At 35.5% G+C, this 144,179-nt stretch overlaps 1 long non-coding RNA gene and 1 pseudogene across 2 annotated transcripts; one reads left to right on the forward strand and one right to left on the reverse strand.

Moving 5' to 3' along the window:
* Positions 1–32,853: 32,853 nt before the first annotated feature.
* On the forward strand, positions 32,854–33,741 carry LOC124246196 (cytosolic 5'-nucleotidase 3A-like; annotated as a pseudogene).
* Positions 33,742–45,671: 11,930 nt separating this feature from the next.
* LOC124245771 (uncharacterized) lies at positions 45,672–94,799 on the reverse strand. 2 transcript variants are annotated; one of them, XR_006890323.1, is made up of 4 exons: positions 94,706–94,799; positions 91,916–92,006; positions 49,076–49,233; positions 45,672–47,130 (listed from the first exon to the last, which is right to left on the reverse strand). It is a non-coding gene; the product is annotated as an uncharacterized LOC124245771 (long non-coding RNA). The 2 variants fall into 2 exon arrangements; XR_006890322.1 differs by lacking the exon at positions 91,916–92,006 and having other exon boundaries at positions 45,674–47,130.
* Between the last annotated feature and the right edge of the window lie 49,380 nt (positions 94,800–144,179).

Here is a 144,179-nt window from a genome sequence, read left to right on the forward strand (position 1 = left end):
AATTTTATATCTTTTACTTGCCTTGTTTTACTAGGGTTTCTAGTATAAGATTGAATTGGAGTGGAAGGAGCAAATATCCTTGTTTTGTTCCTGATGTTAGAGAAAAAAGATTGTTTTACACTCATGTACGATGGTAGTTGTAGGTCTTCTGTAGATGCTTTCTATCACATTAATTAAGTTACTTTTTTTTAGTTTGTTGAAGTTTTTTTGATCATGAATGGATATTAAATATTGTAAAATACTTTTTCTGCAATTAAATTAGCAAGTATTCTTTTCCTGTCACATTATTAACATGATGGATTTCTTTTTTTGTGTGTGTGAGGATGATTGGCCTTGAGCTAACATCTGTGCCAATCTTCCTCTATTTCATGTGGGATGCGGCCACAGCATGGCTTGACAAGTGATGCTAGGTCTGCATCCAGGATCTGAACCTGTGAATCCCGGGCCACAAAAACAGAGTGTGCAAACTCAACCACTTCAACACAGGGCCAGCCCTAGCATGATGGATTTCATTAATTGATTTTCAAATATTGAACTAGGTTTGAACACATCGGTTTGATGTATAGTTCTTTTTACATATTGCTCGATTTAAATTGCCAATTTTTTTTTTGAAGAAGAAGATTAGCCCTGAGCTAACATCCACAGTTAATTCTCCTCTTTGTACTGAAGAAGATTGGCCCTAAGCTAACATCTGTGCCCATCTTCCTCTATTTATATGTGGCACACCTGCCACACCATGGCTCCATAAGCAGTGCATAGGTCCAGGCCTGGGATCCAAACTGGCAAACCCTGGGCTGCTGAAGCGGAGCGCATGAATTTAACTGCTACGCCACTGGCTGGCTCCATCAAATTGCCAAGATTTTTTTTGAGGATATTTTTGTCTATGTTCATGGTGGATTTTAGTCTACAGTTTTCCTTATTTGTACTTTATTTTCCTGATTTTGGTTTAAAGTCAATGTTGGCTTCATAAAATGAGTTAAGAAGGGTCCACTCTTCTATTTCTCTGAAATAGATTGTATAGATTTAATATTTCTTCATTAAACATTTGGAATAATTTGTTAGTCAAATCATCAGAGGTTAGATATTTATTTTTGGAATAATTTTATTGTGAATTTAATTTTCTTAATAATTTTAGGACTATTCAGGTTTTCTATTTCATCTTGAGTGAGGTGTGGTAGTCTGAGGGTTTTTTTTTTTTCAGAAGTGGAACACTTCATATATGCTATCAAATTTATGTGCTTAGAGTTTTTCATAATATTCCATTATCCTTTTAATGTCTACGGGGACTGTAGTATTATACTCTCTTTCATTACTGATATTGATAATTTGTGTCATCTCTCTCTTTTCATAGTTAGGCTAACTAGAAATTTATCAGTTTTATTAATCTTTTTAAAAATCTAGCTTTATTTTCAGTGATTTTCTCTATCACTTTTGTTTTTGTTTTCTTTTTTTTTTAAAGATTGGCTCCTGAGCTAACATCTGTTGCCAATCTTTTTATTCCTTTTCTTTGTCTTCTGCTCAAAGACCCCAGTACATAGTTGTATATTCTAGTTGTAGGTCCTTCTGGTTGTGCTATAAGGGATGCAGTCTTAGCATGGCCTGATGAGCAGTGCCATGTCTGTGCCCAGGATCCAAACTGGTGAAACCCTGGGGCACTGAAGCAGAGTGCATGAACTTAACCACTCAACCACAGGGCTGGTCCCCTCATTTTCATTTATTTATTCTCCTAATTGTATTATTTTCTTCCCTCAGCTCGCTTTCTTTGTATTATACTCTTCTTCTTCTTGTTTGTTAAGGAGGAAAATTAAATTATTAATTTGAGAACTTCATTTTTGTTTCATATAAATTTTCCCCTAAACATTACTTTAGCTGCATACCACAATCATTGATGTTGTAATTTCATTTTCATTCAACTAAAAATATTTCATAAATTACCTTCTTCTTTGATCCATGGCTAATTTATAAATGGGTCGTTTCACTTAATTTCCAAGTATTTTGAAATAGTCTTGTTATCCTTCTGTTATTGATTTCTAGTTTAATTCCATTATCACCAGAGGACAAACTGTGTATGATTTCAGTTCTCTTGAATTTTTGGGGGTTTATTTTATGACCAAGGATATCTTGGTCTATTTACGTGAATGTTCCATGTGGTCTTGAAAAGAACATATAATTGATGTAGTAAGATGTAATGGTCTATAAATGTCAATTTGTCTAGTAGTTTAACTATATTGTTCAGATTGTCTATATATGAATAAGGAGATTTTTCTCCAATATTCATCATGAGAACCTGGTAGCACTCCTGGAGGTAAAACTAACAAAAGTATCAGGGCCTTTCAGTGACTTGGTCACCCTAGAGTTTCTGGCTCTCAGACTTGTCCACACTAAGCTTTCAACAAGTCATCAATTACAGTTCAAGTTTTCCTACCCTGGTACTGCTTGCCATGGAGGAGTCTTCTCATGGGTTTGTGATCCAGTAAGTGTGATTCTCTGTATCTACCTGCCAGTGTCTCCAATTTTGAGGTCATCAGTTCATCTTGTGACCTCATTTCTCTAATGGATTTAAGAAGAGTTGTGATTTTTCAGTTTATTCAGCTGTTTACTTGCTAGGATGGAGTTGTGACTTCTAAGCTCCTTATATGCCAAACCAGAATCTGAAAGTTGTGTCATATTTTTTAAGTAGAAGATTTTCTACAAAGCGCAGATTGTTTAGCCATGAGAGGGTGATCAAATGAGTATATAGGAGGAAGGAATTTAGAATGCCTTGAGATGGGAATGTTGTAGCATAGAATTTTTAAAATTAAAGGAGAATCAATAGCTATTTGAAATTTAAGACATCAATGTATTAAAACAAGTCATGTTGAACTAAAAAGCTGATCTGTCAATTCAAATTTCAAAATATTTGTCATTTGTTTAAGACTAAGATTTAACATATTGTGTTTGCAGGATTTTTGTTCATTTTTTTTCAGCAAATGTGTTAATTTGGGAGAAAATAAATGAAAGTAAATATGTATTTGATTTACTACACTGATTTGAATTAAAAAATCTTTTTACTTCTATCTAAGCCTTGTTTAAAAAATGGTATAGTTCTATAAGAAAGTTATATTTGGCCTAAAATGAAAACAAAAGCTAAAATCATAGCAACTAGATATAAGATTAACAAACTAAAACTTTAACCAACTAGTATGTAGAGGCAGATCCTATTTTATAGAATAATTTTAAGTCAACTACCATACTATTCCAATTAGATAGAAAATTATGTTTCGCTTGTAATAAAATTATCCTTTATTTTAAATCCTTCAACAAAAATACCACAATCTTACTTCTCTTTCTACAGCTAGATCTAGAGGATATGTGGCAAGATTTGGACCTCAAAGATTCAAATTATTATTCTTTTGATGCAAATCAATATAAAATGTTTCCCCAATGGGGAGAGTTAGCTATCCAAAGAAACATTTACATCCCTATATTCAACTCTGAATTATTTAGCCTTTAGATATAACCTATGAATATGAATTAAAACATATACTTTGTTTGAATATATTTTGCAATATTTATAATTAATCTTTTAATTCTTTGACTTGAAAAGAAAAAATCTGAGATATACATTTGTGTTCATATGAATGTGAAGAAATTACCTTCATATGTTCATACACCATATGAAAGTTACTTTTGTTGTATGAATATTAGGAGTAAATCTTATTTCTTTCTATCAATTTTCATGTAGTATTTTATCACTTCCTTCGAATTATTTCCAGAGTTTTACTTTTCTCATGAATGTAAAGCAGCAACATCCACTTTGCCTTTTTATTTGGTTAGGTGAGTACTTTGAGAGGGGTTTTTTTCCCAACTGCACAGACTTGTAGCTACTGATGACCTTGATGCTAGCTTGTAGCACTGTTCTACCCCTTTCTCTTAGCTTCAGACCAATAAATGCTGATGTAACTAATTCTGGCTGAGTTTGAGGCACATCCCTCTGTGAAACATCAACAATACTTGGAAGAAAGAAAGGAAGAGAGGAAGAGAGAAAGAGAGAGAGAGAGAGAAAGAAAGAAAGGGAGGAAGAAAGAAAGAAGGAAAGAGAAAGAAAGGAAGAAAGAAAGAGGAAATATTTTCTAGATTTTATTAATGTAGTTTTATGAAGTAAATTTAACGCTTTCTCCTCATTCCTATGTAACTAAAAACTGGCTGTATACCTACCTTATGTCAGTAGGGGAAATTTTGTAAGTTATCTTGCCTTCTTTGTGATCCAAGAATTTTGTCCAAAGCAAACCTTAAGTTCTTTCTTGCATTAGTGAAGAATCCAATGTATAAAGTTTAAAAATTATTCCTAATTTAAAACTCTTTGAAAAAGTTTGAAACTTCACAAATTAAACCTAGTAAATGTGAAAGTAGTTTAGTAAATTTGAGCACATTGAAACAAATGAAAGTAGCCCTTCGGAGCAGCTATGAAAATGCATGTCTCAGATCGTCTACTGTGAGGAACATAAATTACTAACAGTGTAGTTGCTTTGTTATAAATCCACAACCAAACTTGAGAAAAAGGCCATACTTGATGGGATTTTTCTGGTGGGTGACTTTTGCTGGAGGACTTCCCGTGGACCTGTATGAAACTCTTCTTAGAAGTGCACTATAGTCTAAGAATCTTCCTACTTAATCTTCCTTCCTTTCCTCTCTACAGGAGTAAGACCCGCACAGTGGCCTGACAGCTCTCCCAACTTTCTTAGGCACTCTCCCCATTTTCCCTCATGAATGTTTTCCCCAATGAATCATTTCCACATATAATTTCATTTTGGCAATTCCATTTTGGTATCTGTTGACTGAAGGACGTGAACTAACGTATGCTTTTTTTATTCAATTCCTTCCATTCTAGTTTTCTTTCTCTTGATGTTAAAAATCACATTGTCCAAGAAATCATAATTCAGAACTACAATCAATGTACAACTAGGAATTCACATTTAGTCTTATTAGGAAAGTTGTTGTGAATTGAGTCTTGCTAGATTTTTGAGGGGAGAAAAAGAATTTCATTGATATTTTCTTTGCATTCTGGTTAATCCTTTTAAGGACTTTAGTTCTTAGATGCTATACCTCCTTATGTGAGTGTGTGTCATCAGCTAGGCAAACATTGTACATCTTAATGACAGAGCTATTTTTGTCAGTTGGGCTTGTGCAGCCGTCTGACGTTGAGGAGAAGAGACCAAGAGAGGAAAATCTGGTTTCCCGTGATTTTTGGTGGCAGTTGCATTGCATTAGTTAGCTTACTGGTCAGCTTAACTACCTAGGATTCCGGAAGAGAAAATATTTCCTTTTTTTAATTTTGATACATTTATATATTATAATATGATTGCTGTTGTATTTATCACATTATGTAAATACAGTACAATATTGTTTTCTGTATTTATTATACTGTGCACTAGATCATCCTGGCTTACTTACTACTCATTGCAAGTTTGTACCCTTAAACAACACCAATTTTATCTCCCATCCCCTTGTAAATACCATTTTACTCTCTATTTTAAGGACTTTGACTTTTTTAGATTCCACATAGAAGTGATGTCTTGCAGTACTTGTCTTTGCCTTATCTTACTTAGCATAATGTTCTGAAGGTCCATCCATGGTGTCACAAGTGGCAAGTTATCTTCCTTTCTCATGCTTGAATAATGCTACATTGTGTACATATACCATATCTTTTTTATCCATTCATCCACTGATAGGCATTTATGTTGTTTCCATACTTGGCTATTGTTAATGATGCTGCAATAAAAATTGGAGTGCTTGTATCTCTTTGAGTATTGCTTTCATTTCCTTTGGGTATATAACCAGTAAGTAGAATTGCTGGATCATATGGTAGATCTCTTTTTAATCTTATGAGGAGACTCTATATTGTTTTTCATAATGGTTGCCTCAATGTACATTCCCACCAACAGTGTATAAGGGTTCCCTTTTCACCACATCCTTGGCAGCACTTGTTTTCTTTTGTCTTCTTGATGATAGTGATTCTAATGGGTGGGAGGTGATATCACACTGTGGTTTGATTTGCATTTCCCTGACACTTAATGATTTTGAGCATCTTTTCAGGTGTCTGTTGCCCATGTTAATGTCCTCTTTGGAAAAATATCTACTTAGTTCTTCTGCCCATTTTATGTATGAATTGTTTATATATTTTGAATATTAACCTTTAATATATGGATAGCAAAATTTTTTTACTTATTCTGTAGGTTGTCTTTTCATTTGGTTAACTGCTAATTTCGCTGTGAAGATGCTTTTGAGTTCAGTGTAGTCTCATTTGTTGACTTTTGCTTTTGTTGTTTATGTTATTGGCAACCTCTCCAAAACATCACTGCCAAGACAATATCAAGGAGCGTCTTTCCTACATTTTCTTCTAAGAATTTATGATATCAGGTCTTATGTTTAAGTCTTTAATCCATTTTGAGTTAATTTTTGTGAATGATGAGAGGGAGGGGTCCAATTTCATTGCTCTGCATATGTTTCTCCAGTTTTCCCTGCACTATTTGTTGACAAGACTATCCTTTCCCCCACTGAGTGTTCTTGACCTCCTTGTTGAATATTAGCTGACTGTATATGCCAGGATTTAATTCTGAACTCTCCATTCTGTTCCATTGGTCTATGTGTCTATTTTTGTTCCAGTACCATACTGTTTTTATTATTATGACTTTGTAGTATCTTTTGAAATCAGAAAGTGTGATACCTCCAACTTTGTCCTTTTTCGATTGCTTTGATTATTCCAAGTCTTTTGTAGTTCCACACAAATTTTAGGACTGTTTGTCCTATTTCTGTGAAGAATGCCTTTCGTATTTTGATGGGAAATACATTGAATCTGTAGGCAGCTTTGAGTAGAATGGATATTTTAACAATATTAATTCTTCCAATCTATGAACACAGGATGTCGTTCCATTTGTTTCTGTCTTCTTCAACTTCTTTCAGCAGAGTCTTGTAGTTTTGATTGTACAGTTCTTTCACTTCCTTTTTAAACTTTATTCCTAATTATTTTACTGTTTTTTTGATGCTATTGTGAATGGGATAATTTTCTTGATTTCTTTTTCAGATGTTTCATCATTCACATAAAGGAATGCAACTGATTTCTCTATGTAGGTTTTTTATCCTGTAACTTTACTGAAATTGTTGATTAGTTTCAACAGTTTTTTAGTTGATTCTTTGCGTTTTTCTACATATAAAATTGTGTCATCAGCAAATAGTGACAGTTTTGCTTCTTCCTTTCTGATTTGGATGCTTTTTATTTTCATGTCCTGTCTAATTGCTCTAGCTGGGACTTCCAGTACTATATTCAACAGGTGTGGTGAGAGTGGGCATCCTTGTCTTATTCCTGATTTTGTAGGAAAAGTTTTCCATTTTTATCCGTTGAGTACAATGTCACCTATGAGTTTGCCATATATCACCTTTATTGTGTCAAGGTATAGTCCTTCTATAGCCAGGCTTTAAGGGTTTTTGTCATGAAAAATGTATTTTGTCAAATGCTTTTTCTGCATCTATTGAGATGATTGTGTTATTTTTATCTTTCATTTTATTAATGTGATGTATTACATTTATTGATTTGTGTATGTTGAGCTATCCTTGCATTCCAGGGCTAAATCCCACTTGCTCATGGTGTATAATCTTTTTAATGTGTTCTTGAATTTGGTTTGCTAATATTTTTTGAGAATTTTTGCATCTATATTCACCAAGGATATTGGTCTATAGCTTTCCTGTGGTATTCTTATCTGGTTTTGGTGTCAAGGTAACGCTAACCTTATAGAATGAGTTTGGAAGTACTCCCTCCTCCTCAATATTTTGGGAGAGTTTGAGGAGGGTTGATGTTACTTCTTTAAATGTTTGGTAGAATTCACCAGTGAAGCTGTCTAGTCCTGGGATTTTCTCTGTTGGGAGGTTTTTCATTCCTTATTCAATCTCTTTACTTGTTATTGATCTGTTCAGATTTTCTATTTATACCTAGTTTAGTCTTGGTAGGTTGTGTGTTTCTAGAAATGTGTCCATTTCTTGTAGGTTATGTAATTTGTTGGCATATGATTTTTCATAGTGGTCTCTTATGATCCTATGTGTTTTCATGGTATCAGTTGTAATGTCTCTTCTGTTTCTAATTTTATTAATTTGAGTCTTCTGTCTTTTTTCTTATTTAGTCTAGCTAAAGGTATATCAATTTTGCTTATCTTTTCAGAGAACAAGATTTTAGCTTTGCTGATCCTTTCTATTGATTTTCTGGTTTCTATTTCATTTATTTTTGTGCTTATCTCTATTAATTTTCTTCCCTCTCCTAACTTTGGGCTTAAATTGTTTTTCTATTTTTAGTTCCTTGAGGTGTAAGCTTAGGTTGTTTATTTGAAAGTTTTCTAAATTCTTAATATATATGTTTATTGCCATTAACTTTTCTTTCAAAACTGCCTTTTCTGCATTCCAGAAGATTTATGTGTTGTTTCCATTTTAATTTATTTCAAGATAACTTTTTATTTCACTTTTGCTTTCTTCTTTGAACCATTGTTTGCTTAGGAGTATGCTATTTAGTTTCCATATTTGTATATCTTCTCAGTTTCCTCTTGTTGTTGATTTCTACTTCCATATAACTGTGGTCAGAATAGATACTATTTCAGTCTTCTTAAATTTGCTAATATTTGTTTTGTGTTCCATCATGTGATGTATTCTGGAGAATGATTTTTGTGCACTTTAGAAGAATGTGTATTCTACTGCTGTTGGATGGAATGTTCTGTATATATCTGTGAAGTCCACTTATTCTAAGCTATGTTTCAATTCCAATATTTGTTTGTTGATTTTTGTCTAGACAATCTATCTCTTGCTGATAGTGGAGCATTGAAGTCCCCTATTATTATAGAATTGTTGTCTATTTCTCCCTTAAGATCTGTTAGTATTTGCTTAACATAGTTAAGTGCTTGAGTGTTGGGTGCATATATATTTACTATTGTTATACCTTCTTGATGTATTGACTGACACCTTTATTATTATTTAATGACCTTCTTTATCTCTTATTAAGAATTTTGGCTTGAAGTCTATTTTGTCTGATATAAATATGGATACGCCTGTTTTCTTTTGGTTTCTACTTGCTTGGATTATCAACTTCCATCCCTTCAATTTGAGCCTATGTATTTAGAGCTGGAATAAGTATCTTGTAGGCAGCATATAGTTGGGTCTTCTTTTTTTATCCATCCAGCCACTCTGTGCCTTTTTATTGGTGAGTTCAATCCATTTATACTTAGGGTGATTGTTGATATGTACGGACTTACTAATGCCATTTTATCTTTTGCCTTCTGGTTATTTTGTACCTCCATTGTTTATTTTTTTTTTCTGTTTCTTTCTACCTTTGTAAGTTGGTGGTTTTCCCTAGTGATTTGCTCAGTCTCCCCTTTTTCCATGTTTTGTGTCTTTGCTCTAGATTTTTGTTTTGTGGTTACCATATGGTTTGGATAAATCATTTCATGGATAAAATAGTCCTTTTTCTACTGATATCAACTTATCTTCATTCACCTATGCAGCTTTCATTGTTTTATTCCTTTCCTTTTGTATTTTTGATGTCACAAATTATCTCCTTTTATGCTGTGAATTTGTTACCAAAATGTAGTATCTCTTTAATGCTGTTTTCCATTAAAATTTATGCTGTAATTGATTTACACCCTATTCCAAGATAGAGTTACATTGTTCTAATTCTGACTGTCTAATTATCACCTTAATCAGAGTTTTGGGTACTTTGGGGTTGTTTTTTATTTCCTTGTTTCAACTTGAAGAGATTCTTTCAACATTTCTTATAAGGAAGATCTAGTGGTGATGAACTCTCTCAGCTTTTCTTTCTCTGGGAAAACCTTTATTTCTCCTTTGTATTTGAAGCATAACTTTACTGGATAGAATATTCTTGGCAGACAGTTTTCATGTTTTAATACTTTGAATATGCCATTTCATTCTCTCCTGGCCTGTAGAGTTTCTGCTGAGAAATATGTTGATAGCCTAATGGGGATCCTTTGCAGGTTGCTTTCTTTTTTCCCCTGATTGCATTTAAAATTCTGTCTTTATCATTGACTTTTGACAGCTTCATTATAATGTTTCTTGGAGAAGGTCTTTTTGCATTGAGATAATGTGTTCTATTAGCTTCATGGATTTGTATATCAAGTTCTTGCCCCAGGTCTGGGAAGTTCTCAGCTATTATTTCTTTAAACTCTGTACCCACTTCTCCCTCTCTTCTCCTTTTGGAATATCCATTTTTCTTATGTTTGCTTTTCTTCACTTTTTAAAAAATCTTAGTTTGCTTTCTACCTTCAGATGAATCATTTCTAAATTCCTATCTTCCTGATCACTTATTCTCTCTGCTATATGATCTGCTCTATTTCTAATGCTTTTAATTCATTCTTCTTCTCATTTATTGAATTTTTCAGCTACATATTTCTGTTTAGTTCTTTTCAAAATTTCAATCTCCTTGGTAAAGTATTCCTTCTGTTCATGAATTTTAGTCCGAAGTTAATTGAATCACCTTTCTAAGTTTTCTTATAGCTTGTTAAATTTCTTCATAACATTTATTTTGAATTCTCTATCTGTTAGATCACAATATTTCATGTCTCAGAGTTCAGTTGCTGGAGAGTTGTCTTTTCTTTGTGAAAACTTATTACCATAATTTTTCATATTTTCTGATTAAATGTGCCTCTGCCACTGCATTTTAAGTAGTGAGCAACTTTCTTATCAAGTAAGGCTTTGTTTACTTTGATTCTCGCAGTTCAACAGGTTGACAATTGGAAGCCTTTCTTTTGTTTTCCAGTAAGTTGCACTACAGCACAAGTTTTTGGTTTCTCTTACTGGAGCTGTCTTGCCACTATATTTGGGAACAGTGTTAACAAAACAAAACAAAAAGAAAAGCTGGTAGAAGGGGTATGTTCTTAGCATTTGTGGCTTTGGGTGTGTTCATAGCCCAGTAGGGGAATCTTTGAATGGGGAGATCCCAGAGGTCCTGGTTGGACTTCTCGCTGAACTCATGGGGCAGACAGCAGGAAATAGGTTCCTTAAGATCTCTTTATCTGCCTTCTTCCTTTTAATTTCCCTCCTCCCAGTCACAGACGTCTTTCCTCAGAAATCTGGGCACCACTGAAAAGCAATGGGATCCTCCAGCTGCAGCCCAAGGCCAAACTCCCACTCAATACTTTCACCCTCTGCCATTTTGCCAAGGGGATGGCCACTGCTGCCCATTCCACTGCTGCCAGTGCCAGTGCTGCTGCCAATGCTGCTGCTGCTGTTGCTGCCAATGCCAGTGCTGCTACCCCCTCACTGCTGCCACTGCAAGTCCCCTGACTCCACAGCCTCCATGAGATCCAATCCACTCACCCTCAGCTGCATAGATGGATGGATCTCTCAGGTGTCCCAATCTGCTGGGCAGTGGAACCTTTGTTTGGTTATGGATGTCCAACTGGTTGTAAATTGAAGAGGCAAAGGGAACAATTCATGGTGTCATGATACTGGATAAAATATTCTTACAGGTTTTAAAAGGAAATCAAATCTTGAAGATACTGTGCAGGGTTTTTACTTTAAAAGGAAATAATGAAAATCAAGTGAGTAAAACCTGTAGCTATTCCAATAACCTTTTTCATTTTTTAAACTTTAAGTCATAGATTGAGTCTCACTCATCTTGAATGCATATTATGACAGAAATCAAAGCAATGGTGGGATATGTTCACAATGTGAAATTTAACCCAGCAGAATTCTGCATTTAATTTTTTATTGAAGAGAGTGTGTGGGCAAATCACGAACTTGATTAGCTGTTTTCTAGGCAGACTCTAGACAATATTCTGAAATCCTGACGATTTCTTCTCCTACCTCCCAGTAGCCCTCTTCTATTCTCTGAAAATATTCCCAGAAGCTAAAAGAATGAGTGTAATGGGAAATCTTAGATACTATGCTGAATTAATGAGGAGGAAACTGAAGAACATGGATATTATTCTTTAGAACACCATTCAAAAATTTGTCTCTTTAACATGAATAATTAGTATAAGTTAGGAAAAAGAATAAATTTGCCAAATTTATTTTCAGAAACCAGCTTACATTCAGCAGTCTCTTTCTCCTTCTTGATGCTCCCTTCTAGTTATCATTTGCCTTCATGATCCCTCATGAACTCTTGCTTTCTCTACCATAGGACCTGCTGAGACATCCTCTCCTAGGAATATCTAATACTCTAGAACTCTCCTTATTCTTGGCCTTTAATATATATATATATATATATTATATCCCATGGTGATGTTAGTTGTAATATAATAAAATGTTTGTATTTGGCCATAGTCCCAGTTTCCTGGCATAGAGCTTCTAAAATCTTTGGAATTTTCTGGGTGGCAAAAGTTTCTTTTGTGATTCATAATAAACCCTTTTCTCTCATATCTGAGTTTATGCTAATGAAATATCTCCTTGATAGGGACTGGTTGTCAGAGAAATAAATCACATGATTTGAGACCTGGAAATTTCAGCCCCACCTCCTAATCTTGGGGAGAGGAGAGGGACTAGAAATTGTGTTCAATCACCAATGGCTAATTATTTATTCAATCATGCCTATGTAATCACATTTTGATAAAATCTCTTCAATAACAAATTTAGTAAGCTTCCAGGTTAGTGGAGAGGACCTGAAAACTGTGTGCCCACTCTCATACCTTGCTGTATACATCTCTTCCATTTGGTTGTTCCTGATCGTATTCTTTATAATAAAACTATAATCACTAAGTACAGAACTTTCTTCAGTTCTGTGAGTCATTATAAGGAATTAGAAAATCTAATGAGGAGTCACGGGAGCACTCAAATTTATAGCTGGTAGGTCAGAAGTACAGGCAGCCCCTGCAACTTGTGACTAGTGTCTGAAGTGTGATCAGTCTTGTGATGCTGAGTCCTTAAACCTGTAGAGTTTGATGCTTACTCCAGTTAGTTATTGTCAGATGTAATTGAATTGTTGTATATCCAGTTGGTGTCAAAGAACTGGAGACTTGATTGTTTAGAAAACCAAACACTAGCTAATATGAAACAAATACTCTAGTTAACTAATTAACTAATGTAATGGTTTTTAATTTTCAGATTACAAATTCAAGTATATAAAACATCTGATAGCAGACATTTATTTTTAGTCAATTCAGAGTAAATTCAGACAATTCAGACTTTTTTGAAGTCGATTTAACATCTTCCTCCCAGAGTTGCATCTGTCATATATCAGATTAAAAACACCAACAATTGCAAGATGCACCATTATTTTATGTATCTCTAGGGGAAAAATGCTGAAAATTAAACACAATGCTATTCTATCACTTATGACTTTTTTACACTTATTTTAAAACGTTTTTAGACCTAATTTTTATCATATATCACTCTTACGGATACATTAACAAGGAAAATACAAGCAAAATAAGTTAGTTATGGTAATTCAAAACCTACTTTCTATTTTACAGTCCCAATCTTCTTGTTTACATTTTACCTCAGAATTATCAAAATTTATTTTTTTCATGTGATATTTTCCTTGCCATCAAGAGCTTTGTTGATGCAGAATTTCACAGAAGAATCCATAAAAAAGCTATAAGCATCAGTTTGGGGCTCTTATGCCAGCTTTAAAATTACATAGAGCTGGATCACTTTGATTTCCACTTTAGGAATGTTGCTGGATAATTTGGTATAACACGTCTCTCATTCCCTCCCCACCAATATTCGGTTTCTAAAGGTTAAAACACTTCACTATGAGGTAAAAACACTTCAGTATGGTCGCAAGCCTTTGACATCCATTCCACATGTGTTGGTGATGCTGATGCTTTTGATATAAGCACAGTTCAGGCAATGACTACTGTGTTATGATTGCCACCTGGACAACACCGATTGTAATATGCCTTGGATTACAAGCTACATCTTAATTTTTGATATGTAAAAATGTGAGAAAATTGCATCTTAGAATCTACAAAAATTGTAAGAGGTCTAATACAATATCAAGATCCATGGTGGTGGTGACTAGATTTGACGGAATAATTATATAGTCAACTATTTTTCATGGCAAAGCTGCCTGGAACCCCGTAGTTTCCTCATGTCTCTAATAAAACACTTTAAAGTATCTGCAACTATGTTCTCTTTCTTTCTCCTCTTTGAAGTAACTTTAATATCGCTCTTGGAGGAAACACAAAATGTTTGGATATTCATCCTGTAGATTCTGGGGAAATTCTATATTTTTTCTCAAGTCATTTTATCTTAAACAAGCCAAAAATTATATTTCTTCTCTATTTCTTGTCCTACTTTGCATCAGGGGATGCCACAAGACTTGGAACCTCTTGCAGGCTTTACTCAAAAATTAGACACAGATATCCTTTACTCTAGAATCCCACAGACAGAGTGGTAGTTTCTTTTCTTTTCTTTTTTTTTTTTTGGTGGGGTAGATAGGCCCTGAGCTAACATCTGTCACTTATCTTTTTTCTTTTCCTTCTTCTTCTTCTCCCCAGAGCCCCTCAGTTCATAGTTGTATATCCTAGTTGTAGGTTCTTCTAGTTCTTTTATGTGGGACACCACTTCAGCATGGCTTGATGAGTGGTACTAGGTCCACACCCAAGATCCGAACCAGTGAACCCCAGGCCGCCAGAGCAGAGCATGTGAACTTAACCACTCAACCAGTTGTGGTTTCTAATGCTCCTTTACCAAGTCTTCATCTGGAGAGTGGGAGAGCATAGTATCTTCTAGCAAGGACACATACTAACAACCTTCTACTCTTCTTATTTCCCTTATCCAGAGAAATTTCATCTCTTCTGAAGCAATAAAACTAACTTATATGATAATGATTTCTTCAAAATCTATTGTTCAAGCCAAAATTTTATACGCAGTCCTCCAGAGCCTTGGTTTTTGATACTCAAAATCACAGACTTTGATATTTTGAAGTATGTTTTTCAGAAACTATTATTCATGTCCCAAATCTTATTTATTTCTCTTTGCAGTCCTAATGTAAAAACATACATTAATATAGGTGACAATTGGTTACCTGTGCTATTACCCAAATAACATTATCCAGAAACAAGGAATATCTTTATCGTGTGTAAGAATATTATCCTACCCTATTAATTTTGTCTAGTATTAATTTGAACCATGTGAAGTGGCTGTATTTGTAGGCCAAAAATGGCAAAACCAAGCAATTTCATAAGATTTAGCTTAATATTGTAACTTAACTATTAGTACCACAGTTAAGAAAATGACTCTATTTTTAACATGGCTCTCCTGGAAAGCTTACCTTGTTATATTGGTAATGGAAATTTAAGACCAAGAATAAGGATTGGAGAGGTCTTCTTGAGTGTAATCAGGGATTTGTAGTATCCCTCAAACTCCAATATGTGGATGTGGATTGCCTACACTGTCTTTTTTCATCTTCCCTATGTCTATTCGTGCTTATAGATAAAAAAGTCTATGTATCATTCCTGAAATCTATGTTTCAGTTGGAACTGGCCCCCACATCTGCTTCAAACAGAACACTACTTTTTAAAATCTGTTATACATTAAATTTTCAAGTAAGCTTTATTTTGAATAAATTTCCACTTCTAATATTTTTTTAAAGGAAAAGAAACTTGTACGAGAAAAGAACATATATAGACTCTTTGGTCATATAAGTCCAGAGTGAGTAGGTAACTTGCCTGAAGGAAGAAAGTCATTCACTTAATCAGATGGAAAATGGGGACTTATAATCAGTTCTCTTTATTCTTATTTAACAGCTTATTCCAATATCCAAGAATAAGAATACTTCCTTGACTGATAGGAGGATTATTGGCAACTGGGGAGATGGAAAATATATAGGAAAAAAAATGACTTAAATATAGTGTGGATCCTGCCTGAAATTCATTGGCTAATTTAAGTTCTACCACTTGTGACATTTCCAAGAACCCCAGTGCACAGTGACTTTGTGACTCAGCTATTACAGATATAGTGCTATGCAACAAGCTACTCCCAAACTCAGTGGCTTGCCAAAATAAATGTTTATTCTCATAATCATAGGTCTGTTGTTTGTCTGATATAGGACGGGCTCAGCTGGGTAGCTATTCTTCAGACTAGACAGCACTGTTTCAGGTTGTGGTACTGGATTCAGGTTGTGGAGTGAACTCAGTTTTGGGTTTGGAATCAGGTTGTAGACTGAATTCAGATCTGCTTGATATGTCTCTTAGCTTCCTTGGGCCAGCAACTACCACGGACATGTTCTTGTCATGGTGAAAGGAAAGAAGGCAAGAAGTCAAGCCAAACTGTATAAGCATATTTAAGGATTTTGCTCATATCTCATATGCTAACAGCTCATTAGCCAATACAAATCCCTTGGCTAAGCCCAATATCAATGTGCTGGGGAAGTATTCTCCAACCCCAGTGAGAGAGCAAAGTTACATGTCACATTGTACAATTATATAATCCCATTACAGAGAAATAAAAGCTTGGAATCAGTAATCCACTTTACCACAGATCTTTTTCTTTTCTAAAGATCCTATAATCTTTATTTGTTTTAGTTCTATGATGCCTAACGTTCTCACTTATCTTTTAAAAAATAATAACAGACATTCAAGGTAATACCTCAGCAAATGTGTGGCAGAAATGAGAATAAACTAAAATCTCTGGTTCCAAAGTTGATTATCATAACTACTATGACATAGTGTCACTTTTGTCAGTAAATCATAAACTCATTGAAAGTTTTAACTTCTTTAATAACTAGCATAATATCTTACAGAAAGAATTAACATGACCAATGTTTGTTGGTAGCTTTAAATTCTGTTTGAACCACTGAAAGCAACTAGATACCGGAATACAGGCTCTGTATATTGGTCAGCATCCAATTAGCAGACACATACTATATTGATTCCTTTAAGAGAGAATATAATATAAAGAAATCCTAGCAGGTATTAAACAGTAAAGGTAAAAGAAGGCTCTGAGGTGTCATAAAGATAGCAACTGCAGGGAGTAGCTACCATCCCCACAGCTCAGGAAACAGAAATGAAGTGTTTGAAATGATGAAAACCTAGAAACTTGGAGGAGTGTCCCCGTGAAGCTGGGGTTAGACTGTGGAGGATGGGTTGATACTTAGCTGGTGCTGGTACCTCTGAAAGAGTGGAATAAGCCTGGTTACAGAAATGTGAAAACAGCAACTTGGAGCCAATTTGATGTTACTACAATCAACGCCACTGCCAGGGCGGAAAACATTGCTGTGGTATTTGGAAACAAAACAAGTGTTACTCTTCTTCCTTCTGCAGCTCTTCAGAATCTCTCTCTCTCTGTCTCTCTCTTTGTCTCTCTCCCTCTCTCTCACTCCTTATTAGCAGTGAATATAAAGGAACACGCTGGCAATGAAGCAATGGATTTGCAGAGTCAGCCACAGCATCAGAACACACAATATAGCTGGGTGGATTTGAAACTGAGAGATGGCATTTTAATAATCTTTCCTTCTGACTCAAAACCACAACATATTTATTTCGATTATAACTTAAAAGTTATCAGACTTTCATTTTTAAGTGTCTACCACAACAAGTAATGGAAATGAAAAGTAATTACTTTGTTTGAAGAAGTGCTAACTCCTGAGATTGAAAGAATAGCTTTTTATTAAAATTAAAGTTTAAAATTTAGTGCAAATTGTTATAGATACTCTTTCATATTTTTTTAAAGTACTATACGCTTTACCACTGCCCTCTGCTGAGGTCATTATCCTGATTCCAAACCCAAACCTGAGTTCATTATCAGAGCACAATAAATATAGGGGATTAGGGCACCCTTGAATTTGGGGTACCATAAATGCTAAAGGCTGCAAGCCTGCACTGTGGTTATGATAAACAGGAACTTATAATAAACAGGAAAATATTTTCTTTCACATGAAGCCTCTGTCTTCTAGTTTTTGGAATGACCTTGGGTAAATCTTTTATGAGGAAATCCTTCTCCGCTCAATTATGATGGCGGTAAAATTATGCTTCTGAATTAAATGAAATGAATGTGTTGCCTTTATTGTAAATAAAACATTTTTTCGTTTTAAAACGACAAGAAAAAATGTGAACCCTTCCTTTTCTCTTGGTGCTAGTCATTGGTATGACAAATAATTCCAAAATGCTGAAGATGGCACAGGTATGTTTTATTACGATTTTAGAGCTATTCTCTGATTATTTATGACTATATTCTAGTAGCCATAAAGCAGATGCTAATTGGTGAATTCAATAAAACATCAACCAAATTCTCTGGAAAAGGCAGTACATAACTAAATTACATTTAACAGCTGTACAATTCAAGAGATTTAGCTATCTAAAACTGTCATATTCCTGTGGAAAAGAAGTAAGACAGAACTGTGGCCATGCCATAATTTCCTGACAGGCTTTAGAGATAATTGAAATAGTCTCTTCTGTCATTTTATAAAAGATGTTTGACTCTTCAAGTAAGTTCAGAATTCAAATGGTATTTGGAAGGTTTTTAAGGGATGAGTAAAATGTCATACCTGTGTGCTCTGTGTGTGTACCCCTTTTTTACTCTAAAGACAGCGAATATAGTTTCCTGGAAGAAAAAAAGATAATAAAAATAACTGAAAGTAAGTTGGTAAGATTTTGTGAAAACAACTCTTCTGAGAAGTGTAAATGAAAATAACTTTTATGCCCTGAAGGCTAAAATGTCATATAGAACCAATCGTACTGAAGAATCTAAAGAATTAATTCAGGCTGAGTCAGGTTCCCTGTTAGGACACACTGTCCTTACCCAGATAAGTCATTTATTGTCAGTGATTCAAATGGTGGTCCCTAATTAAGCTTACTCATATTTCCACCAATCTTTTATAATTTTATCAAAGCTAGTCACAAAAACTACCCGTAGTAATTCTGACACATACATTCAGATTATTATGAATTGACTAAATAGAAAATAAGCATTACTATATTAAGATTCATCTGATGTTTTATATATACCACATATTTCTTCTTTAATAATTGGCCGACTGCTGTCTCTTTCAAAGTCTCTCTGAATTATTCCACTTATTCTTCACTCCTTTGACGTGATGACTAAACCTTTCCTAATCTGGAGGTTGAGTTCATGGTTATTATATTAAACACAAACTTTTGACTAGTTATATTGTCTTTGCAGTGCTTCTCAAAATTTAATGTACACACAAATCACTTGGAAATCTTGATAAATTACAGAACCTGATTCAGGAGTTTGAGATAAAACTTGAGTTTTTTTTGTTTTTAACAAGCTTCCGTGTACTGTTAATGTTGCTGGCTGGAGAACCACACTTTGGGTAGCAAAGTATTTGAGAACTGATTCCAGACTCTTTTTCTTTTTTAATGTCTTTCTGGGGATAACATACATGAATTCCTAAAATTTACTCTCGTGCATGCATGTACTCAGTCTCTACACACAAAATTGTGGTAGTTAAATTGTATTTTATTCTTGTGCAATCAAATCTTATCCAGACCTCATTAACCTATATATACAGATAAGGGCCACAGTAAAATTAAGAAGCCAAATGTCACTGGCTTTTGATCCTACCTATTCACACAGTATAGTATTAACCTATGAATTGTCCCACAAATACTTCTGGAGTGTACAAAATTGTCTAATATGAATACAAGAAACTCTATTTCTACAGTGTATTGATTCTGTTCAATTCTTTGATGAACATCTATCTGTTGGCCATCATTATCTCTTGCTGCCCTAAAGCAATGGAGTCTTCAAGATGAAAAACCCACAGTGTCCCATGTTGCACTAAGGAACAGTGCCTCTGTTCCTCTTTTTTGCATGCAAAGTATCAGAGTGACACCATCGTATTTCTGCTTGTATCCCAGTATTTTCATAGAACTTTTAGTGTTAGATGACTATCAGTTTAGGCTTAGAGTATTCTTATACTCTAGAGAATTTGTACCTAAGTCTAACAGGGACTTAGGCTGAGAAATTAAGTCAAGTGGTAAATAATATGAGATATTCATAATGTCCCCCTAATAATGATAATAAAAGCTCGTTATTTGATCAGGATAGTCACACATAGTTGTTCTTCCATAAAATATATATATATCCTAGGATAACCCTTAACACCTCTACTCAAATGGACTTCTATTCACCATTTTGCTAACAGTTCCCCAGACAAACTCACACAACATTAAGTCTCAGGCCATGAATAATCTGGCATCGCAAGTTGAAATTAAAATTACTACCACCTGTTCTTTAGATACCAATTTACTACCTCCAAAATAATGGACATAGTGATGCCTCCTTCAAAACATCTCTGATGAACTTATCCTTAACATTTTCTTTATTCCTTCAGCATGCTAACTGATTCGTTATCTTAATATCACTTTCATGATAATTAATTAATTTTCAAATATGGGTCATTTCCCTTTGTTTGCCTTCTTTAAAATAGTGGGTAGCACTCATAACTATCATTATTATGTGTGCTTTATTTCTTTACTGAGATATAATTGACATATAGAATTGTGTAAGTTTAAAGTGTTGATTTGATACATTTATATACTGCAATATGATTATCATCATAGCATTAGCTCACACATCTATCATATCACATAGTTATCATTTCTTTTTTGTTGTCAGAACAATTAAGATCTAGTCTCTTGGTAACTTTAAAGATTATAATACAGTATTGTTAGTTATAATCACTATGTTTTGCATTAGGTCTCCAGGACTTCTTTATCCACCAGTTGCAAGCTTGTCCACTTAAACAGCATCTCCCCAATTCCAGCAATGCACAGACCCTAGTAACCACCATTCTACTCTCTGTTTTTATGGATTTGGATTTTTTTATATTCCCCATATAAGTAATATACAGTACCTGTCTTTTTCTGTCTGACTCTTCTAACTTAGCATAATGTCCTTGAGGTCCATCCATGTTCTTGCAAATGGCAAGATGTCTTTCCTTCTCATGGCTAAATATTATTCCATTGAGTATATATATATATACTTTATTCATCTTCTTTATTCATTCATCTCTTGATGAATACTTTGGTTGTTTCCATATCTTGGCTGCTGTGAATAATGCTACAATAAATATGGGAGTGTGGATATCTCTTTGATATTCTATTTCCTTTAGATATATACCAGAAGTGGAAATGTTGGATCATATGATACTTCTACTTTTAATTTTTTTAAGGAATCTCCAGGCTGTTTTCCATAGAGGTTAAACCAATTTGCATTCCATCAACAGTGAAAACGTTTTCCATTTTCTCCACATCCTGACCAATACTTGTCTGTTATCTTCTTGTTAACAGTCATTCTAACAGGTGTGAAGTAAAATTTCATTGTGGTTTGGATTTGCATTTCCTTGATAATTAGTTATGTTGAGCATCTTTTCATATACTGTTGGCCATTTGGATACTTTCTTTGGAAAAAGGCCCATTTTTAAATCAAATTGGTTTTTCTGTATTGAGTTGTATGAGTTCCTTGCATATTTTGGTATTTACTCCTTATGTGATTGGTGGTTTACTAATATTTTTTCCCATTCCATAGGCTGCCTTTTCATTTCTTTGTTGGTTTCCTTTGCTGTGCAGAAGTTTTTTGTTTGATGTAGCCCCACTTACTGATTTTTGCATTGTTGTTTGTGCTTTTGGTGTCATATCTGAAAAAGTCATTGTCAAGAACTATGTTGTGAGACAATAGAAAATATCTAATTCTCTACCCCTGGTTCCTGGCACAGAGCTCCTGACACCCTTGTAATTTCCGACGAAATAAGAGGACTAGGAGGATCTTTTTTTCTAATATTTGTTCTTTGACCCCAGTTCCTGACACAGGGATTCTGAAACCCTTGTAATTTTGTGGGCGATAGCAGCATCTTTTGTTCTAAAGAGGCAACTTTCGGTGGGCTCTTGGATGGCCCTTTGATGGGGACTGGTCACCAGAAAGACCATGCCATGATTATCAGTTGGACTTTCAGCCCCACTCCACCTTCTCCAGAGAGAGGAGAGGGGCCGGAAAAGGAGTTAATGATTGATCACGCCTCCCAGGACCCTCCCAGACCTTGCCCCATGTATCTCTTCTTTTGGCTGTTCATCTGTATCTTTTATCATATCCTTAAATAAACTGGTAAACGTAAAAAGTGTTTCTCCGAGTCCTGTGAGCCATTCTAGCAAATAATCAAACCCAAGGAGGAGGAGGTCATTTATAGCCAAGTTGGACAAAAATTGTGGGTAACTTGGGGACATCCTACTTGTGATTGACATCTGAAGTGGGGGGCAGTCTCATGGGACTGAGTCTACAACCTGTGGGATCTGATGCTGTCTCCAGGTAGACAGTATCAGAGTTGAGTTAAGTTGTAGGATAGCCCCCTGGTGTCACAAAATTGTTTGGCATAGAGAAATAAACCCATACATCTGGTGTCAGAATGGCTGTGAATATGATAGTAGTGTGAAAGTAAAGGAGAAACACAGGAGGCAGATTGAAATGAATTTTTTTAACTCAAATGTCAAGGAAATTTTTCCCTATGTTTCATCCAGGAGTTTGATGGTATTAGGTCTTAAGTTTAAGTATTTAATCCATTTTGAGTTAATTTTTGTGATGAGTTTAAGATAGGAGTCCAGTTTCATTTTTCTGCATGTGGTTATCCAGTTTTCCCCTTATCTTTTGTGGAAGACACTGTCCTTTTCCCATTGAGCATTCTTGGCTTCCTTGTCAAATACTAGTTGACTGTATATGCAGAGGTTTATTTCTGAGCTCTCTATTCTATTTCATTGGTGCATGTGTCTATTTTCCTTCCAGTATCATACTGTTTTAGTTATTGTAGCTTTGTAGTATACATAGTTTGAAATCAGAAAGTGTTATGCCTCCAGCTTTGCTCTTCTTTTACAAGATTGCTTTGGCGATTCAGGGTCTATTTTGCTTCCATAATAATTTTAGGACTGCTTTTCTATTTCCGTAAAAAATGCCACTGGAAAATGATAAGGATTGCAATGAATCTATAGATGGTTTTGGGTAATACGGACATTTTAAAAATATTAATTTTTCTGATCCATGAGCACAAGGATACCTTTCCATTTGCTTACCTTCGATTTCTTTCATCAAAGTCTTGTAGTTTTCATTGTACAGATCTTTCACTTCCTTGATTAAATTCATTTCTAAGTATTTAATTGTTTTTGGTGATATTGTAAATGGGATAGTTTTCCTTATTTCTTTTTCAGATGTTTTGTTGTTAACATATAGAAACACAACTGATATTCTGTATGCTAATTTTATATCCTGCAACTTACTGGATTTATTGATTCAAATCCAGTTTGATTTGATCAAAAACAGTTTTTAGATTGAATCTTCAGGATTTTCTATATATAAGATCATATAATCTGCAAATAATGGAAAATTCACTTCGTCCCTTTTTGTTTGGATGCCTTTTATATCTTTGTTATGCCTAATTGCTCTGACTAGGACTTCCAGTACTATGTTGAATAAGAGTGATGAGAATGGACACAGCTGTTTTCTTACTGATTTTAGAGGAATAACTTAGTTTTTCACCATTGGGTCTCTTAGCTATGGGTTTGTCGTATATGGCCCTTATTAAGTCGAACTATGTTCCTTCTATAAGCAATTTGTTGAGGATTTTTATCATGAAAAGATTTTATATTTTGTCAAATGCTTTTTATGCATCTATTGAGATGATCATGTAATTTTTGTTTCATCTTATTAACGTAGTACATTACATTTATTGATTTGCATATGTTGAACCTTCCTTGCACCCCAGGGATAAATTCCACTTGATCTTGGTGTATAATTCTTTTAATATGTTGTTGAATTTGTTTTGCTAATATTTTGTTTAGAACTTTTGCATTTATATTCACCAGAAATATTGACCTATAATTTTCTTTACTTGTAGTGTCTTTATCTGGCTTTGGTTTTAAGGTAATGCTGGCCTCATAAAATGAGTTTGGAAGTGTTCCCTCATCTTCAATTTTTTGAAAGATTTTGAGAATGATTGGCATTAATTCTTCTTTAAATGTTTGGTAGAATTTACCGGTGAAATCATCTGGTCCTGAGTTTTTCTGTGTTCAGTTTTTTGATTACTTATCCAGTCTTCTTTCTCATTATTGGTCTGTTCAGATTTTCTATTTCTTCCTGAGTGAGTCTTGGTAGGTTGTATTTTTCTCAGTACTTATCCATTTCTTCTAGGTTATCCAATTTGTTGAAATATAATTGTTCACAGTAATCTCTCATGATCCTATGTACTTGAATTGTATCAGTTGTAATGTCTTCTCTTTCATTTTTTGTTTGTGTGATCCTCCTCTCTTTTCTTCTTAGTCTAGGTAAAGGTTTGTTAGTTTTGTTTATCTTTATGAAAAACCATCTCTTAGTTTCGTTGATTTTTTCATTGTTTTTCTGATGTCAATTTCATTTATTTCTGCTCTGTTCTTTGCTGCTTCCTTTGTTCTGCTAGTTTTGGGCTTAGTTTGTTCTTTTTATAGTTCTTTGAGATGTAAAACTCTTTTCTTATTTTCATATTATTGAAAAGAGAATACACACTTGCACACACAGACACAAACAATTCCTATCTGCTGGAAAGTTTTGAAAAATGCTTGCTAATTGAACCGTAGTGAAATGATGTGATATAAATAGATGCTGAAATTTTATTCGGCTATGAATTTTTAATAAAGTTCCAGAAATCCAAAGTCTGATCATAGGCATACATATGGCAAGCTCTGTTATATTATATAAATAATACGGTATTTTGCATTGGCTTAAAGTGGCAGCTGTAACAAAGCTCTGTGCAGGATGCTGATGTTCACTAAATATGAGAAGAGAAACGGTGAGCACTTTGTTCCATAGAAGTTTTTCATCTTTAACACATATAATAGTTCTTCTCTTTGTAGTAATCAACTCAGAGTTGCAAAAGTGTCATTCCATTTAGTGCTTTCTGTGAATAACTTTTCCTTTCCTTACAATACTATATATAAAGGAAATGGAAATAAATTCAGGACATTGATATCTCACTCTCTCTTTCTTATCACCACCTGAAGCCCCCATGCTGTTTATGTTTCTAGACTCATGATTCATCATTCTTTCTTTTGTAAAAATACCCCTACCGTGTGTCAACTGAAAGTGACTGATTTATTTTCTGACTGGAAGAAAGACACATTGTATTTTAATTCAAAATTATGGTGTTATTTGAAATGACAGGTGCAAAAATGGTAGGGGAACGCTTTGTTGCCTGAACGAATGTGAGATGTCATTTTGTGGAACATATTAAATTTTCATTGTGTTTTTTAGAGCGTACTTTTTGTTTATACCATTTAAACTTATATTTCCCTGATGTGAAACTTTAATACGTTATTTCTGATGCTATTAATATGTATAAGAAAGTTTTGAAAATATATATCTTTATATCATGCATTCTCTTCAATTTCAAATTGCACAGGCATATTTCTTAGTATATGATATCAATTTTTATCAATTGGAAATTATTGCAGCATCATAAATATTTAGATAAGGTAGCATTCTACACAGGAACAATATAAAATTAATTATGCTGAGAAAACAGAAAAATATTCTATTTAAATATGAACTTAGGAAATAGTAATTCTTTTCATGTGTTTTTCCATAGAATTTTGTTCTGTTCTTATTTTAGATATTTATAACTCTCTATGAGCTCCTTCATATTTGAAATAAGGAAATGGTAATTTCAGCAGACCTTTGATATTTGTGTCCAATAAGTTTGGAGACTTTTGTGAGTATTCCAGTTCATTAATATTATTGTAGCATAGAATGTAAGACCCGAAACCATGAGAGTTCTAGAAGAAAACATAGGCAGTATGCTCTATGACATTGGTCTGAGCAGCATATTTTCAAGTCCCATGTCTGACTAGGCAAGGGAAACAAAAGAAAAAGTGAACAAATGGGACTACATCAAACTAAAAAGTTTCTGCACAGCAAAGGAAACATCAACAAAATGAAAAGACAACCTAACAACTGGGAGAAGATATTTGCAAACCACATATCAGATAAGGGGTTAATATCCAAAATGTACAAAGAACTCATACAGCTCAACAACAAAAAAACCAACAATCCAATTAGAAAATGGGCAAAAGATCTGAACAGAGATTTCTCCAAAGAAGAAATACAGGTGGCCAACAGGCATATGAAAAGATGCTCAACATCATTAGCTATCAGGGAAATGCAAATCAAAGCTACAATGAGGTATCACCTCACTCCTGTCAGAATGGCTATAATTAACAAGGCAGGAAACAACAAATGTTGGAGAGGGTGTGGAGAGAAGGGAACCCTTGTTCACTGCTGGTGGCAGTGCAAACTGGTGCAGCCACTATGGAAAGCAGTTTGGAGTATCCTCAGAAAATTAAGGATAGATCTACCATATGGTCCAGCTATTCCACTGCTGGGTATTTATCCAAAGAACTTGAAAACACAAAGTCATAAAGATACTTGCACCCCTATGTTCATTGCGGCATTATACACCATAGCCAAAACTTGGAAGCAACCTAGGTGCCCATCAAGGGACGAATGGATAAAGAAGATGTGGTATTTATACATGATGGACTACTACTCAGCCATAAGAAATGACGAAATCCAGCCATTTGTGACAACATGGATGGACCTTGAGGGTATTATGCTGAGTGAAATAAGTCAAAGGGAGAAAGTCAAATACCATATGATCTCACTCATAAGTAGAAGATAAAAATGCCAAAAAAAAAAAAACCCACATAGCATTGGAGATTGGACTGGTGGTTACCGTTGGAGAAGGGGGGAGGGGGGAAGGCAAAAGGGGTGATTAGGGTCACATGTGAGGGGATGCACTATAATTAGTGTTCGGGTGGTGAACATGATGTAATGTATCCAGAATTTGAAATATGATGCACATCTGAAAAAAATAAAAGTTATTAAAAAACAAATATTATTGTAGAATATAAGATCTCCCATAAAATAAAATAATTATTGAAAAGTTTGGACAATACTTGCAGATCATTTTTACTCAGTTCTTCTATTATGAGCAGAACAAACCTGATTATTTCTCCTTGAGCTCTTCACTGTAGACATATTTTCATTCTGTACATAATTTAATTTTAGACATATTCTCTCCATGAATCTTATTTCATGTACAAAAAATGACTGTTTTTACACTGTAATAATTTGTCTGTTTAAATGATAAGTACTAATATTGGGCTTTCATTTCAGTATTTTTCTCCAAGCAACAAAATTTCCAACAGATCCAGAAAGAAAATGTAAATGTCAAGCAAAGTAAAACCAAACATTATTGAAGCGTAGATGCCAAAGCAAGCTTTATGTTCACTCATTAGATAAGATACTCATTTTAATATACTTACTTGATAGCATTTAGAATGAAATTTGTGATTCATAAACATCAAATGTTATATTGCATGACAAGTGCTTAGTATATGAATAAGTGTTAACTAGCCTTGTTGTATAACGTTAAATAGTTTTACTTACTGTTGGACTTATTAGGGGTTTTAATATGGTAAAGAATATCCATAGGAAGAGAAAGGAAGGAAGGAAAGAAGGAAGAAAGGAAAGGAGGAGGGAAGGAAGAAAGAAAGACAAGGAAATAAAGAAAGAAAAAAATTTTGTTGCACACTCCTTAAAAGCTGCCAGAAAAATGTGCACAAAATAATGGCACACCAAGAGTAGCTGGAAAGGTTGAACTGGGATACAGGCTTAGTGTACTCTACATGGAAGTGAATTCAGAGATCTCATGGTTACACTGGTGGCCTGTTACATATGCAGACTCATGTAATATTACATGTTCTGTATTTAAACTAAATTTTATTATTTTTTCTTAATTAAATTATTTTTTCATGAATATTTGTGTTTGTGGCTATGATTTTATGTTGCACACATAATGCAGACATATTTTCTGCTAGCATAAGTGTTCATTTTTTCTTTTGCCATCAGATTTTTAAAATTTGAGACTATTTTTTAGAGCAATTTTAAATTCACAACAAAATTGAGAGAAAGGTACTTAGATTTTCCCTATGCTCCTTGTTCCCACATATGCATAGCCCCTTCCATTAACACCTGTCATCAAAGGGTACGTTTTTTAAACTTGATGAGCCTACATTGAAAGATCATATCATCCAAAGTCTGTAGTTTACCTTAGGGTTCACTCCCGGTGTACATGCTATGGGTTTGGACAAATATATAATGACACGTATTGATCATTATAGTATCATACAGAGTATTCACTGACCTAAAAAATGTCTGTGCTCTGCCTATTCGTCTTTCTCCCTCTTTTCCCCACGACTCCCAGCAGACACTGATCTTTTTACTGTCTCCATAGTTTTGCTTTTCCCAAATGTCATAAAGCTGGAATCACATAGCATGTAGCCTTTTCAAATTGGCTTCTTTCACTCAGTAATATTCATTTAAAGTTCCTCTGTGTCTTTTCATGGCTTGATAGCTCATTTATTTTCAGCATTGAATAATATTCCATCATCTGAATGTACCACTCTTTATTTATCCATTCACTTACTGAAGGACAATTTGGTTGCGTCCATGCTTTGGCAATTATGAATAAAGTTTCTATAAACATTGTGTGCAGAATTTTGTGTGAACATATTTTCAATTCTGTTGGGTAAATATCAAAGAGTGTGATTGCTAGGTCTTGAGGTAAGAGTATGTTTGGCTTTGTAAGAAAGTATTAAACTCATCCAATATGACTGGATCATTTTCCACTCCCACCAGCAATGAATGAGAGTTCTTCTTGTTCCACATTCTCACCAGGATTTGGTGTTGCCAAATTTGGTGTTTTGTGTTTTGACTATTCTAATAGACATAGGGTGGTATCTCATTGTTTTAATTTGAATTTCCCTGATGTTGATGTGGTGCATCTCTCCATATGCTTATTTGACACATTTATATTTTCTTTGGTGAGTTGTCTTCTAAGGTATATGACCTATTTTTTACATCGAGTTATTTGTTTTCTTCATGTTGAGTTTTAAGCGTTCCTTGTATGTTTTTACTAACAGTTCATGATTAGATGTGTCTTTTGCAGAGATTTTCTCCTAGTGTGTGGCTCGTCTTCTCAGTATTTTCACATTTTCTTTCACAAAGCAGACATTTTTAATGAAGTCCAGCTTATCAGTTATTTTTTCATGCATTGTGCCTTTGATGTTTTGTCTAAAAATTTACCACCATACCCAAGGTCATCTAGGTTTTCTCTTATGTTCTATGCTAAGAGTTTTAAATTTTGCACTTTACATCCAGGAGTGTGATACATTTTAAGTCAATTGTTGTAAAAAGTATAAAGTCTGTCTGGATTCATTTTTTTTGCATGTGAATGTCCAGTTGTTCCATCACCATTTTGTTGAAAAGACTATCTCTGCTCCACTGTATTGCCTTTGCTCTTTTGTCAAAGATCAGTTGACTATATTTATTTGGGTCTACTTCTGGGCTCTCTATTCTGTTTCATTGATCTATTTGTCTTTTCTTTCACCAATAGCACACTGTCTTGATGACTGTAGCTTTATAGTGAGTCTCAAAGTCAGGTTGTGTCAGTCATCCAATGTTGTTCTTCGCCTTCAATATTTTCTTGGCTATTCTGGGTCTTTTGCTTCTCCCTATAAAGACTAGAATCAATTTGGCTATAAGCATAAAATAATTTTCTGGGATTTTGATTGGAATTGCATTGATTATATAGATCAAGTTGAGAAGAACTGACATCTTGAGAAAATTGAGTTTTCCCGTCCATGAACATAGAATATCTCTTCATTTACTTAGTTCTTATTTGATTTCTCTCATCAGAGATTGTTAGTTTTCCTTATATAGATTTTGTTCATATTTTGCTAGATTTATACTTAAGTATTTCATTTTTTTGGGTGCTAATGTAAATAGCACTGTGCTTTTTATTTTAAATTCCACTTATTTATTGCTGATATACAGGAAAGCGATTGGCTTTTATATATTAACATTTTATCCTGCAACCTTGCTTTAATAGCTTCTTGGTTCTGAGAGGGTTTTTTTCCCTTGATTCTTTCATATTTTGTACATTGACAATCATGTCATATGCAAAAAAAGACAGTTTTATGTCTTCGTTCCAAATCTATATATCCTTTCTTTGCCTTATTACATTATCAGGGACATCCAGCAAGATGTTGTAAAGTAGTAGTAAGAGGGCACATCCTTTTTTTGTACCTGATCTTAGTGGCAATGCTTAGAGTTTCTTATCAGTAAGTATAATGTTTGCTGTAGGTTTTTTGTAGATAGTCTTTATCAAGTTTAGAAATTTTCCCTCTAACCCTAGTTTATTGAGAATTTTTATCATGAATGGATCTTGGAATAAGAGTTCTTTTGAAAAATGTTTTATTTCCTATGGTGCAATTTAATATATCAATTATTTCATGGCATTCTGGAAAGACCACCATGACATCCAGATTCTGTGATACCTGAACCAGTTGGAGAAACTATTTCTCAGGACATGAAGGGCTATGGAAAGGATTTAAGTAGGAGAATGACATGAACGTATTTTCACTTTTGAAAGATTTTTCTGGATCCACCTTGGGAAAAAAATTGGAGTGGAGGGCAATTAATGCAATTTGCATTTGGGAGTCATCACACTGTTGCAGCAGTTCAAGCAAGAAATGATAGTGTGAGTGACATGGGAGTAGAACAGCACAGAGGGAATAGAGTCCATGTTAAAAAAGGTTACCCAGTAGGAGCTTTGTGTGCCTTGCTAAGGACGCTGAATTGCAATCCATAGAGAATAAAGAGTCTTTGAAGCTGTGTTTCTTAATTGGTAGTACCTTATTCAGCTGCATCAGAGTCACCTGTAGTGCTTCTTACGAACGTAAAATCCTAGATCCCCTCTCATAACTGCTGAATCAGAATCTCTGTATGACAGAAGAAATATGGGTTTGTAACAAACTTTCCATGTGGTTCTGAGGCACATCAAACCCTGAGAACCATTGTATGAATAGTTACTGAGCAGTGGCATGACACAGTGTAATCCGTTTACACAGATCACTTGAGTCATCATATAAAGAACTGATTGAATGAGGGCAAGACTAAAGACAGGAAGATTAGTTAGAAGGCTACTGAAATAGTCTTAGACTGATTTTATACATTGGGCAAGAGCCAAAACTCAAGAGAGGGCTGGACTTACAGTCCACATCATGACATACTAGTTGTCCTTATAGCCTGATTTGGACATGCAAATTTAGACAAGTGATATAATTTTCTATTTCCTCAACTAATTATTGTTTTTTAAAATTAGTCCTCAGTGGTCTTCTCAGAGTCACAGAGTTAATATAAAATGCTTAATCATGTAAAGTACATTTAACACCTACATATCTAGGACACTGCACTAGGATTGTGAGAGGTAAAAAGAAATATAAGGTATGACTTCTGTTCTCAAGGAACTTACTAACTGAGGAGACTATATATATATATATATTTCCTTTTTTTGCCTTGTTGTATTAGCAAGGACATCCAGTAAGATGTTGAAAAGTAGTAAGAGGATATGTCCTTTCCTTGTGCCTGATCTTAGTGGAGATGTTTTGAGTTTCTTATCATTAAGTATAATGTTTGCTGTAGGTTTTTGGTACATAGTCTACAGACAGTATAATATATATATATATATATATATATATGCACACACACACATATACATTAAAAGTCAAATAGCAAATACCAAAAATACATCATTAGACAGTATCCAATGTGTGGTATACACAACAAATACTAATGTTCTACTTCTTAACCTGGTAGTGTTTATGCTTGCTTTCTAAATATTGATTTTGCTGTATCCTTTTGTTTTTTAGAACTTGTTTGAATTTTTATATTTCACAAGAAAAGAATGCTAAAAAAGACAATAAGTTCTATGTGTTGAGTGGCATTAATCAACAGCCCACAGACATGACACAGAATCAAAAGACAAAGTTCTTTACACAATCGCTTTGCAGTCCTCCACAGATGAGTCACAAGGACTATGAGAGGGTTAAAATAAGAAGATACAGAGATGAAAAAGAGGGTAATGTCATCTTGGTGAGATACTAGCTTAATCATCACCACCATCAGTCATGGATTGACTAGGATGACGTCTCTGATTCTTGTTGATCTCTCAACACATTGCATTTTTATACTGATTTGTCTTTGTACCCATACATATGTGCACACATACATGCATGCATGCACAAACACACACACGCATACACCTAACCATCTCATTCCAAAACAGGTTTTGTGGGTCAATAAGTTAGGAACGTAACATCAGGATCAAAAGAGAGAATTCAAATATACTATTTCTAAGAGGGTGATATAATTGCTGTGATTAAGCTTTAAAGGTGATATTTTAGCTTCCTGGAAACCATACCAAAAGGAAAAATACTAGCTGGCATGGTTTTGTGTATTTCCTGTGCACAAAGGCCACTAAGTGATTTATTAATCTCACAAATATTAATTGTATGTCTACTGTGTGTCAAGTCTTAGACTAGGTGCTGGAGATCATACAAATACTAGAAGCTCAACAAACTTGAGGTGGGATAAACCCAAAGGGACTCTCACTGAGACACACTATAATCAAACTGTGGAAAGTCAAAGACAAAGAGAGAATCTTCAAAGCAGCAAGAGAAAACTAACATCATGTACAAGGGGTCCTGTGTAAGAATATAAGCAGATTTCTCACCAGAAACCTTGCACACAAGAAGGCACTGTGATGATATATTTAAAGTGTTGAAAGAAAAACCTGTTAAATAAGACTCCTATATCCAGAAAAGTATCCTTCAAAAATGAGGGAGAAATTAAGACATTTCCAGATAAACAAAAGCTGAGGGAAGGGGCAGTCCTGTAGGCTAGTGGTTAAGTTTGGTGCACTCCACTTTGGTGGCCTAGGTTCTGGCACAAATTCAAGGACAAAACTCAGAGTGTCTTAACGAAGGTTGGATAACCAAAAAAATGACTAATCAAGATTCTACTGTACATGTGATATTGATGACAGAATCCCACAAAGTTTAGTTCTCACCAAGAACCCTACAAGACTAGAAGAAAATCTCTGTGGTCTTATCAAAGGAGGAGCTGCCAAATTTCAGATAATAACAGACTTTTATATGATACTATGTAGATTTTCCTTAGGAAAAAGATGCTCAACATGACACAATATCATTGACAACTGTAAGCTGGTTACAAATGAATGTCAAAAAATGTTACTGAAGCTAAATAAAAAAACATTATGCTATTAAAATTAATCTAATTTTAGAAGGGAAGTACCCTTGTATGATAGAAGGGTATACTAAATCACATGATTTTCTTTTTGAAAAGACTTTACCAAAATCTAAGCTTAAAGAAATGACAGCAGAATCTGACATTATGCTCAAAGAAAGATGTGAAATTTTCTTTGATAAGTTCTAAGAAAACAGTATCCCTATATTTATATTTTCAGCTGGTATTGGTGATATGTTATAGATGGTATCCATCAAGGTGGTATTTATCATCCAGATGTCAAAGTAGCATCAACTTCATGGATTTTTATGAAAATGGGATTCTCAAAGGATTTAAAGAACTAATTCATATAATTAACAAAATGATGATGGTGCCATGAAAAAAATAGGATATTTCAATCAAATAAAAGATAATACTAACATAATTCTGCTGGGAGACTCCCAAGGAAACTTAAGATTGGCAGATAGTGTTTCATCTAGACACTCCAGAATAAACACATGCTGAAGTTTGGATATCTAAATGATAGAGTGGATGAGCTTTTAGAAGAGTACATGGATTGTTATGGTTTTAGTAAAACATGAGTCATTGGAGGTAGCCAACTCTATCTTACAGAATAGTATATAAACAAGCATTCTTCAAGAAGACCACTGTCCTGTGGGTCCAATTGATGCAAGAACTGCTCATTTATTTATCTTGCTGAAAGACTCTTATTTACAACATACTCTTGCTCTTTAAGTTTTTCCTTTACATTCTGGAAGTATTTTCAGACATGTTGTATCCATCAAATGCAAGCTCCTTTTTCTCCACCTCTCTCAACACACTTTTTATCATATTTTTAACAGATTAAAAAAAAACTTAAAAGCAAAATTGGAGAAATAATTCCCTACTTTACAAAGTGAATTTTGTAATTTAATGTCATCAAGAAGTTTTTTAGGACTCTTTTTACATTGACAAATTTGTAGAAGTTTAAAAAAGAAGTGTTATGAAGCAGCAAAATAATGTGCATGATTTTAAATATTGTCATTTTTGCAATTTGGATGAATCATGCTGATGGTATCACTATCTCCTGAAATTGTTTGCCTGTTTTGTTTTTGTTTAGGGAAAATCTATATTTACAAGAAGATATTGACACTGGATATTTTAAAAAGTTGTTGGTATTCACCTGTCACAAATCATTACAGAATGTTATATATTGAAGCATTGATAACAGACATGAAAATGAAAAGACTTAAAAAAGAACCAAGAAGATGAAGGCTGGCCCAGTGGTGTAGTGGTTAAGTTCACGTGCTCCACTTTGGTGACCTGGGGTTTGCAGGTTTGGATCCCAGATGCAGATCTGCACATCACTCATCAAGCCATGCTGTGGCAGCATCCTATATATAAAAAGTAGACGAAGACTGGCATAGATGTTAGCTCAGCAACAATCTTATTCAAGCAAAAAGGGGAAGATTGGCAACAGAAGTCAGCTCAGGGCCAATCTTCTTCACTTAAAAAAAAAGTAATACTCAACTAAACTGAAATCTATGAAAGCTAGAAGAATTAAGAAAAAAAAAGATTAGAACAGAGATAAACAAAATAGATAATAGAATAACAGAGAAAATCAACAAAACTAAGACATGGTTATTTGGAAAGATCAAGAAAATTGATAAACCTTTAGCTAGAGTGACTAAGAAACAAAGAGAGAAAAACTCAAATAACAACAACAAGAAAGTAGAAATACAAGATGGAACATTACTACCAATTGTACAGATATAAAATTTTTACAAGAGAGTACTGTGATCAAATGTATGATAAATTTAATAACCTAGATGAAATGGACAACTTCCTAAAAACATATAACCTACCTAGACTTAATCATGAAGAATCAAAAATTGGTACAGAGATATAAAACTTATAAGGAGATTAAAATCAGTAATCAAAAATCTCCCAATAAAGGAAAACCCAGGAAAAGATGACATAACTGGTGAATTCTACCAAACATTTAAAGAAAAATTAACACCACTCTTCCTCAAACTCTTCCAAAAATTTAAGAGAATGGAACACTTCCAAACTTATTCTATGTAGCCAGCATTATCTATATACCAAAGCCAGACAATAATAGTACAAGAAAAGGAAGCTACAGAAAAATATCCCTGATGAGTATTAGTGTAAAAGTCCTCAACAAAATACTAACAAACAGAATTCATCAGCAAATTAAAAGAATTAAAAAGCATGATCAAGTGGAACTAGTTTCTGAATGCTAGGATGGTTCAATATACAGAAATCAATCAATTGTAATACAACTGTAATACATGACATTAGCAGAATAAGGAAAACAAAACGTGTAATCATCCAATAGCTTCAGAAAAAGGATTTGGCAAAATTCAACATGCTTTCATGATGAAAAGCACTTAACAAACTAGGAAACTACATTGACATTAAAAAAGACCATATTAAAAGCCCACAGCTAACATCATAATCAACAGTGAAATACTAAAAGCTTTTCCTCTAAGATCAGAAACAAGCCAAGAATGGCCACTTTCACCATTTCTATTCAACATAGTACCAGAAATCCTAGGCAAAGAAATAAGGCAAGAAAAAGAAATAGAAGTCATCCATATTAAAAAGGAAGAAGCAAAATTGTTTCTGTTCACAGATGATGATCTCATATGTATACCATCCTAGAGATTTCACCAAAATAAAAAAAAAAAAACCTGCCAGAATAAACAAATTCAGCAGAGTTACAGGATACAAAATCAACACGCAAAAACCATTTGCATTACTATACTCCAAAAGTGAACGATCAGAAAAAGGAAATTAAGAAAACAATTAAATTTACAATAAAATGAAAAAGAATAAAATATTTTGGAGACATTTAACCAAGGAGGTGAAAGACTATTGCACTGAAAACTATAAAACTTTGATGGAAGAAATTAAAGAAGACACCAATAAATTGAAAGACATTCTGTGTTCATGGATTGCAAGACTTAATATGATCTGCAGATTCAATGCAATTCCTATCAAAATCCCAACAACATTTCTGCAGAAGTAAAAAAATTCATCCTAAAATTCATATGGAAACTGAAGGGACCATAAATATCCAAAATGATCTTGTAAAAGAAAAACATAGAGATCTCACACTTCCTGGCTTCAAAGCTTACTACAAAGCTACAATAATCAAAGCAGTGTGGTACTGGCATAAAGACAGGCATATAGAACAATGAAATAGAATATAGAGCACAGCAATAAACCCTGTCACTTATGGTATTTTCAACTTAGGTGCCAAGACCATTCAAAGGGGAAATGAGGGTCTTTTCAACAAATGGGAAAACTAAATATCCACATGCAAAAGAATGAAGTTGGACCCTTTCTTATACTACATACAATTGTTAGCTCAAAGTGGATTAAAGACTTATTTAACATGGGATCTAAAACTATGAAACTCGGAAAGAAACATAGGGGAAAAACCTCATGACATTGGGTTAGGCAATGATTTCTTTGATATGACACCAAAAGCACAGGCAACAAAAGGAAAAAAAATAGGTAAATTGAACTATATCAAAATTAAAAAAAACAAAAAAAATTCTGTGCATGAAAGAAAATACTCAACAGAGTGAAAAGGCAATCCATCGAGTGGGAGAAAATTTTTTCAATTCATTTATCGGCTAAGAGAATAAAAATTGGAAACCTTGTGCACTGTTGGTGGGAATGTAAAATGTGCAGCTGCTATGGAAAGCAGTTTGGCAGTTACTCAAAAAAATTAAGAATAGAATTACCATATGATCCAGCAATTTCCTTTCTGGGAATATACCCAAGAGAATTGAAAGCAAGGACTTAGAAATATTTGTACACCCATGTTCATAGCAGCACTATTCATAATGACCAAAAGGCAGAACCAATCCACGTGTCTATTGAGAGATGAACTGATAAACAAAATGTAGTATATACAAACAATGGAAGATTATTCATGCTTGAAAATGAAGAGAATTCTGACTCCTACTACCTACTCCTACTACTTCAACACGGTTGAACTTTGAGAACAGTGTACTAAGTGAAGCAAGCCAGATAAAAGGAGAAATACTGTACGACTTGACTTATTTGAGGTACCTAGTATAGCTGAATGGGAAATTAATGGGTACGGAATTTCAGTTTTCAAAATGAAAAGAGTCTGGAGATGGATAGTGGTGATGATTGCTCATAAATGTGAAGGTACTTCATGCCACTGAACTGTATACTTAAAAACGGTTGACAGTAAAGTTTATGTTTATTTTGTCACAGCTGCAAAAGGGGGAAAAAAGTAAAGATTAAGCAATATTGAAACTAAGTGAATTAAATGTTTAATTCCAAAAGCCAAAAAAAGAACACTTCTGCAAAACCAAGGAAAGTAGAAGGAAACAAATAATATAGATAAAAGGAGAAATTAATAAAAAGAGCTTTAGTCTTTCCACAGAGGTCACTGAGGCTGATTGTCACTGAGTACTCTTGTGTGTACACACATACATAAAAATAAAGTTTTTCTTTTTTCTGCTAATATTATTGTCAGTTAATTCACAGGCCCCCAACCATTTTGGACTTAAGTTGTTAGAGGAAAACTTCTTCTTTCCAACGATTTCATTATCCCATGTTGTTAACATTATAGCATGGTCTCAGCAGGATAATAGGAAATTAGAGCTGTTAAGAAAATATTGCCCCAAATCAGATCTGGAACAGAACATTTTTGTGTGATGTAACTCATAACCTCTCTCACGAAAAAAAAAGTTTCCTAATGAGATGCTTAAGTAATTTATTGGTAGACTGTTGTGCTAGACATAGCTGATACCAGAGAGCTGACTGTTATCACCTCGTCTCAGTTCCGTATTCGGTGACTTTATGTTGGTAGCTTGAAATCAGCCATGGTGGGAGAATTTACATAACCAAAATCAGCAAACTCCACAAACCAGGGCTTCCCAGTAGCCACATCCCTTCTTTTTCAAAGATGGTTGTTAAAATTTACCAGTGTAGCACTGAAACTACATAATATTAAAAATTTCAGATAAGTTAGTTCTCTGTTCACCCGACTAATTGCCATCTTACTCTCCGTGAAAAGTCTAACAGTGTTTTATCAGTTATTTTGTTCTTCCACTCTTTTTTTTCATCAAGGTCTCTAACAAAATAACAATCTTTGCATTGGGCTGGATTTGGCCTCTTCCTTTGCAGCAAGTTTGAAATAAAACCTTAATATGTGCTCATAACTAAATTTCATGACTTAAAAGAAGATTAAAATAAGTAGGCTTGTTTTACATTTTGGGAGAAATAGCCCAGTGATGAGTATTACTTCATACCTGAGAATAGATTGAGGTTATAGAGTAGAGATTATCAGCTCAAGACAGATGTACTCAGCCAAGCACCGAAACTCTGAGAGTCATTGACAGGGAACAAGTAGAATGGCAAGAAAGGAGAGACTGGAGGAGAATCATGAATCTATAATCTGAAAAAGTTTCAAAAATAACTGGGATCCCCAGTAAACGATGGTGGTGGTGACTCATGACATTTCCTTTACATAAAAAAGTGTAATCTTATTCTGTAGTCATGGACTGATATAGGTAGCAAGAGTTAAGATACCTGGATATTTACCTCTTTTGAATTTGGTGCACTCATTGACTTTTTTTAAGTTAGTTTTATACAAATAATTAGGTTTAATTTTCAATTGTTTGATTTTAACTATCTGTTTATAACATTCTCAACTATACACTCAAATACATATGTGGACACATGCACATGTGTGTACACAGGCATACACACAACATTTGTTTGTGTATATAAACAATTTTTATGTGACTATCTCCATGACATCAAAACATTCTGAGGAACTTTTGAGAAATCAAGCTGAACAATGGCAATGCCATTCTGTTACAAAGGGTTGACAGAATTCTAGTACTAGCTTTAGTCAAATTGAATGTATATTTCATTTATTAATTTATACTCCATCTCAAACACAAAACTAAATCTGAGACAAAACTAACAATGGCTGTTTATTCATAAAGTTGTTGCAAGGGAACTTATCTGCCTTTACTTTTATTTAAGCAGAAGTTCAAGGATATTAGAAAGGGGGATACACTTTAAACAATAAAAAGAGAAAATACTGGGATCATCTCTGATTTATAAGCATTCTATTAAGGTGGAAATTTTTTAAGTGGGGAAGACTTTCTCAATGGTCTTCAGATACTTTTGACATTCCTTGATTGGCTGCAAGGGGGAAAGTGAGCAATGTGGGGACATTTCAAAAGAGGATGGATTGTTCAATTTTAGAGGTGTACGTTTTTGTGTGGCCAGCCATTCCCCAGAAAAAGCGGGGGTTGTTGAGGTGCTTTTTTGTCATCTAACTGTTCTCATGGTCTTTATAGGAGGAGGCATGTTTGCCGTGGGGGATTCTTTCCTCGTCTCTCTTCCTGTCTCCTTCCATGTGTACGCATTTATGTAGAAACAAACAAGGCAGCTACTTTTTATGTATATGGAGTTATCATTGACAGATTTATTTTTCCTATTTATGTCGTTTATTTCTCCTTTCACAAGGAATGCTAAACATTCAGGTTTATTTTCTGTGAATCTTTACTATGGCTTTGCCTTCCAGGCAGAGGGAAAAGCACGTGTAAATGTCCTCAAGAGAAAAAAATAGAACAGAATTGACCGTGGGAAGAGTAGACTAAGGAAGGGAAAGGCAATATAAGAAGTAGGTTCCTTAGGCTAGATTATGTAGAGCCCTGTAGATCATGGTAAGAGTTTGTGTTTTCTTCTGAAGATAATATGAACCTTTTGGATAGGTTAGAACAGGAGATTTGTGTTTTCAAATGATTAGCTTTTTTAGAAAATAAATGTAGAGAGGCAAATGTAGAAGTAAGGAGATCCGTGAAACAAACACATATATATATATATATATATATATAAAATGTCATTTATTACATCAGATATAAGATTTATTTAGAATTTAAGAAATATACATAAAATTGAAATAGAAATTTATTTTAAATGATTTTTATTGTGACCTGAAACAGTATTTTCAAAGGACCTACTCAACTATTTCTTTCCTGAGAAGATAAAATTGAAGTTCCTTGACTGAAGAATCAGATATTCCCACTCCATCCATCCTCCCCTAAGAACTCCCCTTACACACACAAACCAACCAGAATCAAAAGTAGGGCTTGTTAAAATGCATATGGCTGGATCCCACACCCAGAATTTCTGAGATCTGGGTTGGAGCTCTATAATCAGCATTTCTGACAAGGTCCCAGATGATGTTGTGGCTACTAAAATTTGAGTTTTAAGCCACATCAGAGAGCATTACCCAACCCTTGGATACATCTGAATGGGAAGTGGCTATATGTTTGTGGTTTGAAAATGTTACCTCCTCTGATTCAATACCACTTGTCCAAGAGTATTACTGCTCCTGCCCTTAAATCATACCACTGAACTAAATTTACACAACTTCCTGACCTAGTAAAGAACAATTTGATCACCTTTTTTTTTTTCTGCTTTATCTCCCCAAACCCCCCCACACATAGTTGTATATCTTAGTTGCAGGTCCTTGTAGTTGTGGCATGCTGGACGCCGCCTCCATGTGGTTTGATGAGCGGTGCCATGTCCGCACCCAGGATCCAAACCCGAGAAACCCTGGACTGTTGCAGCGGAGCGCGGGAACTTAACCACTTGGCCACAGGGCTGGCATCTGATCACCTTTTTTATGTCATGTCTTTCACAGAAAGAAAAATGGGAAATCTCATTTGTAGCTTGTCTTGGGTTTAACTGCTCAACATAAATTGACAACATGTTTGAAACAAACTCATCAAATTTTATGAAGTTCAAGTTTGAAATGAGAATTGTGTTAGTCCTTTTTTCAACAGACCATAAATATTTACAACTCCCCTGTTTTATTATTTACCCAAGTATTTGTTGGTTTACCTTTAGTCACTTTCCTTCTTTCACATATATCCTTTCTTTCTTTTTATTAGTATATGTATATATATAATGTTAGAATATTGGTTTCTCTGCTTTAACAGAGTCCAAATAATATCTTAACCATGTGCTTCTCAAACTTTACCGTGCATCTTAATATGCATATGAGTCACCTGGTGATCTGCAATAAATTGCAGATTTTAATTCAGTAGCTGTGTGAGGAGGCATCAGATTCTATGTTTCTAACTAGCTCTCATGTGATTCCTGTACTGCTACTGGTCCGTGGGCCAACAAGGGTATATATAACCTGGTTTATTTCTTTCTCATGTAAAAATCTAAGCTAGTAGAAGGTTTAGGGGATAGAACAACTCTGTCTCACAATGACGCAGAGATTCAGGTTCAAATGCTCCATCTTTCTCCATGGGATAGCTCTCATCACCAAGGTTGTAACTGACTCATCACTATAAGAGCCAGGAAAATGTGAAAAGTACAATGGAGGAAACACTGCTTCTTTTTTAAAGGATATAACTAAAAACTCCAGTGTAACACTTGAGTTTACATTCCAATGGCCAAAATTTAGTTCTGGACAATCTCTAACTGCAAATCTAGGATATGTAGTCTCTACTTTGGGAAAATTGTGCCCAATTAAAATGTGAGAGATTCTACTACTAAAAATAAGAATGGGAGAACAGATGGTAGACAACATGCCACTGTAAATAAACACATTTTTTTCTCATATGGCTTTCCTTTCTACATGGATTTGCAAAAGTGAATATTTGGGACATTTTTGAAAAGACAAATTTATACTGATAGAGAATACATCAGTGGTTGCCAGGGGCTAGAGGTGGGGGGAGAGTGTTACTACAAATGGGGCGAAACAAGGGAGTTTCTGGGCCAATGGAGATCTTTTGGATCCTAACAGTGGTGATAGTTACGTGAATACAGTAGTCCTCCCTTATCCTGGTTTTGCTTTCCACAGTTTCAGTTCAATCATAGTCTGAAAATATTAAATGGAAAATTACGGAAATAAACAATTCATAAGTTTTAAATTGCATGTCCTTCCTATTAGTGCGTTGAAATCTCACACCATATCACCCTGTCCCGCCTGGGACAGGAATCATCCCTTTGTCCAGGGGATCAGTACTGTATATGCTACCTGCCCATTAGTCACTCAGTAGCCATCCCAGTTATCAGATCAACTGTCACAATGCCACAGTGCTTGTGTTCCAGTAACCCTTATTTTACTTAATAATGGCTGCAAAGCCTAAGAGTAGTGATGCTGTGAATTTCGATATGCCAAAGAGAAGCTGTAAAGTGCTTCCTCTAGGTGAAAATGTGAGAGTTCTCAACTTAGTAAGAAAAAAATAAATCTTATGCTGAGGTTGCTAAGATCTGTGGTAACTTTTATTACAGTATGTTGTTATAATTGTTCTACTTTATTATTGGTTATTGTTGTTAACCTCTTACTATGCCTAATTTATAAATTAAACTTTATCGTATGCACATATGTATAGAAAAAAACACAATATATAGAGAGTTGGGTACTATCCATCATTCAGGCATCCACTGAAGGTCTTGGAATATATCTCTAACAGATAAGAGAGGACTATTGTATATGCATGTGTTAAAATTAATAGGCCTGTACACACAAAAGGTTAAGTTTACTCTTTAAATTTAAAAATTAAAAACTTTAATTGCAAAAAGGTAAAAAAAGTTACTATTTAATTATCCAAAAATATAGTTGAGATTGAGATTCATAATGACTTATTTTGTTTCAGTTGTATTGCTAGGCTCTACATGCATCATCTCTCATAATCCTTCTAACAATCATAATGTAAAAAAAACTGAGGCTTAGAGAACCTAAGTATCTTGCCCAAATCATGCGTCATTAACCTGTTCTTCTCCTTGGTTTCCACAATTTAGTAAATGGCCTCACCATCCATTCAGCCAAACATTTTTGTTCTAGCCAAAAAGTCAGGAGTCATCCTTTATTCTCAAGTCCACCATTCAGTTCATCATTTAGTCTTATCAATTGAGTAAAATAGTGTTAGATAGGGAGAGGCAAGGAAGAGTGAGATAGGCTAAGCAAAGGAGGGAAGAAGTTGTTAGGTAGTTGTGACCAATAAAGAAAGCCATGTAGGAAAAGCATGGGAGATCAGGACTGGGAACGGTGAGGATCTGATAGAAAAATGACTGACAGCAGGGTGGGAGCTGATTGGGGTCAGAATGGGCCTTGGTGAGATCAAGTGTATAAGCATAGAATGTGTATAAAATGTTGAGCTTTTCATGGGACAACAACACTTGGAAGCCTACAGAGTTGTTTCCTTAATGTGTATCATTTCAAAAGGATGCAAAGTTTCCTAATGCCACTATCATCACACCGAATAAAAAAGAAGAAAACAACATCCAAAGTCTTGGCTTTCTGCTCTCCTGTGCTTCCAAGATACTCACAAGTGTTCTCCATTGATAACTGTTCAGCACCATCAACTCTTAACTCTCAAATTCACAAAGCCTTTAGATTTTCTTGTAATCTCTTTTTATATCAGATAAAAGTAGAAGGTGGAGAAAAAATAAGTATTAAAAGTGCTGCACTCTTTACATTGATTTCATGAACCTATTCATTAGTAAGCTTGGATTCTGTTCAGTAGTGTATTGCATGTAGTCAACATTCACTCAACAAATATTTTTGAGTGCCTACTCTATACCTGCCACTGTCATTTTTCTAGGTATTAAAAATGATTTGGATATCATTTTGTGATTGACGAACAGCTATAAAAAACCTAATGAGATCACTGATGGTCTCGAGACAAAAAGTTATAAACAGACTCAGGTTTGTGAAGGGAAAAGGGTTGATATAAGCAAAGCTCTGGAATCCACCCCTTTCCTCCTGCTGATATAGATGTGGAGGCCAGGGGGAGGGAAAGCCTTTCATTTAAAGAAAGGCTAGTAGAAAAGTGCCCAAATGGTCTTTATTAATGAGCTCAAGTACCCAGAAATAAAGGAATACGCAGGAAGTATTTGAAGGGTGAAATGAAGTTCTCCTTCCTAATTGAGAAACTTTTATAGAGCTCTCAAGATGTACCAGCTGCTGCAAAGGACACAAAAATAAACATATCATATTACCTGTCCTCAATAATCTCTCAGGCTAATGGGAGCAGACTCTTACATATATACCATATTCAATCTTCTGGTACAGTAGTTGAAGATAATTAGGAAAGAAGTCTGTGGCTGTCTATTGGGATTTGAGACTGTCAGAATTTTCTAGAAGAACTCCACTCATATTAGAAAGATACTTTGGTTCAGTAAAATCAAATTGTAGAAATTCAGAATTAATTATATCCAAAAAAAGGTACAAGATCCTGGAAAACTATGGTTTAGAGACAAACCCTTAAGTTGTTCTTACTCAACCCCCTAATTAACACAAATATAAAAGTATTATTTTAAAAAGTGCTTAATTCCTAGATATATTGAACAGAGAGGATCTCACTGGAAAGTGAAATCTTTGGGTTTTTATGAATACTGTTCTGCTAAGAGCCCAGTAGGGGCAGATCTGATCTGACCATATGCTCTATTGTCCATTACCTTTGCAGTGGAGGGAGATCAAGGCCCACGTGCTGGGAGGAGCACTAACTCTGTGGCATAACTTGGAGCAAAACCTGATGAAATAATGGCTGTTTAAGTAGCCAGGTGAGTCAACCGACTTAAAGTGCATCTCACAGGTCCAAGTTGGAAATGGTGCCAAACTTCCAAGTACTTGGTGAAACAGGGGAGCTGAGTGCCCCTTATATCTACTCCTAAATAGAGGATTACCAATATTCTGGCCTATCATTTGCCTTATTATAAAGAGATTTATTCAAAAAGACAGAAAAACCTTTTATAATCTCATTATCAAAAGCAGAGTAAAAGTCCATGAAAATTATCCTTTTAAGGAGAAAGAAAACCAAATTCTAGTTTTTGTACCAGCATTCTTTTGATATTAAAGCTCATTTACTTACATTGATTTCAATCTTAGCCAGCTTGACAATGCATAAAATTCTTTTCTAAAGGTTTCTTTTTCATAAACCTTATAGAATTTTATTTTTACATTCAGAATTTGTCCCATGCCTTCTTTTTCTTCCCCTAGTAGTTTAGGATAATTTTAACTTTATTAGCAAAACAAAGAAAATTATTCCTATTTTTTATATCTTCTTTACTAAAGACATACATCTTACTTTCCTTGAATACAAATATGTTTTCCTTACTAATTTTAGTAGCTTTAATCACATATATTAATGAGAACTCTTAACACTTACAACCTTATTTTTTAGAGGAAACTAAGAAGTAAGCAATTATAAACTGTCTTTTACATTAACTTTCTGTGATTTTTATAAATTTCCAAAATTTATATATACTTTTTATATATAAATACTTTCTTATAATTTCTAGAAATATGCTACTTCATAGTACAATCTTTTAATAAAACACAAGACATGATTCCTAATAGACCCAAATATCTTTTAGTTTCTCTATAATAATAAGCCAAAAGTAAATAAAGCTATATTTAATAATTGACATCTAATATTTTATCTTATTTAGAATTGATCTAAATATTCTATAAATGTTTATCATTTAACTTAATTTAACAAAACTCTAAGGTTTCAAGTCATCAAAATGTTTTGAAGTTATTCTTAGTACATATACCATAACATATAATTATTGTTCAAAAGTTCTCCTAAAAAATTTTATCTTACTGACATCTATTTAGTTTACTTCTTTCCAATAATTCGGTTCAAAAACTTCATGAGACATTAGATAAAATCAGCTATCATCCTAACCTATTCTTCTGTTGACAAATTTGTAATAGAGATAACATTAGCTTATTTGACTAGTAAATCCAGACTGCATGTCTGCATTATATCCAGCTGATGACTTTGAGGACATGCCTATTTCAATCAAAACAACAAACTCAAATAAGCTTTTATTTACCAAATATTATTTCATATCATGTTAACCTGAAAGACATTTGGGTTAATTTCTATTACATTTAGAAATATTTTATGTAAGCACTTATTTTAAGCCAATTAGAAAGTGCTCTTAATTTTGCCCATACCATATGGAAGTAGAAAAATATCTCACATTTATAACATACATATGGACACACACACACAGATGTATAGAAAAACACAAACGGAGATCTTTCGAATTTTAGTCATGACAGTCACAAAAGTCCAAAGAATGCTGGATCCAAATTGTTACCTGCTCAGGAGCTTAAAGATATTTTTTCCCATGCCAAAGATTCTTTTCTTTTTGCAGTAAGGATCCTTTTCATAGCTGTTTTTGAAGTAATTTCAGCCAATTTACCGTGTCCTTTACCATGCTTAATTAACATTGCCTGAATGGTGGACTTATATGCTCTCACAATATCAGGCAAGGGAAACATTTCCAAGTGAGACATGATATTTATTCCCACAATATAATTTAAAATACAATCAGTCACAAGAGATGTAATTACTTTGATACAAAACCCATCATTCCCAGCCAGTCCTCTTGGAAGAAGATTAGTGCAAAGACAAAAACAAAACAAAAATCCTGAACAGCTGTTCTTGCCTCCTTCCATCACCACCTCAAAACTTCCTGCTGAGGCATGGTACCTGCAAGGGTCAGGCACCCACAACTGTGACCTGGGATAATCAGGCATCCAAGATTCCTCATCCAGTCTGTCCCTCAAGGACTGGTACTGGTCCTTGGGAGAAGGGCTCCCTTAAGGGTCCTGCAAAACCATTCCTGGGGAGAGCTGGGACTGAGAGTCTCCCTCAGTCCATTCCTGGGAAAAGGCCTCTCCTTTTCCTCAGTCCCGCATGTTCACACATACTTGTTCTGATGATAGACTGAAGGTAGGCTTAATATTGACTCACAGGAGATCCTCCTTGACTTCAGCAGAGTGTTGGAAGACAAAAGTCTAAGTGTGGCCACAAGTGCTGGTTCAGTAAGAGTCAGTGGAGAGAGCCCAGTGGTCAAATGCTGGGCAAGACAGTCCTAGCTTCCCTCCCATTTGCAAGCCTATGACAACATTGGTGAGTTAGCCTCGGATGTGCTGATGCAGCCCATTGTTTCACCTGTTGGGAGCTGAAAGGCAAGAATAAGGAGGAGAGCCAGTTACTATTCCATTCCCTTTGTGGTTGCCAAATTTTGTTATCAAGCCTTAAGGGACCAGTGACCTGCAAGTGGGTCCTTTTTCCCAGAGTTGCTCATGCCAATAAAACAAGACCAGGTTTGGAATAGCAGACCAGAAACTTCCTTCATTGTCGAAGGAATGGAGAAGGGATATCTCATGTTCTAAAACACCTTCTCCCCAAAGAAAGGGAAACGGGGAAATTTTAAAGGGCAAGGGGTCATGGTGTCATCAAGGTTCTGGGAAAGAGGCAGAGATTTCAAGGAACAGGTGGTGCAGGCACAGTCCTCTGAATTCTTTTACACATGGCACCAAATGTGGTTAGCAAGGTATGCAGGGGAGTATATTTTTCTATGGTAATGAAGGAGAGGCAAATTAAGGTCACCTCTAAGTCCCTCTGCACAGATGCTGCCCCTGTGGCTGGGTTATAGCTAGTTTAGAACAGTTTGCAGTTGTGGTTTCTCTGAGCCAGAAGTCTAGCTCAGTTGAAAAACATCTCAAAGGAAGACAGACGTTGGCCAAAGCTAAGTTTTTCTGTTAGGAATACTCGTCGGTGCACCAGAGATGTATATGGGTGACAGTATAGACCCTTCCCGAGGACTCTAGTGGAACTAAACCTTTGACCTACAAAACTTAGAGTCGTGGAGATTAGAAGTACAAATTATACAATTAGGTCACTGGAAGTAATGGTTAGTCGAGTCACTCTTACTTCTATTCCTTTGTTCTCAGATTCCTATGTTCTACCTATTGTGGACAAGTACTACACAGTGGTCATTGCTTCAGTGTGTATTCTCCATCATGGAGGATGGTGCCCCATATTTTAAGGGTATTACTTTTTAATCTCACACTCTAGCTGTGCCTTCTAAAGATCATTCTGTTGTTCTATTAGGCCAGCATTTTCTGAGTGGTGCGATATATGATATGACCAGTGGATCCCATGATTGTGTGCCCTTTACCTCATATCCTTTCCTGAATAGGATCTCTGTTTCACATACAAGGCTATGTGGGATCCCATGCCAGTGGATAAAACTTTCTGTAAGCCCTCAAATAGTGGTGCTGCCTGAGACCCTGTGGGAGTGAAAAACAAACCTACACCTGAAATATGTGCTGATTTCAGTCAAGATTAATTTCAGTTCTTTGTAGAGTTCAATGTAAGAAATTTGCCATAAAGTGGCTGGTTGACAGAGCTGTATGGAAGCTCATCATTAGTCTTTAAGCATACAAGTGGGACTTTTGGCAGTGGCAATAACTAGATCAGTCTTGATAAGCAGTAGTCCATGCTCATGTCTATCCCTCTTTTCTGCCACCATGGCTACTCTGTTCATATGTCCACTGTATTGGCCCTGGAATTGATAATGACAGGGGCTGGCTTATATCAGTTGGCTGAGTCATTCTACCTACTTCGTTGTTTAGTGCCTTTTCCTGTGAGGATGCTCTCTGGCAGATGTTAATGTGTAATACAAAAATCATTATACTTTGTGCCAATTCCCATAGAAACATCCACATACCTCTTTCCTAGAATTCCTTGTTCGTGAACTTCTTCTACTCTCTCCCCTTCAAGGCCATTGAGCAATGGTATACACTCCACAAACTATATATATAGTCATTCTTAACTAGGGACATTTACTCTCCACAAAAGTGGTGTGCTGCCAATTTCTCTTCACCAATGTCTTTCAGGCCTACCCTTGATTGGGGTTGTAGTGCATTGGCAGTTCATTTTCCACTTGTGCCCACAAACTAGGCTGACCCATCTGTGAAGGAAACCTGGTCTTTTCCTCTTTGGTAAGATGGTCATAAAGGAAACTCATACATGATTGTAGACAGAAACTGAAGGAGAGTGACTGGTGCAACAGTGGTGGATGACTATGTTAGTCTGTGCCACCTGCTTTTACAGCTTACTTTTATCTTTATTCTGTTCATGCTGAGTCCTCATGTACCATTTCCATCTTAGGATGGTTTGCTGCCTGGCCTGCCTTATAGGAGTGAGTCTGATGGGACCCAGATCATGACGGGTTTTTCTGGTTGCGAGGTCACTTGATGTTCCAGGGTCAAGGATCCTGTTTGTAAACACAGCACAAAAAGAATTGTTTTTTTTTTATAAATTTTTTTTACATATAATTTTCATACTATAAACTACACACATTGTTAGAATACAGTTTGATGAATTTTGACAAATGCATATACTTATCACCCAAAAAGTCAAATTGTAAACATTTCTAGAACTTTAAAAATCTATTTGTGCGTATTCCCAGTCAATCCCCACCTCCACTTCTATCTAGCTCAGGCAATCACTGATATGCATCCTGCCATTATAGTTTAGATTTGTCTTTTGAGTCTCATATAAATGCCTTTTGGGCTTGGCTTCTTTTGTTCAGCATTACATTCTTTAGGCAAATATATGTTATTGCATATATCAGTAGTTTTTTCTTCTCATTGCTAAGTAATATTTTATTATATGGCTATACCATCTGTGTAGTAAAGAATTAACCTTACCCAAAAAGATATGTGACCTTTGCCCTTAGCTACTGGGAGGTGATCTCTAAATCTGTGGAATGGCATTTCTGATAGAAGCATCTTTGTTTGCTTGAGGGTCACGGCCACTGAAGAGTCTAACAATGTGATTTATGATGGAGGCTTTGGAGCACACAGTATTGATTCTACATCCATAGGGACTGGATAGTAAAGTTCAGCCATCTGGGGAGTATGTTATCTAGCCTCAAAAAAAACTCTGGGCACCAAGTTTCAGGTAAGCTTCTTTAGGTGGAAATACTACACACACATCTTCATACATCAATGCTGGGAGTGTAACGCTGTCCATGATTCCACGGGGAGAGGAGAACAAGAAGCTCTATGTTTAGAACCTTCCTGGACTCTGCTCTATGAACTTACAATCGGTGTCTGGAGAGAGGGTGGATTTGTGTAGACTGTGTTCTCTATAACTTAACACTTGGCTAACTCTTTTACTAGCATTTTTTATCCATTTGTGCGTTGATGAACATTTGAGTTGTTTCTAGTTTAAAGTGATTATGAATGGAGCTACAATGAATCCTATTGTAAAAGATTTGTGTTCACATATATTTCCATTTCTCTGGGGAAAATTCCTAGTAGTTAAATTGTTGGATCATAGTGTAAGCACATGTTTAGCACCAGAAAAAAATATTTTCCAAATTAATTGTAGCATTTTACATTCCCATCAGCAATGAATGATAGTTCCAATTGTACATCCTCACCAACATTTAGTAATATTAGTCTTGTTAAACTGTTTTAATAGGTGTATAGAAATATCCTTTCATCTTTAATTTGTATTTTCCTGATGACTAATGATGTCAATCACCTTTCCATGTCTTTGCTGGCCATTTGTATACCTTTTTATGGAGAAATGTCTGTTCAAATTCTTTGCCCATCATTGAGGTATAATTTATATACAGTAGGAATTAACCATTTTAAATACACAGTTCAATGAGTTTTCCAAATCTGTATAGTTATGTAGCCATGACTCCAATTCGCCCCTCATGCATCTTTGAAATGAATCCATTCCTACTACCCCTGGTGCTAGGTACCTACTGATCTATTTCTGTCATTATGTAGCTTTGCCTTTTGTATGATTTCATATAATGAAAATCATACATAAATGAAATCACACAGATGGAAATTTTTGTGTCTGGCTTCTTTCATTTAGCATGATGTTTTTGAGATTCATTTTTGTTATTGCATGTATCAATAATGCATTCTTAATTTTTATTATGGACTAATACTCAATTGTATGGATGTAACATATTTTTTAAATCCATTCCTCAGTTAATGGAATCACTTAAAAAATATACTTAGTGTATTAGTTTCCTAGGGCTGCCATAAAAAATTACCACAAACTTGGTGGTTTAAATAAACAGAAATTTATTGCCTCACAGTTCTGGAGGCTAGAAGTATGAAATCAAGGTGTCAGCAAAATCAAGGGTTTAGTTGAGCTGAAGAGAACCAAGCTGCTAGATGCTGGCATAGCCAATTAAAACAACAAACCAAAATGAAAATAACAGTCAAGACATTAATCATTTATGTGACAGTACAAGCAAAAGGCTAAACTGGAGAAAACACCAACTCCCTCCATTCCAGTTTTTTCCTATAGAATATTGCCAGTTGAAGATCAGAGGCATTAGCACTGACATAGTGGCTGTCTCACTACTGAGGTGACTTAGAACAAAAGGTTCCTACAGTTTTATGGACCCAAGAGCTAGAGGGAAGGAGAAAAGAATGTGCTAGGAGTGAAAAAGTACCGAGTACAGAATCAGAGTGAAGATACATGTCTTCAAGCTTCTCCTTTCTTCCTTCCAATATGGAAGTCTCTGCAGAGGCACCTGAGGAAGTCCTCAGCTGAGGCCCCAGATAAAGGTGCCTCTGAATGGAGATGCCAAGGCTAGGAATGCAGATATGTGTAAGGGCATAACTGGAGAGAGGGGCCTGAGTCCGTTATTGCATCCCCCTTTAGAGATGGCAATGTATTGACTTTGTGCCAACTCTGGTGTGGGAAGGGTAGCTTCCCCCTATGAGACCTTCCAGTTAAAGCCTTTGTAATTACCTATGGTCAGGCCCTAAAAATCATACATAGGTTTTTAGCCAGGGGCTAGACTCCTCAGGCAGGGCCATGTTCTCTCTGAAGGATATAGGGGAAGATCCTTCCTTGCTTTTCTTAGCTTCTGGTGGTTGCTGGCATTCCTTGGCATGCTTTAGCTTGTAGATACATCACTCCAATCTTTGCCTCTGTAGTCATATTATGTTCTTACTTCTGTGTCCTGTGTCCAAATTTTCCTCTTCTTACAAGGACATCAGACATTGGATTAGAGCCCACTCTAATCTAGCATGGCCTCATCTTAACTTGACTACATATGCAAAGAACTTATTTTTAAATAATGTCACATTCATAGTTTCTAGGTGAACATGAATTTTAGGATGACATTATTCAACCCAGTATGCTTAGTGGCCCCAGTCTGAAATTATTTTTGATTTATCATCTTGGTCTGGGGGCTAAGGACAATTGCAGAGGTTTCCATTTACCTTTTTCCAGTAAAATAATGTTGCAATCACCTCTTATTCATCCCATTGCCCTAGAACAATGAGGTTGGCCATACACTCAACACTGGACGGATGAGATCAACAGCAGTTTGTTAGTCACATACAACTTCTCAACATTGTCTTTGTAGTCCAGAAGTAGTTATAGAAAATATGTAAACAAATGGAAATGGTTATGTTCAAATAAAATTTTATTTACAAAAGCAGACTATGAGACCACGGGCTGAATTTGGCCTATGTGTCCATTTTCTGACCCATGCTATGGAAAACGGTTGCCCCCTGAGCCTATGAAAAGTTCTAGTGTTTCACTTGCAAGCTTATTTCTTTATATTTTTGGTACACAGAGCATAATTCAAGCCCTCCCACAGAATATAGCCAGCCTTGAGTCAACTGTTCCAGTTGAGTTCTCAATCAACAGTCAGCTTTAAGGTAGCACCCATGTGAGCCATCTTGAAGTGAATTCTCTAGTCCCATTCAAGGCACCTCAGCTCACTCCATATCAACAGAGACAAGCCATCCCCTCCAAACTATAGTAAAATATTACATTAATTGGCAACATAAATGATTATGCTGTTTTAAACCAATTTGGAGTGGGTTTTTTGCTCAACAATTGATAACCAGAACTGAAAGTGAAAGTGAGGTTTCACCATAACAAATTGTAAAACATGTGGAATTAGTTTTTTTTGAGACCACATAGTGAGATGGAACAAGACCTTGAGAACACTCTTAGTGAAAGCAGGAAAAGCTTCAAGTTGACTGTTGATGAGAGCTTAAAGAATACAATGAAATTATTATTTGATGCTTGTAAAAAGACAACCCTTATTATTTAGTGGCAGAAATTTTGGCCTTGGTGTTGCTTGTGTTTACATGGAAATCTAAACTATACCTAATGATTTGGTGAGTTGGGCTAAAAAAAAATTCCAGGCTGAATGTGGGAGGGAAGTATTAACTGGTTTCTCTTAGCTGCTTATGATAAATTATGGGTAGAAACAAATAAACTACAAAAAGAACAATTCTGTTTTTAGGTAAAGTTCAGAGAAAATATAAATAAGACATGTTCTAAAATAACCCATTTCTCCCACTAGCAGTGAACAAGGGTTCCCATCTCTCCACATCCTCTTCAACATTTGTTGTTTCCTGTCTTGTTAATTATAGCCATTCTGACGGGAGTGAGGTGATACCTCATTGTAGTTTTGATTTGCATTTGCCTGATAGCTAATGATGTCATTATGGAAAGCAGTATGGAGTATCCTCAGAAAATTAAGAATAGATCTACCATATGATCCAGCTATCCCACTGCTGAGTATTTATCCCAAGAACTTGATAACACAAAGGCATAAAGATACCTGCACTCTTATGTTGATTGCAGCATTATACACAATAACCAAGACTTGGAAGCAACCTGGGTGCCCATCAAGGGATGAATGGATAAAGAAGATGTGGTATTTATAGAAGAGGGACTACTACTCAGACATAAGAAATGACAAAATCTGGCCATTTGTGACAACATGGATGGACCTTGAGGGTATTATGCTGAGTGAAATAAGTCAGAGGGAGAAAGTCAAATACTGTATGATCTCACTCATAAGTAGAAGATAAAAACAACAACAAACAAACACATAACAATGAAGACAGGATTGGTGGTTACCATGGAGGAAGGGGGGAGGGCAAGAGGGGTGATTAGGTTCACATGTGAGGGGATGGACTATAATTAGTTTTGGGTAGTGAACATGATGTAATCTACACAGAATTCGAAATATATTACGATGTACATCCAAAAACTATATAATGTTATAATCCAATGTTACTGCAATTAAAAAAATAAGATTAAATTTGAAAAAATATAATAAAATAAACCATTTCTCAACCCCATTCACTTTAGAAAGCAAAAGAACTCCAAGTAAACAGTGACTTCATGACAAAGATCAAATCTAGAGTGTGACTATCAGATACTTTGTTATGACTGAAAAAGATTTATGGTAGAGATACATCGAATTGAGGGAAAGGGGCAGGTTCTTTGTATCAGTCATTGGAAGCCGACCTCCTCAGGGTAGGTACATAAATTGAAGTGAATCTGCTTTCCGCCACTGAGAGCAACGCCTGTAGTGGAGTTCAGCTATGAGCAACCAGCATACAGTATACCTGGCACAGATTGAGGGTGAGGGTGGTTAAGTGCCTTATTTCTGAATGGGGGATCTGCATGAGACAAAACAGTATCTACAATACTGGGCTGTTAGAACAGGTCAGCAGGACATGATTAGCATAAGTAGGTTCTAAGCCACTCTAGAGAAGCAGTGATAAGGACTGACATGTTCCAGAATACTGGATTTGACACTCCTAAATAAATACAGAAGATAACTGTTACTTCTATCTGAGGGTGGTGTCTTAAAATGGAACTCACCCAGATCAATAGGTAGTTGAGATTTCTGGTTGATTGGTTTATGCCTAACAAGGGGCAGTGCTGTCAATTGAGACAGTGGGCGATAGCAAGTGCTATGTTTCTGAAGCCAGAGGCTTTGGGATCTCCTCAACCTTGGGTTGTAGCAGAGAAATTAACCAGCCAGGGGTGCAAGAAGAAACGTATTTGGAATAATATATTCAGATAATTTAAAATGTTTATACATTTCAGTATTCTGTGTACTGCATCTTGAATTGGTTTCCTTTTTCTGAGTAAAAATAAACATCCTAAAATAACATGTTTGTCTAAGAGAAAAATCTAGGAAACCAACCAAACTTCAGGGAAAGGATCATTATTATTGTTGTTGTTACTATAGCAATTACTATAGGGTACTTTTCTAAATACTATACACACATAAACTTATTTAATTGTGGCAACCAGCCTCTGTAGCAAGTTAGTACTGAAAAGATAGAGTAATCATTATCTTACAGTAGCTCACATAGCCACGTAAAACAGTGTGGACTGAATCATTCTGGATGCTGAAAACTAATATGCCAAAATAAAACAAAGTCATACAGTAATCCTTAACAATTGGAAGAAAAAGATAAAATGCAAAGCATGCTGTGGATTTTATACTCTTGACAGCACTTGTTTTCACAGACAGCAGATAAAGCACTGTGTGAACTCTGGCAAGCATGAAGATGGGCATAAATATGATGAGCAGAAAAAGTATAGATAGATGCAGAGGTTTCTTTAAAATTTATGTGGTTATACCAGAAAAACTTTCTATCTTTCTTTTCTGATCATTCATATATAAAATAATTATAATTGGATATCTAGCATCACAGAACGCCAAGATAGACACTTTTTCCCATTCTCTAGTTCAACTCGTTCCCATTATTCAGGCTTCCTTTGAACTGTCCAAATATTGGAGACTCTTTCAAATGTTTCTATAAATTATATTATAACAGGTTTTTTTTTAGCCTCAAAGAAATTTTCTAACCTAAAAGAAGGATAATGTTGAGAAGCATCACTAAAAATGCTTAACTGCTACAATAGACAGTGAAGAAAATTGGTCAAAACTAATGATTTAGGTAAATCCACAAAAGGAAAAATAAAAGAGAGATTACTTTTAGTCCATCATTGATTCATCTTGCCTTTTTCAATTCAAAATATTTTCGTATATGAATAGAGTGAGTACATATAACAGTAAACACACACATATCACTCTTCTCTAAAAGATTTTTGAAGTATTTGGCAATAATTATATGAGAGAAATGACATGAAAGCTGTAAGTTTTTATGAATCTAATTAGACATATCACAGTATTGAAAAGTGAGATTCACTTGTAAACAGCACTGTAAAATAATGAGTCTACACAAAAATAAATGTATTTTAAAATTGCTTTATATGCATGCCTACATTGTAAACTTACATTTTAATGTTTAGAGTGGAAATCAAAATATATTCTTAATAAATCTAACATAGCACACTAGTTTCCAAGAAGCTAAATGTCAACTAATTTGACATTTGACATTTGAAAAGGTAATTTTGAAATGGAAACAAATGTGAAATCTCAGAAAGCTTGATGAATTATATTCAATACGGGGCTATTGAATGATAAGCTGAGGGCTTGTCAGGAAAGAATCATTTATTTCAAAATCGCATTAGAACTCAAAAACAGATGTTGAAAATAAATATTAGAATGTATTTTAGTTTAGATTAGAAATAAAAGTAACATTCAATATTGAAAAATAATTACCTCTTGTCTACTGTCACAAAATAATATGTCTTTAAGATGAGATTTCCAGAATGCTGGAGTATGGAGCTCTGAAAATTCACTCTTCCATAAAGCAGTGAGAGCACTGGCCAAAATTGTCAAAATCAACTTTTACAGACTCTAGAATTTGCCAAAAGTTGGCAGCAATCTGAGAAGAATTTATTCAAGAAAAATGGCAGAATCTTGTAAAGAACAACAAGCTATGTTGCAATGGAACTTGTCCTACTCTCATGTCCTTTTCCCCAGTTCTACCACAGCCTGGCAAACCAGCAGCCTCGGTACTGCTGTTAAAACAACACACTAGTTGCCAGTGGAGGGGAAAGAATGGGTTTGGAGCTCATCAGAAGGCCCTATCCTCAAAGAATTGTCACTATCTGATCTGTTTGGCAGAACCCTGAAAAAGTCCCATAAACAGAGATCATTGTATTTAACCTAACTCAGAGCTCACTCAGTGGGAAAAGCCTCATCTCCAGGATATTTTTCAGAAAAAACAATTAGTGGCATGTGTTTAACATTTCAGCTGCCTTAGATGGTGATGCAACTTGAAGCAAACAAGAGCCTGGCCAAAAATTAAAAGAAAGATCTGAGGAGTGATATGTATGGGGGACTTTGAAAAGCTCTGACATGTTTGTGGGCAAGCCTGTGCACATGCCCAGTAAAGATCTGAGAAGGCCCTAATCTCTTAATTATATATCACCTTGAGGCTTGGTGCAACCAGAAAGTGAGTGAAAAGGTAGAATTATAAACTACCTGAGCATTGAAGGCATGCCTCAACACATCTACAGAGTCCCCTGGCCAGAGGTGGGAGATACATCAGTCCATGGCACTTTAGCAAATCTCTGCCCAGTCACTAACAGACCACCAAGCTAACTGAACAGAGATTTTAGTGGCCACACATAATAGGGAATATAGACTTTATAGAAACAAGCCAGGTAAGTCACCATACAAACTAACAGGAACAATAAACTCTAGACAGGAGAACCTAATTTCCCAAGTTTCTACATTTTATTAAGTAAAATGCCCCATTTTCAAAAAATATTACAAGAGACACAGGGAAACAGGGAAGTATGGCTCACACATAGGCCAAACAAACAAAAAAGTCAATAGGAACTGTCCTTTAGGAAGTGTTTATATTGGATTTACTAGACAAAGACTTTAAATCTGCTGTTATAAATGTGTTCAAAATACTAAAAAAAACGGCCTAAAGAATTAAAGGAATAAGTATATGAAAAGACTCTCAACACCATTAGTCACTAGGGAAATACAAATCAAACCCACAATGAGATATCAGTTCACAACCAATAGGAAGCCTTTAAAAAGAAGACAGATAGTAAGAAGTATTGGTGAGGATGTGGAGAAATTGGAACCCTCATATATTGCTGGTGGGAATGTAAGACGTTGCAGACACTTTAGAAAACAGTTTGGTGGTTTCTAAAAATGTTAAATCTGGAATTTTCTTATGGCCAAGTAATTCTACTTCTTTTCATGTACTTGTAGGGGAGGAAGAACTATTCTTCTACTCTCTGGGCTCTTCTGGCTAGTGTAAGAATTAAATTGACATGAAACAGAATAAGAGGAGAAAATCAAACAAAGCTCAATAACATGTATACATAGGAGAAACCCAGGAAAACTGAGCAACTCCAAAAATGACTGAAGCCACCACCTTAAATACTATCTTCATCTACAGACAAAGGATCACGTTGGGGATAATGGTTTGGGACTTCAAAGTAGAAGAAAGCAATTTACACAGAGATGGAAAAGCAAATTTTTGGTAAAAAAAAATTTTGCTGGACCATCTGTAGTCAATGTGACCTTAGAGAAAACTTTGATAAGAATGGGCTTAGCAAGGGTCCTCCCAGTCTACCAAACCTAGAGTTGTCTATGGTGATAGCTCCTTCCTCAGACAGGCCTTCTATCTTAAGTTCTTTTAGGCAGTTAGGGGGAAGGTCAAAATTTCTTTCCAAGTATTTTGTTCTTAAAAATAATCATGCCAGAGAGATGCATTTCTAGGTGGCAAATTCTTATCCCTCATGTACTCAAAAGAAATAAAAGCTTGGTCCCCAGAAAAACTTTACATGAATGTTCATAGCAGCATGATTTATTTATTTATTTATTTAGGTGAGGAAGATTGTCTCTGAGCTAACATCTATTGGCAATCTTCCCCCTTTTGCTTGAGGAAGATTGTCCCTGAGCCAACATCTCTGTCAATCTTCCTCTATTTGGTATGTGGGGTGCCACCCAGCATAGCTGGATGAGTGGTGTGTAGGTTCATGCCTGGAATCTGAACCCATGAACCTTGAGCCACCAAAGAGGAGCATGTGAACTACTTAACCACTAGACCGCTGGGCCAGCCCCTAGCAGCACTATTCTTGAGAGAATGGGGAGTGCCTGCTAATGAATATGAGCTTTCTCTTGGGGTGATGAAAATTATGGGGAATTAATGGTTTGCTGCCCAGTTTTGTGAATATATTAAAAACTAAAAGTGACTGGTACACATTAGAAGGGTGAATTTTATAAGTTATATTTCAAAAGAGCTGATAATAATAGTAATATGACGTTTAAGAGTATTTGCAATGCTAACAAATGATGGATTTCTACTTCTGGATCTATTTTACTTGGATCATCTAGGGCCATTTGTATGGCTAAGTGCAAAGGAAATGATAAAGGGAGAAAGAGTTGGTGAAAATAGTCGGTGAGGAAAAAAGCCGAGGGAATGACAACATATATTTTAGCAAATTATTACGGACAAATGTTAAAATTATTTTACATTTTAATGCATGTAAGCCATACAAATATAACGATTTTTTCATAGACATTTGTAAACACAGCACAAGGAATCTTACAATGTCAGGCCTTTAAAATGAAACATATTCATTCAAGTGTTTAACATTTTTCCTGATTTCACAATTTTATTTTCTATGGTAATGGAACAGAATGAAGGGACATATAAAACCTTTTCAGGGACACATTAAAGTCCCCAATGACATTTGTTTATTTCTGAATAATGTTCACACTTGCCTCAACTTTACTGCCACTTCCAACTTGAAGACAACCAATACAGAAAAAAATATTTATGGCAAAAATGTGACATTTCTCTATTGAAGACCTAGTGCTAAGTGCTCTCTATAACTATCTTTCAACATGCTGCATACTTTATGCAATTTATTTGGTTGTTTTAGTTAAAAAACACACGGGAATAATTAAAATGTGCGATCATTGGGAGGATTTAGATAGCATGGTTTGTTTTCCTTTGTTTTCTGTGAGAATTTCTTTTTTTTTTTTTTTTTTTAAATCAAGAGACATTGTGGTGTGGTGAAAAGACCAGCCTTTGGTATCAGACAGTCCTAGGTTCAAATCTTAGCTCTACCACTCCTAAACTATGTCACTTTGGGAAAACTGAGTAATCTTTCTGAGACTTAGTTTTCTCCTCTGTAAAATTTAGAGATTAATACATGATAATAATGCCATAGTAACCAAGATTTATTAAGTATCCACGATGTTCCTAGTTCTGCATTGGATTCTTTACATATATATACAGTTTAACATTCAAAATATTTATCAGAGGATGAGCAAATATTAATCAGGAATGAGGCTGGCTACAGTGTTATATCATGGTCCTGGGGGCTCTCTGCCCTGGCAGACATGACTCCATTTGATGCTTAATTGTGAGGAGGTAGAGGGAAGAGGAAAAGGGTACATTTGTGGAAGGATGAGGGGCCTAAAAGCACGTATTCATCAACCATTAAGTTTTTGTTTGTTTTTTTCTTTTGGTGCAAAGCTATTGAATATTATCCCTGAATGTAATATTTCATTTAATCTTCACAAAAACCATAGAGAGAGGTTCTTATAGGCATTTGATATATAGCAAAACTAAAGTTCAGAGAAATAATTTGTTACACAGCCAATAAAATGTGAAAGCCAGGATTTGAATCTACTTGGGATGTATCAGTCCTTAAATAAACTTTTGGCTTTCAAAATAGTGCAAGTTTGGGGGCCAACCGCATGGCATAGTGGTTAAGTTTGTGCATTCCACTTAGGTGGCCCAGGGTTCGCAGGTTTGGATCCTGGGCACAGACCTAGCACCACTCATCAAGCTACACTGTGGTAACATCCCATATAAAATAGAGGAAGATTGGCACAGATGTTAGCTCAGAGATAATCTTCCTCAAGCAAAAAGAGGAAGATTGGCAACAGATGTGAGCTCAGGGCCAAGCTTCCTCAAAAAAAAAGCAAAACAAAAATAGTTCAATTTTCTGACATTCAACTTACTATTTCAACCACCTCTTTATGATTTTCTAAATATAGCTGCCAAGTGGGGTTTTTGAGGCAATGCATCAAACTGAGTTATGACAGGTTCTGTATCCAAACATTGGATTAGTATCTTGGTTCACTACTATGATCTGTACAATTTTGAAGCAGTTGCTCACCCTTTCTGATCCTCTGTTTTCCCATCAGTAAAATGCAGATAATTAACTTACCTGCCTCATATAATTGTTAGATTTAAATAAAATATATGCAAACCACTTAGCCTAGTGCTTGCCATTTAATTACAGTTCAATAACTGTAAACATTGTTATGCCTCTCTGTACCTGGGATCTTGTCTTTACTGCATAACCAAATAGACCTTTACAAGTTTTTGAAGTTTTGAAGTTTCATTATAATGGTTGACGAGTGAATAGGACCACGTACACTCCATATGACCTAAGCTACTTGATGTCAATTTATTTGTTTATTTAATTTATTTCTGAATTAAAAGATATAATGCAGGGTGTAGTATTTTAGATACTACAACTTGAATAATAAGTGAGTGAAAGAATAATGAAATAATAAGACCCAGTTGTTCAAGGATGCCACTTGCCAGCAGATAGCTTCGACAGCCTGTGTGAGTTTTTGAAAAAACAGAAAATAACATTTAAAAGTTCTGTGAGTAGCTCTCCAGCTTTGTCAAAAATCAAATCAAAACAAATCAGAATAAACAGGAAAATGAACCAGTCACAGGTGCTTAAAAATGATTATCTCCTTTGCTGTGATCATTGTAGCTTACCGTCTGCTTACATTTATTTTAAAAAAAAGAACAAACATTTACTGTTGAACCTAAAATTCAGGAAGTTTAAACGTTATCAAATCAAATGCCAATGTATGTTTGAAAATATATCACTTTTATTTTCTGTCTTCTTATTCATGAATGCTCAGCTTCTGGAGAGAGAATAGTCTAAGGTAGTATGATATGGCTTCTTTAAGAAGAAAACAACAACACAGTCTCTATAGGGGTCTAAGGAAAAAAGTAAAAATTAGAATCTCCTCTGGGTAGAAACTATTTTATATTTATAACAGATGAAGTCTGGTTGTGGGGAGAAAAAACAAACAAATATATATATATATATGTGTGTGTGTATCTATATAAAAAGTTTATCAGTCTTAATACAATGATAATAAGACTATTAAAACCATTGATAATGATTAGTTAATATTCTAAGCATAGTTTATTTTAATGAATCTCTGCTTTTTATTTTTTTTACTTCTGTGATGTCATTGCAATGCTTTCTAAAATTGCCTTTCTGTAGATGGGGAGCCTGATGGTTTCCGCATGTCATTACTCTTGTTCATGTTTTCTAAATTGGAAAAGCGATTTTTAACTTGGATTGCTTAAATTTGTTTTATTTAATTTTCATGGCTTCATTGATGACCTTTGGTCTTATTGTTTTGAAGGTAAAATTAATAATCCTGGTTATTTGTCTTTATTAACATTAACATAGGCTAGCTTTACATGCTATTTTCTAAACTTCAATCTGAATTCTAGGTGCCTCAATGTGTTGGCTCAATCAAAATGACAAAAGAACGTAAAAATATAACTCTGTTTATACTTATAGTGATTAAAAATGAAAGACACATTCTTGTAATTTTTAAACAGGAAAATTCAAACCATACTCTTTAGGAATATACAGATAGGTGATAAAACTATAAAGAAAAGAAAAAAACATCATTCCGAAAATCAAGGTAGTGGTGATGGGAAGTTGGAGTTGTGATTGGTGAGAAGCACAAGGAATGGTTGTGAGGTGCTGACATTATTCAATTTTTTTTTTTTATCTAGATGGTAGCTACATAAGTGCTAATTTTTAAATTAATCATATAACTATATATAAAATTATTTAATAAATAATAAATTAATAAAATTTTCTGTGTGAGCTCTGTTTCATAATTCTTAAGTGAAACAAGATCATATTAACAGTAAATCATCTAAATATTAAGTGCTCCAAATAGTCACTTTAGAAAAGCGCATATGTGATGCAATAATTGTGATATTTTGAAATCAGAAAGTAGCGAGAACAGTCTAATGGAACTCTATATACCCATTACTTAGCTTCAAAAATTTTCAACTCATGACTAGTCTTCCTTCATTTGTAAACTACTCACTTCACTCCTTTCCTTGTTATTTTGAAGCAAGTTCGAAATATTGTAAATATTAAGTATGTAGCTTTAAGAGATTAGGACTCTTTTATATAACATAGTCACAGTATTATTTTTACACCTTAAAAGTAAAATTAACAATTCCTTCATATTATCAAATATACAGTCGGGATAAAATTTCCAATTGCTTCATAAATATCATTTTTTCCTACTAATTATTGATTTGGTTGAATCTGTTTCCAACAAAGTTCCATACATTGCAGTTGGTCAATGTCGTTTAATTCTCTTTTAAAGTTTAGATTTCCCACTTTGCAGTTTATTTATAGAGACTTAGTTATTTGTCCAAAGACACATTTTTAAAAATTAGTTTTATTGAGACATAATTGACATATAAAAGAATTAATGAATTTTAGGTGGATAATTCAAAGAATTTCGACAAATGTGCTGTCATGTAACCAGGGCGATGATCACGACATATGGAATATTTCCACCACTCGCAGAAGCTCCCTTGTTCTCTTTTGTCATCAATCCCCTCCTCCTAATGCTGGCTCTTGGCATCTACTGATGCGCTTCCCATCAGTATAGTTTTGTCCTTTCTAGGATTTCATACAAGTGGAACTTTATAGTATGTTGCCTTTTGTGTCCAGCTTTTTCAACTTAGCAAGGCTTTTGCGATTCATCCACGTTACTGCATGTTTCAGTAGTCATTCTTATTCTTGAGAAGTATTCCACTGTACAGACCTACTAAAAAGGCACATTTTTTAAACGATAAAAGTGAGCTAAGCAAAAATAGTATTTTTTGCCAGTATTTTGTCCTTTTCCATGTTTACAGATTATAGTAACCACTAAGTTAAAGGAAAGAAATGTCACCAGCTATTCATAGAATTATATTGATATTTCTTTCTAGTTTTCAAGAAGACTCTAATTCTTCTCAGTATGGCATTTTAATTACAGCTATAACTAAGGTGCACGGAAGTAATATTTCAAAGACACTCTCAAGCACAATTTTAAGATACTCTTTATGATTGTGGAAATCTGAGAATAAAAGTATTGTAATCAAATGGATAATTCTTCCCAAGCAACAATATTGAAGGAAGTAAATTGTGGAAAGAGATTCACAAACAGCCTGGGTCTGCTCAAAACAGCCTAACTTGCAAACTAGTTATCATTCCATATTGTAAGTATGTGCAAATACAACATTCTGAGCATAAGAAGCTGACTTTTCACTTACTGATGTCCTTTTATGAAATGTAGATTAAAAAATTATGATAGAATGGATTAACATGCCAAAAGCTTCTTGGGATACTAAAGTTTAAAAAAATCCTATACAGAAGATCAAAGATTTATCTTTCAGGTAACTCACATTTAAAATACTGATTCAAATAGAACTTTTGTTCAATATTCACTATAAAATTAAATCATACATTTCTAACAAATATGTTGTATATATATGTTTTATACATAAATAATTTTATGTTCCTCAATATATAACTTTTTTGTGTGCACTATTTCACAAATTAAGATGCCCTATTTCCAGATTATAGTAATGTTCCAAGTTTAAGCTATTTAATGCAGCATTAAAGGAGGAGATAATTATAATGAATCAAATATAATATGAAGACAACTTAACTTCACATAATTCTTAGAGAAATGATTCAATTGGTGACCAAAAGGAGATTAATAAAAAAATAGGAAATAGTTTACTGATTTTCTGTTTTCTTTGTTTAGATTTCTAAACACAAATTTATTTATTTATTTTTCTTATTAATATATCTATATATTTTTTTTTGAGGAAGATCAGCCCTGAGCTAACATCTGCTGCCAATCCTCCTCTTTTTGCTGTGGAAGACTGGCCCTGAGCTAACATTCATGCCCATCTTCCTCTACTTTATATGTGAGACACCTACCACAGCATGGCTTGCCAAGTGGTGCCATGTCTGCACCCAGGATCCGAACCGGCGAACCCCAGGCCCCGAAGCGGAATGTGTGCACTTAACCACTGCGTGACCGGGCTGGTCCCTGAACACAAAATTTATGAACTTAAAAGAAGTGCCCAATTTTTGAAGACAAAAAAAACAGTGATTTAAAAGGAAACACGAGGGAGGATAGGATAAAACCCTAGTGAATGAAGCGGAATATTAAGAATGCTTTCTTACTCTTTCAGGAGCTGGTGTTCAATGTCTTTCATTTCTTGAGGAAAGAAAACAAGAAACAGTCTTTTTTTGGCCCAATACAGATAAAAACAAGTAACACTCCTAATACTTTACTTCTTTGTTTACTTCTCTGGGTGAATATAAGAATAGTTTGGTGAGGAAGGGATATAATAGTGAGAAACTGAAGCTACAGTAGGTTACCTAATTTTATCCTAAGAGGTAGTTTAAAAGACAGATTCAGACTTTTTACTATTGTTATCATTATCCTTCATACTTTTGGTGAGTCAGAAATTTGTGAGCAGCTTAGCTGGTTTGGGGTCTCTTAGGAGGCTGTGGGATGTTGGCTGGAGTTGCAGTCATCTGAAGGCTGCAATGGGGCAAGAGGATCTGTTTCCAAGGGGTTCACCCCCATGACTGGCAAATTGCTGCTAGTTGTTGGCAGGAGGACTTAGTTCTTTTCCATATGGATGGTTTCGATGTCCTCAAAACATGGCGCTGGTTTTTCCCAGAGAAAACAATCCAAGATCTAGTTTTATCCTTTCACATGTAGAAACTGCCAAAAATCTCCACTTAGATTTACAGTTGTGACTACCTAGCAATTAAAATCTATTTTGAATGAAATTTTCTATTTTTCATATTTCCTGAGAGTTTCCATTTTCACCTCTAAATTTGTAGCTAAAATGACAGTCTCCCTTTTTGAAGATTCCCAATGTTTAATGAACACTAAGATTATCATACATTTGATCCTACTTGTAAATTCCTAAGTTACTCATTTAGGTTTCTTTATGTCAATATCCAATAGTGGTGATATTAACATAGTGTGTAGCTGATATTTCCTGATTACAATTTTTGCTTTTGTCCTCTGTTGTCTAGTTTTTCTTCTAAGCTTGTAATTCTTTCAAAGCTATCACTCTCCAAACCCTTAAATACTTTGAGCACGAATGCCTCTTATTTCATAGAGAAAGTATATGTAATAGAAAGTAGTGGAAATTCATTCAAAATATTGGACTTCTACAAATAAAGATGTCTTTATACAAATCCACTTACATTTTCCCATGACATTACAGTAAATTAAATATCCTTCCTCTAGACTAAGGCTAATCTTTTCATTTTTGCAGAATCTGATCTTCTCTCTCATTCTCATGGACCTGACTCCATCAACTACCCATTTTCTCTTTTATATTTTAAATTTCTCTCCCTCCAATAAAGTATTCAGCATCTTATATCTCAAAAAAAAAGCCAAGTAGAAGAAAAATCAAAGGAAAAATAATGTAGTGAATCTGTTGTCTATTCCATTACGTTAGGTATCTTTCCATTTATAGCCAAGTTTGAAGACAAAAATAGTCTACTTTTACAGTCTTTATATCGCTCCCTCTTGTTTTCTATCCAATTTACCACAATCTGTATTCCACATCCATCATTCTAATTAATTATTTCAACCAATATTTACTGAGTGTTTCTATGTGTCAGGGAATGTTCTCCGTACTGGGGATGCATCAGGGGATAAAACAGGCGATGATCCCAACGTTGTAGAGTTTGCACTCCAGTGGGGTTTGGGGTGGGGGAAGACAGACATATAACTATATATAAATAAATAAAAAAATAAGTAAATAAGTAATGTAGCACATTAGAGGGTGGTAAGTATTATGGAAATAAAAGTAGAACAGGAGAAGGGAGTTTGAGAGGCCCAAGACAAGGGGCAGTTTGCAGTATGAAATGGGGTGACCTGGGTGGGCCTCGCTGAGAAGATGAGACTTAAGCAATGACTGAAGATTAGAGAGTGAGGCAGATGGACAACTGCAGAGAAGAACTCTAGGCATAGGGAACAAGTAGAGTATATCTCTAAGGGAAGCATGTGCCTGATATACTAGGAGAACAATGAGGCCATGGTAGTCGGAGCAAAGAGAATGAAGGATGATGAATCTAAAAGAATGTCAGAACGATAATGGGCAACACGATCATTGAGTCTTGCAAGCTTTAATAAAAATTTTATGTTTCGCTCTGAGTAAAATGGAGGGACACTGAAGGGTTTTGAGTAAAAGAGCAACATGATTTGACACGTTTTTTAGAAGGTACCCCGATGGCTCTGTTGAGATTAGTCCTTTTGAAGAAAGGGAAGAAACAGGGAAATCTATTGGGAGACTAGTGCGGTAATCCAGGTAAGAGACGAAGTGGTGATAAATTGTTAGATTGTGGATGTGTTTTAAAAATAGAGTCAGGGGTGCCGGCCTGGTGGCACAGCGGTTAAGTGCACACGTTCCACTTCAGCAGCCCGGGGTTCACCGGTTCAGATCCCGGGTGTGGACATGGCACCTCCTGGCAAGCCACACTGTGCCAGGCATCCCACATATAAAATAGAGGATATGGGCACGGATGTTAGCTTAGGGCCAGTCTTCCTCAGCAAAAAGAGGAAGATTGGCAGCAGATGTTAGCTCAGGGCTAATCTTCCTCCAAACTAAAACAAACAAACAAAAATATTTAAAAAGTAGAGTCAAAAGGATCTTCTGACAAATTGGATGTTGGATCTGAGAGGGAAAAAATGAGTTAAAAATGATTCAAAATTTTTTAGCTTGAGTAAACTTAAGAATGGAATTGACATCAATTGAAATGTAAAAGGCTTCCTGTGGATCAGTTTTTAGGGGAAAATCAGAAATTCAGTTTTAGATATGAGTACGCTGGTCAGAGTTCTCCAGAGAAACAGGACCAGCTGAAAGTTGACCCTTAGAATCTACAATAAAGAGATCACTGGTGATCTTGACTATAGCAGTTTTGGTGGAGTGCTAAAGGCAAATGCCTGATAGGATCAGATTTAAGGCAGAATGGGAAGAGAGGAAAAAAGACTGCAATTGATTTTTCTATTTTGATCAATTTTGCTAGGCAATTTTCTATTTAATCACTATTATTTTTTCTTTTCAAAGAACTGGCTTTTGGTTTTGTTGTCCTTATAATCTGCCATTATCTTCTTCAATTTATTACTTCTTTCTGTCTTCTTCTTTTGGTTCCACTCTATTTTTTTCTAACTCTTTCAATTAAGTGCCTACATTTCCATTAAAAAATAGATATATTTGAAGCAATAAATTTGTCTCTAAGTACCACTTTAGCTACATCCCATAAGTTTGATATATAGCTCTTTCATTGACATCCGTTTCTAAATGCTTTGTAATTTTCTGTGTGATTTCTGATTTAATGCACACTTTACATTTTGGAATGTATTTTTAGTCCTTAATAATATGCACATATGTGTGTGTTTGTGTGCACATGTTGGAACTTTCAAATTTGCATTGTGGTAAGAACATGTAATCTACATTGTATTGAATCTTTCAAATTTGCTCTAATTTTTAAAGGAAACTAGCTGAATATTGATTTCTATTTTGACAATTATCTACCTTCAGAACTGCTAAGATATTTATCCACTGTCATCTGGAACCTATTTTTATTGATTTAAAAGTATGCTGTCAAAAGTCTTGCAGGTAGACTTTTTGTGCAGGGGCTGTGAAAATTTTTTTCTCCTTGTTAAGGTTGCAGTTTCATGATGATATTTCTAGGTGTGGAATTTATTTATTTTTCTTTATTATTTGTATTCTTTTTGCTCCACAGTCTTTAAATTTGAGGATTTATAAAGTTCTTCAATTATAAAATTCTCAACTATTATCTCTTCACCCATTGCTCCTCCAATGTTCCTTCTAATGTCTTTTTTGCAATTTCTACTAGACATATGTTGGAACCTCCCAACTACTCTCTTTGTCAATTGCTCTTAGTTTCATCTTTTTGTGCAACATTCTCGCCAAATCCCTAAAAGATAAATTCTTATTTTCTAATTCTATTCATGACTTTTCAGTCTACAGTCTATTTCTTCTTTTGAGCATATGTATATGTGTGTACATATATACATATATTTTTTAATGGCTTGCTGTTTTAAGATTTTTGATTTTTTAAAGAATAAATTTTAGGTGTGTCCATTTATTTTCATAAAATAATAAAATATTGAGATTGAACAATGTCTTAGACAGCATCTAGGCCAACAACATCATTGTACAGATGAGCTATCAGGGGCAAAATAACATTGTCAAGATTGTAGTATTGGTGGCAGAACTGAGGCCAGAAGATCTAGGGATGTTTTTTTCCTCTCTACTGATTTAGTTCAGAACATTTAACACATATATACAGTAAGACTGAAGCCACAGAAACTAAAACACATACATATGAAAGATCCTTTACACAAAACAAAAAAATCGGTTGCTTGAAGTCTTTGGGATTACAGGCAATTTTTCTGGGAAAAATATCCTTTTAATTCATTATATTATATTTTCCAAAAAACTGTAGAATATATGTTGAAAACTTTAATGTTTTTATCTTACAAACATTGTTTCTTGCTATTTTACTATATATAAAGAGATATATATTTAATATACCTATACATATGATTTCATAAAATGTATTTGAAAGCTCTGTTTTCAATATATTAGAATCTTCCTTTAAAAAAATTATCTTGTCCTTTCAGATTTTAATTATGGCTGCATAACTGCTTAAAAAGAAAGGTATTTACCAAGTCACTATTGACACCTATTTACTGAGTACCTCCTATGTTTTATGTATATTATATATGGTGCTTTAAAAATTCAGAGCTATAAAGAAAATAAGTGACAACTGAAATTAAATAGAATACTCTTCCCTCAAATGTAAAATACAGTAAATAAAAAAGGGCAATTATTTTCTGACTAGTGAGAAATTCTTACATGAAACATACAACATGATAATTAAATTCTCTGTTTTAGTTACACAAGTGTAAGTTTGACACTGATGTTACAAATTCAAGTTAACTACCGTCAAGTTTTATAACATTATTTTTTGTTTCTTCTAAAAAGATTATGATTAAAATCGTGGCGTAGTAAAATTTTATCTTTGAAGACTTTTGTTTTTCCCCATCCAAGCTTAATTTATGTATTTTATTACACACACTTCCTAACAAAATTCAACATTACTTTTCCTAAAATTAAAGACATGCTGGCAGCCAAGCACTATAAAACAAAGCAGAGAACAGAGACAGAGAAGGGTGTGTTTATAAAAGCAAGTTAAATATTTTTAAAAGGATAGAACTATCTTAACTGCATCATTCTAAATAAGCGTAAGTTAGGGCCTGTGAATTTCAATGCTCTTGTCGGTCTTACTGACAACTGAAATTCTAAATATACAGTAACAAAGTGCAAGACCTAATGGAAATATTAGTTACATGGATATTTTAATTACATCTATGTCATAGTCTCATAAGAGTAAGACTGTATAACCTCCATAGATCTCTGGGGAAGCTATGAGAGCAGCTGCAGAAATACTCACCCAGGGAGTAGCCGGTTATCATATGGAACAACACAGACTGGGTACTTTACAAAGGAACTAACAACTGTCTAGCAAACCCCAATCCAAAATTAATCTTGTCAAGCTTGCATACATTTCTTTTTATAAAGCATCAGTTTATAAAGCACTGAGACAATTAATGGAAAGACTGCATTGAGCGTGACTGAAAGAAAAACATGATTTGCCTAACCTAGGCAATTCTTTCTTCTTTTCTCAATAGCAAGGGTTTTAATCTGTAAAATAAATTAATCTTTAAGAGTGACTCATTTAAAAGTCTTTATAGTTAGGGCCTCTCTCTATTCATTAAAGATCCTAGAAATACTGGATTTCATCTCTTATTTATTGTCAATATATAAAAGTTTATAATGCTGTTTTCTTACTTGAAAGGACTTTAATATTAAAACCCATTTATTGGCAAACATCCTTAGAAAATGGTTAATCACTTTCCATTGGAAAATCTTGTCCCTGAGTGATAATTTAAGTCATCTTTCTCTTTGAAATGCTCTACCACGTGTCTGGAGATCCTTGGATTTGATAGGATGAGATTGTCTCTTCGCCACAGTCTACTTTTGTCCCAAGAAGGGTTGTCAGGTTTAGCAAGTGAACCGTAGTCTCAAGCTTCCCCTTTACTGTGATTTATCTGTCTGTTAGTGTTTCCCATATTTGTTTACATAGTGAGAAATTCCTGGCATCTCCACAGGGAGAAGTAACTATATGCAGATGAATCTGGACATTATCCTTCAGTTTAAACTGTCCTCATCCTGATTTATGGAAGATGGATCCATTTTAATTATCTTTGCTATTTAAAATAAAGTTGTATATTCAGAAATCTAAGCAAGAATTTTTGAGATATTATTTCTCCATTCATTATACATTCATTTAATTCATGACCATGACCATCTATATATCCTCCATTAATGTATTTTTTTCTTCTATAAACATTTATCAGCTTGACAGCTTTAACATCTGTGCTTGGTGTCATGACAATTCTAGCAAGATCTTTTCTATGTGCATGAGAGAAAAGAAAATGTTAGTCAAATCATTGAATTTATCTAGAACCAAATGTGCAACAGTTTCCACTAAAATTCATATTTTCTTCATTTTCTATATCCATTGCAAAACTTTTAAGGGTTTCTTGACTGGAGGAACTGGTTTCTGTGTGTTGAGTTCCTTATGTTTTTGTTAATTTTTTTTTTTTTTTTTTAAAGATTTTATTTTTTCCTTTTTCTCCCCAGAGCTCCCCCGGTACATAGTTGTGTATTCTTCGTTGTGGGTTCTTCTAGTTGTGGCATGTGGGACGCTGCCTCAGCGTGGTCTGATGAGCAGTGCCATGTCCGCGCCCAGGATTCGAACTAACGAAACACTGGGCCGTCTGCAGTGGAGCGCGCGAACTTAACCACTCGGCCACGGGGCCAGCCCCCTGTTTTTGTTAATTTTGACACAAATCATAAGGAAAAATCTCATTTGCTGGGAGTACAGAAGTTAAATGATAGCACTTCTTCAAGTGTTTTTCTTCAGTAACTCCTTAGGCTCTCAATTCCAAGCCTGAAAGTCTCCGCTCTCATGGATCAGTTGTAGGATTAAATTAGATAATCCACGTAAATGACAATGCAGTTTGTGGCACAGTGTAATTACTCAAATCTTAGCTCTTAGTAAGATGATGTAAGTGATGACGACAGTAACATAATAATGATGATGATGACAGTGATACCTTCAACTGTATCAATGATAACCAAATTGCTAAAGCTTTCGGTTTCCCAGACATACTCCCAAGTTCTAGCCATGGAACAGAGATGCTCCAAGATGCTTCTTCAGTTGTTTAGCCATTGATAGCATCTCCTGCTCCATCAATACCTTGTCAGCCTGCAGCTGGTTGCTGTGCTGTATCATGTGGTACAGCTGTGCCCTCATGCAGGCCCCAGTGACTCCTCACAACTGAGGCATAACGATTGCCTCCGTTACCTGAATGGTTCTTTTTCATGGCTATCTGTGCTTGTTTTCTATTTGCTTTTTTGGGTCCTGTGAATGTTTGTCAGGATTGTTTGTCTCATGAAATATGCCAAATAAAATCAAATACATTTGAAAACAGAAGTGTCTTTCTGCTTATAAATGTAGTGGGAAAATAGATTGAAAGTTTCATTGATAAATTGCAAGAATTTTGTCATCAGTGAGTTAAGGTAGCAGATTTATTTGATTCAAGATTTCAAAGTGCTAAATATGAATGATAAAATTGCTTCTGTATTTGTTTGTATTTCTCTATAAATAGCACACTGGAGAGTCATTGAAGAAAATGTGCACCATCTGTATGGCATCAGACAGAGGGAAGTTCAATCCTGGCTTTTGTACCTCTTGGGCAAGTGCTTCTTTAAGCCATAGTTGCTCATCTGTAAAATGTAGAGGAAAATATCTACCTCAAGAAGTTATATGAGAGGATTAAAGACAATGCAAAGTATTTTCTATCTTTTTAAATATTATAATTTTTTATTCTCATACTTATTACTTTGAGTGAATCCTAAAGATATTATTTTTAAACTTTCTTGATTTCATTATATTATTGTATTTGTCTGGTGCCACTTCATGTCCCCATAGTATACTTTGTTGTATACCTCTCCTAGTATTAGATTTATTCATGCATTTTAAAATATTGGTGTGAAGGTTCAACTTGGCGAGAGAATTATTTACATGTTTGTTTTGTTTTTTCTTTTTCTCTCTCACTCCACTCACTGTTCTAAGAGTTTTACGATTACATTCACCTGCCCCCAGAGAGGCTAGTCTAGAATTAGATGTGATATTAGTGTCCTGAGGCTCCCGCAGTTCAGTGGTATTAAGGTTTTCATATAACTGGTTGCTGTGTCATTGAGGAACTTGACTCAATCCTGGCCGTGATGATACATCTCTATGTTCCTGCCCTTTAAGCACCTAGTTCCAAATAAATTATAGTCTCAAAGAATTGTCAGTACCCTGTATCTTTCAACCTTAATTCATGAGTTTGGGAGGCTTAACCAGCCATTAGCTTTAGGCATTGAACACAGATCTAGTCTCATGCTTTCTCTGAAACACTTTTTAGTCCTCATTACTCAATAAAAATGTACTCCTTGCCTTCCTTTACTTTCTCCATATGTTAATCACAGAGGGCTTATTACTTCAAGATGCTACACATCACTTTATATTTCTGTTTGGCTTCTGATCCATAAATAAACTTGTCTATTTTATAAGCACTGATATAGCTGTTAAATTTTTTCCTATTAATATTTTATCTAAAAGTGCTCTATTTTTTAGAGCACAGTGGGGCTTAGAATAACTTATAAAGCATCTTAACTAGATTTCCTATTAGGATTTTTTAATCATCTTTATAGTGAGTGTGAATAGGCCATCATTTTTACAATAAAGTCTTTGTTCTCAATGACAAATCCAGGCACTACTTAAGGTACTGACTCTGAGAATCTGACTTCAATTCTTTTCATTGAATTCTGCTCAATAGAAGTATGAACAGCTCATTTTTTTGTTTTATACCTTGTTTTCCCTAGTGGTAATGTCTGCAATTCAAGAATATTTTTTTAAACAAACAGCTTCCCTAATAGATACCATGGACTACAGTTTCTCAGCAGTTAATGTAGAAAATAATTGTAACACCATGAGGATGGAAGTATGTTTTATTCATTTCTGGTTCCCAAGCACTTAGCACTCTTAGCACTGGGCTCAGCAGATAGAAGGATTTAATAAATTACTGTCATTCCAAGCAGGCAATTTCCTTCCAAATCCATTACAGATCACCACTGGGTCCAGTCTAACTGATCCAGAGACAGTGACTTGCACACTTTCTAGCTTAAATTACTAAGATTCTAGCAAGGGAACCAAAGTAGAATTGTTTTCACTGGTCTTATATGAGGAAGTAAAAAGAAGGATAGCAACGTTCCTGATTCTTCCTTCTTTGTATTCCCAACTTCTCGGTCAGGAAGTCACGTACTCAGAATGCCCAAAGAGGCTGCAATAGCACGGAAGTAAGGAGTCAGACTCAGTTTTGGAGGAAATAATTTGGAGTAATGAAGACTATGGAAAACTAGTAGACAGCATACACTAAACCTAAAAAGTATAGTCATTCCTCAGGTCCAGTTGATTGTTGGTAATGAAATAATGCAGGTTCATAGTTTTCAGATATTCTGATTTTTGCCAGATAGTCAAGATTTTTATTTACAATAGACTACTTTTGAAATGTTGGCAGCTAATTTATCTTTAAAATACTAACCAGGCCAATACTGCAGGGGCCGGCCCAGTGGTGCAGTGGTTAAGTTCACATGTTCTGCTTCAGCGGCCCGGGGTTTGCTGGTTCAGATCCCGGGGGCGGACATGGCACCGCTTGGCATGCCATGCTGTGGTAGACAGCCCACATATAAAATAGAGGAAGATGGACTTGGATGTTAGCTCAGGGCCAGTCTTCCTCGGCAAAAAGAGGAGGATTGGCAACAGTTAGCTCAGGGCTAACCTTCCTTAAAAAAAAAAACCTGCATAGGCCAAACAAAATGAACTTGTTGGCAGTTATTTTTATAAAGAAATCTCAACCTTTATTCTTGAAAATACTCTGAAATAGAAAATTAAAATCAAAAGATCACTCCTTGATGATGTTTTAGGTGGAGTTTGTCCTTCATTTTCAAGGTTTAGATGTACTATGAAATAATCTGATAGAACAACATGCAAAACATATTTTTAAATAATGCATCTTTCAGATTAAAAATTAAAGCCTCTTTGTTCTCTTATATTGTATTCAAACTTTACACGTAGCCACCATTAGCCCATCAACAGCTATCTCTAATCATGGGCATGCCACTTATATTTGAAATCTGATTTTCCTCAAAAATGAGAGACTGGTTGAGCTCTCTACTCTATAGTGTTGTTATGGTGAAACAAGAGTAGAAAACTGAAAGTAGTCTTAAAGGATTCATGCTATATAAATGCTGTAGTATATAAGTTGGTGTCAATTTAAAAGATGATTATCCAGGAGCTGGCCCAGTGGCACAGCAGTTAAGTTCACTGGTTTAGATCCCAGGCACGGACCTATGCATCACTTATCAAGCCATGCTGTGGCAGGCGTCCCACACATAAAATAGAGGAAGAAGGGCACGGATGTTAGCTCAGGGCTAATCTTCCTCAAAAACAAAAAAAGATGACTATCGAATTTAAGTTTTATTCCTCCTCTGGGTACATAATAAGATAAATCTGGTTCTACCAATTACTGTGAGATCTAGTGCAAATTATATCAATGACACTGATGCTTTACTTTCCTTAGCTAAAGAAACGGTGCATTATACTAACTGGACAAAGTAATTGTGAACATAGCCAGAATGTGTGGAAAAAAAGAATTTGTAAACCAAAGGACTAATTAAGGAAGTCCAATTGTCCAAACTGATCAGCTCAGTGGAAAGGGTTGTCAGGTATTTGGAGATTTAGATAAAAACTTGGTCTTATTTCAAGGATATGGGTTCTCACCTCTGGTTGAAACATTCCCACTCACTTATGCAAAGACTTTGCTCATGAAGAATTTATTGCAACTAGAGAATATTGGAAAGTCAGCCACCAGTCAACAATAGCCAAGCACAGAATTCAATATGGCAGTGTAGATGAGCACGACCAGGATAAGCAGACATGCACACACTTCAGATAATGCAATCAGCAGACACATATTTTAAAACAACTATACCTACAACGTTTAAAGAGAGAATATTTACAGGGAATAGCAAAGTATTAAGAAATGAAAAAAAATCATACAATAAAAGAAGCAAATGAACTTTTTGAAATTAAAAACAACCTATCAATTTGGCAGCATTGAAGTATTTGACTAGAAATTGAACACAGCAGAAAAAAACTAGTGAACTGAATGGTAGATCTGAAACAATTTTATAGCATGCAGTATGGAAAAAGAAAAAGATAAAAAATACCAAAAAAGGGCACAAACTGTCAGAAACAAAAAAGAATAATGAGGCTGAAGTAATAAATGAAAAGATAATGACTGAGTTTTTTTTCAGTTTTTAGAAATGATGAAGGAAAGAAGCTACATGCTAAAGATGCATAGAGAATACTAAGAATAAAAACAAAAATAAGTCTACACATAGCAAATCTTAGTGAAAATGGAAAAAAAAAAAAACACAAAGGCAAAGAGAAAATCTTAAAGGCAACCAGACAAAAAGGAAAGATTACTTTGAAAATAACAGCCCATACACCAACCAGTTTTTCAGCTGTGTCAATTATTGTCACAAATACCAGTGTATTAAAAGAAAATAAATGACAATCTATCTAAGATTCTAAGTAAATCCAATAAAAATACCCTTCATAATGAACATGAACTAAAGATATTTTCAGACAAATGGAAACTAGGAGAGTTTTCCATTAGCAGAAGGTCAATAAAGAAGTGTTAATGACATATATTAGACAGAAAGAAAATAGTCTCAGATGAAATGATTAAAGGGAAGAAATAAAGAGCAAATAAAGAGGTTGATATGTGGACAAATGTAAATGCATCTTGATTGTATAATTATGTCTATCAGGCTTAAAAGTCAAACAAAAAACATAGCTTAAACCACCAGACTAAAATTTAATTTAGGAAGAGTATAAAGCATTCTAAGGTCTTGCAATATCCAAGAAGATGTAAAAGTACATTTTTATTAACTGTAAAGTTTGATAAGTTAATTATTGTAGTAGGCAGAATAATGGCATCCTTTAAGGGTGTTCATGTCCTAACCCCCAGACCCTGTAAATTTATTATCTTACTTGGTAAAATTCTACAGGCAAGAAACAGGATAAAACTACTCAGCTGCAAACACATCCATGCCACCTTTCATGCAATGGAAAGAGTGACTCTGAGCCCAGAGAGTGGAGCTGTAAACCACAGAGGATTATTCCTAAGTCTTGAAACCTAATGGAGCTTAACAGGCTGGATTTTGAAATTGCTTGGGACCAGTGACTCCTTATTTCCTTTATTTTCTGTTTTTTGAACAGAAATGACTAAAACCGTTATTCTATGCCTGTCCCACTACTGTATTATGGGAGTAGACAACCTGTTTCTTTAGTTTCACAGTCCACAGATGGAGAAGAATTGTGCCCTAGAATAGATCATACACAGAGTCTCACCCACACCTAATCGAGATTATTTTAATGATATGACTCGGGACTTTTGAACTGATAACATTTTAGACTTTGAGTTGATGCTATTGGGGATTTGGGGGACCCCCCTAAATTACGATGGAACGAGTATATTGTGCAAATGGAACAGACATGAATCTTGGTGAGTCAGAGGACAGACTATGATAAACTGAATAACTCCCCTCCCCCCACAAAGATATCAACATTTGAGACCCCATAACCTATAAATGTTACCTTACATGGCAAATGGGTCTTTGCAGATGTGATTAAGATTAAGAATCTTGAGATGGAGAGATTATCCTGGATTAGTCTATTGGACCCAACTTAATCACATGTATCTTTAAAATGGAGGGCATTTCCAGCTGTGATTAGAGGGAGAGATCTGAAGACTGAAGAAGTTCAGAGGAATGCAGCATGAAAACAACTCTGACTGCCCTTGCAGACTTTGAAGATGAAGGAAGGAAACCATGAGCTAAGGATCTCTATAAACTGGAAAAAATAACTAGATTCTCCCCTGGATCCTCCACAAAGGACTCCAGCCATTTTGACATCTTGGTTTCAGTCCTATGAGACCCAAGTTCAGTTTACGATCTACTGAATTGTAAGATGATAAGTTTGTGTTACTTTAAGCCACTAAATTTATGCTAGTTTGTTACAGAAGCAATAGAAAATTAAGGCAATTATGTATATTTTAATTTTGAGGGTAACATAAAATGATACGAAAAATGTATAACAAAAAATAAAAGAAGGAAAACAATATTGGTAAAATAAATATAGCTAATAAATTTTTTAAAAAAAGATGAGTAAAAGAAATAGAATGTGTGAGACAAATACAAAGCAAAAATAATTTGTATTTCTTACTTTCAAATATTTTATCAATTGCATTAAATGAAAATGGACAAATTCTCAAATTAAATGATAACGATTGTATGGCATGGTTAACAAATTACAGCATAAGAGTACAGAAAGATTGAAAGGATAAATAATAGAAAAGATATCCCACGAATATCTAGTGACATGAAAGTTGGTGTAGCTATACTAAGATCATACAAAATATTCTTTAGGACAAAAGTCATTGCTAGGATTAAGGAGAGTTTCTTAATAACATTGAAATGTTCAATTCACCAGGAACATATTAATTCAAAATTTGAATTCATTAATATAGTCTCAAAATAAAGAGAAAAATGGCAGAACTAATAGAGAAATTTTTCAAAATACAGGATATTTTAATGCACTTTTCTCAACAATTTATAGAACAAGTAGTAAAGATACAGAATACTTACACAAGAGTTAGAGAACTTTACCTAAATCATGTACATCTAAGACTGAAATCAAGAATAATAGACTAATGGGGCTGGCCCCGTGGCCAAGTGGTTGGGTTCATGTGCTGTGCTTCAGTGGCCTAGGGTTTTGCCAGTTCGGATCCTGGATGTGGACATGGCACCGCTCATCAAGCCATACTGAGGTGGTGTCCCACATAGCACAACTAGAAGGATCGATAACCAGAATATACAACTATATACTGGGGAGGCTTTGGGGAGAAGAAAAAGAAAAAAAAAATATTGGTAACGAATGCTAGCTCAGGAGCCAATCTTTAAAAAAAAGCCAAAGAATGGTAGATTCACTATTTTTTAAAGGGCACAAAAATAGGTGAAGAGACTATAGATCTACCCATATATAGAACTTGATTTATGAGCAGATTTATATATCACTATAAAGTAGTGGGGAAAAGATTAGTCTCTTCAATGAATTGTGCTGAGAAATTTGGTTAAACATATGGAAGAAAATGAAATTGTATCTCAATATCACACCATACATAAATATTGATTCCAATTCAAATAAAAAGCAATAGTGAAAGTCAAAGCAGTAAAGCTTTATGAGAGACTACAGGAGAATGTCAAAATGAAGAAAGAGTAGGGGAGATTTCCCAAACAAAACATGCAACACATTAACCATAAAAAAAAATATTGTTCACTCTGACTTCAGTAAAATGAAGAACTTCTGTTCATGAAAAGACATCAAAAAAGAGACTAAAGAAAAGCCACCGACTGAGAGAATATATTTGAAAAAGTTAGAACCAAAAAAAAGACTAGTATCAAAAATATATAAATAATTTTTCAAATATACCAGAGAGAGAGAACCTAATAAGAAAATGGACAAAAGATTTCATATAATTCACAAAAGAAGAAACCCAAATGATGAATAAAACAAAAATATAAAATGATTCTTAAACCCACTAGTACTCAGAGAAATGAAAATTAAAACAAAAATTCGATAGCTCTACACACCCATCAGATTAGTTAGCTAGCTAGATAAATAAAAAAAGAAGAAACACAAAAATAAATAAAAGTAACACTGTGAAGTTTTGTTGAGGCTGCAGAACAACATAACTCCTTATAGACTGCTGGGAAAAATGGACATTTCTATGACCACTCTGGAAACCAATTGCATTTCCCAGTAAAGTTGAAATATGCATATCCTATTACCAATCAGTATCACTCCAAGTTACATACCTCAAAAAGCTCATGCACATTTATTTGAGGCTACATGTGCAAAGTTGGTTTATAAATATTATTCATAACTATCAGAAACTGTAAGTAAAATAAATGTTTATCATAGTGACACTCTAAATTTTGGTATATAATGAGTCAGAAGTATTATATAACAGTGAAAATGAATGCACTATGGCTTTGCAAACAACATGGATAAATCTTACAAAAATAGTATCAAGTGAAAAATCAAGACACAAAAGAATGCATGCAATCTGATTCCATTTATTTAAAGTTAAATAACAGGAAAACCCAAAACTGCTATATAAGAACGCAAATATAGTTGGAAAAACTATAAAGAGAAATGAGGATAAACAGTATCATAAAAGCCAGGACTCTGGGAAAAAGCTGAGTTACCTCTGGGAAATTAACGGTATTGACAGATTTATATATATGTGCTATTCCAAAATTTATTTTTTCCACTTTTTTATGAAAGAGGAAGCAATGAACTGGGCCAAATGCTACCGAAAGAGTACAATGACAACGGAGAGCTGACAACCGGATTTGGTGATGTGGAAGTAACTCAATATATGTCAATTTAATCTGAATTACTTCAATTAGATTAAATATAATTTGAAGAAAGAGACCACCTTTTTTATTCCTTTTATAATATTTTTGCTACCTGCTCTGGAGCAAAAAAGAACTATTCCAAATTCCAATCTCTGCTTCTTACCCTCTGAATACTGTTGAATAAATTATTTTCCTCAGTGTCAGTTTATTTGCTTGTAAAGCGAAAGCATAATAGTTGTCTAACTGTGCTGTAAGAATTAAATAAACTGATGTAGTGAAATGATTAATAACTTCTGACATATAGTAGGCACTCGATGAATGTCTAACACTCTACAATCAGTTTAGTAAATAGGTGATTAACAAATATATGTTGACTTTTCACCTCTACTTGGTTGAAACTAAAAGTTAAACATAAAACTAATCTTGAAATTAAATTTCTACATGTGTTCTACAGACTGAGGTTAAGTGCAGCTTCAAAACCAGTCACTTTTAATCAGACATTTCAAAATCCTACCACTTATGTTAACAATATCTACAGGATGTAGATATTTTTCAGCTATTAAACATAAGCTATAAACACATGAAAGTAGATACAATGAGAACTGCTGAGCTCTCAGCACATAATGACTCAATCCAAACCTCTGCACTGAGAGAAAACCAAACTACAGCATGGCTTCTAGCAGCATAAGGCTCTGTCCCTGTGATGACTTCAGTCCTCCCTTAAAATGCCTACCTAAGAAGCCAAATGCTAGCAGGAGATCTTATTGTTTGCTCTAGTCAATGCGTCATGATAGGCCCCAATTTCCCCTTTCTTAGAGCATTTACTGCAAAGGGTTTACAATTATAAATGCTTTCTCCATCCCTTTAGATGTATACATATCTCCTACATGAAAATAACTAAAGGAAACCTCATTTAAAATAGTTAGCAAGACCTGAACGGGGAGCTCTCACACATTATTACTCATGGCCCTTTGGGGACCCCAGAGGAAGGAGGAAGGAAAATTTTCTCCTTGCCCAGCAACAGCCCAACCAATGAGAAACCATCACCCCAAACTCTTGCTTTCCTCCAATAAATTTTCATTTAAAGTTGCCCTTCCCAACTTCCTCCTTTCTTCTATAAAAGCAAGCCCCTATCCTTTGTTCTCCAGAGATGCCTATGTTTTACCATAACTTGCTAATCCCATTTCTATTCTCCACTATTCTTGAATACACTCATTTTGCTAGTAAAATAACTGGCTATTATATTTTGAGGATGATATTACATGGTGATCAGAAGTGAGATCTGAAGGAGACAAACCTCTGAGGAACTAAGGACCCCCAGAATCTTGTGCAGTACCCACTTGGGACTTTTGTGCTCTCTACTTCAGTGAGTCATCTTTTTCCTCTCAGTTTAGTAAGTCTCCTCTTACGTTGCATTTGCTCCCTTTGGTTGAACTCTCTGATTTTCTTTGGGATGTGTTAAAAATCTTCATCTTTTCTGTTTAAAGACGGTTCTTTCTGTTTAAAGGCTTTATCCATTTTATGAATACTTATTTGTTTTATTCCAAACCTCTGATTTTGTATAATGGGATTACAATATGCTAAATTCTCTTAGAATAGCAAGGAGGACCCTTGTGACAGTCCTTTCTCTGGGACTTCAGCTAGTTGTATATTTAAAAACTATGGTCCCTCTTTATGTACATTTTTAACCAAATAGAACAAATGAAATGTAGACTTTCAATGGCCACTATGAGGAACTTTTGATGTCCCCAAAATTGTTTTTCACAGAACCAAATTGAAAAAACACAGCTCTAAAGCTGAATAGACGTATGGGATGCCTATTTTGATTGGTACCTGGAAGCTTCCAAAGTTATTCAAAACCCTAAAATTGTCTCTTTGCAAAATATCATTCATAAATTAACTGAAGTGAACAAATAAGTTTTTAAAAATTCAAAATGGTTTCTGAGGCCTCTTCTTGCCTTCCCCCATTGTCTTTGTCTCTGGATACTCAACAGCCATCTTGTGCTCAGGCCTCACCCCCAATACTATCTTCCTCTCTCCCTTGTGCACCACCTCTTTTCTAGTGCTGAAACTTTACCAATTGAGCCTGTTAAAATTCTCCCTTTTAAAATTAGGTCTTTTGAGGGTACTCTGCCGTCTCGTATCAGATGAGTTCACTTTAAGAGACATCTTTAAAAAAGAGGATTCTAAACCTCTCAAAAACAACAGAATGCGTTCATTTATTGGTATTCAGAAGCTTCTAAAAGACAAAATGACTCCAAAAGTAGCTCTAAAAGGATCCTTACAACATGCAAATAAAAACCTTGAGTAAAACACAAACAAACAAAAAACTTTGGCTGTCTGATCAGGTAACCCTAACTTAGTCCATCTGCCAGAAACACAATTTGGATCCAACTATTCTTTTCGTGTCATACCTGAGGCATGGCTAAAACTATCTCTTTTTAAATCTCTGTGTCTCTCTGTATGTACATGTATGTATGTTTATATACGTATGTGATATTTTTCTACCTCCAGATGGTATTGCCAAAATTAATTTGTAAAGAACTCTATTTAATTGGCTTAAAGAAAATTAAACATTTATATGAATTAAGTATTCCTAAAACTCTCAGAAATGTACAAACTAATCCAAATGTTTTTCAAGTTCACATGATCTGGGATAATCTTTGAGAAATAAAAGCTAATTTAAGTTTGTTGGTTTCATAAAATAGGCAATGTCATCAGAGTTATCAGTACTGAACGCAATGCAAGCATACAACTTTTTCTACCTATGTTTACTAGTCAAATAAGCTCATGCTTTTTCTGTTACAGAATTTGTCACCAAGAAATAAACAAGATGATGATTAGCTGTTTAATGTCTATTCCAAACATAATTGTTAAAAACAAGTGTTTTAAATAACTGTAAGTAAAAGTCTATACTAAGTTAACCTAAATGATTAATATTCATTGAATATCTAAATCATTTCCAAATAAGATAAACATTAAATACTAAACATAAATTTATCTACTGGCTACTTTTGGCTTTTTAGTTTTTATAGAGAGACAAAAGATATTTGAGTCTATTAATAAACATGTTTTGTGTCACATTAAAAAAGTTACAAACATTTAAGAAACAACTTCTAAAAATTATGAATTATATTTATAAATTGCTAATCTACTAAAGGATGTTAATATGCAATAGGCAGTTCACAATTTCCTGCTTCCTAGTTTTCACTGGAAAGCAGAGATTACAACTTTTTTTTAAAAACACTTGATAGAAGAGCTGAGAATAGAAAATGAACCAAAGAGAAAACATCAAAACACTTAGAGTAAAAAGCATAAATTAACACTGTGCAAACTGTGTGCATTGGGACTGAGAGAATTCCAGCAAAGCAGCAGATGCCCCTTTGGAAGGTAAGAAGCAATGAGCTCCCATGTGAGTTTTCTCCTTCTATGGAAGGATTTACTATTACTTCTTGTTTTTCAAACTATGGTCACAGACCATTGGTGAATTATGATTAACATTTATTTAAATAGAAATCATACATATTATCTATATGCATCTATATAAACGGATAATATATATCTCCAATTTTATATATAATTTACTGATAGATTTATTTATTGTCTGTATATAAATAAAGAATAGTTTCATAAAGTGCAAAATAGAGTGTATGCATGACATTTAGTGAAAAGAGGAAATACATGTGAGTTTATTAAACTTTTATTTCAGTTACTTATATGGTTATATGTATAGGTGTGTTCTGGGCTATAATATACACCGCATTTCCTAGTGTAAAATGATCTAACATATTTGAAAACCACTGCCCTTATACCACAGTAAATTGAGCTACAAAAGAGTCTGTGTGGCCAACTGGAAAGGCCTATGCAAGAACAACCACCCTTTTTGTCCTGTACTCACACAGTTAATTTCTCAAGGCCAGGCTGTAATTACTCTTTGATAGGCTCATATTTTGTTGCTTTGTCTTTTCAGATTTGCAGCCAGGCAAAAATCTTTACCAGAACTTCCCCCATTTCTAATCACTACTTCCAAGGTTAAGAATTCTTGTGGTGGCTTCCCAGATATTTATAACTCTGCCATAAATTTAAAAGTTGTTGTCCCATCTTTCAAATATTTATTTTACCTACTCAACTTAGAGTAACACTGTTCAGTAATGATGTGGAAATCCTGTCGTCCCTAGTTGTTCTATCATTCTGAGTCCAGAAGAGTAACATCAGGATGATCTACAGACATAGAGAGACTCTCATCCTGTAATTTCCAAATATTTTAACAGTATTATGCAAAAGAAGTTTATATTCATTTAATGTAAGGCATAGGCGATTATACTATCATTTAAGAGTAAGTCTGTAATTATTCTATAACAAGTGCCTTGCATAATTTCTTTTCTACATAAGCTTTATAAGTTGTTGAAATTGAGAAAATAACATTTGAACTAATAAAGTTGAAATTGTTAGCAAAAAAAGAGAAAATATATATAAAAATAGGATGTATATTTTCAATAAGAAAGATATAAAAATGGATTTTTATGCATTTTTGTTGAAGAAAAAGAGAAAATAATTTTGCCCAAGAATAAAATGATTATTTCAACATAAGAAAGGAAAAGATAGGACAAAACCTAGTAGGGTATAAAAAATTTAGAAAAAAGTTATGGAAAAGGAATTTTGAGAAAAGAATTTTATGTGTGGTCAAGCTGACTAAGATTGGAGTGGGTTTATCTAACTTTTTAAAAATTTAAACAATAAAAAATTTTTAATATGAAAAGTACACTGATACAAAATTAGAATTTGGTTTTCCGTACATTAAAAGGACAAAACTTTCTTAGATTTTTAACCAACTCTTAATAAGAAATTGTAAAAAAAGGCTTTTCTTTACTTTGAATGTAACCTGCCTGAGAAAAAAAGATTCTGTGTTTTATGAGAATGTTTCTTGTCCTCCAGGGTGCTTTTATCAGGTCTTTGGTTACTTAGAAAAGTCTCTTCAATATTAAAGAACTAAAACATTTTAGAACTATGTAATTTTCTACATTTGCCTTTGAAGTCTTTTATTTGTCACTTTGGTTAAATGGATGGGTAAGTATTGCTTTACAATGGCCTGTGATTTTATTTAATCATATCTTTTAAAACCTTTTGATTTTTTTGACAAACTTCCCAAAATGAAATTCTAAATGAAGCCCTTTTGACCTCTAGCTAATTTTGGGGTTTTTTTCATAGGGCCCCTTAAACATCTCAATAGATTTGTCCTCCCTCCTTATAAAAACAGAAACATTACACTAATTAGGCTTATTGTTATATTAAATTACATGGAAAGCATTGCCAAATAAATGATGATAAACCTTCTTGTATGGATAAATGTTATTAATGTAAGTGTTCTAGAAATTATATAAATTCCTAAAATCTGATATCTCCTGATATAATGCTATCAATTGTCATTTTAGTTTCTGTTCTAAAATGTATGTCACAAAAATAACAAAATTTCCTTGTCAATTGCATTGTACTGAACTTTCATCAGACCTTTAACCATGGCTATTTTTAAGTCTTTTGTCATCCACAGACACTTATTGTTTTGTTCTGATGCTAGGGCAAAACTGTTCCTGCAGAGGATGGCGTCAAGATGGCAGCACAGATGGACTCTGAACTCAATCCTCCCATGGACACAATAAATTTACTCTTGGGACAATTACCGCTGAGACAGAACTGAAAACTGGATAAAAATAACCCCCACAACAAGGGACAGTGCTGACTGAGGTGAAAGAGGCAGAAATTCCTTTCTGGAGAGGAAAACACCACTTTCAAGCCACAGCGCTTCATGTCCAGCTGGGAGCAATTTTAAGGTATGAAACTTTCTCTGGAGGAGTGAGGGATCTGAGCATGGGAGTGTTACCACAATAAGCAGCTTTTGGAGTCAGCACAACCAAGACAAGTGTTATAACATCTGGCTTTTCTGGCTATTAACAACAATGGGGAATACCCCAAGAAAAGCTATCAGACATAAGGGCAAAAAAAGTCTGCTCTTAAAGGGGCCATGAACAAATTCACCAGTTTTGGAAAGTAACCTAAAATCACCAGAAAGAAAAGTGCACAGTCTTTTGGCAGAAAGAAACTCACTTGAGAGGCATTGGATGCATCTTAGTGAGAGGTGAGAACTCCCCAGGAACTGAGACATTGGTGGCAGCCATTATTGTGACCTAGTACAGGCTTACTGACAGTCACACTGGCAGATGCCATTGGGCTTCTTCTCCTGTTCTGTTAGTGCAGGAGTCTGCCCCACCAACTAGGGCACCAATTTAATCCAACTCAGTCAGGGCAGGGAGCCCACCCTAGGGACTTGCCCCACTCAACAACAAGCCCTCAGGCAACTTATGGGGCTTTATAGCCTGGGTATCTGGAACCTCTGCAGCCAGGAAAGTGGGGACACCTCTGTAGGGCAGGGCATGGATGAGGAGCAGGCCTTCATTGGTGGAGTATGTGGGACCTCTGCAGTGGGGGGCCTTGGTCCACATCAGTGAGTCAGGGCACACACAAGGGCCAGGACTATGTTGACAAGGTGTGTGCCCCTGCAAGCAGGGGTACTTGTCAGCTGCAGCAGGCTTGTGCTTCTCAAACAGTCACAGAGGGGATCAGACACACCTACCAAATCCTGAAACAAATAGGTGCTCCCATGCCTGCAGCAAGCCCCACTCAGCTGCACTCCTGACAAAAGCCTTGTAGAAAGGAGGCCCTCAGCCTAGCAACCAGCCATTCTGTGGGCTTATTCACTTAACAGAAAAACTGCAACAGGTATGTGCTATTAGACCTTTCAGCAAGCTGTGCTGGGGCTCCCCACACCTGACAAAGTGACTGAAGTGTGCATAGCTTACAGGAACCTGAGCATTACAATCAGTCAGCCAGGGAGACACAAAGGGGACAGCCTGGAACATTTGGAACTGGTGCTGAGAGGGAAGCACACTGCTGGGCCTCATAAGGCATCTCTTACATAAGCCTACCTCTCTAAGATCAGCAGATGTAGATGACCTACCTAAATATAAGCACAGAGAAAGAGGCAAAATGAGGAGAGAAAGGAATACATTCCAAGAATTGGAACAGGACAAAACCCCAGAAAAAGAACTAAACAAAACAGAGATAAACAATCTACCTGACAAAAGAGTACAAACTAATAGTCACGAAGATGCTTACTGATCATGGGAGAAGAATGGATGAACTCAGTGAGAACTTCAACAAAGAATTGGAAAATATAAGAAATAACCAATCATAAAAGAGAACACAATACTGGAAATGAAAAATTCACTAGAGGACTCAATAGCAGACTAGATTAAACAGAAGAATGGATCAGCTAAATGGATGAAAGACTAGATGAAATCACCCAAGCTGAACAGAAAAAGGAAAAAAGAATTAAAAAGAGCGAGAACAATCTGAGACCTCTGGGACAATATCAAGCACACTAATGTCCATATTATAGGTGTTCCAGAAGGAGAAGAGGGTGACAAAGGGGCAGAGAATCTATTTGAAGAAATAATAGCTGGAAACTTTCCTAACCTAAGGAAGGAATCAGACATCTAGGTACAGAAAACACAGAGAGTACCAAACAAGATGAACCCAGAGAGGCCCACACCAAGGCACATTATAATTAAAATGTTGAGTTAAAGATAGAGAATCCTAAAAGGAGTAAGAGAAAGGCAACAAGTTACATACAAAGGAAACTCCATAAGGCTATCAGCTGGCTTCTCAGTAAAATCCTTACAGGCTAGAAGGGAATGGCATGATATATTTAAAGTGCTGAAAGGAAAAAACATACAGCTGAGAACCCTGTACCCAGCAAAGTTATCATTCAGAATGGAAAGTCAAAAGGCAAAAGTACTAAAATTATATATTTCCATGATAAGAGGGTAATGAATACACACACACAAAACACACAAAAAAAGAGATTAGATATGATATCAAAAACATAAAATGTGGGAAGAAGGAAGTAAAAGAGTAGAGCTTTTAGTAAGAGGTCAAACTAAAGAGCTCATCAACTTAATATAGATTCCTATATTTATAGGTTGTTATCTATGAACCTCATGGTAATCATAAACCAGAAACCTATAATAAATACACAAAAAATTAAGAGAAAGGAACCCAAATATAATACCAAAGAAAGCCATGAAACCACAAGGGAAGAGAGCAAGAGAACAAAAAAGGAACCAAGGAACTACTAAAACACCCAGAATAAAAGTAACACAATGGAAATAAGTACATTCTTGTCAATATCTATTTTAAATATCAAACGACTAAATGCTGCTATCAAAAGACATAGTGTAGCAAATTGGATTAAAAAAGAAGAGCTATATATGTGCTGCATACAAGAGACACACTTCAGACCTAAAGACACTCACAAACTGAAAGTGAAGGGATGGAAAAAGATACTCCATGCAAATGGCAATGAAAAGAAAGCTGTGGTAGCAATACTTAGACAAAATAGACTTTAAAACAAAAACTGTAACAAGAGACAAACAAGGGCACTGCAAAATGCTAAAGAGAATAATCGAATAAGAGGATATAACACTTGTAAATACCTATGCAACAAACATAGGAGGACCTAAATATATGAAGCAATTGTAAATGGACATAAAAGGAGAAATAGACAGCAACACAATAATAGTAGGAGAATTTAACACTCCACTTACACCAATGGGTAGCTCATCAAAACAGAAGATCAATTGGGGGCTGGCCCCATGGCCGAGTGGTTAAGTTCGTGCACTCTGCAGCAGGCGGCCCAGTGTTTCGTTAGTTCGAATCCTGGGCGCGGGCATGGCACTGCTCATCAGACCACGCTGAGGCAGCGTCCCACATGCCACAACTAGAAGAACCCACAACGAAGAATACACAACTATGTACCGGGGGGCTTTGGGGAGAAAAAGGAAAAAATAAAATCTTTAAAAAAAATAAAATAAAATAAAATAAAATAAATAGAAGATCAATAAGGAAACATTGGCCTTAAATGAGACATTAGACCAGATGGACATAGAATTGTAGAGAACATTCCATCCAAAAACTGGAGAATACACATGTTCAACATATTTTTGGCATCCCTTATAACAGCCAAGGTCAAGCAATTGTTGAACACACTAACAGAACTCTTCGTGAATATCTCCATAAGAAAGGGGAATATGAGTAGAGAGTACAGTGATAACCCCCGAAACCTTTTGCATCAGACTCTTTGAACTTTGAACTTTTTGAACATTTGGCCTACTAATAGTCAGCCTCCGGCAGTGACACATCTGGAATCTAGTGAATCCTGTGATATGACCCCCTCTCAGGGGTGACAAGCTTGGTACAAGGATCCAACACAAGGATGGATCCCGGTTAAATTGCGATATTTAGGACAAGGATTTGCTTTTATCTCTACAGAAAAGGATCTAACCCACTTAGAGTGGGAAAAGTGTCAGGATCATAAACCTGAACTTGTATATAATGTAACTGGTGCTTCCTCTTCAATTCCGAATATGGTAGTTGACTGGAGTCCAGATCATTCTCAATTTTTGGAGAAATGGTCTAAACATACCTTAAAGTGGCATCGCCACAATGGAACTTTGAATGGTTACGGAAATGAGACTGTGACTATGCAACATTTTGCTCTTGTTCCCCCACTTCTACAACATCCTCCTTATCCTCAAATTCAGGGGGATATATGGAAATTGTGGGCAGTTTCTGGACATTTGACTGTGTGGACTAGGAATTTTACCTTAAATATATCTCAAGATTCTGGACCTTTTCAGGTTCATCTGCATAGGAATAACACCTACACTGCAACTGCTTGTGTCAAATTTCCCTATTCCTTATTATCAGGGAAAATTATGTTAAATGTTACAAAGGGATATATAAATTGTACTGCTGATTGTGTCTTTACTCAATGTGTAAATAAGACTTGGTGGAAAGCAATTGAAGATTCCAACAAATCTGTAATAATTGTAAAAGCTTGTTCCGAACTCTGGATGTCTGTTAATCTGACACGCCCCTGGTCTGACTCAATTGCCGCTTCATACATGTATGATGCCCTTCAAGTTGTCCTACATCGGTCCCGTCAGCTAGTAGGACTCATCATCACAACAACTGTCCTTGCGGTTGCGTCTGTTACTGCGACAGCCGCTGTGGCCAGCCTGGCGCTGCAACAAGAGATCCAAACTGCAGACTTCATCAGGGAATGGCATAAGGACTCCCATGCCTTATGGCAACAACAAAAGGACTTAGATGCTCAATTAGCTACTGATGTAATTAATTTACAACATACTGTATCTTGGCTGGGTGATCAATTGACGGTTCTTGCTACCCGCAGCATATTGAAATGTGATTAAAATTAAAATTCAACCCAAATGTGTGTTACCCATTACGGTTCAACATGTCTGAGGGATGGAAAAAAATTAAACGTTCCTTGCGGGGTCATCAAAATCTAACTGCAGAAATAATGCAGTTGGAACAATCTATTGCAGATACCTTCAGTAAAGAATTACCTAAATTGACAGGGGATGATATTCTAAGGGGGTTGCAGGAGGGGTTAAATCACTTAAACCCTTTAGGGCATGTAAATACGCTACTATCCGCCTCCTTGGGCAATTTGGTACCAATCTTGATTGTTTGTTTGATTCTCTATATAGTCCTCCAGAAATGGACTTCCGGAGACCTGAGCGTTAGTTAATTGGGTAATAATTTCTTGGGGCTCCAGGCCAGTTAGCTGGAGGATTCTTGTTCTTCCTTTAGCAATAAGAAGAGCTATTTTGTCAATATATGTTCGTAGCTTCTTATTAGTTTGGTTAGAAAAGAAAAGCCATTCCAAGATGGCTGTATTTTGAGCTATCACTCCAGTAGGCGAATGAGATGTATGAAAGAGGACTAGTTGAATGGGTTTCTTAGAATCTATATAAGAAAGAAATCCATGTGAAATGCGCTGCTCTACATAGGAGAGCTCTTCCTCAGCTTGAGGAGACAATCGCCTAGGGCTATTTAGCGCCCTGTCTCCCTCTAGAGTGCCAAATAAATGACGCAGTTTACAAGTGGGGATACCAATGGAAGGTCTAAGCCAATTAATATCTCCGAGTAATATTTGGAAATTATTAAGGGTATTCAGATGATCTCTTTGGATTTGGATCTTTTGAGGTTTGATGCAGGTTGGCTCAAGGATTGATCCTAAATAAGAGTAGGGAAATTCTTCCTGTATTTTTTGAGGAGCAACTTGCAATCCGAAAGCCTTTAAGGCCTCCAAAACCTTTTGATAAAACGGAGCCTTTTGCTCCTTGTTAGGAGCGGCAAGAAGTAAATCATCCATGTAATGATATAAAATAAATTGAGGAAACAGTTGTCTCACCAGAGATAAGGCTCGTGCTACAAACTCTTGACACAAGGTCGGGCTATTAATCATACCTTGAGGAAGAACAGTCCATTGATATCGCTTGACAGGCTGACAATGATTGTAAGTAGGTACAGTAAAAGCGAATTTAGCTTGGTCTTGCCACTGCGAGGGGATTGAGAAAAAACAATCTTTTAAATCGATCACAGTAATAGACCATCCACAGGGGATCAAGGCAGGAGAGGGTAATCCGAGTTGTCACCCTCCCATGGGTTCAATACATTTGTTAACCTCCCTCAGATCTATTAAGAGTCTCCATTTTCCTGATTTTTTCTTAATGACAAACACCGGAAGAGTTCCATGGGGAGGTCGAAGCCTCGATGTGGCCAGCAGTAAGATGCTCTTTAACTAATGACTCTAAGGCCTCGAGCTTTACTATGGGTAGAGGCCACTGCTCAATCCATTTTGGCGTATTGGTGAGCCATTTAAGAGAGAGCGCTCGAGGAGGCTGAGCAGTGGCTATTAGTTTCCCGGAGAGAAAGACAAAGATACTCCTAGTTTAGTTAAAACATCTGTACCCCATATATTAATGGGTATGTTGACTATGTAAAATGTTATGAACATCTCTTTTCCTCCAGATGAACAGCACAATAGAGGTTGGGCACTTTGCCACACGTCAGAAGTGGCACCAATACCAGACAACATCAAAGAGTATTTCTGTTTCTCCCAAGTAGCTGGCCATTGGAGTAGGGAGATGACAGAGACATCAGCCCCGGTATCTATGAGGCCTTCAAAAGGCTGTTGATTGATTATTAAGGTCAGAGATGGGCAAGAATCATTGATGAACATTTCCCAGTATATGTCTTTACCTGTACTGCCAAAACCTCCAATTCTTTCTCTATTTATTGCAGGAAAAGGAACATATGGAAGTAACAAAAGCTGGGCTATATGTTCCCCAGCTAGTAACGAGATGACCTTAGAAACTTGGGCCACAATACAAATTTCTCCCCGATAATCAGGGTCAATTACCCTCGGAAAAACAGTTATTCCTCGAAGGGCTGCACCGCTTCGTCCTAAGAGGAGGGCAAAGGTCCCCTGAGGCAGTGGGCCAAAGACATTAGTTCTTAGTTTGTATGGACCGTCTCCTGGGGAGAGAGTGATAGTCTCGGCGATGGGCAAATTAGCCGCAGCGCTGCCATGAGTAGCGGCTTTTAGATTGGACACTAGTAAGGGGGGACCCTGAAAACTGGCTCCTAGGGAGCTGGACGGAAAAACGGGCCCGCCCGCGAATTGGTCCCCGGTATTGTTGTTGTAGGGCCCCAGGGACGAGGGCCCCACATCGAGTTTCCCGACGGATTAGGAAGTGGCATGTTATTAAAAAGGGGGTTTCCATTCTTGTCAGTTTTAGATCGACATTCATTGGTTCAGTGCTTTCCTTTACCGCACCGTCGACAATTCCCGGGGGGCTGAGATTTAAAAGAAGCCCTGGATTGTTGTTTGGAAGGAGAACCCCTTTTCTGATGACTGTTTCGACGGCAATCCTTAACCGAGCTAGAAAATCAGTATACGGCTCTGTGGCACCCTGTAAAGTTTTAACAAAGGAGGGCTGGGACTGACCGGTGGGAACCACCCGTCGCCAGGCCCGCAAGAATACTTGACGGACCTGCTGAAGGTCTTGGTCAGTATATTGGGCTTGCTGCTGAAGAGCATTGTATAAGCCACTACCAGTCAGCTTATCCTTGGTAGGCCCTGGCGGATTCTGGGTTTGATTTTCGCGAGCTTGCTTTCCAGCCGCCTCCTCCCACCAGCTCCGCAATTGTAACCACTGGGAGCCCTCAAGTACTGCCTGTCCGATACTGGACCAATCAACAGGAAGCAGGAGCTTAGCCGTGCCCACATTTTCCATCATAGCCAAAACAAAAGGAGATTGAGGGCCATATTGAGACACAGCCAATTTAAGATCTTTAAAAAATTTATATTCCAAAGGACTATAATTCACCTGCATTCCTCCCCCTGCAAGCCTTTGCCGAGTAATCGGGAACATAAGCGGGGGTGTCTATAAACCCACCCGGTGGCGCAGGAAGGTCATCGTCATCATCTCCATTATAGGGTAGGCCAAGCAGAGGGGGAAAAAAGAAAGGGCGATTCTCAAGCCCTACATTAGGCTCCTCCTTTGCCATTGGATACAAAGAGGCATAAGGAGGAGCGGGAGGAGTACATGGCTGACTCTTTGCCCCTTGTTGCTTTGAAAAGAGCTTAGCAAATGTCTCTGTCATCTTATCAATAATCCTATCCTCTAAACGAGGATTATCGTCCTCCCCATCACTCGCTTTCGCTATTACTCGAATCATGATCCGGAGGCTCTGGAGGGGGAGGAGGAGGTAAATCTTTAGCCTCCCCCTCCTCAATGGGGACATCTTCATAATGAATTTCACTGTGAGGCTCACTACGGCGAGACTTGGTGTCGCTGTCGGTATCAAACAATTTTAAAGCTTGCGTAATAGCACTACAGAGAGTCCACAGTTTAAGAGAGATCACATTTTTTCGCTGATGTTGTTTTTGCAATTCCTTTTGAACTTGCTTTTATTCCCCCAAGTTTAGCTGCACTTTAGTTTGGTGTCTAAACCAATAACAATGGCATTCAATATAGCAAAAAAGTTCATTCAGGCGTCGAGAGGACGCCTTAACCCCTACGGACTCTGAAAGCCCTTTAATAAGGTCTAAATACTGTGAGCGAAGAGAATTAGAATTCCCCATTGCAACCAAGACTCCCGAAAGTCCCCCTTTATACCGCTCGGAGTGAAGTCCCTTTCGGTTTCGTCACATCCTGAAAGTCCTCCTTTCGCAATGCCCGGGGTGCTTACCCTTTCAGTCTGGTCGAGCCCCACGTTGGGCGCCAGATGTTGCTGAGGAAATGAAGAAAGTTGGGGCCCAAAAGGAGACAGACACCGGTGTCGATAGTGGAGAAAAAAAGCCCCGCCTTCCACGGGCTGTTTATTTTTATATCCCCCTAGACAAAGCCGGCAACTAGCCAAAGGCAGTGACTCAGCATACAGGCTTCTACGCAAGCGCGCTCACGTGCTTACACTGCTGCGTTTGCTTTTTATCCCTAGGCTGAATTCCAGGATCTGAGAACATTCCTGTATGCAGGCAATGTTCTCCCCGGAAGGGCCATAAGAGGACTGGGCAGAACATCCTGTTTGCAAGCAAGCTCAGCCGCAAGTCAGCTCCATGAAATGTCCTGTATGCAAGCACATTCATGTTCTTAGGCCAGATCTCCTTCACATAAAGATATATGTACCCCTGTGTTCATTCACAACAACCAAGACTTGGAAGCAACCTAGATCCCCATCAAGGGATGAATGGATAATGAAGATGTGGTATATATACACAATGGAATACTATTTAGCTTTAAAAAGGTTAAATCTGGCCATTTGTGACAACATGGATGGATGCTGAAGGTATTATGCTAAGTAACATAAATCAGAGGGAGAAAGTCAAATACTGTATGATTTCAGTAGTAAATAGAAGATAAAAACAACAAGAAATGAACACATAGAGACAGAGATTGGATTGGTGGTTACCAGAGGGGAAGGGGGAAGGGAGGAGGGCGAAAGGGGGTGACTAGGCACATGTGTGTGGGGATGGATTGTAATTAGTCTCTGGGGGGTGACCACGATGTAATCTACAAAAACATCAAAATACAATGAGGCACAGCCAAAATTTATATAATATTTTAAACCAATGTTATCATGATAAAAGCAAAGAAATCTGTCACGTTAATAAAAAAGTTACTGCAATAGTGCTTCATCTTCAAAGAGATCTATGGAAAAGATTATGATAAGTACTCTAGAATGCGGTTTGTTGTTCACTTTAAGGTTATAACACTGAATTGGGTGGGAATTTCTAAAACTCCGATGAGAAACTAATTGCTTTGATGTTTTGTTTTCTAGGTTTAAAAGACCCCCTTTTCTCCTCTCTTTTAAGCTATAACTTACAGCAATTCGGGTCAAATGTATCATTACAACAAAGATTGAAGCATCTATCTTTTTTTCCCGTACCCAATCTCTCCAGAATTCTGAAACTCTTATTAAATATTCCTTTTTTATGACAATATATATATGTATTTACATAAGTTCAATAAGAATCTGTTCTCCTTATAGGGCACCCAACATACCTAGCCCCTTCTTCCATTAACCCACAGCCGATAAAAGGGGATACACTTCAGTTTTACAAAGGCCTAATCAAATCCACAGAGAATAATCATAGTTTGGTAGAGCAATCTTTCCACAGCTCACTCCTGGGAGACAAAAATATTAGACATCATAATCTGCAACCTGGAGCTTTTATCTACTGGAAAAAATACCTTCAGAAAGACTCAGCCCAGCCTCACTGAAAGTGAGATTATCATGGACTGTTAACCAAGCCTTACATCACAAAACTGCAAGGAATAGACTCCTGGATTCATGTGTCACAGCTGAAGAAAACACCAAAACCTGACTGGACCTGCACACCCACTGGTGACCTGAAAGGAAAGATTTCCAGGAATTGAAGCAGGTGACAGCTGAAGGAGACAGCTTTCCAAAGATGACTAGACCAGGCCTGCATACCTTCTTTCCCTTGCTCATTCTCACTTTTTCTTCTTCCTGTCTTTCTTCAAAAGACAACGCTCTTAGATGCATTTCCCAATCTATTGCAAAAGGGGGAACCTTTCTGACTATTGAATCTGTCTCTAGAAACTTTGATATGTTCATGATGTTGGAGATCCCTTGGTGTTATCTGTAACCAATTTCTCTTTTGTCCCAAATGCCTCTGAAGAGATAGATATTTAATTACACAAGATCACAGGACATGTGCACTGGTTACAATAAATTTCTGCTGACACTTCATGGTTTTTTGATCTATTTAGCTGGCTACCTTCAGGTTTGGGTTCCTGGTTTAGAACCATCATGCAAACCAAATTTGCCATCTTACTTTTAACACTGCTTTACATAATCGTTTTTAAGCTCTGTACCTGTTGCCTGTCAAGTCTTTGTAGAAATGACATACCCAATAGGGTGATACTGACTCAGCACTTCAAGATGATCCCCTTGGCTTGTGCATTGCAGAAGATACAGACTTTAAATTAGAAGTACCTGAGAGTTCTCCCTTCCACCTTTCCTTGTTACTCAATTGTGGTGTCATTGGTTTCCAACTTGTGCACTTTCCCTCCAACGTGGGACTTGACAACAAGGAAAGGTCCTTCCTGGCACCAAGGGGCAAAAATCGCTAAAATTTGACTCTTGATCAGTGATACTTTCAAAGAAAGATCTTGATTAAAAGGAGAAAATGTGAAAACAAACAAAGAAAACTTCATTTAAAATGGAGTCAAGAAAACCTGAAGGGGGAACTCTCATACACTATGACTCACGGCCCTTTCAAGACTCTAGCAGGAGGAAGGAAAATTTTCTCCTTGCCCAGCAACAGACCAGTCAATGAGAAACCACAACTCTGAACTCTTGCTCTCCTCCAATATACTTTTGTTTAAAACAGCCCCTCCCAACTTCCTCCATTCCTCTATAAAAGCAGACCTCTCTCCTTCATTCTTCAGACTTGCCTCTGTTTCACCATAGCTTGGTTGTCCCAAATTTCAATTCTCTGCTATTTCAAAATAAACTTATTTTACTGGTAAAATGACTATTTTTGAGAATGATACCTACAACTTGTGAATGTCTTTCTCAAGGATCTGAAAGCCATTCCTTTGAAATGTAACCATCAGAAAGGATAGGGCCTCTGTCTCCCAGTTTCTGTAGCAGGATAGAATCTTACCCTCCATAATTGCCAACTGTTAGGCACAGCTGGCCTAATCACATTTAGAAGGAACAATCTTTTGTAGTTCTTCACTTGAGCACCCACTTCTCCCTCCCCACTCTCCCTTTCTTCCTTTAAACCACCCAGTCATCTCAGCACAAATTGGAACTGAGCTCTGTTCTTTCTCTGCTGTCAGTAGTTACTGAATAAAACCTCTTTTCACTTCTTTAACTAAGGTCCAGTTTTGTTTATTTTTGATGACAGTCACCATGAAAAATTTCCAAATATCTATTATCTGAGGATAAAGAATCTCAATAGCAGCAAAAAAGCAAATGTTTCATTTAGTAGTGATGCCTATGAAAGGAAAGAAAACATTCATTAAGTACTTGTCACTTATGATATGGATGCGGAGAAGATGAGGCAAGTACAAGGATATCCTGCAGCAGAAGGGAAGTGAGAAGAGCCAAGGGGAAAAGTAAAAATCTTATCAAGCTATTTTGGACAAAGCAAAATAGCCAGCTAGACAGAGGAAAAAAAGTCCATGCCTTTGCTTGAAGCATGAGTGAAACACAAATGGAACTCCAAATGGAAGTGCTTCTCCAAAAGGAAAATGTAGCAGAAACCAAACCTGTAGTTGATAAAAACAATTCAACAAGAATAATCATGTGTATAGCAGGGCTTCATAGACAAAAAACTGAAAATACCAGTCAAAAAGAGAAAGTTTGAAGGTAGAGAAGAACAAAATCTATAGTCATATAGACATAGAATAGGCAAAATCTCTATCTTGTCCTCAAAATAGCAGATCAAATCTTGAAATTTAACACAAATGAGGAACAAATAAATGAAATTTTTATTTTGAAATCAGGGTAATAAACTTATACAATTCATTACCACAAAATGAGAAGGGGAGCTATAACTATATTCAAGAAAGTTTTAGATGAATTAAGAGATGATGTAATCATAACTTTATTTTAAAAAAGTATTTTTTAATTTATTGAGGAATAATTGACAAATATAGTTGTATATGTTTAAAGTGTACAATGAGTGATTTGATATACATATAAATTGTGGAACGATTACCAAGATCAAGATAGTTAACCCATCCATCACCTCACATAGTTAACTCTTTTGTGTGTGTGTGGTGAGAACGCTTACTCTCATCATCTTTCAAGTCAACAATACCATGCTATTAGCTATAGTCACCATGCTGGACTTTAGATCTTCAGAACTTATTCTTCTTATAACTGAAAATTTGTACACTTTGACCTATATCACTCCATATTCCCTCCCCCTATGATAGCTTTTCATAGGACTATTTTTTTCTAGGTTGATGACCTTATTAATTCTCCAGTGACAGAATGGCTGTGGCTTGAAAGAACATTTGTTTGACTAGCACGTCACTGCTTATATATACACACATACACTGCAATTATCTTTACCCTGTATTAGTCAGCTTGTGGGGCTGCCATAACAAAGTGCCACAGACTAGGCAGCTTAAACAATAGAAATGGATTGTCTCACTGTTCTGGAGGCTAGAAATACAAAATCAAGGTGTCTGCAGGTTCATTCCTTCTTGGGTTCTGAGGGAAAGATCTGTTTCAGCCTCTCTCCTTGGCTCATAACTGGCCATCTTCTCTTTGTGTCTCTTCATATCACCTTCCCTCTAACACATGCCTCAGTGTCCAAATTGCTCCTTTTTATGAGGACACCAGTCCTATTGGAATAGGTCTCACCCTAATGACCTCACTTAAGCTTGATTACCTCTGTAAAGACCCTATCTCCAAATAAGGTCACATTCTCTACTGGGGTTTAGGACTTCAGCATAAAACATTTTGGGGAAACAAAATTAAATCCATAGCACCCACCTGTATAGTAATTGCCATAAATTCAAAAAATTCCTTTAAATAATTTTCCATTAAAATAAGAAAGTTGTTTTATTACCTTTAAAAATGACAAGAATTGAAACAATGACACTGTCATTTCTTACTATTTTCAAACCAGTACTTGTGTGTGTATGTGTGTGTGTGTAAGGGGTGCAGAGAATAAAATCACCTTATTGCACTGCACTCATGAGTGTCTTCAATATGTTTCTTATTACTGTTGCTGATAATAGCACTCCTGGTTGTTAGTATAACTTCTTGAATAGGAATCCTCATGTTTTCAGAACCAATAATATTTCTTTGAAATTTTCTTTACTCCTTTGCTGAAACTTATCATTGATACAAGATATTTTATCTTGATATTGTCATTTAGCAACCTGAATTTATTTGTCTTTCATTGTTGTGTTTCTGTGTTGTGTAGATTTACAATTACAGAACAAATGGTGCTCCAGTAGACTCTCTGCAAGAAAATGATGAAATACAGAGAGGCTTTCAATAGTACTTAGTTTTTTCTGAACAATATCTGGCATGTATTTTACAGGAATGAATTTTATCTCCAAAAGCTATATTCTCCTGAAGAGATGTTAGTACAACAGACAGTTCATTATTCAAACGGTTCTTTTTGATATAGCAGTGTACTGAAAATAAAACCACTGCAAAAATAGTACAGTGCTTCACAGACACAGATTTATTTCTTATAATTGACTTGAAGAAATAAACTAAAATTAAATTTATTTAATTATGCTATACATGTGTCAATTCAACCTTCTGTTTAGAGAATGGGATAAATGCTGGTATTAATGGTTAAAATTAATTGGAAAGATTTTGTTAAAATCTGGCTTCCTAAAATTTGGGGGGGTAACATATGTACACACACAAAGATTATTACAAGCCTGAAAAGTGTGCCATTATAATATTAGAAGAGCAATTCCTGTAGAATTCTATCCATATTCAATTCAAGTCTGATACTCCATTTTTGCTTATAAGTTAAGATTAAAGGGCCTACGACTCCACAGGTGACCGATGCCATTTATTTCCATTGTATGGAAAGAGTTCTGATATTAGTATATGCCCCAATGTCTTTAAGGTCAGAAAGTTAACCCCTTACTGATAGTCTGATCTGCAGAATTTATTGCTGATTAAATTACATAATTGAATCCTAATTCATTTCCGTGTCATTTGAAATTAAAAGTGATGGTTGGTTGACCTAATAATGCTCTCTAATATGTGTATATGACTCTGTATGTGTGTTGCATGCATGTGTATCTGTGGGCTTTAGGAAGGACCAGACTAAGATTGCCTCATATCCGGGTGATTGTCAAACCCACAGGGGTGGGGCAGAAAAATAAAGGGTGGTTTCAGTCTTAGGCAAAAGTGAGAGGTCCGGGACAGTGGGAAAATAAGCAGGACTAGGAACACGCTATTAAAATTATTGTAAATAGGACTTTAGGCCTTTGGAGGATTTGGGTGTAGGTGGGTCTTCAAACCTGAATTATTTATTCACTTGAGAACAACTGCAAAATTGAATACTAAATCTGGCTTTTAAACTGAGTGCCTAGTCTTTGCTAAACAAGAAAAGGACAAAGAAACATTTACTCGTTCTTGTGCCAGATATTGTGTTAGGTACATTATATGGATTACCTCTTTAATACTCTAACTATTCCTGTGAAGCAAGTATTATCATCCCATTTTACAAAAAATAACTCTAAGTTTCAAGGACATTAAGTAATAAGTCCAACCCTTCATAATTAATGTGGTGGTAAGAATATTCAAATCTAGATATGAGTATATATTAACTAGGGTCCAAGTTCAGACACTATAACAAATACCAAAATAATCACAACTTCAAGCAATATGATAGTTTATATATAATGGTCTGAATGTAAACAGTACAGAGCTAAATATGGTTGCCCCAGTTTGTCATGGATGCTTCTAGGCTATGCTCTGCCATCCTCAAATGCAACCTAAATTCAATTGATGGGTTAATATTTCTCCTTTAGCTCCATCTTTTCTGTCTGTATTCCAGCCAGCAGGAAGGAGAAAACAGGAAATGGAGGGCAATCCCCTTCTCTTTAAGAACACTACTCAGAAGTTGCACATATCACTTCCATTTACTTGAACACATCTATCTACAAAAGAAGTTCAAAAATGTAATTTTAGCTCGTGGGCAGGAGCCCAGTTAAAATTTGAAGATTGTATTACCAAAGGAAAAAAAGGAGAATGGATACTGGGGGATTGCTAGCAGACTCCAAAGCCTGTGATCGTGTTTTGTGCGTATGTGAAAAATGGCCTCTCCAGTATTGCATAGAGCACCTTTCCCTCTGTCAGTTAACATTATTGTCCTTCCCTTTACTCAGTAGCATCTGTATCATAACTGAAGAAGTAAGTCCCTTGCCTAGATACATTTTTTTTCTTGCTTATCATGAGACTATGTGAGCACTTCTAAAAGAAGTTTGATGTAACAGAGGAAAGTTCCCTGAAAACCTTTTGGCTGACAAACTTAGAACTCTATCACTCCTTTGTCAAGGCTGGTCCTCTTAAATCCAATTGGTTGGAGGTAGAAGATGAATCTATTGACTTACTTACTCCAGAGTACCATGGAACTGTACCATGAAAAGCTTTCAGGTAGGGGAGAAGTAATCACATCTTATTTTGTACTTCTAATCCAGATGCTGGTTTCCCAAAAAGACACTGCATTATTTTGGAAGGAGAGGTACCAGCAAAAGGCTCTAAATCAGTTTTTGTCAGCCTTTTTTCCATTATTGCCCCTTAAGGAGACTTTTTTTCCTAATTACCCCCTACCCTTATAAAATGTTAATGTCATAGATTTATTGTATATCTCTTTAAGATCTGTAGCCCTTCAGAGGACCACAAACCATTGTAACGTATACAATTTTTTCATCTCTGAAAGACTAATGTTCAAAATTGCCTCCTTTGCAAATGCATGCCATAAGGCAAACTGAACTACATATCCGATCCAAGTTTAAGTACTTTCCATCTGTCCTCAATTTCTTTAGGACTTACAGCTATTACTGCACTGGCTCTGCTGGAAGAACCATGATTAATTGGACATGCTAACTGATTAATACTCTAGTTTGTGACAAATTTTTTCTTCGTGTATCCCCTAGCTTTGGCAGTCATTATAGACAGGTACACTTCAAAAGGATTAAGACAACTAGGTTGGAACACTTGGGAGATTTAGGCACCAATAATGAGTTTTCCAGAGAAAGGAAAGGCCTCTCAGAAGTTAAAGAGTGGAATTTTAGAGTTACAACACAAATTGCCTCCTCAACGACTAGCACAGTTTCATTAGGTATTATTGCTCGACAGTAAATGAGTTAGCTGCATCTGCTCTAAGTTACAGGAGAAATTATGGCTTATACTCCAAGAGAATGCATTAGACAACTTCTTCACTTTGGTGGGGATCAGGCAGCTGAGCTTGAGAATTTTATTGAATTTCTCTGGGCTCTGATCTTTTGTTTTTAAATTTTCCTCTTTGTAGGATAGAGCTGTCGAGTTGCACAACTCCAAGAGGTGCCATTCACATAGTAGTCTATGAAAACAGTCCCCTAGAACTGTTCAGTGTATATTCTATGTAGCTGTGCACAGTAACCCAGGTGAGCAGGGTCTGTTTTTGTACCAAATTTTACCAAATTTATTACAGTGTAATGAAGATGTATTAGTATAACTCCAGGAGCCTAGGGAACTACTTGGGGCTGCAGCAGTCATCTTTGTGCGCTTGTAAAAGGTAGGGGCAGACGTGAGTAGACTGAAAGACAGTGACTGAAATTTCAATGTGTATAATGTGTATGTGTGTGTATATATATACCCAATTTTAAAAGCTTGGCAAAATCAATGGTCTTCAAACCACTGCAGTAGTCTCTAAAAGAATTTTGTAAAACTGTTTCCCCCCACACATATTTATAAATTGACATCAAAAATTTTGAATCATTAGTTTATGTGATTGTAAAAACTGTAATTATTAGCATATTGTAAATATTACATTTTAAAATAAAATGTTACACTATTCTTTTAAATGGATCAAATGAAATATAAAGGCTGCATTGATGTGATACACATCATTTTCCATTTGAAAAATATGGGATTTCATCTTTAACAGATGGGTATTCTATATATTTCATCGTTCTCCTAGAAAAGTATTTGCATTTCTTTTCCCCCACAAAATTTTATTGTAATATAATATATTTTATGGCAAAGAGTCTTTTATAGATGACCCTAATATACTCTCTGGAACTAGAATTTGTATGTAAACTGGACTAAAAAAAATTCCTGTAAACAATAAATCTCTAAGGATTAAAATATTTTACTTTAGATTAAGTTATCATTACCATTATTAGTAGTAAATAGTTTGTTAGATCAATGTAAATATGTTGTACACTGTGACATGTAATATTAAATATCTAAGTAAGCCTTTATTGGAAATACACTTCTTAATGAAATGGGTAAACTTATTTTCAATTACTTCATGTGTCTGTCTGTGAATACTACTTATTGCTAGAATGCGACTGACTTAAACATCATCTTTATTTCTAATTTTTATTTTTATAGATCGAAGCACTGAGAAAAACTTTATATAAAAAAAGGAATAGCAATGTTTGGCTTTTCTTTGATAACCTTTTGACCTATATGTCAAAAATCTTATAGTGATATGTCATCAAAATTCATTTTTAAATATATATAAGCTGACAACTTATTTACTTATTCATTTATTAATTAATTTATTTATTTAGTAAAAGGAACTGAAAACAATCTGACCAACAAAACTTTGTTAACCCATTATTAGTGTCATTTACATTCTCAACATCACAGAGAGGGAATTTTTGATTTCCCTCTTTTTTGGCTTCCTAGAAATTTCTCCACTGAGGCAACAATGCACCATAGTAAGATATGGGTATGATAAGATATGGGGATGATGCTATCTTTTATAAAATGGAGGAAGGACAATTGTGAAATAAGACGTGGGGAGGGAGAAATTTCTCCTTCATTATGGGTCCGTTCTCAGGGAGATCAACATTAGGAAATATTACATTTTGAAGATGTGATTCTGGAAACTGATCCATTTAAAACTATCTGTGCATGTACACTTCTTGGAGAGCCTTCATGCACCCCCGGGGTTCTGTATATGATAATTTATGGACCGTGAGACTAGGTCATGGAACTTAACTAAGTTAATATTTGGTGTTCCCACTGGACTATCCTCTTGATGGTGGTGGTTCCCAAAGGCTTATCTGAGTCTTAAAGACAAATTTTCCAGGGTCAAGGACGGACATGGCCAGTGGAACAGTCTGTCTCTTTTTCAAGAGTGTCAAGAAAGGGCTTGATTGATGGTCTTGATTTGATTCCACTGAGGACTGCCAAATTGAGTTGAAATTAAATAACAATGGTGGATCTTATCAAAGCCCTTGGTTTAAGGGTTAATTTGAATACTTGCTCCACAAAGGAAAACACAGAGTCAGCATTCTTAATAGCCAATTGTATGTCCTAAGACTATGCTGAGGTGGGAATAAATGGAGGGTCTGTATTATAAGGATTAAACCCAGTTGACAGTAAGATAGACCAAAGTAATATATGGTCAGTATTCAGGCACTGGAGTACTACATAAGGTATTAATTGAAGGAAGACAGAAATTTAGTGGTTGAAAAAAAGTGGAACCAAAGCACAAATGAAATGATAAAGTGAATAAAACTGGGATACAAAATCATAGCATTATCAAATGACTAGCTTGAGTTGGTGCTGAATTATTGACATAAGTATTATTAGGATTTGCTGGCTTAGAGACACTATTAAAATTCAAATTTATGTTTGTGGACTTAAAGGCTCAAACTGTGAATGTTAGAAGGGATATGGGAACAGGGAGACAAGCAAGTCATTTTCTTGTCTTAACCATCTTATAAATACTCATAAACATGTTTTTAAATAAAAGGCTAGGTTTTGAATTGGAACTCTTGTGCATTGTTGATGAGAATGTAAAACAGTTCAGCTACTATGGAAAATGGCATGGCAGTTCCTCAAAAAATTAAAAGAGAATTACCATATGATCCAGCAATTTCGCTTCTTAGTATGCACCCAGAAGGTTTGAAAGCAGGGATTCAAACAGATATCGATACGCCCATGTTAATAGCAGCACTATTCAAAATAGCCAAAAGGTAGAAGCAACCCAATCATCCACAGTTGGATGAATGGATAAACAAAATGGTATACACATACAATGGAATACTAGTGAACCTTAAAAAGAAAGGAAATTCTGACACGTGACAACATGGATAATCCTTGATAACATTATCCTAAGTGAATAAGCCAGTCACAAAAGGACAAATATTATATAATTCTACTTATTATGAGGTATGCAGAGTAGTCAAATTCATAGAGACAGAAAGTAGAGTGGTGGTTGCCAGGGACTAGAAGGAGGGGGAATGGCAAGCTACTGGTATAATGTAGAGAATTTCAATTTGAGAAGATGAAAAAGTTCTGGAGATGGATAGTGGTGGTGGTTACATAACAATGTAAGTATATTTCATGCTGCTGAACTCGATACTTAAAAATGGTTAAAAGAGTAAATTTTATGTTATGAATACGTTGTCACAATAAAAAAAATAAAATAGCCATGTTTTAAAAATACTCGTCTTAGTACAGGATAGCTAGTTTAACAAGGAAAGAAACAATTCATTACAATTATATGAGGCATTTTGAATCTAAATATTGATCCTTAGTAAAGGCATTCCCTTATTAATGTCAAAATGTGTTCACTTTGGTCAAAGAGAAAACTGTATGGGCTAAATCTCATGTAATACCAATCCTAATGGGAAAAATTGTGACTGCCAACAAAATCCCCATCTGCTGCCTCAATCTGCCAACCCTGACATACATATCAACAGCTATTTACAGGGACTAAGAAGTCTAGTGATTGAGTGAATGCGCAATATATCCTGTTGTCCCATTTCCTTACAGTAAAGAGATCTGGCAGACTAAGGTGACACTGAAAGCAAAAGGTTGAGCACTACATGTGTATCAAGCAAAATCAGACTGTTACATTCCTAATTTGCATACTTTTAGAGCTAAAATGCAAAATACCTTTTATGTGTAACTTAACACTGAGAATAAAAGTGTGAAATTTGATAAATTAACTTGGTAACCAGTTAACGGAGGTTTAGGCAATTGCGTTTAGTAAAGTGTAAGTGCATATAAAAATGCCATCAATTTGAAGCTAATCTTTCCTTCCAAGACTTCTTTTGGTCCCTAATAATAAGACTCTCAGGAATATTTGAAAAACAGTTCCTGATATATTTATATAATCTCTTGATATTAAAATAATGACACTGCTTTCATTGGCTTTATGGTTATGGTTGTCATGGATGCAAGTCTTTATATACTAAAAATCAAAAGCTCTATTAAAAGAGAGTGATCATTACTTGAGTAAATAACACTGAAACATTAGAACACTGAATTTGAGCCTGTTTTCCAGGTTAGTTTTGTGTCTTCTCTTGAGTATTCCTCATTTCTTTTGGTCTCTTTGTTCTCTGATTTACACATTTTCCATTCATCTTTGACTTTGTTCTCATATTTTTCTTTTTCTTTTATTGATTTTCTTTTCTTGGTGTTGGTTTGTAGGAAATGCTTGGAGTATCTCGGGTAGATTGAGTGGACCTCAAGATCCTGACATACTTAGGATCCTCAGACATCATGATTTGTTAACCTAGGCAATCATTCCTAGAAACCTCAAACCCCTGAGAAGTTGTGTGGCTGCTTCCAATTGAATATATTAGTTTCAAAGTAAAATACATAAAAATTGAAATGTTAGTAAAATTTAGATTTATGTTTTTTGGGTTTTTTAAGATTGACACCTGAGCTAACATCTGTTGCCAATCTTCTTTTTTTTTTTTCTCCTTCTTTTCCCCAAAGCCCCCCAGTACATAGTTGTATATTCTAGTTGTAGGTCCTCTGGTCGTGCTATGTGGGACAATGCCATGTCTCCACCCAGCATCCGAACAGACAAAACCCTGGGCTGCCAAAGTGGAGCACACAAACTTAGCCATTTGGCTACAGGGCTGGCCCCTATGTTTTTTAATTATAAGTACATAATGACCATTTGTCATTACATTGTAGCAACTAACTTCTTATCTTTGATTTCTCTTAAGACAATGGACATAGATATGATATCAATAGGTCATTATTCTAATAAATAGGTCATGCATTTTGTATGCTCATATTTATTTAATTCCCCACAGTGATATAGAATTGAGATTGTTATGTAGGAAAACTAGAAAAAATTGTGAAGTGTAGGAGAATAAACCAAACACTTTTAAGGATAGCACTCCTGGGGTTTAAGAATGTATAAACTAGAAATGTAATGTCCATGCTTACTAAATAATGAGCCTATGAAAAGTGAATCCAATTTAATTATTGGTACACTTGATGACATGGAGATAACAAATGAGAAAGCAATTGTTCAAACATAGAAACTCTACCTGAGTAAAGTTTCACATATGCCTAAGATATTTTAACTTTATGTTTTGTTTGTTTATTTATTAGAGGTTTGGATTTTTATTTTATAATGTATAAGATTATAACGTATCAGTAAACTATTCATTGTGAAAATAATAGATCAAATATAATATAATCATTAACCTAAATGCATTATACAATGTTAAGCATGATAGATTTTTATATCTTAGATGATAACACGGCCTTGAATTTGCATAGTGTCTTTCTTGCAAAAATCACAAAGCATTTTCACATCAGTCACAGTTAGATGAGGTAGAGCAGTTAACTTTATTTTATGAAGTTTAGAAAGGTTAAATGACTTGGTTGAAGTTACAAAACAAAGCCTAGTTAGGGCCCAGATATAAACCCTGGTGGGACTGATTTATTTTTCTTTTTTGTCCCCCTTTTTCTGGAATAATGATCATAACATAAAATTTACCATCTTAACCATTTTTGCGTGTACACTTTAGTGCTAATAGGATTGATTTTGCACATATATGATTGAAAAGACTAGTTGAGAATGTGAATGCTTTCTCACTTTAGCCTATCATGAAATCTAGGTACTATTTGCATTGCTCATGTTGTAATTCTGATATTTGGTTTTGTTTTGTGTTTCTTACAGTGATACATCTTAGGTCAATGGATTGTATACGGTTTAAAGATTTTATTTTTTTCTTTTTCTCCCCAAAGCCCCCCAGTACATAGTTGTATATTTCCAGTTGTAGGTCCTTCTAATTGTGGCATGTGGGACGCCACCTCAGTGTGGTTCGATGAGCGGTGCCATGTCTGCGCCCATGATTCGAACCGACGAAACACCGGGCCGCCTGCAGTGGAGCGCGTGAACTTAATCACTTGGCCATGGGGCCGGCCCAGATTGTAGATGGTTTAGAGCTATACAAGATTGTCATTTACCCATTTGTTTCATCATTATAACTTTCCAGTAATAGCTAGTAGCTAAGCTGTTTTTCTTATTACCTTGGGTTAACTTACAAGTGGTTATCCTCTTTCTGTCAGGTTGTTGAGCTGTCTCCACTTCTTTCCATTATTTACTTCCGCTCCTTTCCTAATACTCAACTTAGATGTTGCCTCTTCCATGAAGCTTCCCTTCACAATCTGCCCACTTTCATCAGGATGAGTTACATGTATGACACTCCATGTGCTTCTATAGCAATAGGTACAGTGCACTGTATTGCAATAGTTTCTTTACTTGTCTATACCACTTCTAGAGGAGAATATGAAGTTCTTAAGAAAAAGAACTGCATTTTATTAGTATTTGTATCCTAAGCACCAAATATAGTACATGTACATATAGATGCTCAGTAAGTGTTTAGTGAATGGATGTATAAGTGAATGGATGACAAATTCTCCTTCACAGTATCAGTAGCATTTCTACTTGCCCAATATTTTTCTTTGCTAAATTGTAAGCTCCAAAAGGCAGTTCAAATAAACTGTAGGTCATCTTATTCACCTCAGTAACTCATTTTTATCTCAGTGTATCATAAACTCTCAATAAATGTTGAATAAATGCCGAATGGATGCATGTTCATCCCTCTCACCTGCTCACCACAGCAAATTGAATCACAATGACAGCCGTTATAAGAGATTGTATTATCAGATATTATTATGAGTAAACTTGCCCCCAACACAAAGTAATTATGGCATGTCACTGATTTATTGGCACAAGATGTATTATTTAGGCAGCACCACAGTAATTATGTGACCTCAGACCTTTTCTGTAGATGCACTTCTTATCTGATTTTCAACATCAAGGATTAGAAAATATTGCCTGTTAGGTGATAGAAAATTCTAACTCATATTTATGGGCATAAAAGAAATTTAGAACTATTTTACAGAAATGAGACCCATGAAATTAGGATCACCCAGAAGCAACTCTTCTGTGATAACCTCTATCTCATCTCTAAGTGCTAATATTATGTTCTCTTTCTAAAAAGTTTTGCTTTCAAATGCATGGTTTAGTAATTCATGCTACTGTGCAGGGCAATAAAGAATCAAAATATTTCTACTTCCGGGAACATTTTATTTTAGTTCAAAATGTGAAGAACCTACCACACAAAGGCATTCATTTTCCAAATATGCAGTATCAGGTGGTATAATAGGTGGTGAACACCTGAGGTTGACTTATTTATGAGTTGGCGGCAGCGATCTGTATATTGTTTGTAGAGTCTGTGGTAGGTTGTAACGTCCATAAATCTTGCGCTTAGTGTTTTTTTCTGTTTCTTCTTTAATAACATGCTATCAGTTGCTATCCTAGAATGCTGTTTGGCATTCTGACCTCCCCAATTGAAACAAAAACATGTGAAAAATAAAACACCTCAAAAAAGGTCAAAGGCAGAAAAAGCACAAGAGGAATACCAGGAGAGGAGAAATAACGGGGTTAGACAGCAGTAGAACCAAAACTGTAGTGAAAAAGCAGCTTAGAAGAGCAATACTATGTAGGCCAACATTTCTGACGTTCACTCCACAGGCAACTTGCATTAGATTTGACGTAAACTTCCTATATGGATTTAGTAAGAACAAAGGGGTGACCAACACTTGGAAACATTCTTTACAGCTAGAAATACCATCGACAACATTTTTATCAAAGTGTAATCTGCTTCTTTAATAAGCTGTTTCTGAGACCAAAAGCATCCCAGTGGATGTCTTAGTGCACACAGGTAGCTGATGCTCACTCTTCTCTGATGCCATGTCACCAGCGTTCTCAAGGGAATGAGGAAGAAATTGTTTTTTCCAAATTTAACTTTTGTAGAAAGCAAGCAGATACTCTCCTAACATGGATCATTGGCCAATAATAAAGATTGCCCCAGAACAGTTTCTCAAATTATAAAACTTTAAACAATAAAGTTCAGAGAAATCTAGGCACCTATCAGCTTCGTGCCATGATATTACAATTGAAAAGATTCTGGGTCAGAGAAAGTATGTGAACTTTGGGTGATACACAGTCATAAAGTCTCAGTCAAACTCTAGTTTTCTGAATTCCTTTTCAGTATTGTCTTTACTATGCTACATGCACCAACTACGTATGGGGGTGTAATAGAGAGAGCTTAGGCAACCTCGTAAGGATACATGACAGTGTCATTAGAGAAATCCCCTTTTTTTAACCACATCAGTATGACGTATTTTTTAGAATATGTATATTGTGCAGTGGCAAATGTGAGCTGTCGTTGAGTCAAAATCATTTTTGTTAGGAGTTGGAACCTGATCACTATTGTGAGGACTGGAATCGGCCACCCCAAGATATGTCTCTTTGGCATGAGGATTATTTGAGGCTGGTTCCTTTGCAGACAGGAAAGCAACTGAAAAGTAGAATTTACCTACCCTTTGTAAGAAACATTTACATTGTAAAAGAAATCTCCATCTGTAAATATATCCCTCTCTGTACCAGGAAGAAGAAAGGAGATGACCTTGTCTCTAGAAACTCTTAATCAATGGGGAAGGCAAGCACTTAAATCTGCATTTGTTTATTGTGCTTATCTGGTAACTTCCTGTAACTGACTTCCCTCCCCCTCCCAACATTCGCATTTCCTTCAGGATTAAGCATCTTTCCTTAGGAAAGGAACTGATTGCTGCGCTCACCTGTGACCCCCAGCTGGAGACAATAGACTTGCCTCCTGCTACTCCCACCGAGATAGCAGACCTACTACCTGCTGTGTCCATCAACTGCTGTGCCGACAGGGCAATCTTGTGACTATTGTGGGAGGGACATTTCAATCACATGTGAAACACCCTGTTTGGGGGTATATAACCACTATGTGCACCCCACTTCTTGGGTGCCGGAAGAAAGGCCCCGGGCCATGGTTCCTCATAAAGCTTTGTTTAATTTTCTCTTGCTATTCTGTCTCATGTGAATTTAATTCGTTCTCCGGCCAGACGAACCCACATTTGGGAAGAGGAAATGTCTTCCTCCCCTACAATAGTTTCATCTACATCAATCGTGCCACAGAACCCCTTGTATAACGTCTAACATGGAGACTGTTCCGAAAAGCCAAATTTCTATCAACCTGAAGATCCAGCCAGCCAAGGGAGAGAGCCACAGCCTGACTATTTTTGCTTTGTGTACTGGTACTCCAAACTTAGTTACTTTTCATGCTTCTGCCTTTTGAATCCTGTAGAAAACAAAAACTAGAGTTACAAACCCAGATTACAATAACACTGACTTTTATTTTTGCCCATGTATTTATCTTTACTGGAAATAGTTATAACTTCATATATCTTTGAATTACTTATATTTCTTAAATTACATATATCTTTGAACTACTTACTAGCAGCCTTTCATTTCACTTTGAAGGATTTGCTTCAGCTTTTCTTTTAGGTCACGTTTAATGATAATGAATTCCCTCTGCTTTTGTTTAGCTGGGAATTTCTTAATTTCACCTTCATTTTTAAGGACAGTTTTGCCAGGTAAAGAATTATCAGTTGATAGTTTTTCTTCTTTCAGCACTTCAAATATTTCATCACATTGCTTTCTGGCCTCTAAAGTTTCTGATGAGAAATCAGTTAATAATCTTATTGAGGATCCCTTATATCTGACAATTTTCTTCTCCTTTGCTGCTTTCAAGATTCTTTCTTTTGTCTTTGTTCTTCAACAGTTTGAACGTACTGTGTTTTGGTGTGGGTGTAGAATTCACTGACCTTCTGGGCTTTGTAATTTCATGCTTTTTCTCAAATTTGGAACATTTTTGGCCATTATTTCTTCAAGTAATGTTTCTGGCTCTTACCTCTCTCTTCTCCATTTGGAACTCACAGAATGTGTTTGTCAGCCTGCTTGAATGTGTCCCACAAGTTCCTCAGGCTCTATTCACTTTCCTTCATTCTTTTTCTTTCTGTTCCTCAGACTTAATAATTTCAATTATCGTGTAATCAAATTTATTTATTCTTTCTCCTCCCTGTTTCAATTTTTGTTTCAATTTAGTTGTTGCAATTTTCAGTTCAAGAATTTCTTTTTGTCTTTTTTTATAATTTCTATCTCTTTTTGGATAGTCTCCTTTGGTTCATAAATCATGTTTCTTATTTCCTTTAATTTCTTTTTTGTATTTTTCCGTAGCATTCTGAGCATGTTTAGGACAGTACTTTTAATGTTTTTATCTAGTAATTCTGATGCCTGGCCTTCCTCAGGGATGGTTTCTAATTTTTTGTACCCTTGAGTAAGCTATATTTTCCTGTTTTTTTTTTTTGTATTCCTTGTATTTTTGCTGCTGTTGAAAATTGGGCTATTGATTATTATAGTGTAGTAACTGGAAATCAGATTCTCCTCTTCCCCAGGGTTACTTTTTTTTATTGTTAAAAACTGTAGTAGTCCACGTGTTTAGAGACTGTCCCAAATTATTTTTGTAGACAACATTACTTGTCATAGGTTTTCACTGAAGTCTCTGTTTCTTTAGCTGGTCTTCAGCTGTTTTGACAGAGATTTCCTTGAATGGCAGGAGCTGAAACAAACAAAGAAAAAGCCCACAACAACAAAAAGATAAAATAGCCACTTCTTCCAGTCTTTGCATACAGGCTCTGTGCTAAATCATTCCTTCAATGATTAGCTAGGTTTGGTATAAGACTAGTGATCATTCCAAGGTGAAAGCGTAAGGTCTTTTCAGATCTTTTGTGAACATGCATCTTGTCTGGGCATGTGCATGGCTAAATTCCTCTGTATGCATGGCTCCTTTTGAATGTCCTAATTTTCCAGTCTTCCCCTCCAGCTATTCCTCCAGCTCTTAGATGGTCCAGGCCCTGAACTTTCTTCTCTCAGGAGTCTGTGGGTTTGTAGTACCCTTCTAGCTTTATAAGCAGTGTCCACACTTTTTCTGCCTGCACTGAAAGCTATGTAGGACAGAGATGAGTGAGTCAGTTCTTCAGGTATCTCACAGACAGGTTAGCACAGACTCACACAATAATTTGCAAATAATATCTGCTCTGTTATTTCTCGTGCAAGGAAATAACATAGGTATCAGACTGCTGCTGCTCAAGATCCAAACTACCAACACAGTGAGGAGGGGGTGGGTAAAGGACAAGTAAAAATGTCCGAACGCTTTCCTGCTCTTTTGAAGATATTTTTTCTTATGTGAGTCTTTCCTTGGTTGCTGTCAACCTTTGATTATTTTCCAGAGCTCCTACAAAATTGGTTCAAACAGTGGATGATTGTTTTCCTGAGGTTTCTATGGGGGAATGGGAGCTTTGAGTTTCCTAGTCTGCCATTTTGGTGACTTCTCTCCTCCAGATATGCTTTTTGAAATAAAAATTAGAAGATCATAAACTATATGAGGCACGAAAAACTTTAAAGATTAATTACATTGCCCAATTTCTTCATTTTATAGGAGAGGTTGTGGCTGAGCTGAAACTAATATTTCAAGCGATATTTGACTTCACAAACATATACTGCATGAGTGCATACACACACACCGGCACACATCTTTCTAAATATAAAATATTCTAATTTTGTTTATTCGTGTTGCAATTATTTTAAAAGATACTTCTAGGAATTATAAAAATAATGGAAATAGTTTTGGCAGATGGAAAAGTGAATTATGATTTGGGAGTAAAGGTTAGATGTCTCATGCTAGGAGTGATAAAATGTCTTCTAACCTAATAGTGGCTAAAATACCAAGGGGCTTCAGTATTTGTAAAGAATCAAAACATCAATAGCTCCAGGCAGGGGTTAGTGTTCATTTAGCCACAGGTGTATAGAGCCATATCAAAGAAGCTTTGACGTAGAGAAGTCATTCCGTAACTACAAGGAAGGCAAAGAGACTTGTCTCCCTATCAGTTTCCACTTTTTCATTTAACCTAAGAACTTTGTATTTCAAGAAAGGGACACACAAAAAGTACTGTCACAAATGGTTTGAGATAAAAATGTTCTTTTTGATTGTTTTTCCCTGTGGTGAATGACCAGTCTTCAGAGAATCAATTTCTGTACTTATGCTATTATTTATTTTTGTGATCAAACTTGATTCAAGATCTATTTCTTTTGATTACCTAGAAACAAGATTTTTCAGTTTATATCATAATTTTTTTATATGATCTCAGCATGAATTCCAATTTAACCACTTCATCATAAAAGATTTCATGAAAGAGATAAGGCCTGAGCTAGATAGAAAAGAAAGAGGTATCATTTGAAACAGGGGACAGTGTATAAGCAAAAACAGTGGTCAGTCTCTCTATAGAACTCCTTCTTGACTCACCTGGGCAGAATTGATCACCATCATTTATGTCCGCACTGAATCCTAAATATAATCCTTTTATCATAGCACCTGTCACACTTAATTATACTTATTTATATACTTGTCAATCTTCCCCAAGTACAGATTAGGTTTGTTTTCATAACCCCTGAGTATTATACCTGAGTCAAAGGAGGTATATTAAGAAAGTTTAAACGTGATATCAGAGAGGAATTTTCTCAAATGAAAGGTAACTTTACGTTAGAAAAATAATGTTTGAGTACCTTAATATTCTTCAACCTTGCTTTTAAAATATTTCTTTTTTTCTTTGAAATTGCAATCAGAGAAATCTCTTGGTTCAGATATCCAGCAAAATAATTATTTTACAGCCATGTGCATTATGTTATTTAACCCTTCTAGTAAAATCTTTACATTAGCTATTACGTGTCATTTTCAAGATCTGCAGTAGGGGCTGGCCGGGTGCTGCAGCGGCTAAGTTCACACGTTCTACTTTGGCAGCCCAGGGTTCTCCAGTTCAGATCCCAGGTGCAGACATGGCACCGCTTGGCAAGCCATGCTGTGATAGGCATCCCACATATAAAGTAGAGGAAGATGGGCACGGATGTTAGCTCAGGGCCAGTCTTCCTCAGCAAAAGGAGGAGGATTGGCAGCAGATGTTAGCTCAGGGCTAATCTTCCTCAAAATAAATAAATAAATAAATACTATAAATATATCTGGAGGAAATTTCTTTCTCTTTACTTTTTAGTGAAGTAAAACACATGTACAGTAAAATGTGCAAAGAAATACATCTTAACTGAACAGCTTGTTTAATATACATTAATAATATATATAATATATACTTATATATTTAATATATAAAAATATACTCACAACCTAGGTGAAGGTGTATAACATTTCCAGTAATCTAGAATTTTCCCTGATGCCCCTTCTTAATCAATAGTTATCTCCATAAAAATACGTGCTGCTATAAATTCTACCATGACTCACTTATCTCTGAAAATATTAGTAACGTTTATTCTTAAAGTTTGATTGCATTTCCTTGAGTCTCTTGATTCTATATAAATTATTCTGGTCATCCTGTTTGTTGTGTCTGATGCCTGTCTTATACAATAGTCTGCTAATTGTTGAGTGTTTGCTCATCTTTGTGTCTGAGCATCCTTTTTGCCTGTCTTTGAAATCTTTGTTACTGTATTCTTTTGTAAAAAAGACATTATAAGCAGAAGCAAAGCCAGGACAAAAACAAATACTATATTTCTATATGTTACCTTTTCTTAAACTTTTGTTGACATTTTTCCTCAGGGAATCCAGAAAGTTGCACATTTGTTCTCAAAATGTTAATCATACACTAATGTTCACAAACAAATGATTTTTTTAAATTTAAGACTGAAAGGAATTACAGAAAGCCTCAGATAGAAATTTATACTTTAATCCAAAGAGAAAAAAATCAAACAACATAATTTCACTTTTCAAATCTATACTATGTGCCTTTCTTTAGCCCTAAAATCTAGGGTAGGAAGGACCTTAGAAAAAGCGTTATGTGTTAGGGTAGGCTGGGTATGGGAAGAAGAAGAAAACTTTCATAGAATGCCCAACACATTTTATTAATTTCTTACTGCATGTAAAACATTATGGTGGGCAATGAGGAACAGATCCAGCTGACATCCTTGAAATCTAATAAAGATGTTGGAAATGTTCATGTTTCGAAAAATAGCTATAGGTACAATAGTGATAACAAGTACTAGAGAAGTTCAGAGGAAGGAGAGATTGCATTGTTCTGAGGAATAGGCACCTAGATTTGAGTGGATCATAAAAAATATTGAGTATAATGTTGATTATTTGAAGACTAGGCAAAATGTTATAAGTAGGAGAGAAATGAAATGTTTTCTAACTGTGTAAAATAATCATTATTATTGCAGAAAGCTGATATTAATTTAGTTGAATCTGAGCTCATTAAAGAAGCATAAAACACACTTGTAAATTATAAAAGACATATGTAAAGCTAAATAAATTTGAGTAGGTAGGTTTCAGCAAGATACTGGAGGATCTTGAATACCAAACCAGGGCATTTTAGCTATATTCTATAGCAACAATGAGGAGTCTTTGAGCAGAGGCATAAAATGAAAAGAAGTCTTAGGAAAAGCACTTTGGCAGTAGTTTTCAGAAGTAATTGGATGAAGGTAAGACAACACAGAAAGAAACCAGTTAGGCTACTACAATAGACTAGGAATGAGGTCAATATGACAAACTAAATTAGTAGCAGTAGGAATTAAATAAAGGAACAAGTACAAAGAATGGACAAGATGGATCTATACGAAAGATAATTTTTTGCTATTTCCTGAGCCTGTAAGGTAGAGGCTCTGTGCCAGCTAGAGGCTCTATTAACTACTAATTATATTCAACATATAGCAGGAAGTAGAAAGACATTTTTAAGGTCCCTGAACCCTATTATTAGGAAGAATATGGAGGTCCCCAGGTGAAATGGTCTTTCTAAGTGTAAACACATTTTGACTGCTACTCAGCCCCCCCAAAGCATTGGCACTGCTGTCCGTTCAGAAACCCTAGAGCTGATAGAAGTATGAAGGCAGAGGCCTAATCTACAGCCTCAGAATCTGCACTCACTGACTTTTTTCCAGGTTCCTTGTGGTGTGCATATTAGAGAGAATGTTTTACCACTATATTTTGAAAGGCAAATCCCAGGTCTGTCAAAACATGAACAACATCTTTTCACTTAAGTTCATTCTGCACTCATAAATTAAATGATTTGACTGTTTAAGTTTAATCTTTAGTGTTAGTAAATGTTATTAAACTACATCAAACAACTTCTATTGGCTTCAGCAGGCTGTGCTGAAGACTCCTTGATGTATACTAAACTAGAGAATGAACCACCTCTAATAGCTCTAAATTTCCAATTGAAACTGTTGGCAGAACTTTAAGAAAAGGGTTTGCCCAGGTTTTTACTTGGCTTGTGAATCCTTGGGTTCAATGTTCGGTTTTTACCATAGCTTTCAAGTACATCAATAAGGATGATTTGTGGTGACTTTATTTTTGCAGTTACTGAGAATCACTGCAGGTGATTTTGACAATTGAAATTACAGCAAAACTACAGGAGTATCATCTAAGTCTGGAGCATCATCACTCTTCTAAAAAACGTAGAATTATAGTCTACCCTGTCTTTTAGCTAGCTTCCTGTCTTTCCTTGTGTCTGCTGGAGTCAGAAAATGTTGGAGCCCTTCCATGAGAAATGTGTTTTTAATTACAACTCTAGTTATCTATTTTGGTGCAGCAAAATATCCCAAAACTTAGTGGCTTAAAACAACCACCAATTTGTGGTTTTGCGTGATTCTGTGGGTGGAAACAGCAGTTCTTCTGCTTCACGAGGTGTCAACTGGGTTGGTGGTAGAGCTGGACATTCCAAAATGTCCACAGTCGCATGGCTGCCAGGTAGGTCTGTCAGTCAGGGGCCTTGGTTCCCCTCCAAGTGGGCCTTTCTGTGTAGTGACTTGGGCTTTCTCACAGCACGACAGACAGTTTTCAAGGAGTATTCCAGGAGGCAGTGGTGGAAGCTGAAGAACTCTTAACGTACACCTCAGAAGTTAAACAGAGTCAATTCAGAGGCATTTCTATTGCTCAAAACAGGTTAAAGGGCCATCTCCAATCCAAGGACAGGGGAAATGGCAATGTTACATTGCAAAAGAACATACAAATGGAGATATTGTTGTCGGCATCTTTGGAAAAACATCTAAAACAAATCCACTCAGGGTTACCAGAATTCAATTGCAAAATTATTAGAAATTGATGAGTTTTGAATATTTATTAACTTTCTTTTAAATAAATTTATGTAATTTTATTAATGCCTCTGTTTAGCAACTGGCTTGTAAAATTCCTGAAAATTTAATAATTCACTTTTAGGAACTGGTATGAACCAGATCTAACACGCAACTGTTTCTAATGCATTTGCCACTTTTTGATTATCTAGTCTGATTAGTATGATATTGTCAATATATTGGACCAATATGATCTTCGGCAGAATGTCCATATCATCAGAGCGCTTTTGGATTATATTATTCCAAAGATATTCAGCTGGTCCAGATCTTTTCAGATTGCATTATGACAAGGCAAAAGAGTTAACATAGCCACAGGGCAAGATTACAAATATATACTTTAATCTGTTCCAAGTGAATACAGAATATTTTTGATCCTCTTTTCTCACAAGAATGGAAAAAAACATATTCACTAGATTAATGACCACATACCATGTACCCAAGTGCAAACCCATCCACTCTAACAAAATTATCATATGTGGCATCATAGCTGCAATTAGTACTACTACGTGGTCAAGTGTGTAATAGTCTTATCACCACCCTCTAGTGTCTGTCTGCCTTTTGTAGGGCAGAAGTCATGAATTAAATTGGCATATGATAGGGACCACTAACCTTGCCCCTACACCCTGTAGGCTTCTAAGGGTAGAACTAATCTGTGCCAGTCTCACTGGAATGGGAACATTGTTTTTGATTTAATATCTTAGCCAAGAGGGGAAGTGTGTAGTTTCAGAGGTTTCTACTTGGCTTCCCTGTTATGTTAGCTCCAATCCTACAGGCCAAGGAATATGGGAAAAAAGTGAGCCAATTCTGAAATTCCAGAGCCCAGGGCCATGTGGGAAGTCATGATTTTCAAGTGCAGTGGGCCAGATGTCACTTATCATCTGTTAACGTTCCATTCTTCTCCAGTTAGAATCCTGGTCTTTTGTTTAGTAGATTTCCCTCTGTTAAGAGTTTAACCTTCTGTTAAGAGCTCCTAATCTTGTAACTAAATTCTGTATTTGATCCTCAGTGGTTTCTACTCTCCAGCTGTGGGAGGTGAGAGCATCTTTATAGGTACCAAATGTGTATTCCGGCTTTCACTCCTAGCTTTCAATTATTTATAAATTACTATTAACCTTTCACTGTTTATGATATTAAACCATTTTTAATTGTGCAATTCACTGTCGTTAAGTGCATTCACATTGTTCTCTAGCCATCCTCACTATCCATTGCCAGAACATTTTCATCAGCCCATACTGAAACCCTGTACTCATTAAACAGTAACTCCCCATTTCCCCTCCTCCTTCCCCCATTAACCACTATTTTCCTCTCTGCCTCTATGAATTTGCCCATTCTAGTTACCTCATATAAGTGGGATAATACAATATTTGTCCTTTTATGTCTGATTTATTTCACTTAGTATGATATTTTCAAGATTCATCCATGTTGCAGCACGTATCAGTACATCATTCCCTTTTTAAGGCTGAAAAATATTCCTGTAGGTATATACCACATTTTGTTTATTCACTCACCCATCAATGGAAATTTGGGTATTGTCACCTTTCGCCCATTGTGAATAAAGTGGCTATGGACACTGGTGTACAAATATCACTGTGAGTCTTTGTTTTCAGTATTTTGTGCGTGTACCTAAAAGTGGAATTGCTAGATCATATGGTAATTTTATGTTTAAAATTCGAGGAATCACTGTACTGTTCTCCACAGCAGCTGCAGCATTTATATTCCCACCAGCAATGGACCAGTGTTTGAACTGCTCTACATCCTTACCAACACTTGCTATTTTATACTTTTATTTTATTTATAAAATGTGAACACAACCACTAAGCCACCAGGCTGGCCCTAAGAATTTTATTCTTTTTGATGCTATTGTAAATGAAATCATTTTATTTCTTAATTTCCTTTTCATATTCTTCATCGTTAGTGTATAGAAACACAACTAACTTTTGCACGTTTTGTATCCTACAACTGTGATGAATTTGTATATTAGTTCAAACAGGGTGTTTTGTGTGAATTATCTAGGGTTTTTACACATAAGATCATGTTATGTGTGAATAGAGACAATTTTATTTCTTCCTTTCCATTTTGGGTGCTTTTAATTTCTTTTTCTTGCATAATTTCTCTGGCTATAGCTTCCGATACTATGTTGAATTGTCTCTTTGGGTATATCCTACTTGGAGTTTGTTGAGCTTCTTGAAAATGTAGATTCATATGTCTTTCATTAAATTTGGAAAGCTTTTTGCCATTATTTCTTCAAATAATCTTTCTGTCCCTTTCTTTCTCTTTTCTTCTGGGACTCCCAGGATGCATATATTTGTCTGCATGATCATGTTCCATAAGTCTCAAAAGCACTGTTCATTTTTTTCTGCTCCTCAGACTCAATAATTTCAAATACCTTGTCTTCAAATTCACTTACTTCTTTCGTCTGCTCAAATTTGATGCTCAGACCCTCTAGTGAATTTATCAATTCATTTATTGTGTTTTTAGCTCTAGAATTTCTGTTTTGTTTCTTTTTATAATTTCTGTCTCTGTTTATAGTATAATTTTCTTCAGGTTTTATTTTCTTGATTAGCTATTTGTCTGTTTTTCTTTAGCTCTTTGAGCATGTTTAAGACAGTTCTTTTAAAATCTTTTTCTAATAAGTGCAGTATCTGTGCTTCCTCAGGGACAGTTTTTGCCAGTTCATTTTCTTCCTTTGTATTGACCATGTTTTCCTGTTTCTTTGCACGCCTTTTCATTTTTCTTTTAATTGGGCATTTGAAAAGACAGCTAGCTTTCCCAGTTTTTGCAAACTGGCTTTGGGCGGGAGTAGTCCTTCATTAATTAATTGGGAATTCTTTGAGCCTAGGGATTAGCCTGATGTGAAACCTTATGGTCTTCTCAGATCTTTTCTCAGCATGCATCTTGCCTGGGCCCATGTGTGTCTTTCTCAATTCTCCTATATGTACAGCTATTTTGAATGCCCTTATTTCTCTAAGAGATTTATTTAACTTCTCCTTGTGGTCTTAGATGATTTCTTGTACATTACCACCCATAATATCTTTCCCTAGATGTCTGCAGGTCTGTAGTCTCGCAAGCTCCCACTTTTGCCAGCTGTGGCCACCACTTTTCCCCACCTGAGGTCTGACTCAAGCAAGACAAAGACCAGTCCTTCAGGCAACCACTAGAAAGGTTAGACTGTTGCAAATAAGAATGGTTCTGCTTCTTCTGGTTGAAGGGAGGAAATTGGGAACTGGGTTGCCACCTTCTGCAGACCAGGATCAAGCTGTGCCAGGGAAGCAGTGAGTCAAGGACGAGTAAACACACCATGACATTTCCTACCATTTGTAATGTGGCTTTTTCTTGACCATTTGTTTTGTTGCTGTAGACTTTGACTGTTTTGCAGAACTTTAGAAAGTTATTTCAGACAGTTTCTGATTATTTTTAAATGTTGCCATGGAGGGAACAAGGGCTTGGAGCTTCCCAGCGTGCCATTTTACTCTCATTATCTCTTAAAAGGCACTAATTTTCCCTAGTAACAGTCATACAATTACATTGTCATTATACTTTTATTTTCCCCGTATTTCCCAAATGCCTGACACAAGTTTTTTCATTTGCTATAGGTCCTTCCACTAGTATACTACCCACTTCAACCTGGTAAAAGTGTAACAATATCTTTGTTACCTTATATCAGTAGCTATCCATTCTCTACCTACAACTAGTGATTTATTCCTCATTTCCATTTATCTCAGGGGCCAGCAAACTATGATCCATGAACTGGTTGCATGTTTTGATAAATACAATTTAATTAGAACATGGCCACTCCCATTAATTTATACATCGTCTATGACTGCTTTCAAGCTACAATGGCATACTAAGTACTTATTCCAATGTCTATATGGCCTACAAAGCCATATTTACTATCTTTGCCTTTAAGAAAAAGTCTGTCTATCCCTGATCTAGCTGGTGAATGATCCAGTTCCAAGATCTCATCTTAGCATTTGCTTTTTCAGATCAATTCTGGTAGCATTTGTTGCTGGTTGGGTTCCTTGAGAAGCAGACTTTGAGATGAAGATTAATGTGCAGAAATGTATGAGGGAATGTTTTCAGATTTAGTACTTGAGAGGAAAGGGGAAGGAAATAGGATTAGGAAGAGGAAAAAGTTGGGCTATGATGGAATCACAACAAAGGTCTCAAATTATGCCGTAGGGAGCTCTGAAGCTGGAATGGCCCAGCAGAGTTGTGCAAAGTTGGAGTGAGGCAATCAGTTTTTTGTACATCCTTGTTGATCGTTGGATGCAGACTTCCCTGGGAAGTGAGCATGCTCTTGGGGAAGATAATTCTATAAGTCAAGAGTAGTTCCTGGAAGAGAGCTGGCAGTTGGCAGCATAGTCAGGACCTGGGAAAAGGTCTTTTAATCTTGGAGATGAGATCTGCTGACACATCACAAAATGCACTACAGGTAAGTTATTAATATTTTAATGTATTTCTTTTCAGTATTTTTGTTCTCTGTGTATATATAAACTTTATAAAGTAGACTTTTATGGGCTTTAATTCAAACTAAATCATACCTTTATTAGTTAGTGAATAATTTTGTTTTCTTTCAAGAACTTAAATAGCAGCAGAAAATTTCCTTGTGACAGTTCCATTATGTTTTGTGTGAAACGTGATATGCTACATTATTGAATTGTGTAACTGAAGAAAATAAAGAAAAATTAGTTGTATGCTTTGAGGCAAGAAATTATACATAACTATAAATATGATATGTCTATGTTCCTATTTCACATGTTCAATATTTATATTGAGTTTTAAATTTATATCATTGATTTTAAAAAGTGTAACTTTTTTCTGATATTTTTCCACATTACAAAGAATAAAAGCATTACTTAAGTGGTTCTTTTGGAATTACATGCTTCAGCCTAAGCTTCTGAAAAAGAAAAGATATCTAACTGAATCAACATGAAGTTTTATTGCTGTTTGTTTTAGCATCTCATAATCTTGTTTCCCTAATGCAAGTCACACCTGAATTCCACTTGAATGAGAGATATGAATATTTTCTTCCATATGTTTTAATTCATTCCACCTTCCTGAAGGTTTCTCATATGCTAAATATATAAGACTGGCTTTGCAAAAATCCTTAACATGATGTCATTCCACTTACCATTGCCTTTGTGTCAGATTTCTCTAGTCTTTGAGACTGTGATTTTAGAAAGGGAATTTCGGCAGCACTTAAATGTATGTTTTTTCTTTACCTAAAGAATGCCTTCAGCAAGTTGGCAGATTTAAAGGTACTCTAGCAAGTTCTCCAGTTCTTCTCTCTGCATCTGCAGTTCAAAGCAGCTGTGCCTAAACTGTTTCCTTTTAATTCATTTATGATACCTTAGGCGCTAAAACAAATAAAGATGGTATTATGAACTCCAATCTTCCACACCAGATTTTTCTCTAGGCTGTTTAAAGCCATCATATGCTAAACATATGTGAATTCTGCTAAGCAATTTGGAGGGAAAATAAAGTACAGAATTTGTTGGTACATTAAAATAGATAGACGGGCAGCTATAGAATGAGATTAGTATGTAAAAACAACTAAAGAATGTTCATCAGAAACCTTTTACACTTCCGTGACTTCTATTTTTTTAAGTTTAAGCAAAGCTCTGGCTTTTCGTAAAGAGGTTTTTTTCACTTAAGACCAAAGTTTGCACATGGACTTTTTGGTTTCACAGAAGCAAGAACATCTGTCTTATAAAATCAGTCATCAGGTATATGAGTCAAGTGCCATTGGTGATATAAGATGATGAATTCTTCGAGCAACATAAGTTAAGCGTTACGATTGCTGTGATGTTCTAGCATATGGTTTAATAATAAATGGTAGCCCCGTCTTACTACTTTTATTCTATACTTCTTCTAAGAGATCATTTATTATTACCACTGGATAATACCTATTATCCAAAGAATCACTACCACAGGAAATACCCACTTTAAGGTATTTTACAATAAACAGTAATAATACAATAATTCCGAAAGATTAGCTATGTGCCGTTTGCAGGTGATTACAAATGTATATCTCTGGTGATTATATTTCTCCTCTCTGTTGGCAACCACTATTTTTAAAATGGTATCCACACAGAATTAAGATTCACCTACAGAAGTTCCTGTTGTCTATTTCTTCCAATAAATTCTTATTTATACATAAATACACAGAAGATTTCAGAAGCTATCAGACAAGCCTGGATAAAAATAGAGACAATAAGCAAAGGAGAAAAAAACATACAACTGCTATAGATAAGTGCTATGTTTGGATAGATGTGTAAACATACAAAAGAATTCAGACAAAAATTATATTATGTTATGTAATCTTGGAAAATTGGGGGGAGAGATAAAAATACTTCCTTTGTATATCCTGTGTATTAGGAATTTCCCTTGAAAACATTAATATCCTTTCTCATTACAGAAATGTAAGGTAAAAATCTTAGTGACCATGGTTAATATTTGGTTAGTGATCATTTTTTGACTCACAATATACCAGGAATCAAAGATAAATTTGTACCAATTATAGAGAGCAGAAGAAAGGCTTGATTACTAAATTTCTCTCTCAAAGTAAGATAAAGCAGTTGAACCGATAGTAATTAAACTACCACTTCTCTGACACTTTCTAAGAAAAAAATAAATTAGCTGATTTATTCATTCATGTAAACATATTTATTATTGTTGATTGTGTTCTAAATTCTGTAAGCACAGTTATGAACATAACAAAGTCTTTACTTTCATGAAGTTAAATTATAGTGAAGGGTAAGGGTATTAAACATATAGTATAATCACAGGTAGTGATTAGTGCTATGAAGACAAATAAGTCAGTAAAATTGTGCAGATGCTTGAAGGCCATGGTATGCCTTTAGGCCATTATAAGGATTTGGGATTTTGTTCTAATTCTACAGAGAATCCCTTCCCTGAATTTGAACAGAGAATTGAATTTCTCTCATTTATATTTTAAAAACATAAATGAAAGCACTTCAGGTTCTGCGAAGATGGAATAACCCAATTCATCCATGGTCTTCCGTATTTCAATGAAAACCATAGAAAAAACACAATAAACAAGCACAAGAAGTCTCTGAAAAGTGGAAAAAAGATGAACAACCTAGGGACCTCAGGATTTGAGGAATGACATAGTGTTGAGTTCCAATGGATTTCTTATTTCTGGCAATATATCTCAACAGGGCACTTCAGAAGCATCCAACCCAGAACTTCCAAGAAGGCAGACAAGAGAAGCTCTAAGAAAAGCCCGTCCCCACAGCCATAAGACGTGGAGCAAGCTGGTATAACAACAGAAAACCTAGTTTTCACAGTACACATCCTACTCCATATAAACATCAAAGTAAAAACTGCAACCAAACCCCAGGATTTCAGCAGGTCTCAGCAAGGAGTGTCTATATTAATATCAGAAGATTAGTCCCCAGACCAAAGAAAACTTCTAGAGTGAGACAAATGTATTATATAATGATAAACCAGTCAATCCACTAGAAAGAACAAAACCTTAAATGTGTATGCACCAAAAACAGAGCCTGAAAATACATGAAGCAAAAACGGATACAGCAACAAAAGTAAAAATAGATAACTTGGACTATATCAAAATTTAAAACTTCTGTGCTTCAAAAGAGACAAGCTACAGAGTGAAAAGGCAAACTTATAGAATGGGTTAAAATATTTCCAAATCATATAACTAATAAGAGTTAATATTAAACATATATAAAGAACTCCCACAACTCAACAACAAAAAATCAAACAGCCTCATTTTAAAAATGGGCAAAGGACTTGAAAAAACATTTCCCAAAAAGATATACAAATGGCCAATAAGCACATGAAAAGATGTTCAACATCACTAATCGTTAGGGAAATGGAAATCAAAACCACAATGACAAACCACAACACACACATTATGATGGCTACAATAAAAAATTAAGAAAGTAATGAAAGTTATTGAAGATGTAGCAAAGTTAGAATCCTTGTACACTGCTGGCAATAACATAAAATGATATAGGTGCTATGAAAAACTCTCTAGAAGTTTCAAAAAAATTAAAAATATAATTAGTTAGTGATCCAGGCATTCTACTTTGGGGTATAAACTCAAAATATTTGAAAACAGAGACTCAAAGAGATGTTTGTATATCCATGTTCATAGCAGCATTATTTACAATAGTCAAAATGTGGAAGCAACCTACGTGTCCATTGACAATGAATGGGTAAAGAAAATGTGGTCTATACAGACAATGCAATATTATCATCCTTAAAATGGAAGGAAATTCTGACACATTCTACAACATGAATGAAACCTGAAGACATTATGTGTAGTGAAATAAGTCATTCAAAAAAGCTCAAATACTATATAATTCAACTTATACGAGGTACCTAGAGTAGCCAAATTCTTCAAAACAGAATGTAAAATAGTACTTACCAGGGCTTAGGTTGATGGGAAATTGGAGAGTTATTATTCAAATGGTACAGAGTTTCAGTTTGGAAAGATGAAAAAAGTTCTGGAGACGGATGAGGGTTTTAGTTGCAAACAAGGTATCTGTATTTAATGCCACTGAATCATACACTTAAAAATGGTTAAAATGGTAAATTTTATTTTAAGTATATTTTACTACAATAGAAATAAATTTATAAAAATAAAACTGGAGAAAATCTTTGAGATCTAGGGCTAGAGAAAAAATTCTTAGACGTTACACAAAAAATATGGTCCATAAAAAGAAAAGTGGATAAATTGAACCTCATTAAAACTGAAAACTTTTTGTGAAAGACTCTGTAAAAAGAATGAAAACACAAGCTATAGGCAGGTAGAAATGACCGTAAAGACATATCTGAAAAAGGACTGCAGTCTAGAATATATAAATAACTCTCAAAATACAATAGCAAAAAATTATCTAATTGGAAAATGGGCAATCTGAACAAATATTTTAGTGAAGAGATGGCAAATAATCACATGAAAAGATGTTCAACATCATTATACTCAGGGAAGTGCTAATTAAAATCAAAATGAGCTATCATTAGAAACCTATCAGAATGGCTATAATAAAAAATAGTGGTAATACTAGACACCAATGAGATGCAAAGATATGGATTCAGTCCTACATTGATGTTGAACATCTTTTATATGCCTCTTGGCCATCTGTATACCTTCCTTAGAAAAATTTTTGTTCTGATCCTCTGTCCATTTTTTAATCAGGTTGTTTGATTTTTGTCACTGACTTGTAAGAGTTCTTCACATATTTTGTACACAAACCCATTTATCAGATGTATTATTTACAAGTATCTTCCCCCGGTTGTTAGGTTGTCTTTTTGTTTTTTTGATAGTTTCCTTTGCTGTACACAAGCTGTTTAGTTTGATGTAGTCCCACTTGTTTACTTTTTCTTTTGTTTCCCTTGCCTGATGAGACATATTGAAAAAGGTATTGCTAAGACTGATGCCCAAAAGGATACTACTTGAGGCCAGCCCAGTGGTGTGGTGGTGAAGTTCATGTGCTCCCCTTTGGCAGCCTGGGGTTCACAGGTTCGGATCCCAGGTGTGGACCTACACATCACTCATCAAGCCACATTGTGGTGGCATCTCATATGCAAAATAGAGCAAGATTGGCACAGATGTTAGCTCAGGGACAATCTTCCTCACCAAAAAAAAAAAAAAAAGAAAAAGCTTACTGTCTATGTTTTATTCTAGGAGTTTTATGGTTTCATGTCTTATATTCAATCCTTAGTCATTGTTTAGTTAATTTTTGTATGTAGTGTAAGATAGTGGTCCACTTTTATTCTTTTCATGTGACTGTCCAGTGTTCCCAACACCGTTTATGGGACTTTCTTTTCTCCATTGTATTTTCTTGGCCCTTTTGTCAAACATAGCTGTCTGTATATGTGTGGGTTTATTTCTGGGCTCTTAGTTCTTTTCCATTGATCCATGCATCTGTTTTTTTGCCAATACCATGCTGCTTTGATTACTGTAGTTTTGTAGTATGCTTTGAAATTAGGGCAGGTGATACCTCCAGCTCTGTTCCTTTTTTGTCAGGATAACTTTGGCTGTTCAGGTATTTTTTGTTCCATATAAATTTTAGTATTCTTTGTTCTATTTCCATAAAATTGTCATTGTGATTTTGACAGGGATTGCATTAAATCTGCAGATTGCCTTAGGAAGTGAGGACATTTTAGCTATGTTAATTCTTCCAATTCATGAGCAAGGGATATCTTCTCATTTCTTTGTGTCTTCTTCAATTTCTTTCAACAATGTCTTATAGTTTTTAGTGTACAGGTTTTTCACCTCCTTGGTTAAATTTATTTCATATATTTTATTCTTTTTATCATGATTATAAATAGGATTGTTTTCTTGATTTCTCTTACTGCTAGTTTGTTGTGTATAGAAATGCAATTGATTTTTGTATGTTGATTTTATACCCTGAACTTTATTGTATTTATTTATTATTTCTGATAGTTTTTTGGTAGATTCTTTAGGGTTTTTCTATATAAAATCATGTCATCTGCAAACAGTGACAGTGACACTTTTTCCTTCCCAATTTAGATACATTTATTTCTTTTTCTTCCTGATTTTTCTGGTTAGGACTTCTAATACTATGTTAAATAAAAGTGCTGAGAGTGGGCATCTTTGTCTGGCTCCTGTTCTCAGAAAAATAGCTTTCCAGGGGCTGGCCCTGTAGCTGAGTGGCTAGGTTCGTGTGCTCCATCCAGGGTTTCACTTGCTCAGATCCTGGGCATGGACCTAGCACTGCTCATCAAGCCATGCTGAGGTGGCATCCCACATAGAAGAACTAGTAGGATCTATAACTAGAATATACAGCTGTGTACTGGGGGGTTTTGGGGAGAAGAAGAAGAAAAAAGAGAAAGATTGGCAACAGATGTTAGCTCAGGGTCAATCTTTAAAAAAAAAGGAAAAAGAAAAATAGCTTTCCATTTTTTACCACTGAGCATGATGTTGACTGTGTTTGTCATTTATGGCCTTTATTATGTTGATGTACTTCTCTTCTATATCCATTTTATTGGGAGGTTTTATCATAAATAAATGTTAAATCTTTTCAAATACTTTCTCTGCACCTATTGCGATGATCATGTTTTTTCTTTTTAAAGATCAAATTGGGAGACATCTTAACTATGTTGAGTTTCTGATGCATGAACATATGTAACTCTCTTTTTTGTGTGTGAGAAAGCTTTGCCCTGAGCTAACATCTGTTGCCAATCTTCCTCCTTTTTCTTGAGGAAGATGGTGCCTTAGCTGACATCCATGCCAATCTTCATCTACTTTGTATATGGGATGCCGCCACAGCAAGTCTTGATGAGCAATGTGTAGGTCTGCACCTGGGATGTGAACCTGAGAACCCTGGGCTGCCAAAGCAGAGCACATGAACTTATCCACTATGCCACAGGACCAGTCATGATCATATGGTTTTAATTTTTTGTTAAACCGTATGTTAATGTGGTATACTTCATTGATTTTCAGATGTTGAGCCATACTTGCATCCCTGGAATAAATCCCATTTGATCATGATGTATGATCTTTTTAATGTATTGTTGTATTCAGTTTGCTAATATTTTTTTGAGGATTTTTGTATCTATATTCATCACTGATATTGGCCTGTAATTTTCTTTTTTGTGTGTTGTCCTTGTCTGGATTTGGTATTAGAGTAATGTTGTCCCCAGGAAATGAGTTAGGAAGTGTCCCATCCTCTTCAATTTTTTGGAAGAGTTTGAGAATAGTAGGTATTAAATATTCTTTGAATGTTTGGTAGAAGTCACCAGAGGAGTCACCTGGTCCTTGACATTTGGTTTGGGGGAATTTTTTTATTACTATTTCAATCTCTTTACTTGTGATTGGTCTATTCAGATTCTCTATTTTTTATTTTTTTGACTCACTTTTGGAAGATTGTATGGTTCTAAGAATTTATTCATTTCTTATAAGTCATACAATTGTTGGCATATAGCTTTGCATAGTATTCTCTTACAATTCTTTGTATTAATGTGTTATCCATTGTAATTTATCCTCATTTATTTCTGATTTTATTTGAGCCTTCTCTTTTGTCTTAGTGAGTCTAGATAAAGGTTTGTCAATTTTATCTCTTCAAAGAACCGGCTCTTATTTTCATTGATTTTTCTCTATTGTCATTTTAGCCTCTATTTCATTTATTTACATTCTGACTTTTTATTATTTCTTTTTTTCTGCTAACTTTGGCCTTTTTTTGTTCTTCTTTTTCTAGTTCATTTAGATGTAATGTTAGATTTTTTGTTTGAGATTTTTCTTGTTTCCTGGGGTAGGCCTGTATTACTATATACTTCTCTCTTGGTACTGCTTTTGCTGCATTCATAGATTTTGATATGTCATGTTTTCATTTTCATTATTCTCTAGGTATTTTTTGATTTTTCCTTTGACTTATTTGTTGATCGAGTAGTTGTTCACTAGCATGTTGTTTAGTCTCCACATATTTGTTACTTTTCCAGCTTTCTTCTTATAGTTGACTTCTAGTTTCATAATGTTGTGATTGGAAAAAATGCTTTATATAATTTCAATATTCTTAAATTTATGGAAACTTGTTTGATTTCCCAATATATGGTATATTCTTGAGACTTCTCCATGTGCACTTGAGAAAAATGTGTGTTCTGCTGCTTTTGGATGAAAGGTATGTAAATATCTATTATGCTTATTTGGTCTAATGTTTCATTTAAGGCGGATGTTTTCTTGTTGACTTTCTATCTGATCTACTCATTCATTGATATACATGAGATATTAAAGTCCCCTATTATTACTGTGCTATCAATTTCTCCCTTGAGGTCGGTTAATAATTGCTTAAAATATTTTGGTGTTCTTATGTTAGGTGCATATATATTAATAGATGTTATGTCTTCTTGATGAATTATATAATGTCCTTCTTTATCTCTTGTTATCTTTTTTGGCTTGAAGTCTATTTTGTCTGCTATAAGTATGGTTACATCCACTTTCTTTTGTTTGCCACTTGCTTGAACTTTCATCCTCCAACCCTTCACTTTGTGTCTTTCCTTAAAGTTGAGATGGGTCTCCTGGAGGCAGCATTCTGTTGAGTCTTGTTTTTTAATCCATTCAGCCTCTCTGTGTCTTTTGATTGGTGAATTCAACCTATTTACATTTAGGGTATTTATATATGAGGACTTAATACTGTCATTTTATCTTTTTTTTTCTGGTTGTTCTATATTTCCATTGTTTCTTTTTCCTTGTTTTTCTGCTGGCCATTTCAATTTGATTGTTTTCTGTGATGTTTTTCTTAGTTTCCCTTTTTCATGTTTCATGTTTCTGCCCTACATTTTTGTTTTTCAGTTACCATGAGTTTTGTCTAAAATGTCTCATAGATAACATAATCCTTTTTCTTCTGATAGAATCTTATTTTAATTTCCCTTTGCAAGTTCTATCCTTTTCCTCGTTCCTTCCTATGTTTTCACAGACACAAATTATCCCATTTTTTATAGTTAGTTTGTTATCAAATTGAAGTGGTTTTACTTATTTTTTAATGCTTCCTTTACCTTTAACCTTTTGTAATAGTAAAGTGTTTACTAACTTATTCTGATAAGGAGTTTCAATTTTCTGATTCTGTCTATTTGTCATCTTGCTCAAAGTATTATATTGTATACATTTGCTTTTTGTTTCAGGTAAGAGAGCTCCTTTCAATATATCTTGTAAGGAAGGTCTAGTGGCAATAACTCCCTCAGCTTTTGTTTGTCTGGGAAAGATTTATTTCTCCTTTGTATATGAAGGATAACACTGATGAATAGAGAATTCTTGGCTGGCAGTTTTTATCATTCAGTATTTTGAATCTATCATTCTTACTCTCTCCTGGCCTATAGAGTTTCTGTCAAGAAATTTGTTGATAGTTTAAGGGAGGTTCCTTTGTAGGTTTTTTTTTTCCCCCTGGCTGCCTTTACTATTCTTTCTTTGTCATGGGCTTTTGTCAGTTTTATTATCAGATGTTTTGGAGAAGGTTTTTTGCATTGAAATAATTGGGTGTTCTATTATCTTCATGGATTTGTATATTCAGTTTCTTCTCAAGATGTAAAAAGTTTCCAGCTATATTTTTTAAGATAAGCTCTCTGCCCCTTTTCTCTCCCTTCTCCATCTGGGATGCTCATTATCCTTGTGTTACCCTGTCTAAGGGAGTTGGATAATTCTTGTAGAATTTCTACATTTTAAGAAAATCTTGGGTCTCTTTCCTCTTTTACCTGCACCATTGCTAGATTTCTGTCTTCAAGCTCACTAATTCCCTCTTCTATATACTCTGATCTATTTCCAGTGCTTTCTAATGCATTCCTCATCTCATCTATTGAGTTCTTCAGCTCCAAAATTTCTGTTTGGTTCTTTTTAAAAGTTTCAATCTCTTTGGTAAAGTATTCCTTCTGTTTATTGATTTTACTTCTGAGTAGTTTTCTTGTAGCTTGTTGAGTTTTTCATGGCAGCCATTTTGAATTCTTTATCAGTTAGATCACACTCTTCTGTGACTTTATGTTTGGTTTCCAGATAATTGTTATTTTATTTTTGTGATGGCTTGTTAGTGTAGCTTTTCATGGTGCATGCTGAGTAATTCTTCTACCAGTACATGTGTCATAAGGAACACTTTTCTCATTTAGGTATAGCTTTGTTTGTTTTGACTCTAACTATTCAACTGTTTAGAGATTAAAGGCTTTTCTTTTGCTTTTCAGTAGGTGCTACTATAGCACTCATTGTTGGTTTCTCTTGCCTCAGTTGCCACTGGCTATATTTGAGGATCAGCACATTCCACCCTCCGCCACCTCTATTAGGGGTATCGCAGGTACTTTTGTTGTCACTGCCTGTGCCTCCATAAGTCACTGATGCCTTGCTGTTTCTGGTGTCACTACAGTTACTGGCTTCATCACCAGGGGTACAGGGATGGCTGACACCTCTGCTGTATCCAGAATCACCTGGGTGAGAAGCTCTGTTGCTACAGTAGGGGGAGGGGGAGAGTAAGGAAGATGTTGAATTCATGGGGCTCTGATTTTACTATTGGCTGTTTCCTTGTGGCCGGCCCTGGCACTGCTGCAGATAGGAGGTTGGAGACATGTGCACAACTTCATTGCTGCTATCAGGCTCTAAGCCACAACTGAGAGACTGGAATTGAGGGGCTCTACATTTCCTGCTCTCCACTCCCTATGATTACAGGTGCCACTGCAACTGCTAGGCCAGAAGCACAAACATAAACCTCTGCAGCTTCCCACTTGGTTCTCTGGGGCTGAGTGTGGCTGCTGTAGCAGCCATGGTCAGAGGGCCAGGATCCTGTGCACTGCCTCTGCTGTTCCCCCAATTGGCTTCCTCTATGTTTTCCAGTCCATCTACCTTTGTGGATGTGTGGCATTCTGGTATGTCGGGCAATGTACTTTGTTGTGCTATGGATGTTTTACTCACTGTAGATTGAAGAAGAGGGTCAAAGGGATCCTCTCATGCTGCCATACTGATGATGTCTCCTAATAATAAATATGTTTATAAAAATCTACTGTGATTGTTACATGGATACAGACTGTGGAGGACAAGAATATAAGCAAACGGTTCAGTTAGGAGACAATTGTTAGAGTGGCTCATCCTGAAGTCATGTCTACAAATGTTTGAGAAGAGGTCATACTTTGGATATATTTGAAGGCAAGACTAATAAGATTTGTTATAGGCTCATATGAAGTATGAGAAAAAGAGAGGAATTAAAGATGACTCCCAACGCAACTGGATGCTATTTATTGAGATGGGGAAACTTAGGAAGAAGCAAGTTTCACAGGTGGTGGTAATCTGGAGTTTATTTTTTCATGTATTAGAATAGAGATGACTGTTAGAAATCCTAGTGGAGATGAGAATTAAACAGATACGTGGATCTGTTCAGAATTGAGGCTTGAACTGGAGATATCAGTTTAGGGGTCTTTAGCATATAATTGATATTCACAGACATGAGAGTAGATATAGCCACTTAAAGATTTAGGAAGACTGAGCCCTGGGGATTTCCTACAATTAGACTTTTGGGAGAAAATTAAAAAAAAAAAAACAATAAATAATGTTAGCATGAAAAACTATTTCACGTTGTTACAACAATATGACAGAAGAAAAAATAGGTAAGCATGATGTGAAGAAAGGGTTTCTAAGAGGCAGAGAGTGATCAAATTCAGCACTTTTGAGACACCTTGTAAGATGAAGACTAAGATTTAGCCATTTGATTTGGCAACATTGGAGATCCTTATCAAGAGAAGTGCTAGCAAGTTCAGTTTCAGAAGAAAGAGCAGACAAAAGTCTGATTGAAGTGGTTCCAGGAAAAATTGTGATATGAAGATGACAGCAAGTTGAGCAATTTATCTGAGTATCTTTTTACCCTAAAGAGGAACAGAGAAATGGAATTGTAGAGAGTGGCAGAGTGGTTGTGTGAAGATTTTATATTTTATGTGGATATACATAGCAACTCTGCATTTGGAAATGAGCCAAAGTAGTGGAGAAATTAATGACGCAAAAGAGAGAGAAGTAATTACAGAAGCAGAGTCCTTGAGTAGGAAAGAGGAGATGGGGTATAGTACACAGGTGGAATGGAGGTAATAAAATAGAAGCAAGGATAATTCTTTCCTTACAGCAAGAGGGAGAATAGAGTGTTTTTTATAATTGTAAGTTGTTAGTTTTCATGGTGGAAAATAAGTTTCTTTCTGATAATTGTTTTTCTCAGTGAAATAAAAAGCAAATTCATCAGCTGAAACTGAGGATATGGAAGGGAATTGGAAGTTTCAAGATAGAGGATAAGATATGAAGCTATTTCAGATATTGAGAGTGTAAATTGAATAGCAGGATTAGTAAAGTTATCAGGAACTGCTGAAGACTTACTTAATATTTGTGGTCAAATATTTAAAGTAAGACAAATTATCAAGTTTTTGTGTTTTTTTGCAGCCTTGTTCAGCAGCTTGGGTACAAATGTGCAGTAGATGGTATATTGGATATAATCAGGGTTGTTTTTTCAGGAATGTTTTCAGACATAAAGAGAGGGGCCAGAAGATTGAGAAGGACAAAAGAGTTACTATAACAATGAGCCATGGAGCAATGCTGGGTAAAGAGGGGTATAAAGAAATGATGGGATTGAAAGAGAGTGAAGAGGCGGTAAGGGCAGTAGATTAAAGGTCCCAGCAGGGATGGATAATTATAGGAGTGAAATAATAGAGAGAGATTGAGCTGAAAAAATAGCAGTTATGTGTCAGAGAGTGGAAGATTTGAACTTGAGACTTTAGAGGTGGTAATTATTGGTAAAGACAAGGCTATGACACATGAGACTGAAATGGATGGAGGAAACAGCAATTGAAGTGGGGGAAGGAAAGAAATTCACAATTCATAATGTTGGATCGATCATTTCTATGAATGCTAAAATCACTAAGAATCGTGACATGAGTAGTGGTGCCAAGAGAGATGATGGCAAGCCAGATGTTGAAATACTCAATGAGTGAAGGAGAGTTGCTATGAAGATAGTGGATAACTATAGCAAGGAGAGATGGCAGGGCTCATCCCATAGCATGTACTTTAAGGGGGGGGGGGAGTTAAGCTGTTAAGCTAATGGTAAATAATCTCCAAATTCTGATTTAATAGCTTTTTGAAAGTAGGACGAGTGAAAGGCTGACCCTGTAAAAGTAGAACTGTAAGTGTCTGGGGCTCTAGTATTAGCCTGGGCCTTCTTTGGTAGTATTAAGTGAATTATATTTTGTTCATTCTGAAATTCATGCCTATATCTTTAGCATTCCCCAAAACAGGACATATAGATACTCTTGCAGATAAAGTGAAGCATAATTTGAGGACTACACCCATTGCAAGCCACATTCTTCCCAATAGGGAAAATACATATCTATATGATAGGGAGAAAAAACAGGAGGGTGGTCAGTATAATTTTTTCTCCCTTCAAAACTTCTCAGCAGAACATATCTTAACAGTCCTGCAATTTAAATCATCATCTTGTCTTCTCAAATAGCAGCTAATATTTGTGGAAATTTTACTATGTAAGGTATTGCTCTAATTGTTCAACATGTGTTAGCTCATTTAATTATTACCAACAATCCTGTGAAGTAGAAACTATTATTATCCTCATTTTAGAGATAATAAGACTCAAGTACTGAAAGAACAAGTAACTTATAGCTTCACAGCATGTAAGGAGTGAACTCAGGACTTCAATTCAAGCTATATGACTCCAGAACTCAAAGTGTTAATTGCTATCATTGCTATCTCACATGGGAGAGATTTCGTAAGTCTCATTAATAAAATAACTTTCTGTTAAATATAGTAATCTGGTTTAGGATGATCAAGTTTTATTCATTTTTCTTGCCATTGGAGAAGTTGTGCCTTTGAAAAAATATTATAGTTAGAAACATTATCTCAAGAAAAAGACTACATGAATGAAATAATAGAAACTATATATTTTTGGTCTTTGACCCCAGTTCCTGGCACAGGACTCCACAAACCCTTGTAATTTCCTAAGTCATAAGTATACTACAAGCACTTTTTACTCTAATATGTGGTCTTTGACTCTCTGGTTCCTGACACAGAGTTCCTAAATCCCTTGGGATTTCCTGGGTCATAGGAGTGCCTTTTGTTGTAATAAAGTGACTCCTGGTGGGCTCCTGGAAAGCTTCAGGATGCAAGCTGGTCACCAGAAGAGCAAGCCATGGTTAGAAACTTGGAACTTTCAGCCCTACTCCACATTCTCCATGAAGGGGAGAGGAGCTGGAGACTGAGTTAATGATCAATCATGCCTACATGAGGAAGCCTCCATAAAATTCCCAAGAGTGTGAAGTTTGGAGAGCTTCTGGGTTAGTAAACACATCCATGTGAAAGAAGGGTGGCACACGCCAACTCCATAGAGACAGAACTCTCTGCACTTAGGACCCTTCCAGATCTTGCCCTATATATCTCTTCATATGGCTATTCATATGTATCCTCTATCATATCTTTTATTATATAATAAACTGGGAAAAATAAGTGAGTGTTTCCCTGAGTTCTGTGAGCTATTCTAGCAAATGATCAAATCTGAGGAGGGGGCCATGGTAGGCTTTGATTTATAGCTGGTCAGTCAAAAGCACAGGTGATAACCTGGACTTCCTACTGGTGTCTGAGGTTGGTGGGGCACTGAGCCCTTAACCTGCTGGGTTTTACTAACTCCAGTTAGTGTCAGAATTGAATTGAGTTGTAGGACACCCAGTTAGTATGTCCTACAGAGAATTTTTCAGCATGAGGAAAAAATCCACACATCTGCTATCAGAAGTGAAGCGAAGTATTGTGAATGTGAGTAAAGGAAAATAGTGAATTTTTCCTGGACAATATGCTAATTATTTTAACCCTAAGATGGCAAAGCCATCATGTCAAGATTTTGTCTGTTGAACACTTTCCAAGTCAAATATGAATCAGGATTTGGTATTAACTGTTCCAGCTTGCCACTCAGAGCAAACGTGATGGAAAGGGAATGACATTGCCCCTGACTGAGTAGGTTATCACTTTACTTGTCCTATAGCAATGAGAAGAATGCTCTAACAAGGATTCAGGCTGTGTCATTAATCTAAGGATATTATTTTAGTAATTTATGCCTTATTACCAGAAAATAATCTTTTAAGATGAAGACATTAAAAAAGTTCCATCTCTCTGGCTTGACCCTAGTCCATTCAACATTTAATAATGATAATGATAATGACACTGCTAGCACTGAACAACTAAAAAATATTGAGATGTGTTGGGTGTTGTGCTCAATCCTTTACACTTCTTATCTCATTTTATCTTTACAACACACCTGTTTTACAGATAAGGACATTAAGACTTAGGTTAAATTACTTTTTCCAGTCACACAGCTACTAACGCTTAGCTGTCTAATCACAAAGCTGTTGCCTTTAACGGTTAGGCTTCATAAAATATCAGATGGCATAAAACAAGAAGATTTAACTAATAAGGCAGATGACAGAATCCAGATTCGAAATTATTTTGGCATAGCAGAACATTAGCTCACACTGATCCAACTGATAAAATGAAATTTAACTTGTAGAAATTAAAATGTAATTTTAAGATTTTAATGAAAGTTAAAGAATGAAGGATATCTTACCATGCTGTAGTTAATGTGAAAAATCTCTCAGGGGAAATGGTGGTGAACAAGGTTTCACTTGCCTGTAAATAATATACAAACAAAACAAAAGTAATAGAACTACGAAGATAGAAATGAAGTCTGTGACTACGTCACTAGAAGTGATTTTTATGTTGTAGTTTCTGGTAAGCTGCTAGATTGTATTCAATTCCAGGTGCTGAAATAGCAAAGAGAATGGTCAAATTAGACTATTATGTAGAGCAGAGTTTGGCAATCTATGGCCTAAAGGTCAAATCTGGCACAAGATCTATTTTTGCAAATAAAGTTTTATTGGAATGCAGCCACAAGCATTTTTGTGTTGCCTACAGCTGCTTTTGCATAATAATGGCAGAGTTAAATAGTGGAGACAAAGACCATATGGCCCACAAAACCCAAAATGTTTGCGATCTAGCCCTTTACAGAAAATATTTGCCAACCACTATATTAGAGGAATGTGACCAAGATGGTGAGATTATTTGGAAAACTGTGCCAAATGTCAACTAGTTAAAGCAATTAAGGATGAGTAGCCTTTAGAGAAGGAAAATAAGGGGATGGGGAGAAACATAACAGATGCCTCTAAATATTTAGACTATTTTAATAAGCAAGAGTGCATAGACATGTTCTACAGCTCCGGAAGACACATGAGATGAATGGATAGAAGTTTTAGGGAGACAAATTTGGCTGCATTAATAAAGAAAATTTTTCTTCCGGTTAAAGCTGTATAGCAAAGAAAACAAGTTGCTTAATAAAATAGTATACCCTCTGTCACTAGAAATATTTAAGTAGAGGCTGATTACGTATATCGAGGACGCTAGAGAGAAGTAGTTTTCAATACGCTGTTCACTGAAAAAACAAACAAACAAATCCTGGGCTATACACTATACTTTCCTTATTAACATTTGAGATCAAGATCGGAAGATGTGTCAGAATATTTAGCAGAGATCGTGGAAATTTTGAGAAATAAAGACAATGGAAGATGTTTGGCAATGATAATCAGAAACTAGAACTTCTAAGGTTATAAATGAGACATGGGGAAAGAGTGTTGGCTAAGAGATAATCATTAGTGCTATTTATTGAAGGACTAAATTCCAAACAGCAGAGATCTCTGCTACTAAGGTAACCCTGTATAGCCTATATAAGTGGCACTCCCTGCAGTTGGTCAGTGAATAATATGCACAGATTTGCTCGCCACACCATACAAATGGGGTAGCTAGAAGCAATGATTTTGCCTTCCAACTAAACGTAAAGAACTGTTTTTTAAAGAAAACTCTTATTAAGTGTTTGAGGCCTGAAAAAAGTAGATACTGACCTACTTCCAGACCTCTGCAATAAACTTGAGAACATAATAAAAAATAAAAAGATAAAACAGGAATAGCAACTGTGTCCGGAAGTGAAATATTCAAAGTGCTCTACTCCAGAGTAAAAACACTTCTTACTTTAAGAATTGTGAAAACTCCTCTTCTGCTTGCCTGCTCTCTATTCATGCACCCATTTAAATGCTCTGCCCACTCACAGATATAACCCACAGGCAGAGGACTGTAGAAGAAAAAGACTTATACAATCCTAGGCTAACAACTTATTCTAAATGACATAACAGTATTGATGAATATGGACACTTAGCAACATTTGATAGAAGTCAATAGCGTAAAAAAGGAACAAAGTACAGTTTCAATTGATTTTAGCTTATTGTACTCAGACTTGGAAAATAAGTCATAAAAATAAAAGTGTGCAGATCTCTGGGAAAAAATGATATTCAGAAAACAAGAAAGAGTAATTTAAAATTCAAATTGTGATTGTTTAAAAGGAAAAAATTCATGGCCTGGAAAAAAGAAATATAATTGACTGAATTGCAAGCTGTTGATCTGAATGATAAATTCAAAGAAATATTCCAGGAGATATAAAACATTAAAAGTCATGAAAAACATAGGGATAGAAGGCTATCATCCATTTTATGAGTTCCAAAAGTAAGAGAGAGAGAGTAGAAAGGAGAAAATATTTAGGGGAAAAGTAGATCAAATGTCAAGCATTGACAGGAAATAGGTCTTCCAATTGAAAGTATCCACTTAGAAACAAAATTATTTATGAGAAAGATACCTACATAATGGAGAAATTTCAAAGCATCAAAGGTAAAGAGAAAATTATAAAAGCTTCTCTGAGAGAAAAATTAAAAAAGCAATATCCCAAAGTTATTAGGAATAGACTTGTCTCTAGAATCCTCATAACAGCAAACAATAGGCAATATGTATTACGGCAAAGTTCTGAGGGGAAATATTTTTACCTAGAATTCTATACCCAGTCAAATTAACAGTCAAGTATGAGGTCAGAATAAAGACATTTTTAAACATTCGAGTACTCAGACATTTTATACTTGTCTTATCATAGCAAAAACCAATTATTCAAGAGGTTATTGTAACAAAACATAAAAGTATTATAAGAAAGAGGATGATGTCTAATGTAAGAAATATTAGCAGCTAAATATAAACTAGAAAGAAGTAATAGAAACTAGATTTCAACTTTAAAATAATGCGTCTGGGAATAATAGTCAATGGTTGCTTAAATTAAGTGAAAAGCTGATGAAAAACATCATAATGGGTGGATCAAGTTGGTAATAAACTCACTGATGAATTAAACATCACAAAATTAGAAGAAATCAGACACTGTATGCCTCCTGATGGGATCGAATAGGAAGTTCATTACATGATGTGTGAAGCAGTCTTGCCAAAATCTGAACTAGAATCTGATTAAGCCTCATGATCAGATTACTGTTTTACAAGAATCTGGGTATGGAGCAAAGTGTTAAATGACACTAAAAGGAAGCAATCATCAAAATCTACAAATGTAGAGGCTGGCCCCATGGCACAGCAGTTAAGTTTGTTAAGCTTAGCAGTTAAGTTAAGCACGCTCCGCTTCTGTAGCCCGAGGTTGGGAGATTCGGATCCTGGGCATGGACCTGTGCACTGCTCATTAAGCCATGCTTTGGTGGCATCCCACATACAAAATAGAAGAAGATGGGCACAGATGTTAGCTCAGGGACAATCTTCCTAAAGCAAAAAGAGGAAGATTGGCAACAGATGTTAGCTCAGAGCTAATCTTCCTCACACACACACACACACACAAAATCTACAAATGTAGAGAAAAACTATAGGACAAGCTATGTGCTTTCTTCAGAAAATAAACCTCAAAAAACAAAATAAGGAGAGGAAACTCACTGAGTTCAGAGACACATCAACAAAATGTGTGTGGACTTTGGATTATGGCAAAAAAATAAACCATAAAAAGAAAATGAGACAAGTAAAAAAATGTAAATATTGTTTCGAGTTGGCTTGCATACTCAGAAAAGATGTTAAAGTACTAACTGCCAGGACCTGTGGATGTGACTTTATTTGGAAATAGGGTCTTTGCAGATGATCAAATTAAGATGAGGTCATTAATGTAGTCCCTAATCCAGTATGACTGCGTTCTTATAAAAAAGGGAAATTTGGGCACAGAGACATTCATACAGGAGGAACGCCATGTGAAGGTTGGAGTTATGGTGCCACAAGTGAAGAAACAACCAGAAGCTAGGAAAGAGGCCAGGAACAGATGTTTCCCTAATACCCTTAGAGGGAGTTTTGCCCTGTCAAAACCTTGAATTTTTACTTTTACTATGAGACAATACATTTCTGTTGTTAAAGCCACATAGTTTGTGTTACTTTGTTACCACAGTCCTGAGAAACTAACAGAAACTCTGCCTGGGTATTTGCTGATTAATATTAAGAAATGATTGTTATTAACTTTGCTTTTTATAATGGATTTGTGGTTAGATAAACAAATCAAGAGTCTATCTTTTAGAGCTACATTCTGAATTATGTGTGAATGAAGGGCTATATTGACTAGGATTTATTTGAAAATAATTCAGCAGGGTGGGGGGATGGGTCATGTAGTGATTACTTAGACCCTAACTAAGCGATGGGCACATGGAATTCATTACACTACCATCTCCACTGTTTTTATATTTTAACATTTTCATAAAAATAATTAAACAATATAAATTAGATTTTGATAGCTCAAAGATTCTACTTCAAGTAACAATGCTTAAATATATAATACTAAATATTTATTTCTGGTGGACTGTCCATCTCATTACTTGTTTCTATAGTATATGATATCTATATAATCATAGAGTACATATTAATAATAGTTTGTTTTATTTTTAAAATAAATCTATTACATAAAGTATGTGAAACAATTATAATTATAGAGCAGAATATAAACATGACTAATGAAAATGAAGATGGGAACATGAACAGATGGGAAGAAGTGTATGTGTGCTTATATCCTAAATTTTCATAGCATGGAGTCAATTGGCAGTGTGTGAAAGAAAATGAGTCAAGACATAGAGTTACAATAGACATTACTAACGCTCAGCAACATTTCTGGCTCTCCTCCTATTCTTCATCACACAGTCAACTCTGTGTCCCTGACTCCTTGCAGTTATGCATAGCAAATTGTAGATGAATAGGAGTGACATGTGTCAATGCTGGATAGGTGCATTTAAGAGCCAATGAGCAATTCTCCATGTTCTCTTTCCCTTCAACTAAAAACCCTGAGGCTTTGTATCAAAGTAGCGGAATCATAAACTTGTAGAGTCTATGACAGGAGAGGTCCCTGAGTAACTGTGATGAGCATAGCCTTTCTGCTGACCTTGAGTGGACATGTAGTTTAGTGAGAAATAAACACGTTATTTTAAGTCACTGAGATTCTGGGGTTATTTGTTACTGTAGTGTAACCTAGCCTATACTGGTTTGATAAAAGATATACAGGTATTTATTTACTATTAGAATCAAGCCCACCAGTAGAACTAATTATGGAAATTGTTAATGGTGGTCAACTTTACAGAGTGGAATTGTTGGTGAAGGTGGGGTTGCAAAGTAAGTATTTTACTTTTCATGTTAGGCTTTTCTATATTGTTTATAATTTTAATGTTTACATGCCTTTCTTGTATAATGAATAAATCTAGTTTATCAGATATATGATATATAGATATTTATACAAATATTCAGTGAAATAATGTACAGACATTAAA

This window comes from Equus quagga, chromosome 10, assembly GCF_021613505.1.
Source record: "Equus quagga isolate Etosha38 chromosome 10, UCLA_HA_Equagga_1.0, whole genome shotgun sequence".
Taxonomy (NCBI): domain Eukaryota; kingdom Metazoa; phylum Chordata; class Mammalia; order Perissodactyla; family Equidae; genus Equus; species Equus quagga.